The sequence below is a fragment of the Pinus tabuliformis genome, chromosome Q (assembly GCF_031772625.1).
Source record: "Pinus tabuliformis cultivar Carrire ecotype Pingquan chromosome Q, CPIR1, whole genome shotgun sequence".
NCBI lineage: Eukaryota > Viridiplantae > Streptophyta > Pinopsida > Pinales > Pinaceae > Pinus > Pinus tabuliformis.
The window spans coordinates 795,404,161-795,548,339 of record NC_142296.1 but is presented as its reverse complement, the minus strand read 5'-3'; the positions used below and the strand labels follow the sequence as shown (position 1 = coordinate 795,548,339).

At 38.6% G+C, this 144,179-nt stretch overlaps 2 protein-coding genes across 2 annotated transcripts; one reads left to right on the top strand and one right to left on the bottom strand.

Annotated features, from left to right (window-relative positions):
- Positions 1 to 37,881: 37,881 nt before the first annotated feature.
- LOC149221873 (uncharacterized) lies at positions 37,882 to 123,117 on the bottom strand. The gene is made up of 4 exons (XM_089385258.1): positions 122,724 to 123,117; positions 122,299 to 122,541; positions 40,268 to 41,702; positions 37,882 to 40,134 (listed from the first exon to the last, which is right to left on the bottom strand). Exons 2-4 carry the CDS (start codon positions 122,534 to 122,536, stop codon positions 39,921 to 39,923), a joined length of 1,887 nt encoding a protein of 628 aa, XP_089241384.1. The 5' UTR covers positions 122,537 to 122,541; positions 122,724 to 123,117; the 3' UTR covers positions 37,882 to 39,920.
- An 8,033-nt stretch (positions 123,118 to 131,150) lies between these two features.
- On the top strand, positions 131,151 to 134,388 carry LOC149221872 (chromatin modification-related protein EAF1 A-like). The gene is made up of 6 exons (XM_089387505.1): positions 131,151 to 131,802; positions 131,912 to 131,966; positions 132,064 to 132,160; positions 132,308 to 133,738; positions 133,883 to 134,005; positions 134,158 to 134,388. Exons 4-6 carry the CDS (start codon positions 133,658 to 133,660, stop codon positions 134,386 to 134,388), a joined length of 435 nt encoding a protein of 144 aa, XP_089243631.1. The 5' UTR covers positions 131,151 to 131,802; positions 131,912 to 131,966; positions 132,064 to 132,160; positions 132,308 to 133,657.
- The last annotated feature ends 9,791 nt before the right edge of the window (positions 134,389 to 144,179 follow it).

Below are 144,179 nucleotides of genomic sequence, written 5' to 3'. Positions count from 1 at the left end.
ATAGTTTGATATCTTCCATTGTATTTGTACATTATGCATACCTCCCTAGTTAAGAGGGAATGTTGGAAAAATTAACTATGTTCGATCTTCAATAATGTACTTGAGTCATCATGTAATGTACTTGTCAAAAGAATAAAGAAAAGAATTTTTATTATTATTGTTGTGACTTGCTAAAGCATGGGTTTCTTGCTTGGGTCACCATGTTTTAGGTCAAAGTCCCCATTGAGGACTTCTAACATTTATTATGGGTCTGTAGAATTATTGTACATTTAAAGAGACCCTTCTTGGGCTTTTGAATCATGTAAATAGGTTAAGTATTGAGTCAAATATGAATTATGTAACCTCCACACCATTTCAGCCTAAGAGAAGATCAAGTTGGCCTAAGGACCCGTTCTTCCCCACAAGAAGCCTATAAAAGGAAGGACTATGAATTCATTTGGTTCATCACTTCTCATCTTCTCATCTAATGGGCAAAAGTGCAAAAATCATGTTGTTGGGCAAAAGTGCGAAGCGGATAGCTGCGAAAGTATGTTTCTGAGAAGCTAAAGTGAATGAAAGTTTGGGGGAGTCTAAGGAGAAGAGAAAAATCAAAATTTTGGTGGTGGTCTCACTTTCTTTCGTGCTCTGTATTGGGAGAACAAAGTCTTCCAAGTTGGACTGTTGTTGAAAGCTTTTGGTTGTTGAATAGTCGAAGTTGCTGGGAAGAGGTCAATCTTCTGGAGGCTGACTTGGTGTGGAGGGAAGGTCTGGTTAAGGACTAGGGTGAAGAGTCTTAAATAATACTATTGAAAGAAAGAATTACTTTGACTGGGTTTTCCCCTCGAGGGGGTTTTTGCTCTAGCATGTGCCTACATCTTATGTTCATTGTTTTATGTCTTCTTGCTTTTGGTAATTGCTTGACGAACTTAAGAAATAAGATACAAATAATTGTAATAATAATAAATATCACAAGTGATTATCAAGATCAAGAAAATATTTACTGCCTTTCTAATTTTCCAACATGGTATCAGAGCTTTGGTGAAGGAAGAAAAAGGCAGATCCATTCATAAGCACTATCTCGGGGAAGGAGTCTATTATATTAGAAGAGGATGTCTAACTCTATCAAGGGTGAGAAAAAGCTTGAACGAGCATCTAACTGCAGATCCTCGAAGAAGAGGATTGACCTAATCCTCGAGAAAAATAAGGTGCTAGATTTGGTAAAAGGAAATGTAAAGAAGCCTACCGAAGAAGCCAGTGATGTCGACAATGTAAATTTCAAGGATTTAGAATTGGTGGCTATGAAACTGATGGTAGAGGGGATAAAATATAATCTTGTCCCATTCATAGCTAACATCGATCATGCTCAGGAGATGTATGAAGCCTTGTCGAAGTTTTTCACTATTAAGAACATTGGTCAAGTAGCAAGCTTGAAGAATGAGTTGAATTCTACGAAGATGACTAAAGAAGATTTTATGGAAACCTTCTTTGTGAAGATATCTAGACTCAGGGATGATCTCTTGGCCATTAATGAGATAGTTCTGGAAAAAGATAAGTATATCATGTCTTTTTAGTTTTGGTCTCATGCATTCATTTAGCTTTGATTATGTTAAATACTAATCACCATTCTCCCTCTATTGTTTTGATTAGAGAAAATATCTGAAAGAAGGAGGATCTCTCAATACAAGGTTAGTCAAGAAACAGATATGCTTTGAATACATTGATTGAAAGGATTATTTATTTGATGATCTATTACTAGCCTTGTTATGATTATATGTATTGAATCTTAGAGATTCTTGTTTGGGTGATTCATCTCTTGATAAATCTACCCACCCCACTCTTATATGTTCTTGTAGAACCCTAGGTAGGTTCTGGAAAACCCTAACCGAAGGGTATGTTGTTGTGAATGTTTGAAACCCTAAACTAATTAGGGATATTGTGAAATGCTAGTTGAAGTCTTTATTGATGATTTCATATTTGGGATTTTGGTATGATCGGGAAATCCTAACTTGTTAGAATGGAAAGATAAGATCAAATCACAGAACCTTTGAAGTTTTGGTAATATAGGGTTTGCTATGTTTCCACATTGGAACCCTAGCTCATTGGGGTTTGGTGGGATGTTTGTTCTACATTAGAACCATAGCTCATTAGGGTTTGGTGGAATGTGTGTTCTACATTGGAACCCTAGCTCATTGGGGTTTGGTGGGATGTTTGTTCTACATTAGAACCATAGCTCATTAGGGTTTGGTGGAATGTGTGTTCTACATTGGAACCCTAGCTCATTAGGGTTTGGTGGAATGTGTTAGCAAGACCCTTATATTGTCTTAGAATTAATTTACTTGGTATGTGTGTGTTGTCTGATCAAACCCTAGTACAATCAATATGTTTCTATGTCTAACTCTTATCAATTTTTGTGAAGTTTGGTTTGACTATCTCATGATATGAGATGTATTTGAATGGTGATGAAATATAGGCATATAGAGATATGTCCTTTTGGTTGAATCCCTAGCTTGGTCTAGGTCAAATGTATTAATGTTATTGGACATATGATATGCTTATGTATGGTTATGAATTCCTAGATGTGTGTGTTGATCTAGTCATTGATGGTCATGAGTCTTAGGATTTAATGAAGTCCTTGTCTGAGATTCTAGGATGTTGATGTTTTGAAATCTAGGGTGTTATAGCTAAACCCTAGTGAAGTTAAAATTTGTTTAGTATGTGTGATATATCAATTTGAAATCTATTAGATTATTGTTGAAAAATGAAAATCTAGGGTTTTGTAGTTAAACCCTAATAGTGACATTGTCTAGTGTGAAATATAACAATCTGAGATTTATGCATGTAATGATTGATTGGAAATCTAAGGTTTTGGAATTAAACCTTAGTTAAAGTAAAAGCTCTGGAATATGATGATTTGAGATTTGTATAAGTTTGTTGAATTTGTGAAAATGGAATTCTAGGGTTTTGGAGTCGAACCTTAGTCAAAGTAGAAATATCTTATGAATGTTGACTATATGATAATTTGATATTTGTGAATAAATTGTTGAAATTTGAATTTTTGGTTAAGTATGATGATTGCTGGGAAATCTAGGGTTTGCAACTAATATTAGTAGTATTTTGTCATGTTAGGGACTGATTGATGGTTGATAGAAAATATAGGGGTTTGGAACTAACCCTAGTGGAAGCTAGTCAGGTTAATGACTAAGCTATGATTGACTTTGATTGATCCTTTTGTATGAAATCTAGGATTTGTATGAATCCATAGTGAGAAGTCTAACACATGTATTTTGGAAGGTTGTTAGATGATTTGTAGATCCATATTTGTGTGAATGGTCTCTAGAGTTTACTATTTGTTGTAGTAAGGTATGTCATACCTTTTGAAGACATGTTGAAACCCTAGATTGAATGAGTGTTGTAATGAAGTAGTCTAGGGTGTATGAAAAAGTCCTTAGCAAGATGTTGAAGAGTATATGTCTCCTGTTTATAATTAAGTATGGGTATTTGATATGAATAAAGTTGAAATGCTTCCATGTTTTCGATATGGCTAACATCATTCTTCCATAGTTTTGGTTGTGCTTTCCATCTAAGTTATGCAGGTACACAATCTTCAACTTGGTGAAGATGCTCGATGTGACAAGAAAGTTCTGTAGATACACAATCTTCAACTTGGTGAAGATGTGATAAGCATGATGGGGCTGATGATAACTCTGATGAAATGGTTGGAAGCCATGAAAGATTCTACGATGTCGAAAAGAAGATGTTGATCTCCCATACGAAGCATGAATAGAATAGATCTCCCTAACATTAAGAGGGAGTCCGAATAAAGAGGTGCTTCCTGGTTGAGAGAGAGTGACAGATATGGTTCTCTACTTCATGTGTCATACACTAAACTAGGACTAACAGTCGTAAGTCTGAGTGAAGGCCATGAATAGGAAAAGGAAATTGGAGAATGCATTTTGTAGTGTTGTTGAAAGAAGGAAAGAAGGATTTGATTGAAGAATATGTTATTGCGTTGAAATAGGAAGGAAAACATATGATCGAGGAATCTTCTGTCAAAGATTCGGTTGATAACCCTACTATGAAAAGATGAGAAGCAATATCTGTTGTATGTAATACCTCGGAGGTTTGTATTCGATTATGTACATGTGAAAGTGTGTTATTAATTAAGGTTGTGTTTGTACAGATGAATCTCTCGAACGAAAGCATGATGATTACCAATTAGTTTGATTGGGAGAGATTGGTTATAATTGATTTGTTGGATCAAGGGGTGTTGAGGCTTTGCGAGTAAAGCATTGCCTCGGGAAACATCTGGCTAACACTTTATGTTGACATATGAGTCCCTGAAGTTGGAAAGGTGGCATTGGTCATTGAGCTCTGAAACACACCTAGATTTTGGGTTGGTGGTTAGCAAGTAAGACTGATGGTACCTAGAGGGGCTGAAAGCTCAAGTCCACCTTAGTCCGAGTTGGATATATTTCCCTGATCAAGAATCTAGTCCATGGCATTGCGGTGCCTAAATTGTTGAGTGATTGGTTGGATAGATTGTGATGGTCATGAATCTAGTCAATGGCATTGCGGTGCCTAAATTATTGAGTGACTGGTGGGATAGATTGCCCTAGTCAGGTATCTAGTCCATGACATTGCGGTGCCTAAATTTCTTCATGGTTCATATAGTTTGAGATCTTCCATTGTATTTGTACATTAGGAATACCTCCCTAGATAAGAGGGAATGTTATAAAAATTAACTATGTTCAATCTTCAATAATGTACTTGAGTCATCATGTAATGTACTTGTCAAAAGAATAAAGAAAAGAATTTTTATTATTATTTTTGTGACTTGTTAAAGCATGGGTTTCATGCTTGGGTCAACATGTTTTAGGTCAAAGTCCCCATTGAGGAATTCTATGATTTATTATGGGTCTATAGAATTATTGTACATTTAAAAAGACCCTTCTTGGGCTTTTGAATCATGTAAATCGTTTAAGTATTGAGTCAAATATGAATTATGTAACCTCCACACCATGTCGACCTAAGAGAAGATCAAGTCGGCCTAAGGACCCATTCTACCCCACAGGAAGCCTATAAAAGGAAGGACTATGAATTCATTTGGTGCATCACTTCTCATCTTCTCATCTAGTGGGCAGAAGTGCGAAAATCATGTTCTTGGGAAGAAGTGCGAAGCGGATAGCTGCGAAAGTATGTTTTCGGGAAGCCAAAGTGAATGAAAGTTTGGGGGAGTCTAAGGAGAAGAGAAAATTCAAAATTTTGGTGGTGGTCTCACTTTGTTTTGTGCTTTGTATTGGGAGAATGAATTCTTCCAAGTTGGATTGTTGTCAGAAGTTGTTCGCTGCTACAAGTTGTTGCATAGTCGAAGTTGTTGTGAAGAGGTCAATCTTCTGGAGGCTGACTTGGTGTGGAGGGAAGGTCTGGTCAAGATCTAGGGTGAAGAGTCTTAAATAATACTATTGAAACGAAGAATTACTTTGACTGGGTTTTCCCCTCCAGGGGGGTTTTGCTCTGGCATGTGCCTACATCTGATGTTCATTGTTTTATGTGTTGCTGCTTTTGGTAATTGCTTGATGAACTAAAGAAATAAGATATAAATAATTGTAATAATAAGAAATATCACAAGTAATTATCAAGATCGAGAAAATCTTTACTGCCTTTATGATTTTCCAACAGGAACATGGAGATGGATCATATTTGATAGATCTGAGATGAATACATATTGGTCAATCTTCTTATGGCTTGATAGATCTATGATGATGGTATAATGATATGTGACTGTAACAGTGTATATGTCAAGATTTGGGTTTGACAGATGTTGTCTTGTGCAATGAAGGTATGATTCAGTGATTTCAGATATGTATTGGTTTACCTCTGAGAAGGCGTGTACATACGCATATATGTTTCTAAGTAGTCACGTATATACTCTGTGAAAGTTTAGAATCTGTACGTAGATGTTGGTAATGGGAAGTGTGTATATACGCGGATATCCTTTGTAAAAGTCGTGTATACATGCTATGGTTTTGCAATATGGGTTGTTGAAGATGTTTGATCAGTTTTGTTATGTTTTTTGTTTGTCGATCTGTCTCTCTCATAAGATTCTGTGTTTGACAATACTGATTGGGTTGATTTGGTTATGGAATGAAATGTTGATTAGTGATGATGCTATTTTATGCTGTTTTGTATCTGGTTCAGCAATTTGTGATGAATTCAGTATAAGATTCAGTGATCGATTCAGTGTTACAGTGATTCTGATTCAGGTATCAGTAATTTGAGATCTGTATGCAGGCCTTCAGGAGAAGTGCGTACATACGCGGTAAGATTCATAATAGTAGTGTATACATTCTAACGTATGTTTGATCAGGGATTGTAGTGACAACATTTGATTTCTGTGATGAACGGTATATGTTTTGGTATGCTTATGAGTGGTTGTGCATTGATATGATCTTCTAAGAATTGGCTTGATCTAGTTGCATTGGTTGACAAAGATTCAGTGATTGATTTGATGATTGAGTTGGTTCAATGATTGGATGAGTTGATTCAAAATTTGGTTTCAGAATTATTACTTGGTATTGGGCTTAATGTTAGAAGTGGGTCCGGTCTAGAAACATGATGAAATGTGGCCTACAAGTTTGATGTTTTGAGTTACATTAGGGGAATTTTGAGGTCTAAAATGGGCCTCCTAAGAAAATTACAACCAAAATAAACTTTATAAGAACCAATAGGATTCAAGATGATGATGTCAACCATGGGGGATGATTCACCATTTTTTGGAGTAAAAAAATAAAAAGATTAAAAATAATAAATTAATAAAATTACTTTTGCAACTCATATTTTCAACTTATTTCCCTAAGGTTTTACTCAAATTTTGAGTGGGAGCACTCGTTGGATGAAAAAATTAATTCCTCATCCAAGGAGTGCCCATGTTTCATACTTTCAATGGACCCTTCTACACGAAAAATGAGACATCCATGAAAAAACGTGATTGCAATCACGTTTTTTTTATGTATTTATAATTTTTATGTAGTAGGGTCCATTTAAAGTATGCAACATGGGTTTCCTTGGATGAGGAATTAAATTTTGAATCCAATGAGTGATTCCGCTCGAAATTTGAGTAAACCCATAGGGAGATAATTTGAAAAAATAGTTTTTTCTTTTTTCCCTCTAAGATTTGATGATGTCATCTAATCTTATTTTATTATTTCCACTATTATTTTATAATTTCCTTAGGAGGTCCATTTTAGACCTCAAAATTCCCCTAATGGGTGGATCCATTATGAAATATTATGAAATGTATTCCACAAGAGGTGCTGAGGGTTGGATTCTTCAGTGAGGAAGTCGAAGCTTCCTCCAGTAGTAGTTAGAGAATTTATACACAAGGTAGGAGCTCCCTTCTAGTAGGAGTCGGTAAAGGAGATCAGGGGGTTGGAGCTCCCTTCTAGTGGGTGCTGGAGAACGAGAGAAGGTTGTAGCCTTCTGCAGGTGGGTGCCTGTGTACTGGTATGAGTTTGCACTGGTACAAGATTGTAAGATGTTTTCCTTTATAATAAAATAAGAAGACAGAGACGGTGATTTTCTCCCACATTGGGTTTCCACCGGAAATCCCGATGTTCATGTGTGTTGATATGATCCCTGTGTGTTGATGACCTTTAAACTTCTTATTGCTCATCATTATTGTTTAATTAATGAATAATGAAGTAATGATGCATTGGTTAAAGATGAACTGATGATGAAATGTATGAAAATTTTGTTGACTGGATTTACGATGTTTTCCTTTACTAAAGTGGCATACATACGTTGATTTCCTGAATGACAATAGCGTACAGAAATTGAAATAAGAAATAAAAATATGAACTAATTTTAAAATACTCATTCACACCCACCCCCCCTCCCCCCCTCAATATTTTTCCCAACAAAAAAGGTTCAGATGCTAAATACTATAATGGTTGAATCTCGTTCTTATGAACCATTTTGATGCCTTCAATTTTTTTTAATATTTCATTGCATATCAATAATTCATGTTATATCAGTGGCACAATCATGTATTTCATAAGACATAATAGTTCAAACTAGAAATGCATTATACCTTGTTCATCACATTCATGAGCAACATTTAGTCTAGAATTGAAACACATGCTCATTAAAAAGATAGGCACCATTTCAATCCAGAAATGAAAACACATACATGCATTATCAGTTAGGAAAATACAGAAAGAGAACTTATCTTGTAATTTTTCAGGGCAACTGATTCTGGGACAATGACTCTCCACCCAACCATAGACAGTTGCAGCCAAGCTCACTTGCAATTGTCACCCACGATCTAGATTCTAGTGATTGGGGGGATTTCTCAAAGGATTGAACACCAACTTTCAGCTGAAATAGGGACTCCAGAGGACCTCATCCCTCCACCCCCTAGCCACTTAGCTATCCAATAATATACATGGAATCCAAAGGTCAACTGCCTCCACCCTCCAGCTACTCAATCGCAACAAATCAATGCATATATGGAATCCAGAGGCTTGTTGCCTCCATCCTACACACACAAGGAATCCAAAGACTTCTTCTCCACCCCAAGAGTGTCAAGGGAATCTTGAGAAGTAAGTATCCACCCTAAACATAGTGGTTCCACCCACTTTGGGGAATCTAGAACCCATTGTAAAATCACAACAAGAAAGGCTTCAGAGGTCCTCCCTCCACGAATCCAAGGACACAATCCGCCCCCCACACCATCAAGGGAATCCAGAGAAAACCATCTCCACCCTCTGGCTTTACAGGGACTCAAGAGATATTGTTCATCACCAAGGAGAGATTGTCTTCTTTCCATCCATGCCAACCGAACGTTGTCTTTGTCTTCTCTTCTCCTCATCAAATGCTTTATTTTCTCTTCCTTCTTGGCTCTGCTTCCTGTTGAATGTTGGTTGAATGGATTCTCCCCAAAAAAAAGAGTGAATGAGGGAATGATCATAGTGTCCATGAGGTCAAACCCCTCCTTTTCCTTTGTTGTTTTCCTTTCTACATAGGGATTGAATTCCTCGTCCTTGTTGCATTGCAAAAATGTCTAGTCTTCATAAATTTCTTGTCCTCTCTGTCTTGTCGTGATTCTCAAGCACATGGCATGTGTACTTCTCATTGTTGCCCATTTTAATTCAAGAACCATTCCATTTAAAACATACACCAATCAGCCTTTAATGGTTGTCCAAATAGTCCAGATTTCTTACATAAAGAAACCTTACATATCCCAAGCAAGCCACCTCCTCAACTATGGAATTTGTGTCCCTTTTGACTCAACCCTTTTAATATAGTTTGTGAAATATTTACATTGCATTTTCATGAGGAAACTTGGGTTGGGTTTTCAGATCCCTATGTGTCAGCGTCAGTGTCACTATGGTGTTTCTCCTTGGTGAACTTTGTGCCCCATATCTCTATGGGAAATCCTCGTTGCATACAAGGCACTGTTCAGTGGCTTGTCGATGCCACCTCCTCTGAAAAACTCCTGCCATAGTACATTAATCAACCTACAACCCCATGCATGGCCGACATGCCAGAACAACTCACAAAGTATGCTTGCTCCCCTGTCAATCCAACCTGTCACTAGTGTTGTTTGGGGCTTTGATGGAGATATGAAAATGTGTGTGCACTCGGTCACCGAATCCACCACTCCACTAGTACCATCGTGGACCAAAGCCATGATGGGATAGCGAATCCCACCTGGATCCCAAGATTAATTTTGGCCCTCGAGTTCCTCTGGTAAGCCATGGTCCCCGTTGAACTATGCTCCTGGCCACTGATGTCAACAGACACCTAACCCACTCCACTGGGTTCCAAATCAATACCTCTCGCCACCCAACCCCATGAGAGGGATGGAATGCAAGAACACCTATACACATAAAAAATCCACCATGTGAATGTTACACCTTGCGAAACTCCTACTGCCTCGTCTCACTGGCCTGGTCAACACATAATATTTCTCTACCTCTCTCTCTAATGTGCAGAGGTAACCTAATATTGCAAGCCCTATATATCTATGCCTAAAGAGGGTTTCTCTGATACTCCGACATGTCCTCCTCTTGTTGCCTCGTTAAGGATTTCAATTTTTCCCCAATGTGAGTCAGCTTGGCCACTAACTTGGCACAAACTATTCTCATGTCCTTTAGTGCATCATTCTGCTATAACAAGGTTTCTCGAACTATCTTGGCTTTCTTCTTCATTGCTATATGGTTGGCCTTAAGTTATTGTATTTTCTATTGGTATCTACCATCTGAAAACTCTGTCACTGCTCTAGATATGGTTGTGCCTCTTGGCACCTCATCAATGGATGGCTCTACAGGTACATGTCCTACTCTCTCCACCAATGTCTCAGCCTGAGCCATCATGGTGTTCTCCAATAGTCATGACTTCTAAGTCACATTAGGTATATCTAACTGCTCCTCACAACCACTAGTCTTATATGCTTCATGTTGAACCTCCTCCTCGGGCTCATTGTTAGAAAACACCTCTACGTAGTGGGCCTTTCCCTTAGGGTGCTTGGGCCCTGGGTCCCACAAATCCTGACAGATTAAGTAAATTTTCCTCCTCTGGAGATCCCTCCTGGTCTCATCATGTAACTATATGTGTCCCGTCCACTCCTTTTGAGGGGTCTAGTGTCCTTTCGATCGAGTCTCTCTACGAGCCTTTGCATGAACTTTGTGTATGACGTGATGCACGCATAACCCAAAGTGATTAGCCCATGAGACCACAACTGTGCATCTCCATCCAATTTTAAGGTGGCATACTTAATCATGTATGTCTCCCTCATGGGGTTTAGCTAGAAATAAGTGGCCATCTTCTGCACCCATGCTCTAGCAAATTGTTGGTGGGTCCATCAAAGCTGGGAAGTGTTATTTTTCTCGTTGCTTTTTCTTACCTCCCCTATATGGTGTAAATGGATTCACCCCCATGACATGCACACCTCTAGGGTCTTTGTCATAGGGATGAGGATGGCTTTGCTCTATCATCTTACCACTACTCAACTAGGCCAACATTTCGATTAGTTTCTCATTATTCCTGAGGATCTCATCCATGATTCCTTACCTACTCTTTCTTGGAATCACTAGAATGTATATAATTGCACCAATTATTTTGCATGCATGCCCAACTCTTTTATGATATTGTTGGCTTACCCACATCTAGCCAATATCATGCTTTGATACCGCTGTAATATTCCTAATGGAAAATTTAACAGTAGATAAAAAAAACAATGAACTTCGAAAAACAATAAAAAATAACCATAGCCACAAATTCAATACACAAAGATAACCAACTGAATAATATGAGCCATTATATTAATCATGGATCTTGAGTACATAAAATGAGATGGGACAATAAAATCTGGGCTTGTGAAGCACGCGGAGCAAAACCCCAAAAGATGTCTCTGGCCCAAGTGAAGTATGGCCCGGATGAGAATGTGCACTGCCCAATGAATAATTTGTTGAAGGTTGAATGAATGAGGATGGATAGCATGGAAAATGGCTGGATCACCCTAGAAATACACCCACCAATTCCTCTCCAAAAACCTAGAAAAACCTAACAAGGGTTTGACTCTAATCTGGAAGGTGCGAGAACCCACCAAATGTTGTGAATAACCCAGATGAATAGTGTATGCAGCGCTCTGCAAGAAATGGTGCTCTGGAAATGTCCTCCAACCAACCATTGTAAATTCCCCTAATATCCTAGCAAAAATCCTTCGTGGCAAACCCCTAACTCCTGCTCCAAAGATGAAATCCAACTCAACTCTCCAAGGGCATGTGCAAGCTCTTCCTAGGAGAACTCACATTGCAAAAGATGAAGAAATCAATCCCATGAATTCCCTTGTCTTTCACCCACAATATCCTCTAAAATTCCAGCCCTAAAATGTAGGAATAAACCCCTCAACTCTCGCTCCCAAAGACACTAAAGTTGGCCCAATTGATAAGCTAATTCATACTACCTCTACACCAAGGAAATGTGCACTACTAACTCGAAATGAAAAAATTAATGCCCTGTGGAAACCCTAGAATAGACTTCCCAAATTTCGGCTAAGGAGACACTCATAGTTCTTTGAACCGGCTAGATTCTGCCTAGAATCCCTTTTGCTCAACAACGCTCCAACCCTTGCATTTAACAACTCCAAGAGAGGTTAATTTATGAAGTGTATTGTTCAAAAGATAATCTGAAGTGCTCCCTCCTAGTCTTTAAATAAACTTGGCCCCATACACTCTCCTTGGTGGCCCCCACTTTGCCTCCAAAATCACACTCCCTCTCTAATGGTGCGCATTGCCTCCTTGGTGGCCCCGACTTTGCCTCCCAAAATCACACTTCTCTATCTAGTGGTGCACATGGCCTCCTTGTGGCCCCCACTTGAGCATGGGACCCATTTCACCCACATATCCTAACATTGTTGGCACAGCCCCAAGCATCTCCACTAACCTCATCAGATAGTAAATAAAAAATTGGGGACATTTCACCATCAATAAGCCATCATGGCCTTATCCTTGCCTTTGCTTTCTCATGGCTATGATATCATGATAAATTTTACAAAAGTGTCCTCAGACATGTAATTTTATTGATCATAGAAACGCGTTACATAATAGATGAGAGACAACATATAAAAAGCCTCTATACCCTCATCTTAACATGCCATGTCTCCTTGACCAACAACTCGAGGATGGCCACTATGACAAGGATGTGACAAGGCCTTTCTATCTTCCAAGGAATATGCTATGAACAAATATTCATAACTAAATATTAAATAAAATCATAAAAATAGCAATAATTATTAATTTGATTAATTAAATACCATGACATGACATTATTTTTCAAAGACATGACTTCTAAAAGAAACCTTGTGGCATGTCAACACCTATTAAGGTGAACTGTCCAAGGCATTGTAAACCATCATCAAAGTATTTGAATAATAGAATATATTATTTATACACATAAATGTGCCTACAATTGGAAGTTTCCAGTGAACAAGGGCATTAATGTTCGAGTGGTATCAGAGCATCGAATCCTCCTGCCTATGTCGGTTATTACACTGCGGTGACTACAACTAGTCCATTGTTCCTACCATCGTGTTCCCTCTCGAAGCTCAAACCCTTGTTCACTGTATGGCTCTGAATTCCCCAACCACATCAAGTTCGTGCTCCCCCGCCATCACCTATGCTCCTATGACTGTCGACACCCTGTCTGTGCGCTGCTCCATTTCCTTGTCATCAATCCTACAGCAAAACCCACTTCGCTGATGTACCTCTCTATCACGATTATGTTCCCTGCTCCACATTGTTCGTGCCTACAACACTCTGTTTTCATCGCTCCATAGTCGACATCTATCTCTCTTATCGTTACAAACCTTCGACGTCTAGCTAGTCAGCACAGCCAACGTTGTCTTCGATACGAAACGTTTTTTTATACGCCCATTGAATAACTCACAGTTGTTGAACTTCGTACCCTTAATAGAAATTGAATCAAAATCAAGTTGAATCAAACTCAACCCGTGACTTTGAGTATATATATATATATATATATATATATATATATATATATATATATATATATGGGAAAAGTATCGTAATTTTCATTATCAAGGAAAATTACATATTGTAAATGCCATAGGCATATGCAGAGTAAGTGACCGTAGTCATCTGTGGTCTGTTTAGATCTGAAGGAGTCTATACAAAAAACCCAAAGGAGGGTATGCTGCTTGTATCTGATCATATACATTATATATACATATATTCAAAAAATTTCAAAATGTCACCCATAGTGATTATTGTTCTATAGTCAATAGATCAAAACTGAAAAATAAGTTAGGGCCTGTCAACCCTCTGCAGATCCTGATCAATGTATGGTCTATGGAAGTACTGGTAGATCTGCTCTGGTTTGTGCTCACTGATCAACCATTCCCCTCTAGGATGATGCGTTGCCACTTTTGAAAGCCTATCCGCGAGTTCGTTGCGCTCCCTGTAGATATGAGCACATGAAATATGATCAAAATGAGTTTTTAAAAACAAAACATCATCCAATATGGTTCTGAGAGTATGAGCATGGCATATAGAAATGCAGTTGAACCAGTTAATAACAATCTTGGAGTCCCCAAAAACTTGTAAATGCCTGCAGTTTTTGTTTAATGCAAAGTATAAAAGATGACGAAGTGTAAGGAGCTCCGCAAAATTATTTGTGCCATCCCCCAACCCCATGCAAATATGGAAGATATGTGTCTCAGAAAAATGTAGGATAATTCCACCGCCACAACCCTGATCTTGTGTTGAACTGTCGAAGTAGGCCCAAGTGTGCGATTTATCTATGACCTTCAGAATGATGGTTCGAGCCGTGGCTACTAGTTCATCATCCGGAATTTCCATGTAACTATTGCATATCTTAGATATAATGAGTGGCCAAAATATTTGCTTTCCCCGAAATATGTTGTTGTTCTTGCTCATCCAAATGTGCCAGCACACCATTAATGGGAGATTTCGGGTTTTTGGATTAGGGGCTTCATACCACCAGTGGTTCCAAGCATTTAGTATACAATCACCATCCCAATGCATAGATAAATTTAGAGTATGTATCACCTGCTCCCAGACCTGCTGAGTTATAGGGCAGGAGAGAAAAAGATGGTGATTTGATTCCTCCTCCCCACGACATAAAACACACCATGAAGGTCCCTGAAAAGAGTGTTTCCTGAGATTTGTTCCGGATGGGGTCTTATCCATAATTATGTTCCACATCAGGAGACGAGTACGTGGCGGGCCTTTCAACTTCCATATCTAGCTCCACCAGCTTTCCAATGAGTTTGGTTTATGGCTAGCATGGATAATAGGATATCCCTCCTTTGGTGTATAAATCCCCTTCTGAGCCAGGCCCCAAATCAGTTCATCATCTGTGTCCCTAAGTCTCACATGGGATTCAATTAAAGCCACAGTGTATCTCCTCCACTCCATATGCCATTGGTCTAGTATATCAAGGGCCTCCACTGATAGCCACGCTTGCTGATATATAGATGTGTTTAATAAGTCCCCAATCTGTGCGATGGTTGCCACTCCACTATGATTAAGGAAATCAATCAAACCAAGAGAGAGATTGTGTAAGTTGCCGCATCCAATCCATGGATCAATCCCAATGTGAGCAGACATACCATTTCCTATCCGCCAAGTTAGACCACTTCTTATGATGGGAAGGGTGTGTATAATATCTCTCCAAATCACTGATATTCCTTTCCTTTTCTAGGCAGGTAACCATATCCAGTCCATAACTGTACGAGGCCAGATATATTTATATGTAACCACCTTCATCCAGAGGCTCTTGTGCTTCAGGAGAAGCCATCCTAGTTTAGCAAAAAGGTTTTTGAGGCCCCAGCCTCCCCATTTTTTGGGAGATGCAATTTTGTTCCATTTGACCCACGCATAGGGTTTCCCATCCTTCTGTCCCTTCCATAAGAAATGGAAATATACTCATTGAATCTTATGTAAGATGCCTTGGCAGATCCAAGCTAGAGACATCCAGAAGACCAGATTTGCTTCAAGAATAGATTTAATGAGCACCAGTCTACCAGCTCTGGACAGTAACTGATGGCTCCAATTTTTTAATCTTTTTTCCACCTTGGCGATCAACCAGGTCTAATCTGCGATTTTGTATCCATCTACTTTGATCCTGAAACCCAAGTACTTCAATCCATCCTCCATTATCAGCTTTTGGAAGGGGAAGTTATGATGTTCTTGACAGGTCCCATGTTGAGAACAAGCTGATAGAGAAATAGTGGATTTGGTCCTATTTATTTCCATCCCTGTTATGGCACAAAATAGTTGTAGCACTTTAGAGAGAGCATTGTTCTCCTGAATGCCTCCATCTAAGAATATCAGAATATCATCCACAAAAATAAGATGTGTAAGTGTGCATTTCTCTGTAATATTAAGGCCCTTGAGCCTCCCCGCTCTTTTTTCCGAAGCAATCAGCCTGCTTAGACCTTCCATTACAATAAGGAAAGGTAATGGGGAGACTGGACATCCCTGCCTGGTTCCTCGCTCCGCCTGAAAGGAATGGGAAGTTGATCCATTAATTAAGGTTCCAAAGGATACAGTAGTGATACAACACATGATCCATCTGATAAAGGCTAGTGGAAAGCCCAAGTGAGTAAGGATCATCCTAATAAATATTCAGATGACACTGTCGAAGGCCTTTGAGAGGTCAATTTTGAGCATAACCCCTATATGCTTCTTCTGATTGATGGAGTGTAAGGCCTCTTGTGCAGTACCTATGGCCTCATGTATTTGTCGATTATGTAGGAAGGCAAACTATTCAGAGGATATGTTGTCTGATAGAATCGGCTTGATGCAATTAGCAATGATCTTTGCAATAATTTTGTATAGGCAGTTACAGAGGGAAATGGGCTGGAAGTCGCTGAAGGATAGCGAGGAGTCTGTCTTGGGTATGAGGGCTATATAGGTGGATTTTATAGGTTCATACATTCTGCCTGATGAGAAGCATTCCTCGATCACATTGAGTAGGTCCGGGCCAATAATTTCCAAGAAGGTATGATAGAATTCCACGGACCAAACGTCCGGCCACAAACTTTTGTCCTTCTTAAACCACTTCAATATACCCTCCAGTTCCCCCATAGTTATAGGTTTGATGAGGTCCTCCTCCGAGTCTGGTTCCACAAATCTGGGATAATGCCCTGCAATGCAAATAATATCAGCAAGGGTTGTGCCTGGTGGGGCTTTGAAAAGTTGCTTGAAGTGAGTGTTCCCCAGCCTAGTGAGTTGATTATATTTATTAGCAACCAGGCCCTATTCAGTGGGCATCTTCCATATAGTATTGTTGGCTTTCCTTCCATTGGCATATTTATGAAAGAATTTAGTGTTGCCATCCCCAGCTTGTAACCAAATTGCTCTGCTTCTGAGTCTCCATGTTTCTTCCCATTCCAACAGAATCTTGGATTTCTGGGCTTCCAAGTCCACAAGGTGTAGTTTTGCTTCGATAGAGGTGTACCCTCTACCCTGTTCATCCGTTAGTGAGGCCAGCTGATTTTCAATGTCACAGAGGGTATGTTCCTCCCTGTCCTTTTTCCCCTTGGCCCAATCAATGGATAATCTCTTGAGATTGACCAGGTTGCGGCAGAAACCAATGACCTTCCTCTGATCATTTGGTAGGGGATGGGCTTTCCAAAAATCCATAACCAACCTGAGATATTCAGGGTCCTTTAACCAAGTCAAGTTAAACTTGAAAGGTTCCCCAGGTTTTTTAAAGGATTCAGCCACTTCCAGATAAATGGGGGAATGATCCGAGATCCCTCCAGTGCCCACCCACTGTCTGTAATTAGTGAGGGAAGTGAACAGGTCTTCATGAATAAGAAACCTATCAAGTCTCTAACCCAAAGCTGCTTCTCCGGTCCTTCTATTGTGCCAAGTTGGCATCTTCTTGTTCATAGGGACGTCAATAAGACTGTGTTGCTCCAGAAGTAATCCCAGTTGATCCGAGAGTGGATCCGACTATGAGTGGTGTCCCCGAGATTCTTCATGACCGATGGTGAAGTTAAGATCTCCCCCTATAATAGTGGAATGGTCTATCAAGGGGTTCTCTAGCATCTCCTGCCAAAATCCAGTCTACTAAGATTGGGTGCATAGATGTTCATAATACGTAGATTTCTTCCCAATTCAGTTGAAAAAATATCTATACCCAGGAATATATAGATATTCATATAATTGAAATGGAAAATACATATATGTTCAATCCCATTCGTAAGTAGATACCATTTTTGAATGTTCCAATTATTAATTCAATTACAGATATGGAAAACCCCTCCTCCTTGGGCCTGAAGTAAAAGGCCCTTCAGAAAAGCTATAAAGCCCTCTGGGAGGAGGGGGAGGGAGTGTGAACCTAAAACATCTAGAACATATCCCATGACCGCCCCAAGCAAAGGTGACCCTGATGGATTGAGGGTTTATCCCAAGCGCTAAACCCCCTAATCTCCCAGCAGCATCCAAAGCTTGGAATTTCCATCCTGGCATGATAATTTGGAAGGTTCTAACAATCAACTTAGATCTACCCAGGGTTTCTTGTAGAAAAATAATATCACAAGCCTCACTGCCCAAGACTCTCTTGAGAGCTAATTTTTTAGAGGGGCTAGCTAAACCCCTACAGTTGAAGGAGAGCCACTTCATGGGGGAACATTGCCAAGGGTGTCATATGCTCTAAGTACCCTTTCAATGGTGTTTTGTCTGCCCTGAGCAACATCTGCCCCAACAATCTTGATGGCTTTGGACATCTTGGAAGGCCTCCACCGGGAGGATTTGTGCTCGACTTGAGAGGGAGTGATGCCTAATCCAAGCGAATCAGGAGCCTGGTGGTAGGAGTGGAGGTTGTATGGATGAGAGCCTGAAGCAAAAAGGGGAAATAGGAATGCCTTGGAGCCCCAGTACTCGTATAGTCGGGGGGTTGGTGGAAAAAAAAGGCAACGGAGGATCAAGTGCACAAGTAATGGGCAAGGTAACCATACAAGGTGTAGATGCATATGATGCCAAAAAGAAATTTAAATGATTAACATTCATTGTAGAGGAAAAGGGAAAAGAAATTGTACTCTTTGTAGGAGAAGCCACCGCAACAGACCGGGATCTAGTCATAGGAGGGGAAATATGCGGCATCTGGGAAGCACAGGATGGTTGAACAGTGTCCCCAGCCACTTCCTTGGGACTATTCAGACCTATGGGTTGCTCGTCCACATTCGAGGGTTTATGTCTAGCGATGCTTTGTTCACTTTGATGCAGGAGGAACAGATGGCGGGAGTAGTGGGCAGTCTCTGTAAAGATGTCCAACCTTATGGCATCTCCGACACCTGAATGGAACACCTTCATAATCAAGATTTTGTCTTCGCGAGAGGTGCCTCCAATGTAGGGTTATCTTCTCCTCCAGGCTTTCTCCCAGGAAGTTTGTACACCCCTCCACCCTGCGGGGGTCCAGCGGGGCCGGGGGCCAGCGCCCCCGAAGCTAAAAACAGATGAAAATTTGCCTTGTAAAAGTATAGTAATTTCTAGTTAATTTGGGCCGTTCATTAGGCAGATGATCTGACGGTAGAACTTATGTTTAGTTTTGGGGTTTTTTTCCCTAGAAGGAAACCCCTCTCTTCATATGAGGGCATTGTATTGAGGCTGTGTAATAGATGTGTATTCTCTGAGCGAGAAGCAGAGAGGTGAGACTATGAGAGAAAACAGAGGATATTACAGCGGATCTGTTGTAGGTTGTGTCTCTTCATTTTGCTGGATAATAGAAAAGAAGGACTGGTTGTTCGGGGTGGACGTAGCCCAAACTAGGTGAACCACGTATATCTTTGTCTCTCTTGTTTTATGCGTTTTCTGTGTTTATATTTCTACAATATTTTATGTGTTCCATTGCTCCGTAATATATAATTTTCTAACAACTGGTATCAAAGCCGAAGGTCTATTTGAATGATAAACTCACAGGAAAGAAGGGTTCCTCATTTGAGTGGGAGCAATGGCGGAAGATGGTAAGTTTAGGGTCGAGAAATTTAACGGCCAAAACTTCTTGTTGTGGAAGATGCAGATGGAAGATTATCTGTATCAGAAAGATCTATACCTACCATTGGGCAGAAAAACAAAGATGCCGATGGGTATGACAAATGAAGAATGGAACCTTCTCAATAGAAAGGCACTCGGAACAGTACGGTTGTGCCTCGCAGCATCAATCGCCTTCAACATTACGAAGGAAACAACAACAGAGGGTTTGATTAAAGCGTTGGAGAAACTATATGAAAAACCCTTGGCCTCAAACAAGGTATTTCTTATGAAACGGTTATTTAATATGAAGATGTCGGAAGGTGGATCTGTTGCAGACCATTTAAATGATTTTAATATTGTTACAAGTCAGTTATGTTTTATAGGAGTAAACTTTGATGATGAAGTTAGAGCTCTATTATTCTTGTGCTCATTACCAGAAAGTTGGAATGGTTTAGTAATGGCCATTAGTAACTCTGTTTCTGGATCTAGTACTTTAAAGTTTGATGATGTTGTCGGCGCTATCCTTAGTGAGGAAATGCGACGGAAAAGCTCCGGTGAGACATCGGGTAATGCTTTGAGTGCAAAGTCTAGGGGAAGAAAAATGGAAAGAGGAAAGAGCTCAGGATATCGCAATAAATCAAGGAAAGGCAGATCCAAGTCCAAATCGGGGATAGTGTGCTAGAAATGCGGAAAGAAATGACACCTAAAGAAAGACTGTAGATCTCGGAAGGGAAAAGAAGGAGATGCACAGCAAGAAAACAATCATGAAGCAAATGTGACAGGTGAGGTGTTACAAGATGCTTTGATTCTTTCTTTCGAAATATCACTGATTCCTGGGTGGTAGATTCAGGGGCCTCATTCCATGCCACACCTGATAAGAAATACTTTCATGACTATGTTCAAGGAGATTTTGGACAAGTTCGTTTGGGTAATGATAAACCTTGTAAAATTGTTGGAATGGGTAAGGTTCTTGTAAAACAGCAGAATGGAAACCAATGGCTACTAAAGGAGGTAAGGCATGTTCCAGATCTAAAAAAAAATCTGATTTCAACAGGGCAGTTAGGTGGTGAAGGTTGTGTGACAACTTTCACAGATAAAGCTTGGAAGGTCACCAAAGGAGCCCTGGTAATAGCAAAAGGCGAAAAGGTCGGTAGATTGTATTTATGCAATGGTATTTCTAACTCTGTTAATGCTTTAACTTCCAAAGGAACAGATGCAGCGTTATGGCATCATAGGCTTGGACACATGAGTGAAAAGGGGATGAATATTCTTCACTCACGGAATTTGTTGCCGGATTTGAAGTATGTTGATTTGGACTTCTGTGAGAATTTCATTTATGGAAAACAGAAGAGAGTCAGATTTCTCAGAGTTGGGAAAGAAAAGAAAAGCGAAAAATTAGAGCTTGTGCATATAGATGTATGGGGACCTGCTCAGGTATCATCTCTCGGTGGCTCTCGTTATTATGTTACTTTTATTGATAATGCAACTAGAAAAACTTGGATTTATTGTATTAAGAATAAATCTTATGTATTCGATACTTTCAAAAAATGGAAAGCTTTGGTTGAGATTGAGACAGGGAATAAATTGAAGTGTCTTAGATCAGACAATGGAGGTGAATATTGCAGCAAAGAGTTTGATAGGTACTGTTCAGAGCATGGAATTTGCGTAGAGAAGACAGTTCCAAGAACACCACAAGAAAATGGTGTGTCAGAAAAAATGAACAGAACAATCATGGAGCGTGCAAGGTGCATGAGATTGCATGCAGGATTGCCTTACAGTTTTGGGCAGATGCTGTAGATACCGCTATTTATCTAATAAACAGAGGGCCTTCAAGTTCCTTGGATGGTGGTGTTCCAAAGGAAGCATGGACAGGTAAAAAGGTAAACTACTCTTTTTTAAAGCCTTTTGGTTGTGAGGCCTTTGTCCATATTGATAAAGAAAATAGAACAAAGCTTGAGGCAAAGTCAAAGAAATGTACCTTTATTGGATATGGTGTTAATGATTTTGGTTATCGCTTATATGATTACGAAAATCACAAAATCATTAGGAGCAGAGATGTAATATTCAATGAAAAGGTCTTGTATAAGAATCAGTTGCAGGAAAAGAAGCAGGAAAAGAAAACAAGGAATACGCAGTTCTTGATGAAATCACTGAAAAAGTAAAGGTGCCTGAAAATAATAATAATCAACAACCACCACAACAGCAACAAGCACCCCAAACACCTGAAAGTGGTGTTAGAAGATCTAGCAGGATAAGTAGACCCCCTGAACGATACTCTCCTTCATTATATTATTTATTGTTGACTGATTTTGGTGAACCCGAATGTTATGAAGAAGCAATGCAGGTTGAAAGCAGGAAGAAGTGGGAGGTAGCCATGGAAGAAGAGATGGACTCCTTAATGCATAACCAGACTTGGGACTTAGTCAGGTTTCTTGCAGGAAAAACTACATTGAAGAATAAATGGGTTTACAGGCTGAAGGAAGAAGATGGAGGAAAACATAGGTATAAAGCTATACTTGTGGTGAAGGGGTTTGCACAGAAGAAAGGTATTGATTTTGATGAAATATTTTCTCCTGTTGTTAAAATGACTTCAATCATAACTATTTTAAGTCTAGTAGCAATTGAAGATTTGCATCTTGAGCAGTTAGATGTAAAGACAACCTTTTTCCATGGGGATTTGGAGGAAGAGATATATATGCAGCAGCCACAAGGATATGAAGTGAAAGGGAAGGAGAAACTAGTGTGCAGGTTGAAGAAGAGCTTGTATGGCTTAAAACAGGCTCCAAGGCAGTGGTATCTAAAATTTGACAAGTTTATGTCTGAACAAGGTTATACTAGATGTCACTCTGATCATTTTGTTTATTTGAAAAAGCAAAATGATGGCAGTGATATTATATTGTTATTGTATGTAGATGACATGGTTGTTGCAGGGTCTAACATGCAGGAAATAAATGTGCTCAAAAGAAAACTGGCAAATTCATTTGCAATGAAGGATTTGGGAGCTGCAAAACAAATCCTTGGTATGAGAATCACTAGAGACAGGAAAAATAGCAAATTAACATTGTCTCAGAATGAGTACATACAAAAGGTGTTGAAAAGATTTAATATGCACAATGCAAAACCAGTTAGTACACATTTTGCTAGCCATTTCAAGCTTAGTAAGGAAATGTGTCCAAAGACCCAAGAAGACATGGATTATATGTCTAAAGTTCCATATGCATCAGCAGTTGGAAGCTTAATGTATGCAATGGTCTACACAAGGCTTGATATTTCACATGCAGTTGGATTTGTAAGTAGGTACATGAACAATCTAGGAAAGGAACATTGGATGGCAGTGAAATGGATTCTCAGATATTTGAAAAGGTATCAAAAATCAAGCATTATGCTTTGGTGGTTCAAACATTTCTCTACAGGGATATGTTGATGCAGATATGGCAGGTGACAGAGATAACAGGAGGAGCACTACAGGATATGTATTTACTGTTGGTGGAACAACTGTCAGTTGGGTTTCAAAAATCCAAAGTGTTGTTGCACTTTCAACAACAGAAGCAGAGTATGTTGTTGCTACAGAGGCTAGTAAAGAAATGATTTGGTTACTAAGGTTTATGGGTGAATTGGGTAAAGAGCATGATATGGGCACGTTATACAGTGATAGCCAAAGTGCCATTCATCTTGCAAAAAACTCAGCATTTCATTCCAAGACTAAACACATACAGCTCAAGTACCATTTCATACAATCAGTGTTGGAAGATGGAGAGTTGAAGCTGGAAAAGATACACACTAGCCATAATCCTGCAGATGCTAACAAAATTTGTAACCAGGGAGAAACTGAGAATATGCTCAGTTTCAATTGGTCTTCAAGGATGACGATGACGATGAGAAACAGCCAAGTCCAAAGAGGAGTCATTGTCCAGCAAATGAAGCAGCGATGGAGTTGCTACAATCATTCTCCAAGTGGGAGATTGTTGGATGTGGAGCATGATTATTCAGAGGTCTTTGTTTTAGCCAGATGTATACCCCAGGAAGTCTATACACCCCTCCACGCGGGGGGGACTTGTCCCCCCCGCGGGGGTCCGAGGGGGCCGATCCCCCCCGGCTGGGGGTTCAGGGGCAGCGCCCCCGAAGCTAAAAACATATGTAAAATTGCCTTGTAAAAGCATAGTAATTTCTAGTCAATCTGGGTCATTCATTAGGCAGATGATCTGACTGTATAACTTATGTTTAGTTTAGGGTTTTCTTGCCCTAGAAGGCAACCCCTCTCTTCATATGAGGGCATTGTATTGAGGTTTTGTAATAGATGTGTATTCTCTGAGCGAGAAGTAGAGAGGTGAGACTGTGGGAGAAAACAGAGGATATTACAGCGGATCTGTTGTAGGTTGTGTCTCTTCATTTTGCTGGATAATAGAAAGGAAGGACTGGTTGTTCGGGGTGGACGTAGCCCAAACTCGGTGAACCACGTATATATGTGTCTCTCTTGTTTTATGCGTTTTCTGTGTTTATATGTCTGCAATATTTTATGTGTTCCATTGCTCCGTAATATATAATTTTCTAACAGAATCCATATGTACCAGAATGTGAGTCATGGTCATATTCCTCGATATTTCATAGGACTGGTCATGTTCCAAATAGGTGCCCAACACATTGCCAATGCACTTGAATACAATCGGAGACCAGTATTGCATAGGTAGCCATGGTAAACGAACCCAGATCGGCCCAGCTCCCAGCGGCTCCCTCTCGGGGTCAAATAATGGATCCCATCTTTTCAGCAATACTAGGGCTAATTCAATATCCCAGAACCTAGAGAGTATCCAGTTTGTATACTCTTCCCTATGAAATCGAAGAGCAAACCAACCTCGCACGAGCACCAGAATGGTGGGCAATTCTTTGAGTAAAGTGCCCCAAATCTCCAAGTTCCAGAGACGAAATCTCTCCACAGTATAATGTCGCCCCTAATGCGGTCCACCATGACCTTTTCGGCTGTATCAGCAACTTCCCCCATCGAGAGGTCTTCTCCCAGAGAGAGGATGATATCCGTATCAACGGCCTTCAAAAACCTCCCTTTCTTAATTTTTTCCGACCTTCAGGCAGTCAGGTAATCTCGTAGGAGACCCCTGATGCCCTAGTTAACCGTCTACAGGGTGGAAGGGGTAGATTTAGGGTTTGGGACCGGCGTGCTGAAGCAGCTAAAACGGATATGGGTGCAGGGTGTAGGGCCGTTGGGATTAAGGGTGCTTCCGGACTGAGCAGGAAAAGGGTGGGTAGTAGCCCCAAGTGGAGGGATGTCAGAGGAGGAAGGGTTGCAAGGCGGGGCAGAGATGTGAGGTAGACGAGGCAACGACGTGTCGAATGTAGGGGATGGTTGCAGGTAGGTGTCAAGGAGGTTTAAGGTAGCTGGGGAGAGTGGAGATCAATCCAAGCCGAAGGCATCTTCAAGGTTGATAGAGGGCATAGGATGGGTCATATATGGCCTAGGTCAGTCCGGTGCAACGCGAGGTGCAGACAGATGTCGCAGGGATGAGCCAAGGAGCCGAAACCCGACACGACGTGATGGTGAGTCTATATAACCTCATGGGGATTGGGGTCCTTGGAATAATCAACCGCATCCATGTCCATTGCTAACTGATAGGGAGCAATTCAATGGAGGTTACAGTCTGCGAAAAGTGATAGGACCACAGTAACGGAACGCCTAGGAACCCGCAGGAAGGAGGTAGGCAAGACGGAGTCAGGCGAGCCGTGGAGGTTAGCCTTGACCGTCAAGGGCAGTGCAGCACCGCCTCAGAAACTCCATGTTCGCCAAGCATCAGAGCTTTGCTCGTGTAAGTCAAATGCATCTCATATATATATATATATATATATATATATATATATATATATATATATATATATATATAATTGGGTCTACTAAGAAAAAAAAGGACAAGATGGAGAGTAATAATGACAATAACAATTCCAAGAAATTCCAAGAGGAACTTGAAAAGATGCATCAACGTCTCAATAATTTCTAAAAGAAGTGAGAGGAACTCGGAAAAGGCCAATACAGGATAATTATTACTCCAGACCAAATAGAAAACAATATCAAAAAAATAGAGAACGTTGAGAAAATGTTGAGCTTGATGGGAATCCATCTTTTAATCCCTTAATCACACAAGAATCATCGCAAAGTCCCTAGACTCCAGAAGGCGAAGTTTTTCCAAGTCATGAATTTTCGTTGATGCACGCAGTCCCACAAATACCACATATACGGTTCTAAGGAAGTTAGTAGTATACAAAGTTTCCTGAGAAAGACCACCAAAAAATTAAAAGGGAATTACCTAAATACGATGGTAAGGACCATAGGGGTGCCATCGTGTGGATAAATAAAATGAAGGTCATTTTCTGAGCAAACCTGTCAATAGGTGAGCAAGAGAGGATCATGACTGCATCTAATAACTTGGAAGTTGAAGATGATTGGTTCATATGGTGATCCAACAAATGTGAGGCTCGTTCATTCATTTTGAAAAATGTGTGGATGTCCTGCTCAAAAAGTTCCATGACAAAGAATAAGACAATGTTTATGAAAAATTATTTCATCTCAAACAAAATGGGTATGTAAGTTAATACACCCACACGTGGGAAGTATTAGCTATAAGACAAAGCGGGTTCTTCGACGAAGAACTACTAAAAATGTATAAATGCGGGCTTAAAGAGAATATTCGAGAAGAATTAAAACTATATAAACCCAAAACCATTTAAGAAGCTAAACATGCAACAATAATTATTGAGCGAAATTATAAGCTCCATAAAACACCATATGCCAATAATGAAAAATCAAATAACTACTCAAAAGGAAAGTCAAGTAAGTCTTCTTCAGAAAAAACTCGTAAGTACATTACACCCTCAATGCATGAAGGAGGAAAACTACAGTCAAATTTCGAAAAGAAAAAAGATGGCAAATGTTGGATATGCAAAGATAAATATTCTCTAGGACACATGCACTACGAAAAAACTTTACAACTGCGAAGTAGAACAAGAAGAGAAATCTTCAGATAGTAACTCCAATGAAGAAATCAACGAAGGAAATGAGACTCCTAATCCAGATCCAAAGGAAGAAAATTATGTCGAGAATTTCTCTAGTAGCTATCACAGGGATAGCTCAACCACAAACATTAAAGCTTACAGGACATATTAAGAAGAAGAACATTATTGTGTTAATAGATTCATGGGAGTACACAAAATTTTATAGATGCCAATGTCGCAAAAAGGCTAAACATTTTTTCCTATCCTGTAGCAGATTTAAAAGTTATGGTGGCAGATGGGAAAAGAATAGATGGAGTGGAAAAGTGCCATAAAGTCAAAATGCAACTAAACAACTACGAAATTGAATCCAGTTTTTATACAGTTCCCTTAGGAGGTGTAGATGCCATCTTGGGCAAAGGCTAGGGATGTACTCTGCAAATCACCAAAAACAATTCATTAAGTTCAAAATGTATGGGAGAAAGTATAAGTTGTTCGGATTCCAAGCCCCTCCTACCCAAATCATTTTTGTTCAGTAAATGAAGAAACTTATTCGCAAAGGAGCTTCAGTTTTCGTCGCACAATGCCAACAGTTAGAGTTATTATCGATGGAAGGGACTCACCAACAGTCTGAAATTACATCCCTAATCCAAAAATATGACAAGGTATTTCAGGAATTGCTGATGAAATTACCTCCTGAAAGGAAAATCAAACATATCATTGAAGTCAAACCAGATTTGACACCGGTAAATGTAAAACCATATCACTACCCCCATCATCATAAAACAGAAATAAAAAGGTTGATACAAGATTTGTTAAAGTGTGGAGTCATTACGAAAAGCAGAAGTCCATATGCGGCTCCAATAGTGTTGGTTTGAAAGAAATATGGTATTTTCAATTATGTATAGATTATCTAGGACTAAACAAGATTACTATCAAACAAAAATTTCCCATTTCGTTTATTGATGAAATGTTAGATGAACTCCATGGCACAGAATATTTTTCAAAGTTAGATCTGAGATCAAGCTATTATCAAATCTGAGTACAACTAGAAGACATCGAAAAGGCTATATATTTAGGACTCACGGAGGACATTATGAGTTCAAAGTAATGCCATTTGGGCTAACAAATGCACCAGCGACCTTCCAAGCAACCATGATGAGCTCTTTCACCCATACTTATGGAATTTCGTATTGGTCTTCTTTGATGATATCCTTATCTACAGTAAAACTTGGAAGGAACATCCCAAACATTTAGAAGTAATTTTTGTATTAGAAATGAATCAATTTTATGAAAATTTATCAAATTGTACCTTCGAAGAGAAAGAAGTTGAATATTTAGGTCACATTATATGCATGGGTCAAATTCAACCTCAACAAGATTAAGGTTATTAAAGAATGGCCAAAACCCAAGAACATATCAAAACTTAGAGGATTTTTAGGGTTGACTGGATATTACATAAGATTCGTAAAGGATTACACACATTCGACTATGCCACTAACAAACTTGTTAAAAAATAATGCTTTCCAATGGAGTAACCCAGCAGATGAATGCTTCAAGAATCTTAAAAAAGCAAACGTCAACCACACCGGTACTAGTAACCTCATATTTCTCCAAACCATTCGTAGTCAAATGTGATGCTTCAAGGTTTGGAATTGGAGCAGTGTTAATGCAAGACAACCATCCTATAGGCTTCGAAAGCAGAAGCTTAACAAACGGAAAAGCTTGAAAGCAACTTACCAAAAGGAGATGCTTTCCATCATACATGCCTTAACTAAATGACGACAGTACCTGCTCGGAAGTAAGTTCTCAATTTGAACCGACCACAATAGTCTTCAATTCCTACTTCAACAAAAAACATTATCAACAGAACAACAAAAATGGATGGAGAAGCTTTCGGCATTCGACCTAGAAATATTGCACAAAAAGGGAAAGGAAAATGTCGTCATCGATGCACTCTCACAGAAAGATAATGACAACACAACATGCGCTGCCTTGGTAGTTGTTCCTAATTTGTTAGACAAAATACGAGTTGAATATGCCAAGGATTTGAACTGTGGTTCTATGATTGAAAATATCAGTCAATATGCCAACTTTGAATGGAAAAATGACATATTGTGGTACAAAGGTAGAATTTGTCTAACTCCATCCAAATTTAGAATAAAAAATCTAAAAGAATCTCACAGTTTTCCTAAAGTTGGACATGTTGGATTTTTCAAAACCTACTACAACATTCAGCAATCATTCTACTGGAAAGGCATAAGGAAATAAAAAAATATGTCGTTGAATGTGATATTTGTCAGACAAGTAAAAGTGAACATATTCCAACTCCTAGGGTACTACATCCATTACATATTCCAAATCAAAAATGGGAAGAAATATCGATGGATTTCATTACAGGACTACCTACATCTGATGGCAAGGACAAGATATTTTTCATAGTAGATAGACTTACCAAATATTCCCACTTCATAGCAATCGGGAATCAAGAACACTGACACAACCAAGTAAGTTGTGGAGGTCTTTTGTAAAAACATTTACAAACTACATGGTTTTCCGAAGGTTATTGTCAATGATAGAGACACAAAATTTAGAGGCAAATTTTGGAAGGATTTCTGCCACCAAGCGGGAATAACTCTCAATATGAGTTCAGCTTATCATCCCCAAACAGATGGTCAAATTGAAGTTGTAAATAAGTGTTTGGAAACATATCTCCGTTGTTTCGTCACCGACAAACAAAACAAATGGTCTCAGTGGCTACACCTAGTAAAATGGTGGTACAATTTTAAGGTTCAAGCAATAAGGAACCACTTAGAGGAAAACCAAAGAATTATTAACTTGTTAAAGGAAAATTTAACAATGGTACACAATAGAATGAAGCAACACGCTGACCAGCACTACACAGAACGAGAATTCGAAGGAGACTAAATTTTCATCATACTTCAACCTTATAAGCAGTTATCATTGAAACAACAAGGAAAAAATAAGTTAGCTCCTAAGTATTATGGGCCATACCAAATAATCAAAAAAATAAGTAGCGTAGCTTATGAATTGAAGCTCCCTAACAATTGTCGAATCCACAATGCATTTCATGTATCAAGTCTCAAAAAAGTATTGTGACAAAATCAAACAGCTCAAACGGATACACCTGAGACTGACGAAGAAGGATCATATTAAAACCCAAGGGCATACTTGCTACCAGAGAGAAAGTACTGTGATCTAAGACTATTAAAGAATATCTTATCAAATGGAAGAGAATGCCAAAAGAAGATTCATCATGGGAGACAGAACGTTTTCGTCAACAACACCCAACCTTACTTATGCTTTGAGGACAAAGCATTTTGAAGGGAGAGATATTGTTATGAATAAATATTCATAACTAAATATTAAATAAAATCTTAAAATCATAGAAATAGCAAAAGTTAATAATTTGATTAATTAAATACCATTAATTATGGGGTTTTCTTTTATTATATAGTTTAATTGTTTCTTGGATGGGGAGCTGAACGCTAGGGTTTGCAGAAAATGGCCGCCGACAGCTTGCCCTTTCGCCACCAGAATCGATCGGACAAAGGTCATCATCGTGCAGCTGAAGCAGATCAATCAAATCGGCAAGGAAGGTTACTTGCAGCTGGGGACTTGTTACCCTCTTATGGAAGAGGAGAGATCTATTGAAGATCTAGAACATGGTGCGGCAGATCGAGCTACTAAAGCACATAAGAGAATTGTCGCCACTCTACAGATGACTCTCCCCTCTCAATCCGTCGCAAACCTGACAGATTCGACTCTCTGGGGCTGCTGCAATGACAAAAACAAGGAAGCACGCTCAGAAGCAATGAGGAGGGCATATGAAATCATCGTTTTGGCATCTCTACAGGCATATAGTTATACGCTGGCACAGATCCATGGACAAGAGGCCCGCGGCGACCAACTTACAGAGGCAGATAGGATATGTGACATCAATCCAGAGGTAAGGGAGAGTAAACATATCTTATACCTTTTATGCACAACAGAATTTGGCAGTGTTGCTTTTGGCTGGATCTGGAATGGATCTGGGTTAACTCAACTTGTCATGGAAGCTGGCATTATCGGTAGATCCGATATCATACAACGCAGACACACAGAGAACGAAAATACATGCGATATGCAGATCTGGGTGACCACAAAGGCCATGATACCCCACCTATATGGCACCTGGGGCAATAACGCTGAAGAAAGAAGGAAGGGCAAGCTGACCAGCGGTGAGATAAAGATGCGAAGCAGAATCTCAGGGCTAGATCTCTCGCAGGAAAATCCACATCTTATAATGCCGGACAGGACAAACCAGGAGAGATCTGGATCACTAGTAAATGCCCACAACTTCCAGGTTTGTGTCAAAACTCCGGAGGGAAAATCGAAATTAATTTGGGTGAAAGTGATAGACTCTATTAAGCAAATGCAAAAACTCATAATGCAACAACTAGGATACCCCATCAAATCACAAAATCTGATACATGGGGGCAGAGTTCTTCAAGATTCAAAGTATCTCTGGGATTACAAAATTGCACCCCTGTCAACAATCATTCTCAATCTGAGAATAAGAGGAGGTGCAACTGTCAACAGCAGAAATCCTCTCAGGGGTGAAGTGGGATTGGTTCAACAAAATTCACAAGAACACAATAGGGGAAAAAAACAGGCAATGTATCCTTTAAAAACATACTACAAGGGAAAAATAAAGATGGAGCAGCACCAAATCAAACAGGTATGGACGCAAAGCCATACATTGTGGAACAGCTAAATCATATCCCAGAATACAACATAGATATACCAGAAACAGATGAACACTGCACTATTTATGAAAGACAAGCAATAATATGTAGATTCCACTGCTTTTGGCCCAAACCGGTTGATCTGTTCATAAGATCTTCACGAACTGGACCACACAATGTGAAATTCTGTTCTAAGGGTTTCTTCATTGTGTACTTTCTTTAAGCGGAGGACAGAGACATTGTAATACAGGAAGGACCCTAGTTCTGGGGATCCACAGGACTCTTCATTACACCATGGTTTCCAGAATTTGATGCAAATACAATGATTGTCTTTAAGATGCTAGTTTGGGTGCGCCTACACAACCTCCCAATTCATCTCTTGAATCATCAAGTACTAGCTGGAATCGGTAATACTATTGGGCGCTACATCAAAATGGATACCCAACAATTGGAGGAAATAATTTACACTTTTGCACAAATATGTGTGGAAGTAGACCTCAGCAAAGGTCTGCTAGACCAAATTCAGCTGAAGCATAGACAGAGGCGCTGGACTCAGGTACGAGATTATGAAAACACTGCATTCAGATGTAGAATATGCCGACAAACAAGACACCTACAAGGCATATGTCCAGCAGCCAATAAAGACAACTGTAGAAAGAAGAAAACGGGAAAACAAGCAAAGGGGTGGCAAATTCCTCCACCACTCTTGGATCACGAGGAGGAGGAAGAAGAGGAATATGTAGCCCCAAATGAAACCAATCAGATGAACAAAGAATCAAAAGTAGAAGATACAAATCCACAGGAACATATAGTCACAGAACTGGCAAGGCCATCAGAAAATATGGATATGAGCAGATCTAAACGTCAACACATTTTAGACACATCAGAGACAACCCACAACCTGTGGTTGAATCAGCACTAGCACTTATAACTTCAACAGAGTCACAAGGGTGTTGGAGAAAGGTTGAGAAGAAAAAAGGGCGAAAAGTCTGATTTCTTCCCACCTGTACATTAATCTTGTTATTCATGTTTTTTTCTGAATTGAACAACCTGCGTGGTGATGAAGGAACTATGCATCTTATTTGACAAAAACTGAGCACCATTTTTGAACATGCTTACAGAGATGGCAACAGGGAAATGCAGCATATGCCGAAAGGCATCTACATGTAATTTTTCAAATCATAAATGAAAGATTACGATTTTTCCAGTGGAAAAAAAATACCATTAATTATGAAAGGACATTATTGTTCAAAAGACATGACTTCTAAAAGAAACCTTGTGGCATGTCAACACCTATTATGGTGACCCGCCCTAAGGCATTGTAAACCATCATTAGAGTATTTGAATAATAAAATATATTATTTGTACACATAAATGTGTCTACAATTAAAACTTTCCAATGAACAAGGGCTTTTATGTTCTAGAATACAACACTTATATAATTAGTTTTTTTTCTACGAAAAACACCTATCTAAATAACTTTATGGTACCTAGGACCAGCCTAGATCCATCTTAACTCTAGAGCTACCAAGCGTCAAGAGGGATCGAATCCCTTTTTACTCTAAAAAAAGTTTGCATCTCAAGAGATTTGATCTCTCTCGATGCTTGGTAGATACGGAGTTAAGATGGATCTAACCTAATTTAATTCCCCTCTTTAAATTAGTTATATTCCACATGAATACCATGGGTTCTCGTAAACCTCGAGCTCAAAAATCACTAGTAACTTGATCAAGGCAAGTTTACTGTAACTACCCAACAAATAATAATAATAATAATAATAATAACGTAAACTATTTATCTTTATTATTTTAGTCTGAAGTTATTTTTATTTTAGGGTTATTTTTATTTTTACTTTATTTTGATTGAATCAAAATGTTTATAGGACATCACATTACAACATCGCTACCATACTACGCTAGAGAGCATCTCTTGATGCAAAAACTACCTAACTAAATAGACTTTAGAATTATGAGTTTAACACCCATGCAACAAAGGAAGCCTGAGAAAATCAACTCGATAGCACTCTATAGATCAATTTTTTTGAAAAATGGCACAATTCAAGCAATGGTGGGTGTTGCATATCACTTCAAAAATACCCAAAACAATTAGCTGCTCGTTGGGAAGCCTCCAAAGGATTATAAACCTACAAAATGAAATGGAGAAGAGAAGCAACCACATATTGAAGGATGTCACTAGGGTAAAATAAAGAAGAAAAGGTAGCATTCAATCTTTAAAAGGGTAAACATTTTACTCACCAAAGAGAACTCAACGGTTAGATATGGAAGCCGTGAATCCAACAAAAGGAAGAATGTCAATCATTGAGTTTAAATCCTTGAGGCTCAATTGTTGGCTTCAAAAGTAAAGAAACAAGGTAAGAGATTTACCTCTAGGAAACTAATTGCTAACTTCAGGGCCTTATTTCGCAGTTTCATTAGGTTCAAAGCACTAACAAGCAACACAAATTGCAAACTTTGAGGCCTTATTTGGTAATTTCATTGGTTCTGAGTTAATAAGCCCCCCAACCTAGCGATTTGGTCTTTTGAGCTAGTTTAATGAAAAGTAGCTTCTTTTCACATTTTCCTCGAGCAAGAAAAGTAAAATTTCACCCAATTCAATCAACAAAGATCAATTGTCAAGATTAGAGGGTTTTTCACCTCCCAACCCAATGCCTTAACCTTCATGAAGCAAATCACAATTTTAGGCAACCAACAAGTTTGCGTAATCAACATGTTTACCCTCCATCAAAATATTGCCAAGAGTGATGAAAAACCTCCCTAATTACCTACAAATTGATTCCTCAACTCCTCGCATCAGATTACATTCTTCAAGCATTGAATATCTTATTTACAATTACAAAGCTTTCCCAATTCCTCAACAATCAAGGGAAATCACCAAAGCTTCCAACACCTTCATACCTTTCCACACACCAAACCAATGCTTGAAAACTTTGCTATTGAAGCTTTTCACTCATTAAAACACCTTAGACTTGAGCTCAAAATTGAACTCAAATCAAAAGAAAGCCTAGCAAATAATTCATTCGTCTCGTTGAATCATTTGTTGCAAAGCACAAAAGACAATGCTTTCCAAGAGTGGTCAAATGCACCATTCCACTTTCATATTGATGGTTTTCATATTCCATAAAGAAAAAATTGCCTAGTTGGGAAGGAAAATTTTAATATACATTTTTGTACTCATGGACCACAAAATTGAATTCCATCAATTGTTGTGTTCATAGACTCCAAAAATGTATGGCTACTTCAAAAACTTAAAAGCTCATTTTTAGTACTCCAAAATGTGTGTGCTGCACACCACCCTCAAAGTCTAAAGTTCAACTTTTTGTTCGAAGCATTGCTTCACCAAAACCACAAACTTCTTGTGCCACTGGCTAAACATTAAAAAACAAATCCATATGCATCCACAATATCACATATCTTAAATGATTTCTAGATTAGAAACCAACCATAGCCATTTAAAAAACTAAATAAAACATTTCATAATTTCTTTTATTGGATAACAAATATTTAAATAAATATAGTATTCAAAATACTACATGCCACTCTTCTTTAAGATTCACTATGAAAGCTCAGTGTGCCTAACAGGCATCGAGTTATTGTTTCCAGCTTCCCAACATAAAGTCAACATCTTATAATGTAAACCAAGAACTTTTTGCATTCGTTGATTTTCCAGTTCATAACACTCTTACGAGTGCAACCAACCATAAAATAGGTTTTTTATTTGGCATCTTGATTCTTACATACATTTGGAAATGCTAAAAGCCCAAATGTCATAATGTGTGCGCTATTGTAATAGACAGATTCATGCATGGAAAATCTCTACCATGTATACCAACAAAAGAAAAATTCACTACAGCATAATCTATGATGTTGTAACACAACTGTTGTGACAAATCAGGTTCAAGCTTTGCAAATTCCTCATGCACAATATATTCGCTTTGCAAATTCCTCACACAATATATTCTCAAAGTATATTCACGTGTATATTTGCTACATTCTCGAGTATATTCACATGAATAAGACAATTGATAGCTCCAGGTGGGGTTAGCTTGGTGGGTTCAACCCTTTCCACCAAGGGATAATGCCCAGGGAGGTCATGAGATCCATTCCCAGTGAGTCATGTGGGGTTACCAATGGCTATTGCTGCTAGCAGTTAAAACAGTCCTCCCTCTGAAAAACCCAGGACGAAGGGGTGATCTGCAGCACTGACTAGGCACCACTTTTGTCATACTAAATACTTAATATACAAGAGATAAGATAGTTCATAACACTCTTACAAGTGATAATGCTAAAGCCCTAATGTCATAATTTATGTGCTATTGTGACAGACATACTCATGCATGAGAAATCAGTATCATACACAGAATATTCACAAGAATAAAACAATTAATCCTAATAAAATAAAATCTAATACAACAGGGTAATGCTAACAACGAATGTCATAATCTATGTGCTGTTGTGGCAGACTGGATTCATGGGTAGAAGATCCCAATTATGCACAGCATGTTCACAAGAATAAGGCAATTGACACCATCAAAAGAAAATTCCAACGGCCCCATTGACATAGTTCTTAAATGTCATACTGATAATTTCAATAATGCGGCCATCTTTCATCAGTTGAGCTCAGACAAACCAAATTTAAATAATGCACTCTTTCAAACAAGGAAAATATGTCATGATCTATGTGCTATTGTGACATAGATTCATGCATGGAAAATCACTACAAGAATAAGATGATTTCATCAAAAGAAAAATCTAACCAACACGGCAATGCTAACAACTAAAGTCACAATCTATACAGACTAGATTTATGTACGAAAAATCCCCAGCATAAACAGTACATTCCCAAGAACAAGAGAGTTGATTCCATCAGAAGAAAAATATAATGCCCCCATTGACAAAATAGTACTTAAAACTGTCAGACTCGAAATTTCACTAATGCAGTCATCTTTCCATCAATTGAGCTCAGACGAACGTCTTTCAATCAAAGAATCCCCCCAAGTGTCATTATCTATGTGCTATTCTGACAGATTCACACATTGAAAATCCCTATAATGCACACAGTATATTCACAGGAATTAGACAACCGATTCCAACAAAAAATATGTAGCCAGCTTGGTAATGCTAAGTTCCAACCACTAATGTTATAATCCGTGTGGTATTGTGAGAGACTGGAATCATGCACAGTATATTCACAAGAACAAGATGATTCCATTAAAAGAAAATCTGATGCCCATATTCACAAAAAAGTACTGACCGTCAGAGTAAGAATTTCACTAATTCCAACGCCGCCATTGACAGTTCTTAAATGTCATACTGACAATTTCAATAATGCAGCCATCTTTCCATCAGGTGAGCTCAGACAAACCAAATTTAAATAATGCACTCTTTCAAACAAGGAAAATATGTCACGATCTATGTGCTATTGTGACATAGATTCATGCATGGAAAATCACTACAAGAATAAGATGATTTCATCAAAAGAAAAATCTAACCAACACAGCAATGCTAACAACTAAAGTCACAATCTATACAGACTAGATTTACGTAAGAAAAATCCCCATCATAAACAGTACATTCCCAAGAACAAGAGAGTTGATTCCATCAAAAGAAAAATATAATGCCCCCATTGACAAAATAGTACTTAAACTGTCAGACTCAGAATTTCACTAATGCAGTCATCTTTCCATCAATTGAGCTCAGACAAACGTCTTTCAATCAAAGAAACACCCCCGAATGCCATTATCTATGTGCTATTCTGACAGAGATTCACGCATTGAAAATCCGTATAATGCACACAGTATATTCACAGGAATGAGACAACCGATTCCAACAAAAAATATATAACAAGCTTGGTAACGCTAAGTTCCAACCACTAATGTTATAATCCATGTGCTATTGTGAGAGACCGGAATCATGCACAGTATATTCACAAGAACAAGACAATTCCATTAAAAGAAAATCTGATGCCCACATTCACAGAAAGGTACTGACTGTCAGACTAAGAATTTCACTAATGCAACCATCTTTCTATCATCTCAGACAAACCAAATTTAGATAATGCAGTTATCTTTTAAATGAGGAAAAATGACAATGGCATTTAAACTGTAGACCCCATTTTGAATCATAAAAAAGGGAACATGCACATCGTTTTGGAGGCACCTTTTAGGTTCCAACATAAATGTTAGCCGGCAATAAGTTTTAAACATGCAGAAGCAATGCCCATATCTGATCATAATTTCATACAAAGAGCAATGCATAACTTTATTCATGTTCCTGAATCCCAATGGAATTCATCCTCTCAGAAATTATCATCACATCGATGACTTCCAGAAGGTTATCATTCCAAATTCAAAGTGCACCATAAATCATCTGCAACAAACACTTTTACCATTGCATTCATATCATATTCTTATGCCTAATTCCATGCAAAATGGCTTATATTGCATCAGAGACATGAACATAGCTAGATGTCATCAACAATTGTTTGTAAATAGACTATCCAAAAATTTTAAACTGCCAAACTTCTGAATGCAGTAAACCTGTTATAACAATTTGTAATGAAAGAAGATTAGAACTGAGATTCCTTTAACCAGAATCACAACCCAAAGAAAGGTCTTAAGACTCAAGAATAATACTGTACTATGAGATTCACTGCACCTGAATAGAAGCAATTGCATTCCTTTACACCACATAGTATTGTCTCTAACAGGTTTTCTGAATGCAGTAAAAATTAAACGTGTTATAACAATTTGTAGTTTAAGAAGGTTAGAACTGAGATTCCTTTTATCAGAATCGCAACCCGAAGGTCTTAAGACAAGAATAACAGTACCATGAGATTCACTGCAACTGAATATAAGCAATTGCATTCCTTTACACTACATTATATTGACTCTAAAAGGGGTTGGAGAATGAGAAGCAAACACTTCAACCACCTCTAGCCAAATGCATTCCTGACAAATAATCACTAGAACATTTGTTTACAATCACTGACGATGCTCAATTTCATAAACTGCAAGCCCTCAACTTCCTCCTTCCCAACTGACTTCGAGATTATAAAACCCACAATACCACCTCTCCTTTTATAGCTTCAACACCAACAGCATATTGAATATAATTACGACTCATCCACTCATAAACAGTAAATGAACATTTTCTCACCTGTTTTCTACTCCTGTCAACATGTTATTTTTTCTCACCTGTATATAGTTAGCCATATAACAAACTGAAAAAAGCATGGTTCTAACATCCCGTCCAGCATCATGTAATTGAATAGTAGCTTTCTGAAACGTTGTGCAAAGTTGTTCACATACAAGGCTTTACCATTCAGGCTTTAAGGATACCAAATTTCCATACTGCCTCAAACATGCCACTATTGCTCACAAAATCAGACTAGTTGAAAATTCAAGCTCAGACTGCTTCTGTCATCACCGATTTAGAGTACCATGTGTCCAAGTCAAAAAACTATCAGCTCGGGGTCTGTCTTCCAGAATTTGTATCTTGATGACTATGCCAGAATCCTCACAAAATATTTCACCTGTAATTTCTTCAATAATAGTGAAATACCACAACTGGATGCTAGAAGCAACATAGTTCAACAACACTAGAAGCAACATAGTTCAACAGAAGTGTTGTAACCACAGCCTGCAGTCCAACTTTACATTGTGGCCATAATCACCACAATATACACAAATTACAGTTAACAAAATCCCCAAGTTCAAACAAGAAATATTATTTTCTTGCGAAATCCTTGTTTCCCAAAAGACCTGCTAAGAACCCAATGGATAATGTCCCTGTATTCCCCACACTAGAAGCAACATAGCTCAACAGAAGTGATGTACATTGTAACCACAGCCTGCAGTCCAGCTTTACATTGTGGCCATAGTAACCACAATATACACAGATTATAGTTAACAAATTCCCCGAGTTCAAACATGAAATCCCATTTTCTTGAGAAATTATATTTCTTCCTGAAAGACCTGTTGAGAACTGAATAGATAATGTCCCCATATTACCTTCTAATCATCCAGGCTCTCCAGAAAAAATCTGAAGACACAAGGACTGGAAATTTTTTTAATTCTAAATCACAATGTCATATCCAACCTTGGTTCAGAAATAAGAGAACCTCTTGCAAGCTGGAGGCAAAAAACTCCCAGAATATATTTAGAACCACTCCTAAAATCCAACCTCAATTCAGAAAGAGAAGAGATCAGCACAAACCCTGATCTGCCTCAGGCAGCAACAACTTTGACCTTTGAAGCTATGTATTTGAATCAGTAATTCAGCTTCTGTGGTGCTGAAAATAATATCCTCCCTCATCCTGATTAGAAAAACTATTAAGAATATAATATAGCTGTTTAATAACTTGTGCCGGAGAATCCGACAATGTGAAGAAACTAATCAAGAGAGTATTTCTCTTTTCTAAATATCCCTTGGTATCTATAATAACTCTGCGCTGCTTCTGATGGCAACAAGATGCATGATTATTACTGCCTTTGTTATGAACTCTCAGAAGCTGAAACATACTAACATTATAACATATAACACACAACACTTTGTTGACGCCCTACTCAACAAGATCTATAGCACTAGCACTCATACATTCAACTAACACTGGTTCTGTCTCTATGGTGTGCCTTCTTTGGCACAACTATTTCTTACTTCTCTGAAAAGGTTGGTGATCCTCCTTGATAACCATCAGGTTTAGATCCAAAAGATCTCTGGCCAATGGTAATGGTCAATGGAGACCATTGTGCCTGACTTGGTCTCAACCATCTTTTAACCTTTATGGCAAGGTGCAATATATGTATGATCTCTCCTAATGAAAGAGATTTAAGGCAAGATTTCTTCAGCTCCTGTGCTGCATCATACCTGAAATACAGAATATTCTTTTAGCACGGCTTTGATAGATGTATCAAACAAGCCAACAAAGACCAAATTCTAGACAGAAAACTGGGTCTCTTCTACAATATTTGCAAAATAACAAGAGCAGAATAACCCTGACCTGCTTTTGGATTGAATCATAGCCTCACATCCTTCATGGCTACATAGGAAATTGAAGAGCTCATCCCAAAGTTCCTTAGGATACTTATCATGCATGCTAAGAGGATCAACACACTGCCAAATAACTGAGTCAGGAGGAAGATATATTTTAAAACCGCCTCCTGTCCTCATCACTACTATATCTTTTAGTTCAACAGCTTTATCCAAGCTCTCTCGAAGATTGAAATTAGGAATATGAAGCATCTTGCCATACCAAATGCAGTCTTCAAGATTTTGTTCTGTTGGTGCCATCATATTTTGCTTCAATGTTTCCATGGCCAGAGAAAGAATCCTCAGATGAACCCTATGAGATATATCTGGTCCCGGAGATTGAGCTGGTGGCAAACTAGATGGGGGTGTGTGTATTGCATCCCTAGAAGTTTCTGTTTGAGTTGGATTATTTGCCTCGAAACTCCCTAGAGGTTGGGATGTTTGTTCTGAAGGAAGGAATTGTGAGACACGAAGCAAACAAGAATTCCCAGATTGAATATTGGGACTATGTTGTGAATCGGAAGAAATACCAATTTTCTCAAAATTAGGCATATTAGCTCTCAATTCAACGGGAAAGTTTTGTCTATTTCTAGCATGATGTTCCATATGAAAATTAGAAATGACTTGGGGAGGGTAGTTAGGCCTCACTTGGGGAGGGTAGTTAGGCCTCACTTGGGGAGGGTAGTGAGGCCTTACTGGGGGAAGATAGTGAGGCCGTACTGGGGGAGGGTAGTTAGGCCTCGCCTGGGGGGGATAGCTGGGCATCATCTGAGGGGGGCAACTAGCTTTTGTGTGGAGAGAGCGACTACGCTTGACATTATAATCGGTGCTTAGCTTAGCTGGAAGATTGTTTGCTCCAGGTGTAAAATTTGTCTGAGGTGGAGCTGAACTTAGCTTTACAAGTGACTTAGGTCCAGTTTTAGACATGCAAGTGTTGTATTTTGGATCATTACATGAATCTTGCCTATTATTATCATTGCTTTCTAATGATTGTAAAGGTCGTGCATCTGGCAAAGATCCACCACCATTATTATTGTTAAGTGAAACTTTTAACTCTGACATAGCGCTCTTCATATCCAAGGATCCTTGCCGTACACCATTGGTCAAGAAATTAGAATCAGATTTTTTAACTAGTTGTTTGTTATCCTTAATAATTGGCATAACCTCCTCACCCTTTGCAAGGCTTGTCCAGAGCCAGATAATTGTTGCAGCACCAGAGAGGGAAGGAGGAATGTTCAGAGTGGGGTGAGCTAGAAGAATGTTATATCTCCTCATGCTGAGCTGATGGAGAGCATTAGCAAAGTCACGATCACCAGATATAAGCAAATAATTTGCTGGTGCAGAATTGTCCACCGCCCAGAATAGCATATCAACTAATATCCGTTTGTCACTAGCATCTTTAATGCCTGCAATAAATGGCAAAGCTGTGAATAACTGGATAGAAGACCTTAATGCAACACCTATTTAAGTTCTCAATCAAAAAACAGAGCGGAAGCAATAACAGGACAGCATAAACAACTTAAGTATAATTCAGACACTAAAAACATGCCGTAATCACTCAAAATCAGTCTTCTCTCAATTTCTGTCTACATTAAGAACTTGAAGCTCCATCATGAAAGAACCATTGTAGGCAATGAACCCTCCAGTATTACAATGTTACATTTATCATTATCGGCAATTTATCGCCGGAGGTCCAAATTTTAAATTATCAGCAATACCAGGGAAGTTATTGGAAATTATCAAGAAACTTAAAAAATACAAAAATAATCATTTTTTTCCAAATTTTTGAACTTTTAAAGCAACATCAACATCAAACAAACACAATGTCACCTAAGTCACATGACACGAGGACATGAGAGACGTAAGACACATAAATACGAGTATTCGACACGAGACACGAAGACCCCATAAACAGGACACGAGGGAAACTACTAACTAGAAAATTAGAAATATCATGATTGATAAAATAAAACTAGAAATTTAAAAGAACTTGTGAACTGCAGTCTCAATGTGAAGTTGTGAACTCCAGTCTCAATGTGAAGTTGCGAGCACTGCACCCGAATCTGGCAGAATTCCTCACACTGCACAGCAAATTCAATTTCGGTGGCGAACAATGACAAAAAAACCCAAAAATAAACCATGTCACAGGTTTTAAATGTCACTTTTCGTGGGACACGTGTCCTAAGAGCCAAAATTGTTAGATCACGTTTTCACCACATCCAAAACACTATCTCATTTGGAGGACACGGAAAAAAACGTTTTCGACATGTTTTAGGGCACATTTAATGTCCGACACATGAAATACGGGACACAAGACCCTGAGGGACGTGTCCTGTGACTTATATCAATGATTCCTTCTACCCCTTTTACGAGGAAAGGTCACTGGTCTCATTCCTCTTCTAGAAGTTGTAGGTGGACGTGATGAGCCTGAGGTGGAAGGTGAAACTCTTGGGGAGAAGGTGGAAGATGAAGCGGGATGTCTTTCACCTCTTCTCCTAGTTGGCAGTCTCTGTGGAGGTAGCCATGGCGGCATTGGTTGCGGAACCCTTTCAACATCCTCCCCCCTGCTCCTACAAGTAGAGCACATCCCACTCCTCCTCCTCCTCCTCCTCCTCCTCCTTCATGATAGACCTCTCAGTCTCCACCCTCTATGGACTCATGGTGTCAAGTGCCTCCAATGAAATGGCATCTGAATCGAGGACTTTGTTTATTTGTCTGAGCCATAACCTAAGATTGTATTAAACATAGACCATGTCATTGAGGCAATGGACATCTAAGTTGCATAAGAGGCATTTTGTGATTAGAGGATGATGCCCCATGGACATATGCCTTAAGATTAAATTAATGAACTTATAAAAAAACCAAAAATTTAAATTTGAAAATTTCTACTTTGTTGCACTTCTTGGAGTGTATCATTTCAAAGACACTCCAATTGTGCTCACACCCTAAAGAGCTACGAGTTTGACTTAGCACCCAAAAGGCAAGTTTTTGCAAATTTGGGACTCTTCCACCATAGTTTACCCACCAAACATCTATAGCTAATATATGGAAAGGTTTCATATTTCCAAGGAAAGACAATGATTTTTATTTCAATTTTCGATTAAGTAACAAATGTCAAATAGATTAATAAATAGAAAGGAAACACAATGAAATTTGAAAGTTTGAAAATCGAAATAAATTTTACTTGTGGCTTACCTGGCATCCTAGTAATCCTGTCGTGGATAGCCATATCCTATGTTGCATAAAACTTCTAGGAACCAGATGTTTCGAGACGTACCCATACCTGAAACTCCAAAACTCGACCGAAACTCGACCATTATGTAATCATCTATGAGAGTTAATATAGACTTGGTTTTCCTTCTAAATTGTCATCTATAGGTATTATTCCCTTTTTTCTTGCAAGATAATGTGTTATTCACTTATTTATAAATTTCCTTTTATATATATAAACATATATGGTGTTTCAATCAACGTTCGATCGAAATTTGCATTTTTGGGAGGTGACGTTTCTAAACATACCCATTTTGGAAACTCCAAAACGTTTCGGTGTTTCGTGCAACTTAGGCCATATCATACCCAAATATCCCATAACTCAACTTATATATCTGAATTTGTTTGGAAATCTCATTAGATTCAACGATGTCAACACCATCCTTTGAATACATTGGTAAAATCCATCCATAACCTTTGCATCAAGCTTAAATCCACATGCATAAGAGAATGCAAGGTTGAGGTAGAGCCATGCTACATGAATTGAACAATAAAGAGTGTTGTTCCATCGCTCATCAATAACACCCCATATCTCATCCTGTCTAGTGAATCCATCTTCCCCCTTGTCCCCATAGACCCAGTGGAGAGCTTCCTCAGCCCTATCCATGGCCTCATACAAGTAAGCACATTGCAGGCTTCTCACCATAAACCAAGCAAAGAACCTTTACTAACGGTTCACTAATAGCACACACCTCCTCCACTCCCATCCAAAAACTTTGATTGTGTCTCACAAGTCAAGCTATGGCTTACCCATCCACTTTAGTGCTATAGACACAAGTGTTCCAGTCTTTTGAGAGAAACCATCCTCCACAACTCCAACATTGAATTGTGGAGAGATTGATGAGAAATGAAGCTAGTTGTGAAACATGTGATGACAAGACAGACCAACTCCTTGCCCCCTGTGAACTGTCTCATGCGGTTAGGATAAACGTATGATTGTAAACATATTTTGTAACACTCGTAGCCGACTCAACAATTTTTGTGATCCAAGGAATTTTTCCCATGTCCTCCAGCATCAAACCAATGCATGGGCAACACAAGGAGTCCAATATAGGCTTTGATACCTCTCCATGAGCAACTTGCCAGCAACAATAGTTAGCAACATTGTTTGTAATGACTTGCACAACATATTTCAGACCTATCCCTTGGATGAAGTTATCCAATAACTCACATAATAATTGTGCATCTTTAACATATGCAGATGCATCAATAGATTTGATAAACATTGTCCTCCTGGGACAATTAACCAATAAATTTAGAATGGACCTAGCCTTACCATCTATCTAACCATCTAACATGGCATCCTATGATCTCCTATGATCCTTTCAACTCAGCTAATCTCCTTGTGCAATCAGCCTTTTCCCCTTGAAGGAGATGCCCTCTCAAGTCATTATAAGAAGGGCCCTTGTAGCCCAAACCAACAATGGCAACAACTTCAAACATGGAATGGTAGAATGGGTTGTTCTTGGCAATGTTGAATGGTATGTCACTCCATAGAAAGCATTTCACCACAATTTTTCCAGTGTCTTCTCCTTCGATTGTACAAGGGTGCCCCCTAGGCACAAATCTTAGCACAAAGAAAGGTGAGGACACTTAGGGGCTAGGAATTGTAGAATGTGGGCCCAAGGATTAGCTTTCCCCCACTCCTAAGAAGCTTGCAGACCTATTTACAAGCTCAAGCACCGCTTCTTCCTTTTGATCTCTCTTCTTATGCATTTGAAAAATGGATTGGTTTGCAATATGGATAATTTCTAGGGTGGATGTTGGGCAAAGATCCACTTCATTCCCTAGTATTCTGGCAAGGTGGTATTTCAAACAGTTGATTCCACCAAACATTTCCATACCACATAACTTGCAATTCAACCTCATTCTATTATGACCCTCATAGGGTAGACCATACTCCCACATTGGATCCAATGGCTTTGGCATTTTGATTCTTGAAATGTGAAGACTCTAGAATCTAGAGCACTAATTCAATTGTAAACCTATGGGACAAAAAAATGAGGGGAAATTCGAAATACAATACAAATCCACAAAATTGAAAAAACATGAAAAACGCTCGAATTAAAATACCCTAAGCTACATAAGTATTAAATCCTCCATTCAAAGAGGGAAAAAAGAGGTACATCTAATGAACATTGCATACCCTATTCTAGATCTTGAAAAACAAAGAAAATCAAGGCAATTTTTTTTTACATACCTGGAAATACGGATATGATATATGGGAGTAGATCTCCACTCCACAAATGCTCAGCTAATAGCAAATAAAACTATGGTTTTCCCCTTGTTTGCTGATTGAAAATTGATCACTAGGCATCTTCTCCCCTCAAAGCTCAACCTCAGCAATATAAAAACCCAAAATGACCCCGAAAGACCCAACCTGGAGCTTTTAATTCGCTGAAATGAGCAGCAGGGTGATAATTTCCATAGCCTCGCAATAATTACTGAAATTATCACAATAAATTCAAAGTATGGAAAATATAGCAATAAATTAAGGCAATAATCTCAGCAAGGGGCAGTTCGGCAATAATATAGTGATAATTCCAATATTATCACAATATGTGCAACACCGCATTATTACCTATAAACTGTGAAGTAGCATCACTATTGTGCTTCCAGAATAATACTGGAAAAAGGATCCATCTTCCCTTTAGCTGCACAAGCATGGCAAGGTGGAAGAAGAGAATCGTTCCTGTTGAAAAATCAGAAAAATAGAAAATCCAAATTTCAACAGATCACTGGAGATCTGTCATTTGATTTTAACTTTTAAGAACTAAGATTCAGAAGTTATAGTTCTTCTTTGGCTGACACTCTTATGGGGACAATCTGCTTTCTCTCAAGGCATGAAGAGACTTGAGTAGCAGTCGGCTTTGGCTGACACCCTTATGGGGTAGAGTCTATTTTCTCTCAATGCATGAAGAGATTTCAATAGTCGACTTTTGCTGTTCAGAGTATGCTATTGAAGTGCATCCATCAAAACCATATCATGTTGAGATGATTTAAATAATGGGAACAGCTAGACCCACAACATTTCATTAATTGGGCTCTATAAGCAGGTGCGTACCTTTGTATAATTTCCATCCTAAAAGAACCACAGTAAACAAAGAACCCTCCATTATCAGCTTTCAAAGTGTGAAAAAACATCACTATTGTCCTTCCAGAATAATAATGGAGCAGGAATCCACCCAATTTTTAGCTGTTCAAGCACTGTAATGTGGAAGAAGAGAATCTTTCCAGTAGAAACATCAGAGAATTGTTAAATTAAAATTCCTACAGATCACTAGTCAGTAATTTGATTTAACAATTAAGATTCGCAAATAATAGTTCTCCTATGTTGCACTGAATGTGGGGACGGGGGACGGGGGGGACGGGTTTCCGGGATGGCTAGAGCGCACCCCCAAATTTTCAGGGGACGGAAAGTGCAGCAACTAATTATTATATTTAATAAAAAATTAAAATTAAAATAAAATTTAGTAATTCAGCATAAACATGAATGATAGATTAAAATATAAACATTAAAACTATTACTAATTTTGAAATTTCAAATTACAAAATAAAATACTATCTAATCATCATTGCACATCACAAAAACAAATCGTGTCATCATTTCCCATTGTCAAGAACTTAAGAAGTACTACTAATCTGCTACAATCTACTACTGTCTACATAATCATTCTATGATGCATGATGAATCATTTCAAAATTTTAGTAGCAGCTAAACTTTAAATACTAAAAGTAAAATTTAATAAAACTGTAAACATGAACAAGTCAATTAAATAAATCCCAAATTAAGAGTCTAGAAATTAACAACCTTGCAGGACCTGTCATCAGTGTAATGTATATCATAATCATTCAGAATCACTATTATTTACAGAGCACAAAGAGTATTACCATCCCATCTATTTACCTTATAATTTTGTTTTTTAATTTTTTGACTTTAAAGTTTAGAACCTAGGTTTAAAAAAAAAAAAAGTTTAATGTGCATGATATCGGGGGACGTCCTCAAGTCTCCCGAAAAGTCCCCGAGTTTTCGAGGGACGGCCCCTCCCCAAGTCCCCGATGGAGTCCCCAGCCAATTGGGGAAGTTTCCAACGAGTTCCAAAAGTACCTAGATCATCGAGACAAAGGAAACACCATGAATTTTGGCGGAGACGGTTCCCTGTGCAACATAATAGTTCTCCTTTGGCTAACAACCTTACGAGTATAGCCTGCTATCTCTCAAGGCATGGAGATCTTTGACTAGTGGGCTCTTACTGTTCAAAGTATGCTAATGAGGTGCATCCACCAAGCACCAAGCCATGTCAAAATGATTTAGATAAGCACAGGGTCAGTGACACCCACAGCATTTCACTGGTTTAGCTCTATCAGCCAGTGCATACCTCAGCAAAAGTTCCATCCGGAAAGAATCACTGCAGATGGACAAGGAACCCCTCATTCTTAGCTTGGAAGAATGAAATAGAACCACCAGTGTCCTGCCGGAATAACACTGGAACAAGAATCCACAATCCATTTAGCTGTGTGAAAGCTTTGCAATTTAGAAGAAGATAATCTTTTCAGTTGAAACACCAGATAACTAGAAAATCCAAAATTCAATAGATTACTGAAAGTCTATTTTATTTAAGAATGAAGATTCAGAAATCACACGTCTGCTTGGCCAACACCTTTATGGGAAGACCATGATTTCTCTCAAAGCGTAGAAAGGTTTTGAGTCTTGACTAGTGGGCTTTTACTCTTCAGAATATGCTATCAAGGTGCATCCACCAAACACCATATCATGTTGAGCTGATTTAGATAAATGCCAGGATTATGCTGACTTGCAGCATTTGACTGGTTGGGAGTACCATAGTAGAACAGATATACCTAAAAATTTAAAAAGTGCAGGAACAGCATTTCACACACAAGGCTCACCAACTCAATTAAAGCCAGTCCTGCTGAATATCCAGTTGAGTTTCCAGCCTGACATCATTAGAGTAAATTCAAAAAAATACTAAATAGAAAAACTTCCAGACAGCAGGCATTTTTACATCAAGTTATTTTCTTGGAAAATATCTATTTTAGGAGTATGGTCTCTGACCCAATGTTGCACGAAGCGGGGACGATTTTTGGAAGGGGGGACACGGAAGCGTCATTTTCCAAAAATCTAGGAAGCGAAGCGTCTGCCATATATATATATATATATATATATATATATTTGATTTATACTCAAAACAAACATCCCAAATACCAAATTAGTTGTAGACACTTTTTAAAAACCGTTTTCAAAAACCGGTTACCGGTCAAACCGGCCGGTTAGCAAGCTGGCCGGTCCGAACCGGCCAAAAAACCTGGTTTGGAAGGCCGTTTCTCCAATTTTTGGCCCTAACCGGTGAAAACCGGCCGGTTTAGGACGGAACCGGCCGGTTTGTATCAAACCGGCCGGTTCCGTCCTAAACCGGCCGGTTTTAGGCATGCCCACCATAACTTGAAAAAAGTGGATTTCTGACTGGTTTTGCATCAGCTTAAACAGCTCATAGTACCTGTGATCTTCATCACTGTGCAAGGTATTTAAGTATATGAGAAATGGACGGAGCCCTAGCTATATGCCTACAACCAGTATGTCTGAATTGAAGAAGTTTGAAGCCCTTGAAACCTTCAAACTATAGCAATTTTCATCAATGACACAGGGACCGGCAAGAGATCTGAAGAACATTTTTCCCTATATCGGCTGCTGGGAGCATCAAACTACCTGTGGAAGATTTAAAGTTAAATTACAAATTTACAATAACTTTGGTATATTGATGGATGTGCCTCTGTTGACTAAGTAATGCATGATTAAATGCTCAGAGATTACCTGTAGTAGTATTATGTGGAAAAACCTGTTTATTAGAACGATACATCTACCCATAAGCACTATACATGTAATTCATAGTACTGAAGGTTGTACCAGAGTTGAAATATGCACTAATCTTTATGCTTTGATGAATGTATAACAGTAATGACATGCCTTTGAATGACACAGAGACCATAAGGAAAAGGACTTTATAACAATGAAACAAATGTGGCTACCAGTGATTTGTGCGTTGAAAGTCTGACTGAAGATGACTGTTTTAGAAATTGTGCTTCAGGCAGTAAATGGACTAATGCACAAACTTGTGCCATATTTGTGTATCTGTACTTGTGCCTCATTGCTTATGTATTTTGTCGATGATATGTATTGCACTTGGTGCCATTTTGATATATTCACCTTTACATGGTATATAAATGAGCAATCTTTGCATATTTTGTCTTTATTGGCTTGGAATCATGGTTTTAAATCTTAAAAATAGTTTTTTTCATTAAAAAATAATTATTTAATGTATTTTTCTAAAACCGGTTCGTTTAGACCAAACCAGTCCCGGTTAGACCGGTTCCGGTTGGTAAACCGGTTCATTAGGTGGACCGGTCCGATCACTGGTTCCGGTTTTAAAAACATTGGTTGTAGAAGACATGAAAACATGCATATTTTTGCATAAATCAAAATAGATATAGCATCCATTGTACATTAATGATTAATTATTTTAGCATCAACCATCTAGAATCTAGATTCTTCTCCTCTTGTCTAGCCTTTGCCTCTACCTCGATTGTCTAGGGATATTAGTCAACATTGCCCAACTTTGATCAAACTACCTAATTCAAGACTTAAATATGGTAGAAAAAGCTTAACATGCTTGATCGATGATTTTCAATTGATTGAAAGGTAATTTTTTACTAAGGGCGTGACAAAGGAGTTCAACAATTAACACCAACTCTAGGGTACATATAGGGCTTGGTGCTCTTGATTAAATGCTAATCGCATATCTTCATACTTGATATAATCTAATGAAATGCCACAATCCCATTGATCCTGAATTCTTGAAAACTGTTAAGTCTACTGAATTTTGAATAGGATATGAAATTCTATTTTCTCCATATGAAGTCCAATGAGGCTGGAACCACTCTCAAACATCCTGAGTCATTTCATGGCAATGTTAAAATGTTAATAATTTTAGTTATGCACTTTTACTTTAAGAATTTAACATTACCATGAGGGAGCATCTGCTATATTTATATTTTTTTTTTTTTTTTCCTTCATTCCTCACCCTAACCCAAGGTGGACCCACCCCCAACAAGCAAACTCACCAAATCAAAACAACAACCAAAAATAAAATTTTGATTTTTTTAGACCGCGCAGCGCTTTTTCCGGAAGCTTGTACGGAATCGTACTAGAACTATACGATTCACCCTCCGAAGCACCACGCTTTGTACGGCTGAAGCGTCGTACGAAGCGCGCTTCGAAGGAAAGCTTCAGAAATTTCCAGGAAGCGTCCAAAACAGGCGGAAGCGCGCTTCCGAGGACGCTTCATGTACGAATCCGTACGGGACGTGCTTCGGGCCTTAGAACCGGGGGGGGAACGCTTCCTGCAACATTTCTCTAACCTACACTTCAATTTCAATTTGATCGTTTAAAATTGTTGTCATTTTTCACATAAACTCCCCCTTGTGCAACAGCTCAATATGAGATAGTAATTTGTCATTATTCAAATTTGTTACAGGATCTCACTATGTCAGATTAATCTCACAGATTACTATGGTACATAGTTGATTTGTTAGAATGTTCCATGGATTTAGTCTAAACCTAAGTAGCATGACACAAGGGAACGGGTACACATTTTCAAACTGGAAATGGAAATGGATTGGAAATGTGACCCCCAAAAAATTTGGAAATGGGGAAACATGGAAATTTGGAGACAGGAACTCGAACTCGGAACTGGCCAAGGGTCAACTCCAACTCGGTATCGACTCGGACTAGTTGATTCCAATGACTCAGTCTTTGTAAAAAGTACATTAAATATTTAATTTTTAATGAAAAATCATATTTTTAAAGATTTTCATTCATGTTTCCAAACTCAAAGCATTAGAATAATAGAGAGAAGACAACACCTAATCAAAGTATGCTCATGAATATATCTATTATATCAAAATGGCAGCCAGTGCACTGTCCAATACATGTAATATATAGAGATCATAACAAAAACACATAACCAATGCTACTCCAAAAACCAACTCCTCAATGCTGCTCCAAAGATCGCCCAAGAACCCCCTCAATGTTGCTCCAAAACCCAACTCCAACTGCTCACAAACTCCTCAAAATGCTCACACAAATCCAATGAGATAGTTGTGAGGAAATATGAGGGGGTTGGGTCACCTTTCTAGGCGTAGGAGAGGGTTAGAGGGCTAAGAAATAAACAAAAGAAAAAATTGATTTCAAGTCCACCCAGGCCGCCTTTTTTTTCCCACCACCCAGACCGGCCGGTTTAAGTCACGCTCGGCTAGTCCGGGCCAGTTCGGTAACGGACCGGCTGCCAAAACGGAAAATTGAACAAGTCGGCCCAGGCAAGGGTATGGCTCGGTCAACAAGGACAAGTCTGAGTCAGACCAACCTAGTTTTAAAACTATGATATATATATATAGCACATTATATTGAAATTTGAAAAGAAATCACTGTGAATAAATGAGCAAGAACATTTAAATGACAAGCAATGTTCCACAATCACTTATATTGGGATCTTCATCACTAGTATCACCTTTTGCCTCTACCTCAATCCTTTAAGGACACCAGTCAACACCACCCATTTTTTATGAAACTACCTAATCGAATCTTTAAAATATTGTACGAAAAGTTTAGCATGCCCAATCAATGATTTTGGTTTGAGTGAAGGGTACATTTTTGCTAAGGACACAACAGAGGAGTCCAACAAGTAATATCCCTAACATCGAGGTACATAAAGGGCTTAGTGCTCTTGATTAACTGTCAACTCCATATCTTCTGAAATGATAGAATCTAATGAAAATTCTACAATCCTACCAATCTGAAAACCAATAATTCTGCAAAATTTTGAATGGAATATGAAATTATACTTTCTCCATATGAAGTCCGATGAGGTTGGAACCACTCTCAAACATCCTAAAACAATTAATGGTAATGTTAAAATTTTAGTAAAATGATGAAAATGACAGATAAAGGGAAACAAATTTCAGTCGTGTTTCAACCAATGTGAAAAAAATCGACCTCGAGAATAAATCGGTAAGGGTCTAGCAATCGAAAAAGTCGTTAGAGTCGGAAGGTTTTTGAAAAAATCAGCAAAAATTTGGCAATATTTAAAAAGTACAAAAATAATCATTTAAAAAAAATAACATCTAAAGTATCCACAACATCAGATAAATGCATTGCCACATAAATATGAAAAGAAAGCTAATATATAAGATGTATAAGAAGTCTAATGCTACATCAAATATTAACAGTGAATCAAGTCCTGAATCTTGAGTCTTGATTATGTCCCAAGAGTCAAAATATCAAAAAAAAATATAATAAATGTGTATCGTCATCACAAGTGATATACATGTCATAAAATAATCAGTCATTGAGTTCCTTAGCCCCTCCAAATCCACGCCACAAAACTCGTAAATCTCCTCCTCCTGGGTAGTGGCAAACACCTCCTCTCTCCACAGGCACAAATCGCAAAGCTTAGAGTGCAAAATTAGTGGAAAAATCAGCCTTTTCTTAGCTTATACACGGTTTGGTACCTCACTCATTAGTTCTTGGATAACTCCCGATTTTATCCCGAGTTTTATGACAAATCCAGAGTTTTTCATTTTTGAAAAAATAATGAAAAACTCGGTCGATAACATTAGTGAGGCAAAAAAATTGCGAGTTCCCAATGTTATCGCGATTTTATCGGGACTTTGTCCATAGTGGCTTCAACGTTTCGATACAAAAATGTGACTGATATGCAAGGAGGGCCAAGTTTCTTCCAACATAGCTCTAAACTCTAGATCAACTTTGGGAATCAAGAAAATTGAAGGTTATCAATGATTATGCATCCAAGGTGCAATTGAGCTTCTCTTATCTCCTCCAAGCAAACACTTCTAAAAAGAATTTTTTGAAGAGTTGATAACTTGTTTACCTTTGGGAAGCTCTATGTGTTTCGAGATTTTGAGTATTTTATTGTCTGCTTCCTATTATTCAACTACAGGGTCGAATCATTTAGATGGCATTTATACCTTGTTGACCACTACCGGTCAACTACCCATAGCAGTACTCCCCCCTTTTCTTCGCAAAAGGGATAGCGCTTGATCGACATGTCCGTGTCATTCAACAATCATCGGCAGCTTGAATAAGTTATATTGTAAACCCAATCTGCATGTATAAATTGTAAATAATCTTAGCAGATATGAGTCATGTATGTAAATTGCCTAGGTGGACCTAATTTTCTAAGTGATAATCTACGTTCCGGAAGGTTTTTCGTCTCACCGATCCATGATCGGCAGAGTTTTCCTTCAGCCTAACCCCAAAGCCGGAATGGCTATTGTCATTAAAATCTTAGGAGAATCCTAGTGTGTTAATCTGCTAGATTATAGTTGTGTCGCAGAACTGGGTGGTTTATGAGGGTCTATGTCAAATGGGTTTTCCCCCTTGAGATGTAAAGTTGTAAAAATCATAATGAAAAGTGTCTTGAGGGTTAGAAAATGTTTTAATCCCCTCATAAGTCCTAAGTCCTAGGTCCTAGGTGATTTTTCCAAAGGCTAAGTTCGAAGATCCATTTAAAAATAAATTAAAATAATTAAAAAAAATTAAAAGATTACTGAAAAATTAAAAAAATAAAAAAATAAATAAAATAAAAAAATAAAGTAAAAAACCTAAAAATAATAAAATAATAATATTTTGAGTAAATAAATGCAGAGTTTCAATTTTTTAATACATTAAAAATTCGACGGATGAGATTAAGAGATATTTTGATCCTCATCGACAATCGAGATCATTTTGACGTGGATCACTCGAACTAGCTGTTGGGGATTTTTTCCTTTAAATAGGGTGCTAGGGGTCATTTGAGATAAGATTGGATCTGAGAGTCTGGTGCTAAAGAAAGCTCTTTTGTAGTCATTTTTTGTGCAATAAAGAAGACTTTGGGGTTCAAAATCTTGCTGGTGTTACTCTTCTGAAAATGTTGTAAGATTGTTCTATCTTTTTCTGCATAATTTTATTTTCAGCCATTAATGATAGCTTAATGAAGATTGATCTAGGCACAGGTGTCTTGTCTGATCTTTGGGGTTTGAATGATAGTTTAGATTCTGAAATATAGTGGCAGGTATCTCCATTTGATCGGGGTTTCACTATTGTTTTCTCCTTCTATGTTGATGGTTGATTTTAAGCTGTGCAGGAAATCCTTTGTTCAGATTACCGGGCGTTAGGGGAAGTTCTCGGCTCAACCAGCCAACTCCCGGGTTGTGTTTTCTGAAAGAGCCCAGCCAGTTCTTGATCCCGGGCTTATCATTCGAATTATTTTTTTTATGAATGCATGCAGGGTTTTCTGAAGCGTTTTACATTAAAATTAAATTCTGATAATATTACTGTGATTATTGATAAATCTGGCTTCTTAAGAGCTTTCAGTTTGTAAATATTGTAAATTGTTGTTGGGTTTAGGGTTTTCAGTTTTTTTTTGTTTTATGCACATATCATTTTTGGGTGATTTTTCCTTCCAGGTTGCAGGGTTTCTGAAGATTTCCAAGGTTTATCTGCGTTGTCTCGCTGTCCAAGGGTTTTCAGATTTGGAAAAAATTTCACGTCGGTTTCATTAATAATCAGTTTCTGGAGTTTAAGCTTTTTTCCGAGGATTTCAAAGTCGTTTTTCTTAATCCCCTGGCTATCCAATCTACAAACCTACGTGACCTTTCTTTTTCTTACACGCTGCTGCTACCATCCTGTCCGCAGTCAAGAAACCTGTACATCAAAACGCATATAAGGGCCATAACTTTCCGTCATTAAAAAGTGTTGGAGGCTGCAAAACGTAGGTCCATCCAGTCGTTCCATTCCTAATTTCCGAGAGCATTCTTCAGTTCGAAATTTTTATAACGGTTCAGGTGAACGCAGTGAAGTATATTTGCATTTCAAGTTGTGATGCAAGTAAGTTATAGTACGCAGCAAGTGTATGGTGATCGCCCTCCTTGCCTATCCACAAACCTGCATTATGAACAACAAACAAAAACACGCGCAGGTTTCTCATTTCATTTGATAGTTTAGCGTAAAGCATCAATCATTTCGATTTACCTTTTTTTAGGCTTAGGAAAAATTTTAGGATTGAAAGTTTGGATTAAGTGATACGCTTGGTTAGTCTAGATTATAGGTTTGATTTAGATTTAAGTTTCATTCGAGTTATATTTCTAATGTAGCTCGTAGTTTTTGATTTCTTTCCTTTTTAAATTGTATATATTCTTTTAGTTTAGTTGCGTTTAGTTTATTTAGAATTTAGTTTTGCTTTAGTTTTATTTGTTAATAAATAAAAAAAAATCAATAAAAAGTAAAAAATAAATAAAAATAAATGTGCTTTTTTTAGCTTTTAACTTTGATTTGTTTAGCTTAGGGTTTGAATTTTAAATTAGATTTTCTTTAAAGTTTATTTTTATTTCATAAAAAAAATAAAAATATTAAGAAGAGTTTTTTTTATATATAGATCTTAATTTTGATTTTAGATTTAATAAATCCTTATTTTAGATTTAGATTTAGGTTCTCAGTTATTTTGTTTTTCATGTAAATAAATAAAATAAAAATCACACAAGAAAAAAAAATATATATATATATATAATATTAAAAAATCATAAATAGTTTAAAAAAATAAAAAGGTTTCTTATTAGTTTAGAATAGATTTTGGCCTTATTTAGATTTCAGTTCTTATGTTCTAATCTATTAATTTTAGAATTTAAAAAAAAATAACAAAAAAAATAAATAATAAAAATAAAAAAGGTTCTTTTAGGATTCAGTTCTAAATTTCATTTACTTCAGTTTTATTTATATAAAAATTAAAAAATATTTTGAAAAAAATTTTACAAAAAAAAAAATTTGAAAATTTCATTTTTGGTGTCTCTATTTTCCATTTCTCTATAGTTAAACCGTAAACGCACTTAATGTTTATCTTGAAGTTAGCTATGTGAAAGTGGTATCTGATTCAGCATCTAAATTTTATGATCGTTTAAAGCATTTAATTGTTGGATCATCGTTAAAGCATTGTGAATTCACTAGATATCTTACATCGCTCGGGTTATTTGATGATAAATGTTTGTTTTACATGGTTCATATTTCTGCAACATTTAATCATTTAATCATTAGCTTTATAAGGCACTGGTCTATTTATTTAACAAATCAATTTAGTGCCTGTTCCTTCGTGTCTCCCAATCCAACTGGTTCACAGTTGGTCATCCATTTCCCTACAGGGTCTACCCCCCTTAGCCGTGGGAGACAGGCTTAAACGGAGAGATCGGGGATCAGAGTGACAGCCCCCGGTCTGAGCGTTGTCGTGTCAATCTGTGCGACAACATACCTATTATTAGTACTTTACATCTATCTTTTGCCTTCAAATAGGTATGAATTTCAAGATGATATTTTTTAATATTCGAGTGATTCTCCCTTATGCATGTAATATTTCTTTCCCTCTCATTCTCCCCTCTCCTATGGAAATTTCAAGAATTGTTGCTCAATGCAAATTAAGAAATTCACCTCATTCTTGACCTAAGTTGCAAGAAATGTGCACCCCTTGTATCAAGTGTGTTCTGCTATGGAAAAGTTGAAATGCACTTGAAAAGTGTTTTCAGAATTCATACAACGCGTTTCATTGGTTGTACAACATGTATCAACAATCGAACAATGCATGTGGGCGAAATGAAAATTATTTTTAAAAAAATATAATTTATGAGTGAGGTGACCTAATTTTCAACCCTAGGGCCCTACTAATGCTACGTAATTAATGGTGATGTTAAATTCTTAAATTCTGAACCATTTACTTGAATTTTTAACATTATCACTAATCATTTCAAAATGTTCGAGAGTGGTTCCAACCTCACTGGATTTCATATGGCAAAAGTAGAATTTTAAATCCCACTCAAAATCCAACAAAATTGATAGTTTTTTGGATTTCAGGATTGGGAGGATTGCAACTTTTCCATTGGTTTTGTCATGTACAAGAGTAGAGTATGGAACTAGTATTTAAATAAGACCACCAAGTCCTATATGTGTTGGAAAATGTAACTAGCTTCGGTCTTCATAATTGTATATCTTATGTAACAAGCAAAAGAAGAAAGAAAAATTATTATTTTCAAGCATGGGTTTCATGCTTCTTTTGATTGATCAACTAGGTCAAGCATGTTCTTCATGCTTCTAGGGTTTGTCAAGTCAAAAGAATATTTTTCTTGAGTCAAAAGAGTCTATCATTTGTATAAGACCCTATTGAGCAAGATGTAACATGTAAAAGATATTGCTTTGAGTCAAGAAAGATAATATGAGCCTCCTAGCACAAGTCGGCCCTATTAGTGACAAGTCGGCCTAGAAGAGGCTATTTGACCTTCTCAAATTGGTATGTATTGCAAATTCGACATCCTTAGCACACAATTTTCTTTGCAACAAGAAGAGTTCGATGTCAAGAAAGAAAAGGAAGAAAAGAAGAGCAAAAGGGCTAGAGGACAAGGAAGAAGACCAAGTGAAGAAAGGAGACCTAATTTATGTCCATATGTGCGAAGGTTAGGGTTTCTACAGTTATTGGGAGGCTGAGAATTGCAAGTCCTGACTCCTGAGTTGCAGGAGGCCGAGAATTGCAGATCCAAGTTGCAGGATGGCTGAAACTCTACTTTGACCTAGTTTGACTCTCGTTGACTTTGGAGACATTGACTTGCTTGAGGAAGGAATTCTTGGAAGATTGATACAAGCCAGAAAGAAGGATTTCTACAATTCCAAAGGACCGAAGTTGCATATCTAAACTAGAAGGCAGATTTGAAGAGGTTTCAGTTTTGTTGACTTGGTCAAACTTTGACTTGCTTGGAAAAAATTCTTAAAGGGATGACTTGGTGCTTGGAGGAGGTTTTGACTTTTTGGTCTTAAGGTCTTGGAAATGAAGAAATATGATGTATATATATAGCACATTATATTGAAACTTGGAAATAAATCATCATGAATAAATGAACAAGAACATTTAAATGACAAGCAATGTTCCACCATCACTTATACAAGCCAGAAAGAAGGATTTCTACAATTCCAAAGGACCGAAGTTGCATATCTAAACTAGAAGGCAGATTTGAAGAGGTTTCAGTTTTGTTGACTTGGTCAAACTTTGACTTGCTTGGAAAAAATTCTTAAAGGGATGACTTGGTGCTTGGAGGAGGTTTTGACTTTTTGGTCTTAAGGTCTTGGAAATGAAGAAATATGATGTATATATATAGCACATTATATTGAAACTTGGAAATAAATCATCATGAATAAATGAACAAGAACATTTAAATGACAAGCAATGTTCCACCATCACTTATATTGGGATCCTCATCCTCAGTATCACCTTTTGCCTCCACCTCAATCCTCTAAGGACGTCAGTCAACACCACCCAATTTTGATGAAATTGCCTAATTCAAGCTTCAAAAATGCTACAAAAGCCTAACATGCCTGATCAATGATTTTGGTTTGACTGAAGGGTACATTTTTAATAAGGTCGTAACAGAGGAGTCCAAGAAGCAATATCACTAACATCAAGGTACATAAAAATATTGGTGCTCTTAACTACAAATTCCAATGAAAATAATCCTGAAAGTCTCCTGAATTTTAAATAGGATATGGAATTCTACCTTCTCCATATGAAGACCGATAAGGTTGGAAACACTCTCAAACATCTTGAAACAATTAAAGGTAATGTTAAACATTTAAGTAAATGTGACATTTCGTTTACTTTAGGGATTTAACATTCCCATTAATTAACAACATTTTGGCGCAAACTGAGAGTGAACCCCTTTTTAAAGAAAAATCTCCAGTCTTAGAGGTTTCTAGAAGTCTCATTAATTCATAATTAACCTCTGATTAGACAATAAAATAAAAAATGTGAGTCGTAACAATTAAATCAGAGCAAAATCAAACAAATATCATTTGGAAACGCATTGTACAAACATTGAAACATGTTTCAGTTTGTATGTAACACATTTCCGACATGTAAAATGCATTTAATACAAAATGAAACGAGTTTCAGTCAAGTTTCAGAGTTCGAAACGAAAACACAGCTAATATGCAAAGAGGGCCAAGCTTCCTGCAACATAGATCAAAACTTACAAGGACACCTCGAAATTGAGGTTTTCAACCTCCTAAAAGAGAGAACTGCAGAAACAGATCTAAGAAACTACAATACAATCCTGTTTGTATCACTATACAGATCCACATGTAACAATGCATATGATTGTGCAGACTTTGCTACAAATTTGATCTTGGACCGCTAAACTGCTTGCCAACTAATCTTTCTCCTTTACACTACCTCTTCCTTCGCTAAGTTTCTTCACCTTCTGACCAATATATTTTCTATGAAAAATAACTGTGTCTCCTCTACCTTGCCCTACGTTTATACTGTTAATTTTTCATCAATTTGTTCTATGTTGCAACTATTAGTTCAACAATATCCAATAGCATCCATTTTAACAGTTTCACTTCTTCAATTATCCAACGACAGTAGAGCAATAGAAGATAGAACAATTAGACGAATGCTCAATAAAAGACAGCCAAGAGACAAGAGACACAATATTTGGTCAATGACCAGGGAAAAATCCGACTAAGGGGAAAACCCTTGCAAATCTTCTTCTTTTACATTGTCTTCAAATGTTCAGCAGAGAGTACATCATCCAATATCAATTTCAAAATCCAATATCCAATCAGCTATCCAAAACAGAGATAAAAGAAAGAGAGTCAACAACAGTCAACTCAAGTGCAGATCTGTCCCAATTAACAACAACAGTAAATGACCTAACCAGTCAATAGTTCATGGTCAAATCAGCCCTTCAACAGATCAGTCTAGGACAGTCAAATTCGGCCTTTAAAGTTGGTCAAAGATTAGACAAAACAGTGCCAAAACAGATGATCAAAGTCTGCTCTTTTCCCGGCGCTCAAATTGGCGGTCAAAACTGCAGTCAGCCCAGCAGTCAACCTTGGTCAAGTGCCCAGAACATCTTGGTTTTGGCACCAAAATATGTGGCCTGCAAAAATCGAAATTTTGGTGGAAAAATAGCAGTCAAATGATAGGTCAAAGTGATTGGTCAACGCTAGTCGACGCCCTGCAACTGCTCTGTAATTCGACCTGCAATAGCTCTGTAATTCGGCCCAGAAAAACAGTCCCTTGTCCTTCACATGTGTGAGAAAATCCTTGTTTCTCCGAGTTGTACAAACCAATAGAAAGAGGTGAGATAAGATATGGGTGTGAAGGTGAAGTGCCAAATCAGGATGAAGGTCACTTGTATTTATATGAGATGAGGGTGAGAAGACATGTCGATTAGGCTTTATGAGCCTACATGATGGTGTAGCCAACCTTGCCAATTTGCACATGAATGGACTTTAATTTAAAAACACACTTCTTGTCCGATTTGAGTCAATCTTGGTCCTCTTGAAAAAGAGGAATTTAATGCAATAATGATCTCCAACAAATGAGCTGTCCAAGATGGAATTTGACCCTAGTTGCATAATTTAACACTCCCTCTCAACAAGGGAGAATTCCACCTTTCAATATTTTCCCATTGATCATCATGTCATCTTGTCATCATGTACCATCTCTGCTTATCTCTGCTCATCTCATGCTGAACATTCTGAATCTAAAGAAGAAAAAATGTTGCAAGGGAGCTCTAGCTACCACCCTGCCTCTATCACCATTGGGGAGACTCCACTACCACCCGGAATCATCATCATCATCATCATCGTCCTCATCATCATCATCGGGGAGCCATAACTACCACCCGGATCCAAAGACAATGGGCGAGACCAACCTACCCCAAGTGTAGGGATCACACTCTATCCCAAAGTCCCTAACAATAGGTGAGATCAACTTACCAGAGATAAGGATCACACTCTACCCTATTGTCCCTAATCATCCATCTTAACCCTAAAGAGTCAGATGGTAGAACACATGCATCCACCAACTTGGGTGAGATCCACCTACTGCAAGGGGTAGGGATCACACTCTATCCCAAGTCCCTCAACCCATTGGCTAGATTGGACAAGATATCCCACAGAGTTAGCAGGACGCTAACCGGGGCATACTCTGACTGGGGGAGATCCCAGGTCTCAACATCCTGTCGGTCAGAGGTCTCTCATCCCCAAGAGCCCTATAGCTCCATTCCACACCCTAAGAGGTCAACCAGGGAGGGAGAGCATTGCTCAGTGTTCTTGATCATCTCAAACCCTTATTCTAAATGGTCATCTCAATCAGTCCAAGTTGCTCTCAGAAGACCAAGAACTTCCCTTTCAGTAAAGCCTTGCTGAGGATGTCGGCTATCTACTCATCTATTGAAATGTGGAGGATTCTCACGACTCCTCTCTTTTAGTTTTTGTAGCATCGGATGCGTTCTAGCCACCAAATTTTGTGGAGAAGCTAGAATACATGAGATATCCAAAACCCAAAAATCGTTTCTAGAAATTCCACCTAGAAATGACTTAATTAGATTATTAGTCGGTTTTTAAATATTTCCTAAGCCTAAACTTAGAGAATATGATTAATTAATCATAATTAATTAAGTGATGTTGTGAATCTTCTAGAAACTTACACAGATCAACTTCTAGTTAATCCTAGCCATAGATTAAGATCAAATCTTGGTTGTTGAAGTCTCAACAGAGGGTTATAAGAAGAAAGTCGATGAGCCTTGGAGAACACACTTGCAGAGTTCGATTTTGCAGAGAAACCGAATTCCAGAGTAGCAGTTGTGTGTTGTCGGAAGTGATTCTGTGAGGTTGAAGCAGTGAGAGAGGGTTAGAGATAGTGAGGCAGGGGGAAGCTTTTCCAGTTCCAGTGAGTACATTACAGAGAGGTAGTGATTGCCACAGAGAGGCAGCGCAAAGTCGTCTTGGGGAGATTTCCGTTTTGTTGGGGAGAAGTCGAGATTTTGTGCCAGAAGTTGGGCAGAGGGTCCAGAGGCAAAAAGTATCAGTTTCCCAAACAACGACTAACGAGATAGTGAGAGGAGACGCACTTCTGAGCTTGTGGGACGCAATAACTGCGTAGGCTGGTGCAGTAAGGATGCAAGGAGCAACTCAATTCAAGCTGAGGTCAGTGTTGGATCGCCTGTGGAGTGAGAAATTTTTCTCACTAGTTATTATTGCCAGTTATTTCTCTGTTTGGATTGCTAGTTTAAGCATCCATAGTTTGTACTCATATTTTCACTACTACTTAATATTAACACCCTTGCTACACCGATTTCCCGAGTTGGGTTTTTCCGGTGACTTAGTCCAAAAATAACAGTGTATTTTGTGTATGCATCTATTTCTTCCGGTGTTTTTATTTCTTCCGCAGTATTTGTTTCATGAAGGTTGCAATGTGTTTGTTTCAATATTTGTCGTAGCACACAACACATAATTTGTTTAATTAAATTAACAAATAGAAGAAATAACATCAGTCGTTGCAAAAGGATTCGGGGTTACCCGAATTTTCACACTCTTTGCACCATGTCTCGGATATAATGATATATGACCTCAATATGCTTAGACTCGTCGTGAAACACAGGATTCTCTGACAAACAAATCCCACTCTTGTTGTCGCAATAGATGATTGTCGTGTCCATAACCTCTGCTCAAATAGCTCTCCAAAGAGCTTCCTCAATCAAATTGCTTCACAACTAGCTACAATATACTCAGCCTCGACAGTGCTAAGGGCTACAAATTTTTGCTTCCTACTCATCCACAATATCATGGTAGATGCCAGACTAAAACAACATCCGAAGGTACTCTTCCGGTCGACAACAATGCCAGCCCAATCTGCATCTATATATCCATGTAATCTAACGTCTCCAGCAGCATATCTCAGTCCAAGGTTAATAGTCCCATGTAGATATCTCAATACGTGCTTGGCAGCGACCCAATATACAAGGTGAGGATCAGTCTTGTACTGGCTCAAGGTGTTAACTGCAAAACATATGTCAGGGTGAGTATTCACAAGAAACATCAAAGCATCAACCAGTTGTCTATACTCAGAAGGGTTTGCTAGGTCCGGTCCCACAACTTCTCCACACAGCTTCTTGAAATTCATTTCCACAAGTGTAGGTAAGGACTTGCACTCAACCATGCATCTCTCTAGAAGTTTCACAACATATTTTCCTTGTGAAAGAAAAATCTCACTCAGCTTTTGCCATACTTCTAATCCCAGGAAATAGTGCATCAAACCAAGGTCTTTCATCTCAAATTCGGAAGCCAACTTCCTCTTACATTCTCAAATGAGAGGGTCTGCACTTGTCATGAATAAGTCATCAACATATAATACCAAAATGAGAGGCATACCTTATACTGTTTTGAAGTACAAGTTTAGATCAGGATTGCTCCTTGTGAATCCCAGCTTTATCAAGTAACTGGTGATAAAAGCATATCAAGTACGGGGGCTTGCTTCAATCCATAGAGAGATTTCTTTAATCGACATACATGGGTCTTCTTGTCATGAACTTCAAATCCTAGAGGTTGTTCAACATACACTTCTTCTTGAAGCAAACCATGTAACAAGGCGGTCTTCACATCCATTTGATGGAGAGTCCATCCCTAACTTGCAGCAAGGGCTACTATCGAACGGATGGTTGTATATCGGGCCACAGGAACAAATATATCATCGCAATCTTCTCCCTCATTTTTAGAGAATCCATGGGCTACAAACCTTGCCTTGTATTTTTCAATGATTCCATTAGCCCCATGCTTGACCTTATAGAGCCATTTGGGGGTTACCACAGATCTTCCCTTCGGTCTCAGCACAATATCCCATACATCGTTCTTCGTGATTGAATTGTATTCCTCGACCATGGCATCCTTCCAGACTTGTTCCTTCATGGCTTCTTCAAATGTGCTAAGTTCAACTTGAATCATATTGCTCATAGCTACAACATATGCTTGGTGCCTGCATGGTTTCTTGCTTTCCCTGAAATTTCCATGAGCAGTAGCATGTTTCTCAGCGTCTTGTAGAGTGTCTTTGAGCCAAAGTGGTCTTTCCCTGGTAGGAGCATCCAAGGGGTCCATAGGCTCCATGGGATCATCAACGATGTCCTTCTCAAATTCAGGCACAGAAGGACCTTCTAGAATATCCATATCATCACTCTTGTCTTCAGGAGGAGAAGGCGGAGGGAGGTCCCTTGCTTTTTGTTAAAATTGGCAACTAGGGCCAAACTCCATGTGGGTCTTCTTATTTATGGCAACTGATATTTTTCTTGGATTCCTCTCGTCAAGAGGTGTAGGATTGATCTAAAGATCATCCGATTCCGACATGTATTCATGGAGATATGAATTTATTTGTGTTATGGGACAATTCGTCAAAGTCAGCCAGCAACCAAATTACCCCCACTTGTGCTCAACATTTTAGTATAAAAAGAGGTGGCTTGCTAGTCATTTAGAAATACAATCTTCTTGTGATCTCTTCCTCTCCACTTGTCTTTGGGTTTTGGTGGGAGGAGAGATCCTAAGAGACAACATTGCCCTAATGGAGAAGCCTAATGCAACCATGGAAGAAGCCTTAGTGTTATCATGGAGAAGGCTCTACGCTATCATGGAGAAGGCTACGCTATCATGGAGAAGGCTAAACGCTAGTATGAAGAAGCCCTAACCGTTGGCCTAATGATGCCCTAACTAACACGCAGTCATGAAGGCAGAAGCCCTAACGCAGTCAAGGAAGAAGGTGATATCACAGCAAGGAAGTGACCTAAGTAAAATACTTCTAAACACTGAGATATGAGGATCATGTCATGCCCTAGCTGCAGGTCCAAAGGGAGTTTATGCAGCAGAGGAGGCTTGTCCACACAGCAAGGAGATGTCACCTAACCGCAATCACTAGAAGCCTCTATGCTACCCTAAAATGAAGGTTCTATGCAGCATGATGTAGGATCCTTTCATGCTGGGCAGAGGAGCCCTTAACTACCCCTAGACTCAGTCAAAAGGAAGACAGTTCAAGCATGCCCTAACCGCAATCTTATGTGTCACAAGTTGGTGCCCTAGACATAGTCAATGCATAGTCCATGGAGGGAACTAAGCCACAATTAAGGAGGCTACTATAGGCAGCTCAAGGTGGCTCCAAACAACATGTAAATGTGCACTAGGACGCTGTCATTAGAGGCCTCAATCTGTAGTTAAGGAGCACTGTTAGAAGGAATGTTAGAGGAATGTTAGAGGCAGTTAGAAGGACTGTTAGAGGACTGTTAAAGCACTGTCATAAGCAATTGTTGGTTGCTGTCCTAAAGAAGCTCTTCGTTGCCTAAATATGAAAGAAGCCTAACTGTTGTCCTAAGCTTGGATGAGGTACAGTTGGGAGCAGCTATCATTGTGGGCTAAGCTGCTATGCTAGGCTACAAGCCACAGCAAGCAGCTAAGGCTGGTATGCATTTGCAGCAAGAGCATGATGATGATGTATTACAGTATACATGTTGCAACACAATGGTGTTATATATGGTGCACCGTGCAGCACAATGGATGCAGTATGGTGCAGCACAATGGTACAATATGGAGATGAAGGGCATGGATGTATAGCAGTAGCACGATGCATTGCAGCAGCTTGTTGATGATGGGTACAACTTGATGATGAGGTACTGCTCAGTGATGGGAGTAGCATAGTGATGAGAGAAGCTCAGTGATTGGGTGCAGCACAATGTCAGGTGCAATAGCATGGTGATGGAGTCACCTTGTAGGATCAGTTGAAGCAGTATGTCTTCACCGGAGTTCAGATCAACCACCTCATGTGTTATCTTCATAGATAAGATCTCTGTTCTTATTTTGTCAAGTCAAAATGTTGACTTCTAATGTATATGTACTATCTCTCTCTGCTGAACTATTGAAGAACATAAGAAGAATTGATCAAGGGTTTCCCCACATTAGGGTTTGTCCCTAGCTGGCGCGACATCTTGTGTCCTCTTGTCTTGGCTTGTTTTCTGCGATTTATGTTTATGTTCTATCTGCATTATACTATCATGCTAAATGTGATTGCTAATTTGGAATTGATATTGAGCTAATATGGAAAATTGAAGTAAATTTGCTCTCAGCATAGAACATACCTAAAATTTAACACTTTCCTAAGGGCAACATCTTCATCAAATGTTACATCCCTGCTAATTTCAACCTTCCTTTGACCAGAAATATATATCCTAAATGCTTTGGAATCTTCACTATATCCAACAAACGTACCTTTCCTTCCTGTAGCTTCTAGGTTGTTTGTTTCTTTTGTCCTTCAGCACATGGAAGTATACAAGGCAGCCAAAAATCCGAAGATGACCAATATCAGGTTTAACATCTGTGAATACTTACTCGAGAATCTTATTTTCTAGAGCTTGATGAGGCAACCTATTTTTAACATATACCATTGTGTTCATTGCTTCAGCCCAACTCGGGCAACTTCTACAATGGACCTTGAATCCTTGGAATCTTGATTAGATTAAGGAGGTATTCTAGATTTAGATGGTTTTCCCTTTCCTTTCTTTACATTATTTTTCTTTCCTAGAGCAAAGTACGCAGAGGGCTCTCCTTCATTTGATCCTTGAATTCTTCCTCTAGATATCATCCTTGATTCTTCTTGAGTGATCTTTCCAACAAGTTCATCAAAAGACTGGAAGTTTTTGTTGTTACTTAAAATAGTAATGAAGGTTTCCCAAATGGGAGGGAGACCTCTAAGAGTTATAATCACCAATTCCCTGTTAGGTGTGGTTTCCCCAATTCTTTGCAATTGATCTCTAAGATGAGATATCCTCATAATGTATGATTGCACAGATTCTCCTTTGTTCATCTTTCTATCTTTGAGTTGATCTTTCAAAGAGATAATTTCATTCAAATTGTTGACTTCATACGCGCCAGCTATCTTATCATACATGTCCTTAAACCTTCTCAAATTTCCAACATACGCAAGTAGATTATCTTGTAAACCATCAGCTATAATTTGCTTTGCTTTTAACTCACCTTTCTTATGCTTGTTTTTTACAACAGCGTAAGAATTTTCCGAAGGCTCAAGTACTCTTCCTTGAACAAAGTCCAAAACATCATTGTTGTTAGCTATGATCTCCAATCTGACTTTCCATGCAGCAAAGTTAGATGAGTCACCCAACTTCTCATGTTCCTTGAAGAAAGAGGAAGACATTTTTACCAAAAGATTATTCCCTTCCTTAATCAGCTACTAGAAAATGGATGCTCTTGATCTATGTCTCTTGCGCTTGTCTTCACCTCTGCTCTAATACCATGTTAATTTTTCATCAATTTGTTCTATGTTGCAACTATTACTTCAACAATATCCAATAGCATCCAATTTAACAGTTTCACTTCTTCAATTATCCAATGACAATAGCACAATGAAAGGTAGAACAATTAGACAAATGCACAATCACAGAAAGCCAAGAGACAAGAGACACAATATTTGGTCAATGACTAGGAAAACCCCCACTAGGGGGAAAACCCTTGCAAATCTTCTTCTATTAGATTATCTTCAAATGTTCAGCAGAGAGTACATCATCCAATATCAATTTCAAAATCCAATATCCAAACAACTATCCAAAACAGAGATGAAGAGAGAGAGTCAACAACAGTCAACCCAAGTGCAAAGTTGTCCCGGTCAACAACAGTCAAAGCAGCAGTCAATAACCTAACTAGTCAATAGTGCATGGTCAAATCAGCCCTTCAGCAACTCGGTCTAGGATAGTCAAATTTGGCCTTTAAAATTGGTCAAAGATTAGACAAAATAGTTCCAAAACATATGGTCAAACTTGGTCAAAGTTTGCTCTTTTGCCTCTTTGGCCAGCCCTACAGTCAGCCTCAGTAAAAGTGCCCATAACTTCACAGTTTTGGTGCCAAAAGATACGACCTGCAAAAATCGAATTTTTGGTGGAAAAATCGCAGTCAAATGATAGGTCAAAGTGTTTGGTCAACGTCTTGCAACTGCTCTATAATTCAACCTGCAACAACTCTATAATTCAGCCCAGAAAAAACAGTCTCTTCTCCTTCACACGTGTGAGAAAATCCTTTCTTCTCTGAGTTGTACGAACCAATAGGAAGAGGAGAGATAAGATATGTGAGTGAAGATGAAGTGCCAAATGAGGATGAAGGTCACTTGTATTTATATGAATCGATGAGGGTGAAAGACATGTTGATTGGGCTTTACGAGCCTACGATGGTGTAGTCGACCCTGCCAATTTGCAAATGAGTGGGCTTTAATTTAAAAACACACTTCTCCTTGTCCGATTTGAGTGATCTTTAGGTCGATTTTGGTCCTCTCAAAAAGAGGACTTCAATGCAATAATGATCTCCATCAAACAAGTTGTCCAAAATGGAATTTTACCCTAATTTAACATATTATTGAGTTGAATACCAAAACCTAATCTCATCATGAGATCAACCATTGAATTTAATCTAAATAATTAGTGTATTTAAAATACACTTTATTCGATTCTAACAACTCAATTAAAAGACACTCACTAAATATAGTGAATTTACAAAAATAGATTTGACTCGAACAACTTTCCACAAGTTTGACACTAAACCTATGCAGAAGTTCTTGTTTGAGATACAAACATCAACACTCACTCGTAGCAAGAAAGGAAGGAATTTTGCACCAATCTAGTTCTAAATATGAAGGATTCAAAATTCCCTTTTACTAGCAGCTTGGTCAGAAGATCAGCTACATTTGATCCGTGAGAATATACAGGAGCCTCACACCTCCCTTTTGATTCATGTCTTGTATGAAGTGATACGTGATCTCTTTGTGCTTAGACTGGTCATGAAATATGAGATTCTTAGATAGTTTGATACAACTATGATTATCACAATAAACTATTGTAGGATCCAACTCTTGATCAAATAAAGCAGCAAGTAACTTGCAAAGACAAATGGCCTCACAACTCATTGTACTAGCTACCATATACTTTGTCTTTGTTGAATTGAGTGCAGTAGAAGTTTGCCTCTTACTGAACTACGATATCATCACTAATCCCAAACTACCGTAGCACCCTGAGATGCTCTTCATATCTATTGCACTACAACTTTACCGTACCATCTCCAAGATATCTTAGACCATACTCCATTTGGCCCAAAAATACCTAAGAACATGTTTTGTTGCTACCCAATGCTCCTACCTCAGCGCCAACATGAATTGATTCAAAGTGTTCACTGCAAAATATATATTTGGTCTATTGTTGACCAAACACATCAAGGAACCTACTAGCTACTTGTACAACATGGGATCCACCCACTATGATTTTTAGTTGTCACCTTCTTTAGATTGGCGACTAGGGACATGACCAAGGTTTGCAGTCCTCCATCTAAAATCTCTTTAGAATATCAACTATATGCTTACCTTGGTCAACTACATACTAAGGAAAATCTCCCCTAGTCTCTGCCAAACCTCCAAACCCAAGAAATAGAGCATCATACCAATGTCCATCTCAAACTCAATTGCCATATCGACTTTACACCTTGCAATGAGCTTATTTGCACCTGTGAGAAACAAGTCATCTACATATAGCACCAAAATAAGTAGATCACTCACAGCAATTATATAATATAGGTTAGGATCTACTTCACTTTTAGTGAAGCCTATGCTCACAAAATATCCATTGATCCTGGAATACCATGCTCTTGGCACTTGCTTGAGTCCGCACAACAAGGATATCTTAAGCTTGCAAACATGAAACTCCTTCTTATGTACCTCAAATCCCTAAGGTTCGTCTATCTAATATAGGTTAGGATCTACTTCACTTTTGGTGAAGCCTATGCTCACAAAATATCCATTGATCCTGGAATACCATGCTCTTGGCGCTGGCTTGAGTCCATACAACAAGGATATCTTAAGCTTGCAAACATGAGACTCCTTCTTATGTACCTCAAATCCCTAAGGTTCCTCTATCTACACTTCCTCAGTGATCCCATTCAAGAAAGTTGTATTTTCATCCATCTGATGTATCCTCCATTCCATGGCTGAAACTATAGATATAGCTACTCTACTGGAAGTGTACTTAGCAACTAGAGAAAAAGTATCCTCGTAGTCCACTCCCTCTTTCCGGGAGAACCCTCTTGCCACAAAACTTGCTTTGAACTTCTCAACGTTGCTATTTGTAGCATGCTTGGTCTAGTAGAACCACTTGGAACTCACAACTAATTCCCCTCTGGTCTCGGCACTATGTCCCAAACATGATTCTTCATGATAGAGGTGTACTCCTCCACCATGGCATCCAACTATACTTGTTGGTCTGCTACCTCCTAAAAACACGACCGCTCAGAATCAATGATATTACTCATCAATCCCATATAGTTAGGAAACTTCTTTGAAGGCTTGTTCTCCCTAAATGAAGGCTTAAGAGCCTCAACATGTTAGTTTTTGTAGCATCAGATGTTTTCTAGCCACGAAATCTGGTGGAGAAACGAGAATACATGGGATCTCCAAAACCCAGAAATCGTTTCTAGAAATTCCACCTAGAAGTGTCTCAATTAGATTATTAGCCAATTTTTTAATATTTCCTAAGTCTAAACTTAGGGAATATGGTTAATTAATTAGTATTAATTGAGATAAGGTGAAAATCATCTAGAAACTCACATAGATCAACTCCAAGATGATCCTAGCCATTGATTAAGATTTAATCTTGGTTGTTGGTGCTCCAACAATGGATTATAAGAGGAAGTCGATAGCCACTTGGAGAAGACACACCAGAACACCAGAAGTTAGATTTCCTTAGCAGATCGATTTCTACAGTAACAACAGTTAGTTGTCGGAGAGCCAGAGATCGAAGCAATGAGTGAGGGGCAGGGATAGTGAATCCAGAAGAGATTTTCCAAATCAAGAGAGTCAACTACTGGAGGGTCGAGTTTCCTCAGTGAGGCTGCACAGAGGCAACGCAGAAGCTTCAGAGAGAGTGGTTTGATTTGGCCAAGCAGAGGGTCGATTCAGTTGCTAAAAGCCAGGAAGATTTCCGGAAGGGATCAGTGAGTCATTCTCAGAGGCTGGATTGGGCAGACAGCTTGATCAGTTGCAGTTCCAGGCAGAGCGTACTAGTGATTGCGCAGGCTTGACGCAGAGGCTGATGCAGGGGTTTCGTGGAGCCCATTCAAACCCTATTTATTTGCTACGGAAAATACCAAATTAATCACACTACAACCTTCACAAACAAAACTGCAGAAATAAATAGCGCTGGAAACTGAGAAACTGGTATGGATTGTTAAATTCATCACCAACGACCACCAATCTCAAGCAATATTTCAAGAGTACTCCAAATTGGAGTTGTTAAAAGTTGAGACAAGATATGCCTCAAACTTCCTAATGTTGTGTCGCCTTGTTGAGGTTAAGCAAGCATTAGTTTCTATGGTGGTACAAGTTTCCCTAACGGCTATGGGTACGAAACGTGACCCCCCAAATTTTGTAAACGAGGAAACGCGATATATATATATATATATATATATATATATGTGTGTGTGTCAGGTCATTTAAGAAATGTTATGTGCAATCATAAAGCATACATGATACATTATAATTTATTACATTTAAAGTTTAAACATTATGATTAAAATGTCCAATGTAAACTATAAGTCTCTAAATTTACATCACATTTACTCATGAATGATCACATAATGAAAATAGCAATATCGGAATATCCAAAATCAGCCTTTATTATATATCCAAATCTCAAAATCAAACTTTATTATACATATGAGGTTGCAAGTACAATAAAGACCATGAGACTGCAAGTACGATAAAGAAAAAAGACTAATCCTCATCATAATAATCCTCATCAAAAATAGAAGCATAAGCATGCTCAACAATGGATGGTGGTGCTGAAGAAGATGATTGGCCAATTCCACTTCTAGGCTCCTGGTCCTCAATATTCAAGGCAGCAAGGGAGAGCTCCAAATTATGACTTTGTAGATCCACATCCCATTCTTTAGAAGGATCACTGCTATATTATGGACCCCTACAAGATGCAAGGCGAAGGTTGGAGTGCACATAAACAAGATCCTCTACCTTCCGTGAGCCCAACCTATTGCGCTTCACAGAATGAATAAAACCATAGGTGCTCTAATTCCTTTCTGCTAATGAAGAGCTTGCCACTTGTGAAAGAACACGAATGGCAAGGATTTGCAAATGCACACCATTTGCTCCATGACAAATCCACCATCTAACTATATTTATGGTGCTTCTCTCCTCCAAAGCTAATATATCTGAATAATCATCTAATCCTACAGTAAAACTGGCAAATTCTTCCTTCACTTCTCTGTATAAATGAGCTGGAAACATTCTCATAAGGGTTTTTTTCACCCCATTAGCCACCTCTCTATCCTTATGGGGTGCCTTCCTCTTCCCATTGCTTTGAGCAATAAGCTCCTCATCATAAAATTTGGAGTTCAAGGCATGTGCTAAAGTGTGCAATGGAGTGTGGAAATTGTTCCACCTATCAACAATGATTTTCTTAACTAAATCAGCAAAATGATCATCAACAAATAAAAACAGTGGAGACTCTTGTGAAATGATTTCTATAGTTTTCTCAACCATGGAATCCATGCCATCATATACCTCTCCTATGAAAGGTTGGTCAATGTCAGCATTCCGAAGAAGCTCAAATGCAGGGGTTGTGAACTTTAGCAAGAAATCTATCTTACTCCACCAATCCTCATCAAGGCACAATCTACGCACCATATATCCTGCTCTGAATTTGCTTGTCTCCACTCAGTGCAAAGTTGACTCACCACCATAGAAACCAATGCTTGCTTAACCTCAACAAGACGCGCAACATTAAGAAGTTTGAGGCATATCTTGTCTCAACAACTTTTAACAACTCCAATTTGGAGTACTCTCGAAATATTGCTTGAGATTGGTGGTGGTTGGTGATGAATTTAACAATCTCCCTTGCTTCTCATGTGATTTCCTTTATCCATGGAACTTTATTGTCGATCTCCTCTAAGATAAGATTCAAATTATGGACAATGCAAGGTGTCCAAAAGATGTGGTCATACCTCCCCTCAATAATTAAACCTGCAGCTTTGCAAACTGGTGCATTATCCGTGATAACTTGCACCACCTTGTTATGTCCTATTTGTTCAATAGATTTTATAATAACATCGGCAATGAACTGTGCATCTTTTACCTCTCCTGAGCAGTCTTCTGCCTTTAAAAACATTGCTCCTTTTGGTGAAGTGGCAATGATATTTATCAATGGTCTGCACCTTGTATCTGTCCATCCATCTGAGACTATGGTAACCCCAGAGCTACTCCAGGAAGAACGAATTGGTGATAAGATATCCTCCACAAGCTCCTTCTCATTTTTGAGAAGTTGAGTTCTGACTTTCTCATAGTTGGGCCCCTTGTACCCTTGAGGAGCTTTATCAATTGCCCTTATCATATCTTGCCAGTAAGGAGAGCGAACAACATTGAATGGAATACCATATGCATAGATGCACCTACCACTCTGGAAGTAGTTTCTTCTCTCACTTGCACATTCACCAATTTAGCAATTCTGCTACCTTGAACTAAGGTGAATGCCCCTCTAGTATTTTTGGATGGTAGTTGTTCATGTTGTTGAGTGGCTCTCCTCTTCCTTGCTTCAACTACAATCCTTGGCTCAATGTTTGGTGGAGCTTGAGAAGTAGCTTGACTAAGCTCTTCATGCCTTCTTTTAATTCCATCTGCCTCATCTTGCTCTCTTTGATATGCCCTCCTCACCCATGGGTTTGTTGTTTTCGTGCAACCTGCAATGCCCTGTCCTCCTCCATGCAAAAGATGTACCTTCACTCTTGGGTAGGAGCCATTGTACAAATTATTGCAAAGATTAGATTGTCATTCCCATGAGCCACCACCTCCACATTTTTTAAGCTTTTGGACATGCCTCCAAAGAAGATAATATTTGGCCCTTGGGTTGGACTTGGAGCTTGAACTTGCACCTTGTTTGCAAGCCATTGCTGCAAAAAAATCAAAAAACAAATTTGTAAAGAAAAAACGTTTTTCATATATTTGGAAGCATAAACCCTCGAAAAATAAAAGAAATAGTGGGAAAAAACTAAGAAAACAAATGCTTCTTACCCAAATTAATTTTTTGTAGCTAAAGCTACCCCAAAATGCCAGAAAAGATGAGAAATATGTAGCTGAGCCAAAAAGCAAGATTGTCGTAGCTGGAAACTCCGCACTCCAAATTTGCTTGTGAAATCTCTTTCTCTTGTTGCTGAAATCTCCTTTGCTCACTGTTGAAAATGACCTAGCTGAAAACACTACTCTCTTCTTCTTTTCTCCTTGCTAAAATCGTCTCTCTGCAAGTGAAATGACTTGCTCAATTCGTGAGATGAGGGAATGAGGCGAGAGTCTTTTTATAACTTGCGAGAGCCATCTAGAAGCATCCAAAAGATATTTTATTCGCCCAATAAAAAAATAAAAACAAAAAAAAAACGGAAAAATCACAACTTAAAGGTGGAAACGCAGTCATACGACCTGAAACACGTTTCAGGCCGTACTGGGCCACGTTTCCCCCACGTGAAACGCACCAGTACAGCCTAAAATGCGTTTCCTGCAACATAGATCTTAGCATGTATCGCTGTTTGATCCTACTTCTCCTACTTGTCCTTCTTTCTGAGAGGACACTGGGTACTATAGTTGCCAAACTCGCCATACCTAAAGCACTTGACCTTAGATAAATCCTTCTTCTCTCTTTGTTCCTCCTGCCCTTGACTGGAACCCTTCGATGCGAGGGCCACATTCTCCTCCTCCTCACCGCCTCTGGTCCGCTGCTAATGCTGCCACTAATGGAGCTTTTTAATAGAGCTCGCCTCAACTCCTCCTGTTGCAAATCAGCCCACATCCTGTCCCAATCTTGTAGCTTGTCTCTGCCCAATATACTTTGGATATAAACTTGCCACTACTCAAAGACACTCTTCAGTGCCAATCTCACTAGCTTCGTTGGTTGAGGCATTGCCCCAACAACTGCCTAGTCTCAAACCTCTTGAATCCTAGTGAGGGAGGGATTTATGCCTTCCCCCTTCTGCATCCTTATGCATCTCAGCTTTTCTTCTAGGAACATCTTTCGTTGCTCGGAAGTGCCCTGATATTGTGTGGAGAGAGCATCCCACATGTCTTTGGTAGTATCCCTGCCAACTATGTGTGAGACAATATGGTCCTAGACTCCATCCAGGATCAACCACTTCACCTACACCATCTCCTTTTTGTATTCCTTTAGCTAATTTGCATCCTGGGGAACTGCCACAACACTATCTATGTAGATCGTTGGGCCATATTCATCCAATAGGAAGGACATCCTAGTCTTCCAGATGACATAATTGGAGGAGCCATCCAACCTATCCTGGTCCCTAAGTCTTGTTGTGGCCATCTCAAAAACTGTCAAAAACTCCCTCTTTCCCTCTGCTTGGTTGTTGCTCTACTACTCGCACTCCCTTCTGGAATGCGTAGATCTACCAGCTGCTACTGCCAATCTGCCTGGAAAAAAATCAAACTTCCAAGACTAGAAGTTCCCTGAGAGAAATTTTCCCTCTATTGTGCGCTTTTCTCTTCCACTCGATGTTGTTTCTGCTGCTGCAAAACCCTTTGCGTCCAACTAGAAATCTACTCAACGAAAATCTGAGGTGCGGTTGCTCCCTCTACTTGCTAGAATCACTCAATCTGGAAAGTCGATTTTTTTTGCCACACTGAAAAAATCGAACTTCCCCATGCAACTTGACCTGCATAGCAATGTACTGCGCTGCCTCTAGGAATTTCGGCCTGCTGCTCCTAGTAAACAGCGAAATTCCCTCTTTCACTTATGAGCTTCCTGGTTGATCACTCATGCTCTGATACCATGTGAAAGTTCCAAAATTGAAATCCTATTGTAGCAACTAGAATTAATTCTTCTACTTGTTAATTGATTTTAACAATTTATTTGCTACTGCAAATACCAAATTAATCACACTGCAAGCTTCACAAATAAAACTACGGAGATAAATAGCGCTGGAAACTGAGAAAATACTAGCACACACAATAAAATTGACACCGTTATTTTTGGACAATTGACACCGCTAGTATTTTCTCAGTTTCCAGCGCTATTTATTTCCACAGTTTTATTTGTGAAGGTTGCAGTGTGATTGTGATTAATTTGGTATTCCATAGCAAATAAATTGTTAAAATTAATTAACAATTAGAAGAATTAATTCCAATTGTTGCAATAGGATTTCCGTTTTGGAATTTTTACACAACATACTCCTAAGCATCCCTTAATGCTTGTTTGATCAATCAAGGTCTCGTGACAGAATTTGAAGGGGCTAATGTCTCCTCCTCACCTGAAAGCTGACTTTCCAAACTAGAAACTTATGGTGTCTTGGACGACACTAGCTCAACCTTCAGAGCTTCTTGCTCCTCGTCTTATGTCACTGCAATGGGCTCATGCAACTTCTTCGATGTGAAGTCTTCATTAAACTTTACATCTCTACTTACTATTGTTTTCCTATATGCTAGAATATAGATCCTATATGCCTATGAAGTCTCAATGTAACCCACAAATAAACCCTTCCTACTGGAGGGCTCCAACTTGGTCTTCTTATCTACAAGTACATGAATATAAACTAAAAAAATCAAACATGTGAAAATGACTGACCTCTAGTTTCACACTAGTGAATGCCTCCTCTGGTGTATGGTCCTCTAAGATCTTGTGCAAACACCTATTTAGGATGTAGAATGTTGTGTTGCATGCCACTGCCCAAAGAAACATGGGCAAGTCATGGTCCTGGGTCATGGCCCTACCAATCACTATATGGATCGATTCTTTCGCTTTGCAACCCCATTGTGTTGTGGGTTGTATGAAATTGTCAACTCCTTCATGATTGCTTAAAATAGTTGGAGGTTTACTCACCCCCATTATCAAATCTCAAAACCTTGATCTTTTTTCTGATTTGGTTCTCGACTTTAAATTTTTGAAACCTGCTAAAGACCTCAACCTCTATCTTCAAACAATAAATCTATGTTTTGCAAGAGAAATCATCAATGAAAGAAACACTGTACATACCTCCCAAAATTGATACTCCTAACATCTTCCACAAACATCTGAATGAATATAGTCTAGAATCCCTTTAGACTTGTCCTCGTTGCTTGGGAAAGCAACACTGGCATCCCTGCTAAGCACATACCCTCTGCATACTCCCTGCTACTCAATGTTAAACTCTGGAAGGCTTGTGACTATCTCTGTCAAAATAGGCAACACTTTGCAATGTAGGTGCCCCATTCTCTTCTACCATAAGTCACACAAGTTTTCTGTGTTTTGAACTGGGGCAGCTCAAACAGGTTCTCACTGTAACCTATACAAGTGGCCTTCCCTAACCCTGATCACCTGTGTTGCTTGTGGGTTAGATTCCTCCAACCTAATAAGAACCTGTTAAGTCTTGAACTCTACTGCATAACCCTTATCCTCCATAACGGAAATTGAAAGCAAATTATTCTTGAGACCTGGAACAAAGAAAACATCATCAAAATCTAAAGAGTTACCTAACTTCAACTGGAAGGGAATGGTACTTGTTACTCACCAATATGTAGGGTAACCCTAGGGGTATCAAAAGTTTTTGATGGTGAAGAAGAAATGACCACAGTGGAAAGCGAATTTGAAGCAGTAGGTTGTAGCATGCATTTCAAATTTGTAGAAGAATGAACCAGCTCCAAGACTTGACCCTAATCACAACATATAAGGTGACTTTGACATGCTTGTACTCACATTAAAAGAGTTTGATGATAGTGTACAAGCAGTTTCGATCCACATTTTAAATATTGTTGTCACAATCATGGCTACTGGTAATAGGAACCATGCTCTCAGCAGAGGATTTTGGCATCAAAATATAAAGAGTTACCTGACTTGAGTTGGAAGCGAATGTAGGGACCTAATAATTTACTCAGACATTTACTTTAACCAGAATATGAAACCCCGCTTTAACATTTTAACCAGAATTCATAATATTGCCCTAAATTTATCACTAACCAGAGTGTGAATTTGAAAATAAAAATTCAGAAGAATACCTGGAAGTTAATTTGAAGAAATTTATAGTTTGATGTTTCCCAATTTGCTCCAGCTACCAAAAGACCAAAAGCTCCTAGCCAAACTGGGTACAATCTTGGTATCCAGCTCCAAAATGCTTCAAATTCGAAGTAATTTGGCCCCCATGCCCAAAAGATTCAAGAACAACTGCTCAATTCTTCTCTCTGTCTAAGACTTTCTTCGTATTTCATTCCTTGTCCGTTGTAAGAATCCTGAAAGAAAATTACCCCTTTTGGCCTCCTCCATTCTCTTACAACGTTCCCTATTCACCGTCCTCTCCCACCGTCTTCATAACCAGGTTTAATTAAGGTTTGAGTCGGTCACAAGTGGAGCAAGCTTTTGCCTCCAACGTGCTCCCTTCAAAAACCAAGCGGTGGTCATATATTATAGTAGGAGAAATATATTTTTATTAAATATTGATTCAAAAATTTTATACTGATTCTATTAGATATTAATTCAAGACATATGTGCCCCTTCTGAAATATACTTTATTCATTCAATAAATTTTGTATTAATTGATGCTTTGAATTTATTTGTGTTTTATTATTAATGGTTTATATTATTTTCCCTTTTGGACCTATATATATTACATAATTCATTGTATATATATTGATTATATATTACTATGGTGGTATAAGTACTTCAAATTAAATATTCATTAGATTTTGATACGTTAATATTTACGTAATTTCAATGCATTACCTTATACTTGGACATTCTCCATAATTAGTTAGTATACCTACTAGTGCCATGCATGCGATACATGCATATGTAGCTATCAAATGCATGTCTCATATGTATGCTAATATTCCCATGCTCTTTGATAACTTGAGGTGGGTCGTTACAGGGAATGGTACCTGTTACGCACCAATATGTAGGGTAACCCTAGGGGTATCAAAAGTTTTTGATGGTGAAGAAGAAATGACCAGTGGAAAGGGAATTTGAAGCAGTAGGCTGTAGCATGCATTTCAGATCTGTAAAAGAATCAACCAGCTTCAAGACTGGACCCTGATAGCAACACATCAGGTGACTTTGACACAGCTGTACTCACATTAAAAGAGTCTGATGATAGTGTACAAGCAGTTTTGATCCACATTTTAAATTTAAATACTGTTGTCACGATCATGGCAACTGGTATTAGGAACCATGCTCTCAGCAGAAGATTTTGGCATCACAGTTAACCTCGTACTGTTAAAGGTGCACTGCCACAGGAAGCTACAGTGCCTTGAACCTGTAATGATGGTCTGGAACCTCTGCAATCACATCTAAAACCTGTGGTCATGGTAACCAAATAGACTGGGCTGAATTTGGGGTGCTAAAATAGGAATGGCACTTCTAAAAAACGATGATGATATGAGTAGTGATGGAGCTGGTATGAGGCCAGGGGGAAAGTTAAAGAAGAGGAGGTTACTGGCATAACATTAACCATGAGCATATGACATTGCTCAAGAGGCTTGGTTCAGGCTCTTACAGGAATAAAGAGGATATTGCTTCAAGTTCCAATGACGTGTATTGTAAACCATGTCACCAAGTCCAGCACTAATGCAAGATCAGTTGTGTAGAACAGTTCAGAGTTCAAACAGTGAGAGTCAAAGACCTTTCAATGAGAGCTTTGGCATCGTTGACAAGTTTTACAGGTGATTGATTGCCTCTGGTAATGAAAGAAAGAAAGGTAACTCATTAGTGTCTCAGTCAGTTTTTGCTGAACTGAAAATCATTGATAATGCTGATTGTAGTTTGGGCCTGTCAAAGGATTGTGTTCTGATGTCATGGAGAATATGACCCAAATTCATTTTTAAGGGTTCCACTGTCTACAGTACTTGTGCAGAGCTGCTGTTCATTCACTTCAAATTGGAAAGAGACCACTGGGTAGAATCCTTCAGCCCTCAAAAAGAAAAGGGAGAAGAGATTCAAGTGGCGAACTAGAGGGTACCTGACGCTGACCTCAGTTTTGAAGCTGTGGATGCACGTGGTAGAGAGCATTGCTCTCCTCTGCCAGTGGTTATCCATTTTCAGCAAGTCATATGGCAGTATGAAAACCTCAGAAAGGTTGCAGCAGCACTTCAGATGACTACTTGGAACTGATGTATCAAATAAGAACAGTAATCAGAGCTCTCTTAGTAGGCAAACAGATTTCTGGGTATAAGCATATTCCAGCATGATGGTGTGAGACTACTCAGCCCTGATATGTAAAGTAAGAAAAGTAATCAGAGCTCCGTTAGTGGGTGGACAGATTTCTGGGTATAAGCATATTCCAGCATGAAGTTGCAACTTGTTGTGTCCTACCTTCCTTGAAGCAGCGCTCTCACTCTAAATCAAATTATAAATGGAAAAAATACAACATCTATATATATATATATAAAGGTGAATTTGGATGCTGAGCTGACCTTAAATAAAAGCTAAAAGACTTGAGCCAACCTAAATGTTCGGGTGTTTGCTGATTTGAAGATTTCGTGAGCCCTGGTTTCATCGCATGGAAGATTTATTGGAGGCATGGTATTGCCGTGATGGCTGATGTGTCTGCATTTGTGGTGGTTTTGCAAACCTCACATGGCATTTTTGGAGGGCATTATTATTGTTCAAGATTCCAACGCTCAATTGAGACCCCTATGATGGCCACTTTAAAATTTAAATTTTAAATAGTCTGTTTGCATATTTCATAGGTGTTTTTGAAGGCCAAATGATGCACATATGGACAGCTGTTGGATGGGTCAACCCCCCCATCAAAGGACGTGTATTATTGTTGGAACCCGTATGCTCACATTATGAGGAAGGTGTTGGGGTTTGCTTTGCTTGACGGGCTAGCCCCTAAAGGATCATTGTAGGAATGGGGGTCACTCGTTTGGGGGCTGTTGTGCCCACTCTGGAAGATTTTGATGGCATTTTCCATGGTGGCTTGAAGAGGATGTGTTTTGAAGGGTCTTTGGAGGCTGGATGCTTTACCAGCAACCCTTCATTTGTGGAGAAGGCTCATCTTTTGAGGGTCTGAGCCCCTAATTTTTGTACATGTGGCATTAGAAGCCTAATTTAATATTGATTTAGATTAATTAATTTGTAGGGAGGGCCTTTTGCTAGTTTAGGGGGTTTTAATTTTAGAAAATTATTATTTCATTACGAGGAAAGTTGAGCACCTCCAATAGAGGTGCACTTCCTCTCATTTTCTCATGGAGTTTTGGGGGAGAAATTCCAAAAGAATCTGAAATTTCTGCGATTTCTCTCTTGTAAAAATTTGGCTATGGATATTTCAAGTTGAGTGAATTGTCTTGGGGAGGATAAAATTGCTTGGATGGATGAAATGATGCTATGGTGAATTGTGCTATTTTATTGCAAATATCTTCTTCCATTTTGCAAAGTTATAGAATTATGGTATCTATGAAATTTTCATGATATGTTGAACATTTTATGCCTCTAAAATCTCCTTCGCAAGATTTGTCACTTAGAACAAGGAAACTTAGATAGCATTCCTTGAACTTTAATGTCTTATTGATTGAAAGTATTTATGGTTTGATTAAGAGGCTTTTCTCTCTCTTACCCACTCCAACCAAAATCTTCAGCCGTAAGACTCACTCCTTGTCAAACTACATATGCCCAGAAATTCATTGATAAGCTAAGGCACTGATCCTTCATTATCCATCATTTTATCCCTCTAGACTCAACCATAGAGGTTCTTTGAACTTGCTACTTCATTTCAACCTGAGCAGAGTGTCTATATAGCAAAATCCTTGAAGGGTATTTAGCCTAGTTCTCTCTCTTACTCACTCCAACCAAAATCTTCAGCCATAAGATTGACGCCTTGTCAAACTACATATGCCCAGAAATTCATTGATAAGCTAAAGCACTGATCCTTCATTCTCCATCACTTTAGCCCTCTAGACTCAACCATAGGTTCTTTGAACTTGCTACTTCATTTCACCCTGAGCAGGGTGCCTATATAGCAAGATCCTTGGAGGATATTTAACCTAGGAATCCTTGGGTTACTTATTCTACAAGACATGTTGGGAAATCCTCCCTTGTGGGGATAAAAATACATCCACAAAACAGCAGCAGAATTGCAACTAAGGTGACAATTGTGGTGGATCCCATTGTTGCCCTTAAGCTAAAGCGCCTAGTGAAGCTTTGCACTAGGGTGGTGCTAGATTTTGCAATAAAGTACCAACTCCTGCTACTGGGTACTTGGCATCATCATCAAGTTCAACCTAGATTCTCAAATCCTGCTCTATTAGACTAGAAAACAACTATTAGGCTGATGTCATATGACGAGATGATCCACTATCCACATACAACACATTCCATGGAACCATGCTGGTAGAAAGGCAAGATACCATAGAAAAAAATTCTCAAACATAGCAGCAAAGTTGTTCATCTGAGTTTATGCAAAAGTTGCTACCTGTTTTTGCTACTGCTTCCCCTTGCCCTTCTTTGTCTCTAGACATTGTCATGCTCAATGTCCAAACTTATAACAAATAAAGCACTTGATTTTATTTGAGTCCTTCTTTCCTTGTGAGGCTCATTATTCACTCTTTCCTTTACCCTTACTAAAACATTTTCCTTTGCCCTTCTTCATGTGACTGAAGGAGGCCCAGTTCTCGTCACCACCATTCTTGTTGTCCTTTGATTCCATCCAAGTTTCCCCATGGATACAATCATCTCAAAGCCTTTCGAAGCTATGAAGATTTTCACGAGCACAGATACAATTGACAAATGGCTCCCATGACGTTGGGAATCTATTCAATGACATGTTCACCAACTCTGCATCTGCAACCTTCTCTTGTGATCTTCATTAGGTAACTAATTGTGATGTCTGACCTAGTCATCTCTACGAATTTGAGTTTGTTCCACAATATCATCTTATATTAATGTTCTCAATCTTGTAGAGGCTAACCAAGGCATCAAACATCTCCTTCACCATTGTCTTCTTGGATATGTGGGGAATCAGGTGATCCTTCACAGCATCCAAAATCCTCTGCTTGGCCTTCACTTCCTTTTTCTTGTGGATTGTCACCTACTGCAAATCTATAGAGGGAGGCACAACATCCTTAACAATATCCAGAGATCATTCTCAAATCTCTTCTAATAGCAATGTCACCTTGACTTTCTAGGGCAAAAAATTGGAAGCACCATCCAATTTGTCCTCAAATCTAAGTTTAGTTGCTGCCATCTCTAAGATCAAATGCACAAATTTCCCAGATCTAAAACTTTAGCGAAAAAAAAAAGTCCTGCAACAGTTGCTTAGTCCTTCAAGCAACAATTATGTAACCCTCTAACTGCTGGTCCTTAATTCTGGTATTTGATCAACTGATGTAAAGTTTAAACCCTCGAGGATCTCAATCAGAGAATATGCTCCAATAACATGCAAATTTTCCAAACCCTTGGTGACTAGTGTACTAGGTTTCTTAATTAAATAAATTAGATCCTGAATTTATTCAATAACAAAAAATAATTTCTGAACATGCAACCATAACATATATAGCTGAAAATTAAATAGCGGAAGCAAAACAACAATTTATCACGTACACATAATTTTTTGTCCTTCAAATCATCTTATCAAAACAGAGGTTTCCATCCTACTGAAAAAGAAAACTGCTGAAACAGATCTGAGAAACTGCAATACAGTCATGTCCGTAAGATTGTAAAGAACTATCTGTATGGTTGTACGGACATTGCTACAGATCTGACCTTGGCCTGCTAAACTGCCGGCCAACTAATCTTCCTCCTTTACTTCTTCCTCTTCCTTCATTGAGTTTCTTCACTTTCTAACCAATCTATCTTGTAACAAATGAATGTGTCTTTACCCCCTACCTTGCCCTGCCTTTATACCTGGACCTTAATCTCATGATGAGATCAACAACTGAGATTTAATCTAAATCACTAGTGTATTTAAAATACACTTTATTAAGGGGTGCAAGGAACTTTGCTAGGGTTTCCGTCGATCGATGGGTTTTTCTGCACCAATCCTAACATCCTTTGCATATCATGTCAGTTTTTCCCCTCAATAGCTCGGTCATTCCTCTTCATTAGCTAGCTGACAGTTCTAATGGTCTCCTCAAGAGAAGGGGCCCCCAACCCCACCCACTGTAACATCACAGCCAGGGAAGTTTTTGCAGGCCTCTGCGGCCCGCCCTACAACTTGCATGCTGCTTCATCATGTTCGTTGGCTCTTGGAAGACAGGTCAATGCTCCTGTATTAGGTATGGCATGGCAAAGTAAGCAACAGAACTGCTGCCTTCCCAAGGCACCTAATAACCCAAGGTATGAGGTGCAATCTGACTCAATATTGAGCTACATAAAATCTATGCAGGACCATGCTCTCATTTGCAAGTTCCTGGGTGTCTGGCCTATGGAGAAGGATTTGACTCTGTGGATAAGGAATACATGGCAGCCCAAAGGCCATGTGGAACTGCAAAATGGAGCAAAAGGCTTTTTCACTGAAATTTTTACTAATCAGGAGGATAGATCCTGAGTTTTTGAAGGCGAGCTCTATTTCTTCCATAGCGTTAATTTTTTTATCCACTTCTGGACCCCCAGATACAGCTCAGATAATGAAAAATTCCTAACTGCTCCAGTCTGGTTACGCCTATATGCACTGCCCATTGAGTACTGGCATGAGGACATTCTTGCGGGCATAGGCAACACCCTTGGATTTTACGTTAAGAGTTCAAATATCACGAAAACCAAGCTCATTAAGTGTCTGAATATCACGAAAACCAAGCTCTATATTGTATATGCTTGCATCTGCATCTATATGAATGTGTCTCAATGTTAGATTTTTGGTAGCATCGAACAGGTGTTCTAGTCTCGATTTGTGTCTAAGAGGCTAAGGAACACGAGATCTCCAAAACCCAAAAAAGGTTTTGGGAGAAAACACCTAGAGACCAAATCAATAATTACAAAATGCCTAAGTATAACTTAGGAAAATTGATTAATTAATAGGAATTAATTGAGGAGATCGACTTATGCTCTAGAGACTTCCAAGAAATTACTTGGATCAAGTCTAAGATGATCTTAGCCATTAATCACGATTAGATCTTGGTCATTGATGCTCCAGCGAGAGATTATAAGAACAAGTCGATGGGATGGAGAAAGACACAAGAGGAAGAGTGAGTTACCTAAGGCAGATCAAGCGACTCAGTTGCAGTGATTCAAGAAGGGCACAATTCGAGCCAGAGAGAGAGCATCGAAGAGAGGAAGCAGCAGAGAATTTGAGGAAGAGATTCCCGAAGGCTTTCCAGCATTTCTCCAATGCCAAATTGGCAGGAGAAAGGAGGCTGAATTATTTGCAGAAAGGGTCGCAAAACCCAGTGCGAGTAGCCAGAAACCCTAGCGCGAGTTGCCAGTGCGAATGGTTTCCAGTGACAAAGGGGGGTAGGACGGCTCACCTAGAAGCAATTTCCAGGCAGTGCGAATTTCCCAAGGCCAGCAGTGCAAATTCCAGGCTGCAATGTGAATAGCCAGTGTGGGGTTCGAGCAAGAAAAGGGAGGTTGATTTGTTTAGCAGAGGATCTCTGGGATCTCTAGATTATTTTGGCTAGATATTTGCCAAAGGATTGCTAGTTGGGCATCCAAACTATTGTACTCTCCAAATTTTTTGCATAATAATAAATTAAACCATCATTTACTGCACCGATTTTCCCTTCAAGGTTTTTCTGGGGACTTTTAGTCCAAAATAATTGTGTCAATTTTTATGTGTGTGCGTCTATTTCTTAGTTCCCGATTTTACTTCCGCAAAGTCTTTTATTGTAAAGAATTGTAGTCTGATTTATTTGTTATTTGTCGCAAAACAAATAAACTGCTAATCAGTTAGAAGAATAAATTCCAATTGTCGCAATTTCAAGGAAATTTCACATGGTATCAAAGCATTGTTGATCATATATGAGGCTCAAAAGCAAAAGATTAGTGGATCGTGTAGCTTCAAAGGGAGATCTGAAGGACAGGATTCAGATATGCGCAGGCCATGCCAAAGGTGCGAATTGTTGGGCAAAAATCAATTTCCAGAGGTAGAGTGCGGGAAAAGTTTGATTTGCTCAGAAGTCGAATTCGCAGGCAATGTGGTTGTCGAATAGAGGGTTTTGGAGAGCAAATCAGTTGATTCGTTGAGTAGATTTGGGCGCAAAAGGTTTGCAGCAAGGGTTGCAGTTGCGGATTTGCGCTAGGCAGGCAGAGGAAAGCTCACTAAGGGGATTTCCACAAATCTCAAGAGGGTTTCCAGCGTCCGATTTTCAAGAGGAGATCCAAGATTTCCAGTAGAAGCAGGTTGAAGCAGGCAAATTAATTTGCCAGTGCAAGTATGCCAGAATAGCCAATTCGAGTTGCAGAGGTTGTAGTTTGTGTGCCAGTTCCCAGAGAAGGACATCCAGAAGGTTGAGAGAGTAGTCGTCTCAGTGAGCAGCTAAAGGTGGTACATTAGCTAGAGAAGGATTTCTAGAGGCAAATCTGTGCATTCCTAAGCATTGTTTTAAGAACCGACCGGCTCGGAACCGATTCGGCCGAGTTGGTCCGAGTCAAGCCCTCACCGAGTAGACTCGACCATCAAACTGGTTCGGCCGGCCGGGTTACTATTGAGCCGGACGAGTTGTCTAACAACTCGGCCGGCTCGGTAACAGTGGCTTGAAATCTCAAAAAAAATAGTGATTTTTTTTACTTGCTTTTTGGTGAAGAGATTTGTGTTAAAAGTTGGTGGACCCATGAATTCCACATTAGCTGACCGTTTTCATAGGTTGTTTACTTGTTCACTCGACTCCCTGTGGCATGAATCGTTTAGTGCTTGAAAATAGAAAGTGATGAGTCCGGCTGGCAATTTTGATAGGATCTAATGTTGTGAACTTTTTGCCAAGAACATGAAATCTCCTGTAAGAATGGAGCAAGACATTTGTTGCCTTCATTGTATAAAATTCCTCAAGGAACAATGTGAATTTCTAAGTAAACAATGATACTATTCGAGAACCATGTAATAAAGAGGGTACATGAAATTGAAATGCTGATCAAACATGTGATCCTAGTTAGAATGTTTATAGGTGAAATTCTCTCTTGGAATATGGCAGTTTATCTTTATACATATTACAAAGTTGATGGGAACAAACTTGAAGTTGCCCCAAGGGATCCTAAAACTAGAGAATAGCCACAAAATATTCTATGGGATGTAGATGGGTCTGTCATGACTCATGACTGCATGTAGATGTGGATGCAGAAGTTTTGGCGTTAGGGATCCTATATCTTGATCTGTGTCACATACAAATTGCTTTTGTAGTTCTTCTCATGAATACATCTATTAACATCCATCTTGGTGAGATGGTCTAAGATGATTGATGAGGGTACAAGATTAAAAATGAGTTACAAACTATGAAGCATGTAGATATGCTACTAGTGGTTGATCCAGATGATCTTGGCTCCTCTAGCAGTAGCCACTAGCCAGTAGTACTGGTCACAATTTACTTTTGTTGTAGAGGCCATTTCTAGCCTCCTTGGTTATGTGTTTTTGTTTTGATCTCTATATCATCATCATGTATGTATTGGACAGTGCACTGGGTGCCATTTTGATATAATGGATATATTCATGAGCCTACTTTGATCATATGTTGTCTTCTATCTATATTCTAATGCTGTGTGTTTGGAAACATGAATGAAAATCTTTAAAATTATGTTTTTTTATTAAAAAAAATATTTAATGCTTTTTTTACAACGACCGAGTCATTGAACTCGAGCCAGCCGAGTCGATACCAAGTCAGAGTCGACCCTCGGCCGAGTCGGAGTCAGAGTCGAAGTTTTAAAACATTGTTCCTAAGGGAGTGCGAGCAACAAAAGGAAGGTTAAGTAGAAAGAAGAAAGATATTTACAGATCCAGTCTCCAATTTATTTGAGTTTCGCGAGATGGCTTCAACAAGACTCAGGTATCAGGATAGAATTGACGGAGCCTCAAAATTTTGGCGTCTGGAAGGATAGAATGCAATTTTTGTTGGATGAGCATGGTCTGAAGGAGTTTGTGATGAACGTCATGGCAGAGCCAACAAATGCTCAAACAGTTGGCAAACTTCAAGAAAGAGATGGCCAAGACAAAGAGGATGGTCTTAGACGGGGTCTAAGATCATCCTCTTAGGGAAAACCAGTTCTGAAATGAGGCTTTATTTTGCTTCTTCAAGGAATTTTTACAAAAGAAAATACAAGAAGAGATTAACTTATTTCTTCCCTTTGAGCTGCTACACAAAGTTTCCTCAAGCACTGAGTTCTTGGTCTGATATTTTGATGCACCCACAGTCTCATTTCCTCTGCGAATAACATGACCTCTTATAAGCTCATTTAGCACAAGAATCGAAGCACAAAATTGTGTCCCTTTTCCTTGAAACTTGGGTTCATCACAGTAGGCAAACACAGGTATTTTTATCAGCAGATAACCTCCCTTGAGTGTGAGCAAATATGTTCCAAAGCAACCCTCAAAAAAATACGTTGATTTTAATCTTTGTTCAAGCCCAAAACCTATTGGTAGCCCGAACATTTTGTTGTCTGCTTCAGAAATATGCAGGCTGAAAGATAAGCTGCTTGTACCCTTGCTCACTCAGAAATATAGCAGAGCTTGACTCCAAAGAGCTCTTGAACTGTGTGGAACTACGGTTGTAACTATCTCCTTGAATTTCGAACTCCCTCTTAGCTTTAACTCGACCTTCTAGGGAATCAACTGTTGTAGCTTCCTCCTTTCCTCCACGAGCTCTCAAACTCTGCCTCATGTGTTCTCCTTGTTCCTTTGAGAAGAATAATCCTTCTTTTTTCCCTTTTGTCTCTTAAGAAAAGATGGAAACCCCATCCCTAAGATCTAATGGTTGAGACTTAAATCTCAAGCCATTAGATCAATGGCTAGGATCAATCCCCCACTTGACCCCTCATACATGGTTCCCTTCTTCTAAAAAGACTACCTAGTACTTTTTAATTATTTTGTACCATGGTCACTTTTCCCATAAAATAACTTACAAAACATAAGTCACTTTAATATTATGAAGTGAACTTTAGTACTTTACCCATAAAGTCACTTTTAGACACGTGTGACTAATAATTTAAAATACATGGTACAAATCCACAAAAAAAACTTTAGTCCCCCTTGACATTAATAATCTCATATTGTCACTAAGACAAAAGGAGATTAAAGTGTCTCCATAGGCCAAAAGGAAAAAAATGCCTAGGAAACACTTCCTTGGTACCATTTTTCCAACAAGCAGCAGCAGAGGACAAAAGTCGAGGAGGAGGAAAAAGAGAATGTAGCGCTTACGAGTAAAGAGAAGGCGAAAAGGGTCCCAATGGGGGACAAAACTCAAAGGGAGGCAAGAAGAAGAAAAAGGACCTGTCGAAGGTCAAATGCTTCTGATGTGACGAATTTGGTCACTATGTCACCCAGTGTCCGAAGAGAAAGAAGGACAATAAGGGGGAGCAGACGACAGCTTCAGCAGAGATAGATTAGTTGACCTCTAGGTTGGAGGAGTTCGTGTTGATAGTAACTACACCTCCAAAAGGGGAGGAGCATAATACTTCAGAGTTGCAAGATTGGGCAGGGTTCGAGGAGGCATAACATTCGATAGGTGTGTCCTCATGGATCATTACCTTAGCTATAGGGACCCATAGTATTCGGTGGCAAGAGGATCAGTGTCAGGAGGCGCAGTCAAATTTTGAGGGACACTACAAAACTAGTTGCAATGAGATACTAGAGAGGCACAGAGACAGTTGGGCTCAATCAAATGCTCAGTAGATAGCATAGAGCTAGTTGCAGTCGGAGACTCAAGGGACAATTACATAGCTAGTGTAGAGACACAGTAGATCTGCAAAGATCGGGTTTCTAGTTGCAGTTGCAGGAAATTCATGTGTTTGGAGGAGGCAAATTCGTGTGATTGAGAATTGTAGGAAATTCGTGTGATTGTGATTGCAGGAAATTCATGTGATTGTGAATTGCCTAGTGTTAAAACTGGCAACTAGGGCCAAATTCCACCTTGGGACAGCTTATTTGATGGAGATGACAATTGCTTTAAATTCCCCTTTTCGAGAGGTCCAGGATTGATATAAAGATCATCTCATTCGGACAAGCAGAAGTGTGATTTTGAATTTATGCCCACACATGTGCAAATTGTTCAAGTCGGCCACATCATCATGTAGGCTCAAGAAGCCCAATGGACATGTCTCTTCACCCACAACGAATTGTATAAATACAAGAGACTTCACGCATCATTTGGCATCATCATCACTCACACATTCTTTTCTCTCTTCATCTGATTGGTTCGTACAACATTGGGCATCTTCTCTCTCTCACACATGTGGCAAGGAGGACTAGTTTTCTGGATTAAATTGCAGACAGAAATTTCAGAGTTTTGTGACAGGTTTGACCAACTTTGACCAAGGGCTTGTTGACCAAGTTTGACTGCGTTTTTTGGGTCAAAAGTTTAATCTTTTTAGGCCACATTTCTGGGCACATAAATCGAGGAATTCTGGACAATTTGACCAGAATTGACTTTAGGGTTGACTGAAGTTTGACTGCATAAAATTTACAACAATTCTCTCTCCTTTGACCAAGTTTGACCAAATTGCTTTGGGTTGACTTTGACCTCTTGATCAGACCCAGTTTGACTGAGGAAGACCGAGTTGCTTTGAGTATGATTTGCTGTTGTTTTTGCCAGCGTTGACTTTCTGGTTAGAGTTGAAGTTTCACTGCAGAAATTTAGAAGGTTGTTTTGACTTTGAATTGGGCAAGTCAATTTGACTTTTGTACTCTCCCTCTCCGCTGAACTTTTGATTTAATAATAAGAAGAATTGATAAAAGGGTTTTCCCCACATTGGGATTTTTCCCTGGCATCCACCAAATCTAGTGTCCTCTTGTCTTGGCTTGTCTTCTGCATTTTATTTCATGATCTATCTGCTTTTACAATCAATGTGATTATTGTGATTGCTATTGAAAATTGTTATTGGGCTACTAAGGAACATTGAAGTAAATTGTGCTAAGCATAGAACATACCATTGTTATCTAAAATTGACATGGGATCAGAGCCCAGGTGAAGAAAAAGCCCAAGCAAGAGTGAGAAAAGCAATCACTAAGGAAAGTTGTTGGACAAGAATATTGGTCTAGCTTCAATGACGACTACATCATACTTCAAATCCGAGGATAAGCTCAAGGACAAATCCGACTATCATGCATGGAAGATGACTTTGGATTTGACTTTGGAAGAGAATGATCCTATGGACCATGTAAAGGGACGAGTGGTGGAGCCTCCTTCAAATGCACCTACTGCTATAAGAAAGGTGAGGTCAAAGCTAAGAAAATTATTGTAGACTCCATTCAAAAGAATTTGGTTGCCTATATTTCTGATTTGGAAACATCTACGAAGATGTATGATAAATTGGTTGGAATGTTCAAAGTAAACAATGCAAATCAAATCCTCTTTCTCAAGAACAAGTTGAAAGACATCAAGATGGATAGAGGTGAGTCTATTCAATCCTACTCCATGAGAATTACCGAAATCAAGAATGACCTTCTATCTATTGGAAAAGTTGTTGATGACAGGAAGCTCACTCTCGTTGCACTTGGAGGTCTTACAAGAGCATGGGATGTGTTTAGCACCACCATCCTCAATAATGATAGGATTCTGGGTTTTGATGAATTATTGGTTAGATGCACTCAAGAAGAAACAAGCATGATGGAGAGAGATAAGCCCTTAGATGGAAATGATCCTACTGCTTTCTCCGTTCATGCTAAGAGGAAGAACAATGTTGGTCCAAGGAAACAAGGTCAAGGATCTAAGTCGAGATTCAAAGAAGGAAAAAAAGGAAGATGCTACAATTGCAAAAGGTTTGGCCACTATGCTAGAGAATCTCATCACAAGAAGGATACTCCAAGGGATGATGACAACAACAACCACAACAACTACAAAGGCAATGGCAATCAAAGGAACAACAAGTTCAACATTAAAAGAAAGAGGATGCTCCTGCTGCTATCTTATGCTATCTTTGTGGATGACTTCTCTCGCAAAAACATGGATCTATTTCTTGAAGAAGAAGGATGAAGTGTTCAAATGGTTCCGTGCTTTTAAAGCCTTGATGGAGAATCAAACAAGGAAGAATATCAAAATATTGAGGACCGACAATGGAACCGAATATGAATCAAGTGAATTCAATGAATTTTGCAAAGAGGCTGGCACTAAGAGGGAGACAACTGTTGCATACGCTCTTGAGCAACATGGAGTTGCTGAAAGAAAGAATCGAACGATCATGGAAGCCACCCGTGCCATGCTTCATGATCTAGTTCTACCGAAGTTCTTATGGGGAGAAGCTGCAAATATTGTTGTATATGTTCAAAACAAGTGTCCACATCAAGCATTAAACTTCAAGACACCTGAAGAAGTTTTCACTGGTAAGAAACCTTATGTTTCTCATTTTAGAATATTTGTTTGTTATGTGTATTTTCATGTGCCTAAAGAAAAGAGAAACAAGTTGGGAGCATGCGGGAAGAAAGGAAAATTTGTGGGCTACAGTGAAAATTCAAAGGCATATAGAATCTATTTGCCCGATCAACGAGATGTGGAAGTAAGCCATGATGTTACATTCGATCAAGACACTGCTCTTGGAAAAGCCAGAGATCTCCCCATTCCAGGAAAAGAAAATGATGATACTACAAGAAAGCAGGATGAACCTTCGTCTGATGAGCCTATGCCCAATGTTGAAGGCCTGATGGATCCCATTGATCCACCTCCTGGCGATCCCTCTTCCTCTAGAAAAAGACTTTTGTGGCTCAAAGACACTCTCGAAGATGTTGAAAATCATATTGCTCCAAGAGGGACATTTCGTGAAAGTAAGAAGCCCAATAGGTATCAAAGGTACCTTGCTGCTATGAGTATTATTGTTCAATCTAAGCCTTGTACGTTTGAAGAAGTCATGAAACACCAAGTATGGAAAGATGCAATGAATGAGGAGTACGAATCCATCATTAAGAATGATGTCTGGGATGTGGTTCCTAGACCCAAGGACAAGTTTGTGGTCACATTGGGGTTTTTCTCTGGCATTCGCCAAATCTGGTGTCCTCTTGTCTTGGCTTGTCAATGTGATTATTGTGATTGCTATTGAAAATTGTTATTGGGCTACTAAGGAAAATTGAAGTAAATTGTGCTAAGCATAAAACATACCATTGTTATCTAAAATTAACACCTAGTCGCCAGGAGCAGTTCTAGCGAGAGCGAGGCTCCTAGAGGGAGTTTCCATCCTGGAGAGATTTCCCAATTTTGTTTCAGAGGCAGATCAGGTGAGATCAAACTCATTATTGGAGTAGTTGCAACAATAGTGCAGGAATAACAGCAGAGCAATGGCAATAGCAGTGTGAGGTGGATAAGAGTATTCGCAATGGCATGATGGACAATGAGAGCTAGTTGTATCAAAGATGTTAAACATCAGTAGCATGGTTAGTCTAGCTACAAGATATTCTCACAGAGTTATTCAATTTATAGATGGGTATAGTGCAAAACACCTTCCTTGCTAAGAGGGACTGTTAGATTTTTGGTAGCATCGAATAGGTGTTCTAGTCTCGATTGTGTCTAAGAGGCCAAGGAACACGAGATCTCCAAAACCTAGAAAAGGTTTCGGGAGAAAACACAAAGACGACTCAATTAAGTTAATTAATTAATCAATAATTAAAAAATGCCTAAGTCTAAATTAGGAAAATTGATTAATTAACAAGAATTAATTGAGGAGATCAACTTATGCTCAAGAGACTTCTAAAAAATGTCTTGCACCAAGTCTAAGATGATCTTAGTCATTACTCACGATTAGATCTTGGTTGTTGATGCTTCGATGAGAGATTATAAGAGCAAGTTGATGGGATGGAGAAAGACACAAGAGGGAGAGCGAGTTAACTAAGGCAGATCGAGCTACCCAGTTACAGTGATTTAGCAAGGGCGCAATTAGAGCCAAAGAGAAAGCATCGGAGAGAGGGAGCAGTACAGAATTTGAGGAAGAGATTTCTGGAAGTTTTCCATCATTTCTCCAGTGCCAGATTGGCAAGAGAAGGGAGATAGAATTATCTGCAAAGAGGGTTGCAGAATCTAGTGCGACCAACCAGCAACCCTATTGCGATTTGTCGGATGAGCCACAGATCAACAATTAGAGGTTGGATCTATTTCCGGAAGGAGGTGCAAGTGGTTTCTGATGACAGAGGAAGGCAGGACGGCTCACTTGGAGCCAATTTTCAAGTAGTGTGAATTTCCCATGGCCAGTAGTGTGAATTCCAAGTTGTAGTGCGAATAGCCAGTGTGGGGTTCGAGCAGGAAAAGGGAGGCCGATTTTTTTAGCAGAGGATATCTGGGATCTCCAGATTCTTTTGGCTAGATATTTGTCGAAGGATTGCCAGTTGAGCATCTAAATTATTGTACTCTCCAAATTTGTTGCATAATAATAAAATAAACCCTCATTTGTTGCACCGGTTTCCCATTTGGGTTTTTCTAGGGACTTCTAGTCCAAAATAATTGTGTCAGTTTTTACATGTGCGCATATATTCCTCAATTCCTGATTTTACTTCCACAGAATATTCTATTGTGAATAATCGCAATGTGATTTATTCGTTATTTGTCGTAAAACAAATAAATTGCTAATCAATTGGAAGAATAAATTTGGTTGTTGCAATTTCAAGGAAATTTCACACTCAACCCCTCCCAAAATCCATAGAAATATCCCTGCATGATGAAGTAATCACTCAACCTATAGATTAAGAGCATTTCCCTTTCAGGTGTCGACACTGTCATGAGCATGGGCATCTGTTTATAGATTGCCACCTCCTCAATCCTCCTCCTCTAGCAGTGCCCCAGGGAACAGATCAGGAGGGCTTCCGACCTCCGGCCAACCGACAAAGAAGTCCAATGAATGCGGGCCCCAATCAAAGGGAGCCCCCTTAGTCCAACAACAAATCTGATGCCCATGCGAAAATGGAAGAGGACTTGGAGAACACCACCCTTTCACAAAAAGCTACAGGCAATCAAGGTAAGGATGCTCAGGATTCCTTTGTCAAAAAAAAGGAAAAACCCCAAGAACTATGAAGATAGCATCTCCCCCCAAGATCAAGAGAATATGGAGTTTAAAACTTATGATCTGCAGCAGTCTTCCCATATCAACAGCCCAGAGCACATGGAAAATAAAGCCAGCGAAAATCCAGAAGTCGATGAACAAGCACTTGCAACAATGCTTGATGAGCAAAAGAACCAAGACACCAAGGTCGTCCCAAAGCCATAGATCGTCCTGCTACAACAAACTTTGCTCACAGTCAAAAACATCACGATCATTGAAGAGAAAGGTCGCCCTCCCGAAAAAGTAACCTCAAGAACACAAGTGCCTAGATCCAAAGCCATTAACAAGTCCAATAGCAATGGAAATCAAAGAGGAAGGAAGAAAACACAGGAGTTGGTTCAGCAAGCAGGCAATTTTTTGGCGAATTCAAGTAAAGTCCAATGATTATGCAAGATCTTTCCTCCCTCTCCCACCCTCCTCAATGAAGATTGTATCTTGGAACATCAGGGGTTTGAATGGTAAAAGCAAACACAGGCTCCTTAAGGATCGAGTTAAAAAGGAAAAGCCCATAGTAGTAATCTTGCAGGAAACCAAGTGTACTTGTGAAAGAATGGAAATGCTCTCTCAAATAATCTAGAAGGGATGCCTTGTTCAGTCTCTTGTTGCAAGCAGTTCGGCTAGCGGCCTCTTCGTCCTTTGGAACCCTCTAGATTTTACTTTCCAAGACTTGTTGGCCACCCCTCGAATTCTTGCAACGAGGATGCAACCAATAGGTGCAAATGACACTTGTTCTTTCATAGCAGTCTATGGACCGCCATTAGCAGCTGAGAAAAGGAACATTCTTAATAGTGTCTCCACCCTTCTTTGTCTACGTTAGGGAGAGCCCTACATAATTGGAGGGGACTTCAATATGATTGTATCCCTAGAAGAAAAAAAGGGGGGATCCGCAAATTAAACACTGACTCAACTCTCTTCAAGGAAAATATCAGTGCTATCTGCACCACAAACATTCCTATTATCAATGCGATGCACATTTGGAACAATAAGCGAGGCGGTCATCACCGAATTGCCTAGAGGTTGGATCAATTTCTCCTTTCGAAGGATCTACTAGAGAAAGACCTATTCATGGAAACATCAATAGCACCCTACGTAGGTTCTGACCACTAGTCTATTATCCTAGAGCTAACTTCAAATCCTCACCAAAAAGTTGTCTGTTAAGATTTGAAAGTTTCTGACTCACGAATCCCACATTTGTGACAAACACCAAGGAATGGCGGCAACAAATTGAAACCCCCAGTGGCTCACAAATGTACAACTTTCAACAAAAATAAAAAATCCTCAAGGCCCATATCAAGAAATGGAACCGTGAAGAATTTGGGAACATCCTTGAGGAAAAAGCTCGCCTTGAAGCTCAAATGGCGAAGGTCCAACAACGATGCATCAATGAAGGTCATTTCCCATAGTTAAATCAACTTGATACCAATCTAGCAACCCAGTTAGAGCAAGGGAGAGTACAGGAGGAACTCCTCTGGAGAGCCTTACACCATCTGAGGATCGAGCTCGGAAGTGTAGAACCACAAGCATCCTTATTGTATAGCGAAACTAACAGGGATACCTTAGGAAACTCAGATTAACAGCAGAAGAAAGTGTGGCAGACCAGCGGGTTCACCAAACAACTCAAAAACCTCACAATCAGTGTCAAGTCATAATAGAAGTTGGGGATAGTTAGATTTGTCTATTACAACAATAATAAAAGTTAGGCTACAGAATTCATTGAATTTTGAATTGGTGAAATACTTTGGTTTTACTACCATTGTTGTATGCAACCAAGCCACTAGTGTAGAAGAAACAATGTATTGAAATAAATGTGAATTATTGATTATGCAAACTATTGTTTAGCTAAAACATTAAGTGTCATCTTTGTTGGATTCAAAGGGGAATATTGTGAAAATTATCTTGTGAAATTATAACCCTAAGGGCCAAAATCCCCTTGGGATATTACATTTTTATTAAAGTGAATTACAAAATAGAATACTTTACACATAAAAAAAAAACGATAATATCTCGAACTACTTCTTGTTGGAAAAGTAACTAGGTTCGTTCTTCATATCAATTTGTATTTTATGCAAATAAAGAAAAAGAATTTTATTTGATCAAGCATGGGTTTCATGCTCAAGTCTAGGTTAAGCATGTTCTTCATGCTTCTAGGGATTGTTGAGTCCAGAAGAATATTTGGCATATGTTAAAATCCCATTTGGACTCTTTGTAACAAAAGGAAATATTAATTTTTTGAGTCATTTTGTCCTCCAACACCAAGTCAGCCCTGCCATGATAAGTATTAAGTCGGCTTTGTTGAAACACCTTTCCGTTCTCCTGAATAACCATATATAAGGAAGACTCATCCTCATTTGAAGACATGACAAGGAAGTTCAATCTGTGCTTAAAAGAAGAAAGAAATTAGAGCGTAGGCCAAATGAAGAAGAGAAACTCAAGGAAGAAAAAAAAAAGACATGGATTTCTAAGCTATTATGCTCACACATGCGAGTATGCTAATGTTTCTATGTGAGTTGCGGAGCTGATGACTACAGGTCCAAGGTGCAAACTTGAAGTAGAAGGCCGAGACTTTGAGTTGAAGCAAAATTTGTGAGTTTTGACCATCATTGACTTGTGAAAATGTTGACTTGATTAAAGAAGACTTTTGGAGTGTTGACATGGTGATTGGAGGAGGTTTAGTCTTTGGGTCTTGGAGGTCTCATTTTGATTTGATTCAATAAGAAGAGGATTGTTCAAGTTTTCCCCAATTGTGGGGTTTTGCCCTGGCTTGGAGCTTATATCTTGTGTTCTTTGTGTCTCTATGATCTTCATGTTTCGGCAATTGCTTGATGAAGAAATAAAACTAAATAATATAAAGCCAACAAATATTACAAGTAATTATCAAGTAAGGGGAAGAAAACCCCTTCTTATTTCAAATGATAAGTCTTTGGATGATCCCCTTACAAATAGTTTACAGGTCAGGACTGCTCCCGCACTGTGTCTTGAGAAATCTAGGGCATGAATAGTTAAAAGATTTCTTTGCTTGATACTTGCTTGTGATATAATCTTATTTCTTAGTTTATAGTCTTTTCTTCGTTATGTTATTATTGTGTTCTTTTCATCAAGACAATTACCAATATGCACAATAAAAGACAAGTGACACAGTATGTAGGCTTGTCATCCAGAGCCAAAACCTCTCACCTCTTGAGAGGAAAACCCGATCAAAATTCTTCTTCTAGATCTTCAATAAATGAGTACCAAGACCATGACAAAGACCCTTGATTCTAGGATCCTCCAAAGAACCTTGTCACTAACCTTGATGCTCTGCCTCTTCCCTTTCTCGACTTTATTCTTGATCTCGAACTGCTCCCCTCAGCTCCTTCTAGAGAAACTTGGTCTCCATCCTCCACACTGCTTCTTCTCTGCTTCTCCTAGAGAATCTCGGCCTCTATCCTTCACACTGCTTCTTCTCTGCTTCTCTATCTTGATCTCTAACTCAACCACCTAGAACAAGTATCCCAGAAGAATCCTTCCTTCGCTGACCCCAGAAGAAACTCTCCTTCACTAACCCAGAAGAAACTTCTCCTTCGCTATGCCCAGAAGAAACTCTTCTTCACTTGCCCAAAGAAACTCTCCTTCGCTTGCCCAGAAGAAACTCTCCTTTGCTTGCCCAGAAGAAACTCTCCTTCGCAATGCCCAAAAGAATCCTTCTGATCACTTCTTCGCACTTCTTAACCGAATGATGGTCGAGTTGCTTGCCTCTAAGTGAGGTCGAGTGTGGCTACTTATACACTTCATTACATGTCCTCTAAGCCGACATGATCACAAGTAGTTAGGCCAACTTCTTCTAGCAAGTTCTTCCATCGTTGTAGGCCAACTTGAAGAGGATAAGTGACAAGGTTTTCGAGGATACTTTACATAGACAAGTTTGACATTTTACAAAGTGTAACATGAATTCATTACATGACAATGACTCTATCATTTTATAACTAGATGACAAATAATTCCTAAAGACTCTCAATGGGAGTCTTGACTCAAAAATAAAACCTCTTGCAATTTTCTTCTTTACATCTTATTACATAAAATCATAATTACATGTCATTATGAAGATCGAACCTAGTTACACTTTTCAACACTCCCTCTTAACTAGGGAGGTATTCATAATGGTACTTGGACATTCTCAATCTGAATAATTTCTCATAAGAAGAATACAGATTGGTAACTCATCTGTATAGCATCATATCAACCAGCATTGTCACATAGCAAGGCCTTAACTAACAGCTCCAACTCTCCACAAGATATGAGCTCAATGCTGGCGAGACCAATGATTTATAGACACTCTTATCATTGTCTCTCTTGGAACATCCCCTGCCCGAGTACTCAGGGTGTGTTCCATGAGGACTATTGTTATCTTGGACTCCCTAGTCCTCAAAGAATATCGATCCTCCACGACTACTCTTCTATTGGATGCCCTATCTCATCCTCAAAGAGTATCGGATGCCAAATAATTACCCAATCCTCCATTCTGTCTTCCCAGGTGAAGACCAGAATGATGTGTCTATCTCTCCCTCTCAGATAAGGAGGACATATTCCAATAAAGGAATGTACCTGAGCTCCCACTTGGCTTAGGAATTTCCAAGTTTCTTCCAAGTAAGAAACTTCTTTTCAGGCTCACTCTTAACTAGGGACCTACAGTAGCTCCTCATGTGGAGATCATGGAACAACCAGCTGCTTGAAGAGCTCCTTCCTTTGATGTCATGAATTTATTCTTCGTCATGGAGTCTTCATCTTTTGGGACTTCTTCATATGGCACAAACCATCCATCACTTTCGTTCATGAGTCAGTGATGTCCTCATTCCTTTCATCATAAAGTGATTCATCATTTTTTCCATCTGGCTTTGCTTCATGTCGTGCAACTTTCTTCATGGCGTATTTATCGGAAGGATCTTACATCCTTCTATATGGTTTTCCTGGAAGTCATCCACAAATCTTCCCTTTAGCAATCCCACATAAGCCCATCCAGATATTAGTTTAAAAATGTGAACACTTAAATCAAAATTACCTTTGTGATGGTCTCTTATCATGGCATCTTCCTGTAGGTATCAATGTATCATGGCATCTTCCTGTAGGTATCATGGCATCTTCCTGTAGGTATCAGCATCATGCATGCATGTTGACACATCTCCTAAAGATATTCACTGTCAAGGGTTTCCATCCTTTTCCAACTCTTATCAGAGTCTTCATATCTTTCTGGGAGATATTCCAGGCAACACTTCTTGGTCTCGGATGTTGAATGCCTTCTACCTTTGTTGCATATTTTACGATCTCTTCCTTTCTTTTCACACACATCATTCCCAGGAGCTTCCAATCAGAGTTCCTTAATTGTCAGCTTCCTCATGATTCATATGAGAACAGATTATGTTGATTTCATCTAGTGTGACTTATGCTTTTTGCAATCTTTCGAAGGAGGAGATCCCCTTTTCTTTGATCATGTTTCCCAAAATGGAAATAGTGATCCATATTATCTGCAACCATATGATATGACTTTCATAATAATCTATGTAAGCATACATACCTTATCTTTCCTTTAGGTCATTCAAACTTCCTGTAGCAGCTTCCTTTGAACGAACGAGTTTTATACTACTTCATTGTTATGTCATCATACCATCATCCCTTGAATCCCATGAGTTGGAATTCCTAATGAAACACTTGCTTTCTTTCTAGATCGGTGAATCCTTTTGATAAGGATTCCATCGGAGAAACTTAAGGACCTTTCATATCCTCACCTAGCATATGTTTCCTTATTGACTATTGTATGATGATCTCCGTCGATGATGACCTTTACTTCTTTCTATAAGTATTATTTGAGATTTCAATGAGGTTTCCAAGAGCCCTTATTCTTTGTAATCAATAGAATTTCTTCCAGACATTCTTTCTGCTTCTCATGTCAAGAGCTCTTACTTCTAATGCTTCTATCATGATGTTATTTTCTAATCTGATGCATCGTATCCTATATATAAATTACAAGTGGAAAGTACCTTCTAGTGAAGAAGATCATCTCAATCATAGTAGAGATCTTTTACTTCTTCCTTCTTAAGCTTCTTTGTCTCAGGTTCTTTCACTTCCTCAGTAATATGGGCTTCTTCCCTATCCCTCTTGTCCTTCTTATGTTTAGGACAATCTCTTCTATAGTGCCCAAGTTCCTGGCATCCATAGCATCTTACCTTAGCCATGTTCTTCCTTTTCTTTTGAGGACCAAACTTTCCAAATTTCCCTTTTCTTTTTGTCACTAATTGATCCCTTTTATCTGATCTTTTGTCACTTTCTTTCTTCAACCTGTCTTCTTTTGCCTTGCATAGAGACCATAATTTGATGAATGGGATAGCTTCCTCTTCCTTAGTAGATATGAGGTTACCTTGTTCATCAATCAATGCATTTAGAATAACAGAGATCATTTCTTTATCAGATACCATCTCTCCTAGATCTCGCAATTGACTTTTTATTTGAGATGCTTTTGAAAGGCATGAAGATATCCCTTCATCCTTTGACACCTTCAATTTATATAGATCAGATCTAAGTGATATGGTCTTTTCTATCGTGCTTTCAGAGAAAAGTTCTACCAGCTCATCATATATCTCTTTAGATGTCTCCAGCTCGGCTACATAGGAAATGAGAGGATTTTTTATAGATTCCTTAAGAATCTTTTGAGCCTTTAGATCCCTTTCCATGTATTCAGATAATGTTGGTTCTTTGGATGGCTTGGAGACCTTTCCATGGACATGATCAATGACTTCATTTACTTCAAGGACTATGTCTATCCTTCTTTTCCATTCAAGGAAGTTTGATATCCCAACTAGCTTATGGTTCTCCTTGAAACATGAAGTCATTTTTACTAGATTAGATTATAAGAAAAAGGTACTTACTTGTGAAGATAGAATCTTCAACTTGATAATGATGACGAACTTGATGCTTCAGATGATCCTTTTAAGAAGGTTCTTACTTCGACGAGGGAAGACTGCCTTCTTTAGGATGATCTTCTTCCAAATGAGATCCTTGCTTCAATAAAGAGAAGATTGTCTTTCGATCTAGCCTTCCTTAGTTTTGAAGAGCTTCCACTCCTTTGATGATGTATGAGTGATGATCTCAGAAGTGCTTCTAGGGTTTCAGTCTTTCTTTCTACTTCCTTCTTGAAGATAATTTCAAGACTTTTGTTAGAGTATATTTCTTCAATCTAGGGTTTTGGTATGATGAAGATCTTGATTTCTTGCTTGGTGTTCTTTGACTTGCTTTGATCCTTCTTTGAAGCTCAATTCTCGTGTGTCTACTTGCTTGAATGCCCCTTCTTGACTTCAGCACCTTAGCTCTGAAACCATGTTGAGAAATCTAGGGCGTGAATAGTTAAAAGATTTCTCTACTTGATAATTGCTTGTGATATAATTTTATTTATTACCTTATAGTCTTTTCTTCGTTATGTTATTATTGTGTTCTTTTCATCAAGACAATTACCAATATGCACAATAAAAGACAAGTGACACAGTATGTAGGCTTGTCATCTAGGGCCAAAACCTCTCACCTCTTGAGAGGAAAACCCGATCAAAATTCTTCTTCTAGATCTTCAATTGATGAGTACCAAGATCATGACAAAGACCCTTGACTCTAGTATCCTCCCAAGAACCTTATCACTAACCTTGATACTCTGCCTCTTCCCTTTCTCGACTTTCTTCTTGATCTCGAACTACTCTCCTCGGCTCCTTCTAGAGAAACTCAGTCTCTATCCTTCACACTACTTCTTCTCTGCTTCTCCTAGAGAATCTCGGTCTCTATGATCTTGATCTCTAGCTCGGTCACCTAGAACAAGTATCCCAAAAGAATCCTTCCTTTGCTGACCCCAAAAGAAACTCTCCTTCGCTAACCCCAGAAGAAACTTCTCCTTCGCTTGCCCAGAAGAAACTCTCCTTCACTTGCCCAGAATAATCCTTCTTACCACTTCTTCGCACTTCTTCACTGAATGCTTGTCGAGTTGCTTGCCTCCAAGTGAGGCCGAGTGTGGCTACTTATACACTTTATTACATGTCCTTTAGGCGGACATGATCACAAGTAGTTAGGTCGACTTCTTCTAGCAAGTTCTTCCATCGTTGTAGGCCAACTTGAAGAGGATAAGTGACAAGGTCTTGGAGGATACTTTACATAGACAAGTTTGACATTTTACAACGTGTAACATAACTTCATTACATGACAATGACTCTATCATTTTATAACTAGATGACAAATAATTCCTAAAGACTCTCAATGCGAGTCTTGACTCAAAAATAAAACCTCTTGCTCAAGAAACCCATGAAGCAAGCAATACAATAATTTGTATTTTTCTTCTTTACATCTTATTACATAAAATCATAATTACATGTCATTATGAAGACCGAACCTAGTTACGCTTTTCAACACTACGCTCTCCTCCTGAGATCGCCCCCCATCCTTCATTCCGCGCGTTCCTCCCATGGCCCCTCTAGAGTCTGATCCAGAGGGGACTCGCTCTATTGTTGCGCCCCCCTCTGATGCAGTTGCTTTGGCTTTCGCCAACCTTATCTCCTCCCTGGGCCCTCCTCGCGATCAACCTGTTGTCTCTAAGTTTATAAAGAAAATTGAAGACATCCTTGAAATAGTGTTGCCACCTTCATTGCCCAGAAAATTTGCTCTTTCGCTATCTGAGAAGGGAATGATTGGACAATTTATTGGTCTATGGCCCTCTTCTAAAACAGTGCAAAAATGGGTAGAGAGAAATTGGTCTCCTTCCACACAAGGCAAAATCTCCATTCATTTTTGTGGAAGAGGTTAATTCACTTTTTATTTTGAGTCCTAAGAAGACAGAGACCTCATCTTCAGAAATGGTCCCTACTTCATGGATTCCAGAGGCTTCTATTTAAAGAGGTGGACTCCATATTTCAATCTTGAGCTTGATGTCCCCAATGTTGTCCCAGTTTGGGTTTGTCTCCCCCATCTCCCCCTTCATTGCTAGGGGGATGAATCTGTCAAAGCAATAGGCAACGCATTTGGGAAATACATAGACCGAAGTGAACCAAAAGAGAACATGCATGCTTGTGCTCGAATTTGCGTTGAAGCGACCTAGGAAAGGGGATACCTGAAGCAGTGAAGATCAAGGTGGACAACTGGACACACATTCAGCAACTGGATTATGAGCAGCTTCCATTCAAATGCAAGGTATGTCACGAATATGGTCATTTTGCAAATAAATGCCCAAAGAAGGAAATAGAAGAAACAAAAAACTCTCAAGACCCACAATGGGAACCCATTAAAAAAAAAAATATGTATCCAAGCCCTCAAAGTCTTCTGCTCCTTCCTCTTTTGCACCTCCTCCTCGAAATGTCCCTCCTCCTCTCTCTCCTTCCCTTTCGACTCCAATCCCTTTGCCTCTCTTGACCTCAATCTTGTTAGAAATGAGACTCCCTTTATCCCTCTCAAATCCTTGGTTTCCTCTCCCCCCTCTCCTCTTGCCCCTTCCCCTCTCCCCCCTTCCTTCCTCACCTCCCTTCCCATGCTCCCCCCTTTAGCCCCCTTCCTCCTCCCTCTGATAGAATCCTGACTAGAAACCAGTCAAAAGAATCCCTCTTCGTTTCTAATAGTCATAAGAGGCCTAGAAGGAAAACAAATAAGGAAATAAGGGACGAAGCAGCAATAAAGGAAATGACAAATACAACCAATGGAAACATACATAGAGAAAAGTGTTGGAAACATACATAGAGAAAAAAATCAGAATGTGAGAGGGAAAGGCCTCTCTACTCCATCAAATAGTAAATAATGAATATGGTCTCCTGGAATTGTGGAGGCCTCGAGCACCCCTCAAAGGTCAATATGGAAAAAGACCTTATTAAATTTGAATCCCTAGACTTCTTCCTAATACAGGAGACCAAATCCTCTGAACAAGAGATGACCCAAATAATCCAAAAAATAAAAAATTATGCAGGAACAGCTATAAAAGCAACTGGTGCTTCAGGAGGCATATGCACATTGTGGAATCATTCCACATGGGAGCTTACATATCAACATAAAGAGATGCACTAGATCAAAATAGAATTCAGAAATAAGACCTCTAGTTACCAAATTTGTCTTTTCAATATTTATGTGCCTTCTCATTTTAGGGACAAGGAACATTGTTGTAATTCCTTGGTTGAATGCATGGGATAGGAAAATAGCAAAAAAACACATTATTTGTGGAGACCTCAACTTGATTTTGAATGCTTATGAAAAACGAGGTGGAAATTTCTAAGCAGGCCCCTTCAGAGACAAGTTAGAAAACATCATGGAAGCAAATAATTTAATGGATATTCAGCCTAGAAATGATAAATACACTTGGAGTAACAAAAGGCTTGGTCCATGAAATATTAAAGAGCGATTGGATAGATTTTTAATCCATGACAGCATTATTTCAGATTTCAACTCAGTGATCTCAAAGATAATTCCATCAACAGCTTCGGATCACAAGCCTATTGCCATAAAATTTGGGGAAAGTGAAAATTTTGGACCTCTCCCCTTTCGCTACAACCCCTCTGGATAAACTCTGAAAATGTTAGAACTTTGGTTGCAAGAGCTTGGAATCAAAGCATAAATGGTTCCCCTAGTTTTGTTTGGGAAGCAAAGTTAAAAAATGTCAAAAAAAACTCTTAAGGAATGGGTTTGATTACATTACAAAGAACCTCAACAAAGGAAAGAAGAGATGCAAAAGAAGCTTGAAAACATTCAGAAAATCATGGAGGAAGGAGAAGTAACAAAAGAGAATCAGTTGAGAGAAAAATAACTTCATTGGGAAATTTACAAGAATAATAGAAATGAGGAAGAGACATGGAGACTAAAATCAAGAAACTTGTGGATCCAGTCTGGTGACAAAAACACTGCTTTCTTTCACAACACCACTAAAATGAGATCAATCAAAAACCGCATAGAGGCAATCAAAGGAGAAGGGGATGTTGAAATAAAGGGTCTAGAAGGAATAAAAAGGGAAGCATATCAGCATTACAAGAGTTTGCTTTCATCAGAATGAGGGGACCAAAATTATGAAGACTTCCAAGACACATCCCTAGCATAATCATAAAAGAGAAATTATGTTCTAACAAAAGAAGTGGATGAAGATGAAATTCAGCAAGTCATTTGGAATCTTCAACCGGACAAAGCCCCGGGACCTAATGGTTTCTCCATCTCTTTCTATCGCTCCTTCTGGCAGCTCATTAAAAAGGACCTTTTAAAGATGATCCGATGGGTTTTCAAAACAAAAAGAAAATAGGTGGAAATACCAACTCCACTTATCTTGCCCTCATTCCTAAGGAATCCAAGCCCTCCTCTTTTAATCGCTTTAGACCCATATCCCTTTGCAATTCCTCCTATAAAATTATCTCCAAAGTTCTTGCTAATCGGCTAAAACCTCTCCTCCCCAACTTGATTTCTGAAAACCAAGGAGGCTTTGTCCCTAATAAGAAAATCATTGATAATATAATGTTGGTACAAGAAGCCATCCATTCTAGCATGTCTAGAAATGAAAAAGGCTTCATCCTGAAACTAGACATGGCTAATGCCTTCGATCATGTCAATCACTCTTTCCTTACTGTTGTTCTCCAAAAGTTTGGATTCTCTTCCGACTTTATAGCCCTCATTACAGCTTGCATAAATGGGCCCTGGATTTCCCCACTAGTAAATGGAAGACCTGGGAACTTTTTCCAAAGCTCAAGAGGTTTAAGACAAGGCTACCCTCTCTCTCCTTTCCTCTATATTATCATGGCAGATTCTCTTAGTAGAAACTTAGAGCACACCAGGCAGAATGGCACCATAACAAGCATTTATTTCAGTAGGGGAATCAAGAGCATCAATCATTCACAATTTGTCAATGACACTCTATTCTTAGGTGGTGCCTCGTGTATTGTTGCAAAAAGAATAAAAAAAATCTTGGACAAATTTTTGGAGGTCTTTGGCTGCCTTCTAAACAATCACAAATGTAGCATCTATGGTTGGAATACAACAACAAGAATCCTTTAGTGCATTTCTCAAATTCTTGATGTCCCCTTCAAAGCAAATTGGGATCACTTCAAGCACTTGGGACTTCAAATATCTAAGGATAATTTGAAATTGGAGATTTGGACTTCTTCCATTGACAAAATGAAGAAGAAAATTCAGAATTGGGGCATGCAATGGCTCAATCTAGCTGGGAGAGTTATTTTGATCAAAGTTGTTTTATCAACCCTTCCACTATACCAATTTGCAATCATTCAAGCTCCAATTGGAATACAAAAGCAGATTGAACTCATTATAAGAAAATTCCTATGGCAAGGGGGTAAAACAAAGTCAAAAAAATTCAATCTAATAAATTGGAAGCAAGTAACAGCTCCATATGAGAATGGTGGCATCTCTATTCGGCTTCCTAGATTGATGAACATTGCTCTCGAAGCAAAAATAATATGGAGATTCATAACAGGAGATCCCTCCTGGTGGAAACAAGTTTTGGAAGCAAAATACTTGAGCTCATCTCGTCATCACTTCCTTACTTCAAAAATTCCCATCAGGCCTTGTTCGCACATTTGGAAGCTTATTAGAAAAGCCCTTCCTCTAATAAAGGCAAATACTTCTAAAGTCCCGAGAGGTGGACAAGATATAAATTTGTGGAGAGATAGCATCATGGGATCTTCCCCTCTTTTGGACATTCAAGAAATTCAACCTCTCATGACATGGATGCAAAACAAAGGAATAAATACTCTTGACCAAATCTCATCCTGGAATCATGAAGATAATTCATGGGATGGATGGCTTCCTCCAGCTTTCCCTCTTGACCTCAACAATCAATGGAAACTGATAATCTCAAATCTTAAGGGAGCAGCGCCTATAAGTCTTGGAAAACAAGACAAATTCAAATGGAACCCATTCGGTGGGGTCTTCTCAGATAAATCAGTCTATGAGAAGCTCCAAGCAGACCTTGGTCTCCACGATTGGCATCTGTGGAAATTTGTTTGGAAAACAGAAAGCCTTCCAGAAATCAAATTTTTTATGTGGATAATGCTCAAAGGCAAGATACTTCTAGCAGAAAATCTCAAGAAAAAAGGCATCCATGGGCCCTCAATATGCCCGTTGTGCTGCAATAATGAAGAAACAATTCAACATCTTTTTCTAAGCTGCAAATTTACTAAAGATTGTTGGTTGGCGTTGATTCATCCGATTGAGGTTAACATCAATTTCAATCTCACCCTCTCAGAATTCTATGTCAATTGGAAAGAAACCTATCCTTACTCTTTTAAGAATAAAAACTTGATAAAAAGGTTTTGGAGGTGTCTCCCTTCATTTCTATGCTCGCAAATATGGCTCGCCCGAAATAAGCAAAAAGCCAGAAATCAAGAAAATTTTAGCCAAATCATGGGGGCTAGCTTCTGAATTTCTTTTTGCTAGAGTAAAGAATCTGAACAAGAGCATTCTCCAAACTGAAGAGAAGTCATGGATCAATTTTGTTCTGGACAAACCTCAAGTTATGGGTTATCCTCCTTCACCCACTCTTTCCAAGCCAAAAGATTGGAAAATCCAACTAAAAGAAAAGGAATTTTTTATGTGGATAAATTCCTTGAAGCAACCATGTGCAAGTGGTGCAATCTAGGAAACGCAGGTGCAAGTGGTTATATTTTTTATCATGGAAATGCAAGCTCAATCTCCTTTGAGTGGGGACTTGGAATAGAATCAAATAATAAAGCAGAAGCATACGAGTTTCTTCTGGGATTCGAAATTCTAAACAAAAGAAACTATATGAATCCGATCATTATTGGGGACTCCTCAATATTAATCCAACAAATGGTTTCAAATACAAAACCAAAAAATGTTGAACTCAGTTAGATTCTCACCAAAATCCATCATCAGCTAAAAAACTTGGGAAATGTTTTTTTTCCATATTCTAAGAGAGCATAACAAGGTCATTAATAAACATGCAAACAATGTGTGCGCTCGACCTCAGGGAGAAGTTAAAATTAACAATGAAATTCACTCCAAAGATATTCCTTAGCTCCTCGTACCCTCTTCCTCACATGCACATTCCTCACGTGATCAGAAAAGACCTCAATATCCCATCGTACTCGCATTCCCTGGTCAGCATCCTTATCTGGTCATCCTCCTCTCTAGTCACAGCTCCCTCCTCAAGACAGATTCGTATCCTCCCTCGATCTTATCCCTCTACCAGTCTCTCTTCACTATGTTGTGGTAATCATGCCCCCTTGGACCATCAAACTTCGCATTTGACCCCTCCCTTCTATTTATCTTTACCTATGCCTCACTTTCTCCTTGTGTTGCGCTTTCCTCCCTTCTTCCCCCATCCTTGTGCTACGCTTTCTCCTTGTGCCTGCTCATCTTCCCTTCTCCCCTCGCAGTGCCCTTCCCTTCCCTTTTTGCTCCTCTTCGTATCTAGAGCTCCTCTGCCTCTCTTCTCATGGATCCAACTAATCTCTTTCCAAAGATCCAAACATGCAGCCATTACAAATCTTTTTAGCTTGCTCTGGACCATATTTGAGCTATGCATATTCAGTTCAGGGATAAGACCAAGACAGACGTTGCGCTCCTCTACCGTCAGTGCAACGAGTACAAGAAGCAGTTTGAGCAACTTAATAACAGGTAACACTTGGAAAATGTTGTCACATTGGTACAAGATTTGGTTGCAAAAAAACCAGAAGAAGGATCAAACTCTTTGGGATGCAGCTGAAGAAAATTAATCAACAAAGAATAGCAAAAAAATCGACAAATGGATCGATTCGGATCTCCTCTCAAATCAACAAAATCTACTTCTTGTTATCAGTTATCTATCATAAATCTTTTTCCAATATGCTATGTAAATGTATTTTGCTTCTCAAGCAGTTCGTCAGATCCTACAAGCTAAACGCAGTAGGGAATTTTGGAATCTCTAGTGCAAATGTAAAGGCTGAAATGGAAGGATCAGGGATGAATTTTGTTTCTTCACCTCCCTTGATTACTTCAGCTGTATGTATGAGCGAGCTCTGCTCTCCCTCCTTTTTTTGAATGATATCAACATAATCGTTTTTGTTTAAAAAATAATAATTATCAAGTAAGGGGAATCAATTATAATCTACAAACATGTTGATTTTCCAACATTGCTCACATGTTCACATAGAACATGTGCAGAAGTTTTATCCAGGCTATAATTCTCAACATGGAGGAGAGTTGGCCCTTGGGCACTAGGAAGAAAAGCACTTGGCCTTAGGAGCACATGGACCATGTGGCACACTCTAGGAGGTTGGTAGCTTAGCTTGATGCAATCTTTCCTGGCACCCTACTTGGAGTTTGTTGTGGACTTGAGAGACACATGTGGAGGAACATTAGAGCTTGGAACCTTGCTTTGAAAGCATGCAAACTTGTGATGAGGATTACTTGACATGTGGAGCATTAGCTTGGAGAGCACACTACTTAGGAGGTGGTGTCCAACCACCACATGACATGTGTTCACCTTGAGTAGAGCACTCCTCATGTGGACCTACTCTAGGGACTTAGATTAGGTTTTTATGGACTTGATTCACTTTCTATTGTTGACCTCCTTCACCCATCTTATAAAGGGAGGAAAATGCTTGGTATTCACAACTTGGCCACTAGAGCACTTGTATCTTCTTGATGTACTTGACTTGTAGTCCTATTGCTTGTTTCATGCAAGACTTGAAAGGCTTAGGTCAAGACTTGGGTACCAAGGTTTCTGCAAGACAAACACCAGAGAATACTTGGAGTGTTGGTGTTGAAGTCCTGGTGTGAGACAAATCTAGGGTTTTGGGCATGAAACTCTAGAGACAACTTGAATTGTTTGATGCTAGTGGAGCTTGTGTGATGCAAGCTTGTGAATCTCCTAGGTGATGCAACTAAGAGATCTTGGTGTGATGTTAGCTTGTTGTGGAGTCTCTAGTGCAGCTAGGAGAGTTTCTAAGGCATGGTATTATCGGTTATGATTTGTTGTTGATGGTGAATACCCTAGCTAGGGTTTGGTATCAACTAGAGTGTCCTTGTTTAGATGACCTGAAAGGACATGTTGTATGACCTTGGAATATAAGCCGAGGTATCAAATTGTATCTTCATTTACGTGGTAATAAGAACTTAGAAGTGTACCATTGCTGTCCAAATTTGTATGTTGCAGATCTGACAACCAGACTTGTATTCTCAATGTTTATGAATGGTTTATTGGTTGTTTATATATGCTGATTTTATTGGGACAGCTTGACTGATATGTCATGTGATTTAGCATGCTCACAAGAAATTAGAAATCAGATATACTGTTGTAATAAACATTTTGTAAAGAATTTTCAGACCTAATCAATGAAGGAGATTGTGTTGAAAATGGCAACAAGAAATGCTAAAAATAGAAGTGCTAAAAATAGCAGTTTGGGTACCAGTGCTGGATTGCGCAACAAAGAATGAAAAATGGAAGTGTTAAAAATAGAATTGCTATTTTTAGCAGTTCAGGATGGATTCCTATTTTAGTCAGTCCCTGGACTAAAAATAGGAAGTAAAATTCGAATTTGAACTTAACAACTGTTTGAAAATAAATTAATTAATTCTCCATGAGTTAATTAGTTGTGAAAAATCAAACATGAAGTCTATGTGAGGACATGCAACAGTTTATCTATTAATTGAGGAATTTATCCATCAGTTAAAGAGATAAGGATGAGTTCTAATTTCAGATGTAATTAGTTGGCTCAGTTAACTGAGTCAAGTCCAGTTATATTTGATTTAAACAGTTTGTTTAAATTAAGTAAGTTCAGTTAGTTAATGCATGCTAGCTTATAACTGTTGTACTTCAAATAACTAAATATTCTCTCATGAATAACTCATGCATGTCATTTCAGACAAAGACCCGTATTAGATCAGAGAAAAGATAGTGTACTATCAGTTGGATGAATATTTTTCATATAAAGGAAGCTCATCCATGATGAGGATTTATCTCGTTCAGGACTGCATTGTTGGATCAGAGGTTAGTGAGTGTGTGAAGAGGCCAATTCACACAAGTGGTTGCACTGAACCCCAATCAGAATTGCGCAAAGAAATAGGAGGCTTAGAGGGCAGACCAGAGGTTAGATAAAGGCCTTTGACTGTCTATGAGCAGCAGAGATATTGCAGAAAGAGCAGAATAGCTTTTAAGCTGATTATTTTTGTAATATTAGCTATATTTCCACTTGTATGATAATACAGAGTTGGGGTTTTATGTTGAGACTTTCCTCGGGTAAATTCTTCTGTGTTATGTGTGATTGATTTCCCCATATCATTTATATGTGTTCTTATTGATGTTGCTCATGTTCGATTAAGCTTCCACTAAATTGGTTGTAGAAGTAGATCAAGTATTTTGGTTTAGTCTATTGCATTATCAAGTGATCTACAGGTGGGAATTTCTACATGGTATCAAAGCTAGTTGATTTGTATAAAAATTCTACATGGTATCAGAGCAAAGGTGATCAAAGGAGAGAACAGTATACTGAGAAGAGATTTCAAAGTTTTGAGTTTTGGGTCGAGAGTTTGCAGAGCAGATCTAAAAATTTCTGCACAAAACTTTCAGAAACAAATAGCATATTTGGATTCCTTGTGGAAAAAGACCCAAATTCAAAAAAAAAAAACCGGCTGAATCGGAGTTCGGATGAGGGAGATATTGCTGATTTAAAATCAGCTCTTTTTCCAAAAAAATCGTGACGGCGGGAAAGTGGAAATAGATTGGTGTGCTAGCCAATAACCTGTATGCACTTGAGGTACAAGATTCATGCAAAGCCTTGAGGAGCAAGGCGAAGGTTAGATACTTGGTGGTTGAGAGGGAGGGTAAATTACCTCTCAACATGCAGCGCCAGAAGAAGTCTCAGACAATTGTGGAGGAGCCACAATTGGTGAAGCAGCTTCAGGAGATTGTGGAGCAGCCACAACTAGAGAAACTGAGAGGAGATCGAGTAGAGACATCTACTCATGCAGAGACCTCCAGTGGGGGGAAATTCAAGCCAGATGGGCTTAGAGATCACATACAGCCATACCTCCAGGTAGGAGGTGGGGCGATTTGGAGTGATCATCCCAAGGAGGAGGGGCAGGATCCTTGAGGTACCCAACCTCTTTGATTCGACTTTGCTACAGGAGCCCCGATGAGGAGTAGCAGGGCTAACTGATTGGGTAGAGACAAATGCGGATGGAGCGGTAGAGAGAGCTACAGTGCAGGAATCCCAAGACAGTGCAGAGCTGGCAGGCTGCAGCAATGCGAAAGGCACAAGTGTGTTGCACCAGTGCAGAATGGCACAGAGAGGTGTGCAACGGTGCGAGATGCATGGAGATGTTGCAGTAGCGCAAAGGTCAAAGAGGGAGCACTTGTTAGCAGCAAGTAGAGCTTCATCATCAGAGTATGTTTCTACCCCAACAAAGAGGTCAGTTGGGATTTTTTTTGTTTCGAGAATTGCTGGAGCAACCACACTTGGTAGAAGTGTTGCATGCAGAACATTCCGAAGGTACAGGATCGGGTTCGAGAGGAAGCCTTTCTTATTAAAAGGGATTGTTGAAAATGGCAACAACAAATGCTAAAAATAGAAGTGCTAAAAATAGCAGTTTGAGTACCAGTGCTGGACTGGGCAACAAGGAATGAAAAATGGAGGTGCTAAAAATAGCATTCTATTTTTAGCAGTTCAGAATGGATTCCTATTTTAGTCAGTCCCTGGACTAAAAATAAGAAGTAAAATTCGAATTTGATATTAACAGCAGTTTGTAAATTAATTAATTAATTCATCTTGAGTTAATTAGTTAAGGAAAATCAAACTTGAAGTCTATGTGAGGACATGCAACAATTTATCTATTAATTGAGGAAGTTATCCATCAGTTAAAGAGATAAGGATGAGTTCAGGAGGACAGAAAAGCAGCAATAGGAAGAATATGTAATGAAATTCCAAGAATGATCACGAGAGACCAAAACCTAGCCTTGATGGGGGCTGCAACACTGGAGGAAGTAGAGGAAATTGTGAAAGGGATGAAAAAAAACAAAGCCCCAGGCCCAGATGGGTTTACAGCAGAATTTTACCAAGCAAGCTGGCACTTCTTAGGGCGAAGACACCAAAAGGTATGGCCTGGTCTGAACTCAACTCTTCTCTCTCTTATTCCTAAATCAGCTCACTCGGAATCGGCCCAAGGATTTCAACCGATTGCCCTTTGTAATGTTATTTACAAAATTATGGCTACTTTAATGGCCAAGAGGCTGAAACCGATTCTCTCTAGTATAATCTCCCTGGAACAAACTGGGTTTGTGGAAGGGAGACAAATTTTGGATGGTATAGTGGTATCTCAAGAAGTGATTCATTCCCTGAAACAAAAAAAAAGAAAATGGGAATGATGATAAAACTGGACCTCTCTAAGGCCTATGATCGTCTAAATTGGAGTTACCTTAAATCAATTTTAAAGGCTTTTGGATTTTGCGATAGATGGGTGAACTGGATTTATGAGATGATATCAACCTTAATTTCTCCATCCTTTTAAACAGGTCCCCAACATCAACGTTCAATACTACAAGAGGATTGCGACAGGGTGATCCTGTATCACCATTCTTGTTCATAATTGCAGCAGAAGCCCAGGGACGATATCTTAAAAAAGAACTGAGAGAAGGAAAAATCAAAGGTCTGAGGCCCTGGGGAAATAACCTTCCTATTACTCACCAACAGTTCGTTGACGACATCATGCTTTTTTGTGTTGTTTCATTAAGAGAAGTCAAGAGCAATGTTGTTAAAAGCGCGATCGGGATTAAATCGGCGCGGGGAACGAATCGGAAAAAATCGGGAAAAAATCAAAAAAGAAAAAAATCGGGAAAAAATCGTTTGGTACAAAAATATTCATTTTTTTCATTTTTTTTCAATTTTTTTAATATCTAAACCATCTACAACATAAAATAAATACATTGACACATAAATATGATAAAAAAACTAATATATAAGATGTTAATATCATGTCTAGCGCTAAAATCACACATAACATTGAATCATGTCCTGAATAGTAAGTCCCAACTCAGCCTCAAAATATCAACAAAAAATATGATAATGTATCTCATCATGTCATAATGTCATATACAATAAAATGAAAGTCTAATCCTATTGATTTCCTCTGCCCCTCTTGCGAGAAAATGCCACAGCTTTCCCTTTCCCTCTAGATGTAGATGCTGGTGCCCGTGCAGGTGGAAATGGCAGTGGAGTCTGATGTGATCTAGACGTTGAAGAACTAGAAGTAGGAGCTATAGGAGGTAGACCACGTCCTCTACTGGTGGCAGGGGTAGCCCGGGCAGGTGGTGTCACCTGGAAACATTACAATCTCCCAATCCTGAAATCCTGAAAAACTGATAAGTCTGCTGGATTTTAAATGAAATCTAAAATTCTACTTTCTCCATATGAAATCCAATGAGGCTGGAACCACTCTCAAACATCCTGAGTTATTTCATGGTAATGTTAAAAATTTAAGTAAAAGGATGAAAATGAAGATTAAGGAGAATGTCACTTTTACTTTAAGAATTTAACATTACCATGAATAGCATATCCATACTAGGGCCTAGACTTGATCATTAAGCTACCCCACTCAAAAATTATTTGTTTCTTTCAGAAAACATTGCATGAAAAAACCCAAAAAAAGTTATAAAACTATGTTGTCCTGAGCCCCCACGATTTTTTCGTTAAAAATCGCGTTTTTTTTTAAAAAATCGCGATTTTTTCAGTAAAAATCGGCAAAAAAAAAGTAGGCGATTTTTTCGTATAAAAATCACGATTTGATCGGCAAGCTGAAAAAATCGCGATTTTTTCATTAAATCGCGATTTTATCGCGATTTTAACAACACTGGTCAAGAGGGTAAAACGGATTTTGGACCTCTTCATGGAAGCTTCAGGCACGGAGATTAATAGGGAGAAATCATGCACTTTCTTCTTCAACACTCCCGAAGCGATCAAAGGACACCTGACTAATTACGAGCTGGAGAATTACCTACAAAATACCTAGGAAACCAATTAGCTTTGCACCCCCTAAGGCTAGCAAACTGGTAGCAGACTGTGGAGAAACTCAAGAACAGATTGGCAAACTGGGCATTCTGATCACTGAATATAGCAGGTAGACTTGTTCTTCTTAAATCAATTCTTCAAGCAATTCCTATTTATCCTCTCTCGGCTATGGCAGCCCCCAAAGGAGTGTGTACTAAAATGATAGAAATATTTAGAAAATTCATATGGGGAGGTCCAAAACAACAAAAAAAATGGGCTCTAGTATCGTGGAAGGGCTTAACAAAGCATAAGGAAGAGGGAGGCCTAGGTCTTAGGGATCCGGGTATTATGAATAGAGTTCTGGGAGCGAAGCTATGGTGGAGATGGATGCAGGGAGGAGAAGATCTATGGAAAAAGATCTGGACACAAAAATACTCAATGCCCACATCTGTTGAAGACATTCTTAGATTAGAGGAAGTTCCAAGGGGCTCCATAGTATGGGACCTGGCAAGCCAAAACAGAAACATTATAGGCAAGCATGCTTTCTAGGAAATAAGGGACGGAAATACAGCTAAATTTTGGGAGGAAGCATGGCAGCAAAGAGAAAGATTGGCGGGGCTTCAACCGCTGCAAGACATATATCAGAGGGCAGCAGCAGAAGGGTTACATTATGTTAAGGAGTATTGGAAAGAAGAAAGGCAAGATGAGACCTGGCGAATTTGGAGGAATCCAGAAGAATGGGACAACAACATAGACCCTGAACAGAGAATGTTATTCGCAAAAGAGATGGAATCAAGAAGAATTAAAATTAGAACAGGAACGGACATTCTTCGGTGGGGTAGATCAACAAAAGGCACTTTCACAGTAAAGGAGGCCTACTATCTAACCACTCATAAGGAACAAGGAGAGGAGGAACCAGTGTGGAAACACATATGGAAGAACAAATGGTGGCCAAAGGTTACCCTGTTCGCCTGGCTAGTAGGAAAAGGAAGAATCCTGACTTGGGTCCAGATTCAAAAGCGAGGGTTCTATGGACCTCCCAGAGGTAGCCTCTGCAATCATAACATAAAAACGCAGGAACATCTCCTGAACTCATGCCCTATCGCCCTTCAACAATGGGATGAAATCAGAAATCTCTTTGGAAAATCAAACAGGGATCCCCTTGACATCAAACAAACCATCTTCCATTGGGGAAAAGGTCAATTCTCAAGTCCGGTGGTAAGGAGAGCCTAGAGTCTGGCAATGGGATTCAATATATGGCTAATATGGAAGGAAAGAAATCAAAGAATATTTCAAGACAAAGCCAACCCTCCTGAGACGATTTGGAAGCGAAAGAAAAATCTCATAAGAGAAACTATTCTAGCGGAAGCCTGGAAGGAAGAGCACTGGAAAACAACCCCAGAAGAAAGTCGAATCTTAGTCAGTCTAGATTTGCAGTCGAGTATGATTCAACCTCAAAACAAAAGAAACCAGAACACCCAGAATCAGAGTCAGTCCAAATTTATATACCCTCGAGAAAACTTTATCAAACTAAATTTCGATGGGGCTTCCAAAGGAAACCCGGGCCCAACGGGATTTGGGGGTATATTCAGAGATAACCAAGGGCGTACCATATGGGTTTATGCAGATCGGGGAGGCATAATGAGTAATAACGAAGCTGAATTGATGGCAGTTTACCAAGGCTGCAGAATAGCAATTAGAAATGGATATACACAGTTGGAGATTGAAGGGGACTTGCAACTAGTAATTGAAAGTCTAAGGAAATTGAATAATGGTAAAGATTGGGAACAGGTAGCGAAGAGCTGGAGGACGGCGGGGTTAATCCAAGACTTGGCAAACATCATGAAACGCATAGACTATAAAAATTTTAATCATGTAAAAAGAGAAGGAAACAAAGCAGCTGACTTTCTAGCCAACTGGGGTTGTATTGAACAGGGCGGAAAGGTAGACAGCATATGGCCAACTCAGGTGGACAAGCCACGATGGGAGATCCTCACTTCAATCATCACTCAGGATGACAAAGAGACTACAACTGCATGAAAATAGCTACAGATGGCCCCCGATCGGTGTGGAGGAGGTGGAGAAGCACGAAAACATAATGAATGAAGAAAGGTGGCAGGGCGTGCCACCATGAAACAGCATAACCACACAAGATATCATGATGGCTTGCAGAACCGGCAGGATCCCGAGGCCAAGAAGTGACAGAGTAATGAAGAAAACTGGTCGCAAGAAAGGCAGTGATCAGAAGATGGGGGAGTTGAGTAAGAATGGCGGCGTTCATGTGAGAGGATGATGGGCAGATGGCACACAACTTATAAAAGGAGGCCAGGGCATCCCAAAGGGTCGCATGTGCCAAAGAAAGGAGGAGCAGAGTATTAAAGGAAGGGTGGCATGCTTTGCTACCCGCAGTGGGAGTAGGCACGTTGGCGTGAATCAACCTTATGCTGAGACAATGAGAATAGGCAGGAGTATAGAAACCGGGAGAGACTTAGCAATTGCAGAAAGTAGCCGAAAGGAGAAGGACCGGGAGATCGGCTATCACCATATCAGTCTAAGGATAGAGGGTGATAGCATGGGGAAGGCAGTGTTCGACACGAGTATGGAGAGAAGCTGGAAAGGACAGGCCAAAACCATGCAAGGAATACGGGTGGACATAGACCAGGGCCAGGTGGAGATAGAAGAACACGCGTTTAAGGAGGAAGTGAAGACCACGGAAAAGCTTCACCAAATCCATGCGAGGAAAGGAGGAGCAGGGAAAGTCTGAAAACCAGAGGGAGACCAACAAGAAGGAAAAACGAACCTGGAGAAGAAAACTAGGGGAACTGGAGGGGAGGATTTCACTGAGAATATATTTTTTGAAATCGGACAGGGAAGCAAGACAGCAGGCCGGAAGAAACCCTCGCACCCGGGCCGAGGAAAAGGACGCAGAGGCAGAGGTAGAGGACGTCAATTCGAAAGGCAGGAACCGAGATCAGAAGCTCCAGTTGGCCAGCGACGTGGACGGAGAACCATGAAACAAATGGTTCAAGAGGCTGAGAAAGCATACAATGAAGGCACCGATGTTGAGATCTGAAGGATAATCCAAGAAATGAAGGCCAATGCACTGCAGGAGGACTCAGAAACAAAGATGGAGGACTGGGGGAACTTGATTCCAGACCCAGGTAACACCAGGAGTCGCCTGTCTCTATACAGGCAGGCCCTTCATGTTTACTGGATAGTTAAGAGAATAATGGCAAAAGCTATGGAACAGGTAGCAATGGAAATGGCTGAAATGGCTCAGGGCATCCCAAATCTACGGAAAGAAATGAAGAACCTCCAGATCACCTTGCTCATGCAAGACAGCAAGCTGGAAGAGATACAACAACTCCTAAAGAAGATAGTGCCAGTGACTAAAGATGAAGAGATCCCTCCTAATAACACGGTAGATTAGTCTGTCTGCTCATGGAATCCTTGATAGTTAGTCGAGTTCTAGCTCTCCTGCCTGTTTATAGTTTTTTAAATGTTAACAGGAAATAAGTTTAGCAATTTTGGTTGTACAGTTCACTTGGCATGGATAGATAGGCTGTTACTCTTTTGCTACTGGCTGGCTTACATAAACTTAAGGTGGCCAACAGACCTGGTTTCCCTTCGGGGCGGGTTGAGGGCACCAAATGTATGTACTTATTTCAACCCTGTTCAATAGAAAATGAAAGGTCCTACTTTAGCCGACAAAAAAAAAAAGAGATAAGGATGAGTTGTAATATTGCGTTGTAATTAGTTGGCTCAATTAACTGAGTCAAGTCCAGTTAGATTAATTTAACAATTTGTTAAATTAATGAGAGTTCAGTTAGTTAATGCTTGCATGCATGTAACTACTGTATTTCAGATAACTGAGTATTCACTCATGGATAACTCATGCATGTCAATTCAGGCAAAGACCCAGTTGAGATCATAGAAGGGGCAGTGTACTATCAGTTGGATGAATATTTTTCATATAAAGGAAGCTCATCCATGATGAGGATTTATCTCCTTCAGGACTGCGTAGTTGGATCAGAGGTTAGTGAGTGTGTGAAGAGGCCAATTCACACATGTGGTTGCACTGGACCCCAATCAAAATCACGCAAAGAAATAGGAGGCTTGGAGGGCAGACCAGAGGTTAGATAGAGGTCTTTGACTGTCTATGAGCAGCAGAGGTATTACAGAGAGAGCAGGATAGCTTTTGAGCTGATTCTTTTTGTAATACTGACTATATTTCCACTTGTATGATAATACAGAGTTGGGATTTTAGGCTGAAGCTTTCCCCAGGTAAATTCTTCTGTATTATGTGTGATTGATTTCTCCATATCAGTTATATGTGTTCTTATTGATGTTGCTCATGTTCAATTAAGCTTCCGCTAAATTGGTTGTAGAAGTAGATCAAGTATTTTGCTTTAGTCTATTGCATTATTAGGTGATCTGCAGGTGGGAATTTCTACATGGTATCAGAGCTAGCTGATTTGTAGAAAAATTCTACAGATTGTGCCCTAAGCGTTGTGCATCTTCTCTCCTTCAAGTACATATTTAATGGATTTTCTTCAGCTTCCCTAGTGATTTGGTTGAACAAAAATGAAGCATATTGTTGTCGTAGTGTATCTTTCAGATTCAGCCATACAACTAAAAATTTTGTGCAATAGATTCGAGGAACCTCAAGTAAATGATGCATAAAAAATTAGCGTTTTAAAGTGCATATTTTGGAAATTCCCACACTCACCACTGAATTTACCTCATAACAATTACAGCAGAGAGATAACAGTAATCTATTTAATACACTTAGAATCCACGTGGAATACTTGCACCTGGAACTACCATGGTACAAAATTTCCTAAGAACCATTTGACAAAGACCCATGAGTCGTGACTGATCAACAAACTACAAGATATATTTATTAACAGTTAAATTTTAATATAGTAGAAAAATAGGAATGTTAATGAATGACCGAAAATCAGATTTCTCAATAATAGTTAGGGCAATCTTTAGGTAGTACTATACTAGGTAAGATAAAAGCATGGCCACTAATTATGTTGAAGAAATGCACTCCATGTAACGTCCAAAACATGGGATTCTGACGAGGCTATGAAAGTACACAAAAATAAGGTAATATGCATCAAAAAAATAATTGCAACAACTGAAATAATCTCCTCCAGACAATCAACAAGGAGAAGGAAAGACTGAGGTTAAGAATTATAATGATAATTAAGAAATTTAATGGATATCAAAGTTCAAACATCCTAGGGATGACTTGCCTACTAGTAATCATTGTCAACGTCATCAATAAAAACGCAAACATAATAATTTCATACCGGCTATGGTGTAACTACGCTCAAAACCCAGATGACAAAAAATTTATCACATAAAATAATCGCATAGATCAAGGTTACAACATCGCATAAATCATGGTTACAGACACCTCCAAATAAAATATCGTAAAACAAATGGCAATTCGAACAAGGAAGAGACAAACAAAGGGCAATTTAGTCAAGATATACGTTATTAAAAATTAAAATAATTAGTAAAAGGAAAGTAAAACAGAGTGACTTTATTCCCATTGCTAACTGGCCAATCCTCCGCAAATAATTACCCAAACATCAGATAAACACGGCAGAACACACCAGGGCCTAGACACTTGGGGGTTTTAAAAAATTAAAATCAAAATTAACAAAAAATGACTGACCTGCTGGAACGTGATTGAGAGCTATCCCGGTACTGGAGAGAGCGTGCTGGATATTTGCAGGTAAGCAGTGGGTGTCACCAAACGCACTAATGGAGACAGGACCTCTGTAATCATGCTTCGAAAGGGCCGAGCTTATATTCTGTGCAATTGCATGAGGATCCACCCCACTGGGAACCGGGCAGTTCTCCAAATCCCACCACACTGACGTCTTTACGTTACCGAACTCCTCCTTGGCCATCCTACCTGTGATATCAACCCCAATTGAATCACACACCGTCAGATTTTCATCCTTATGACTCTAACAAAATATAAATATGGAAATTTGCCATACCCAATTGCGTATTAGCTTTTTAACAACTAGCCCTAAATGCAGAATCCATATTTTCTATAAAAAATAGCACCCAGCTCGGAAGGTTGAACCGTACCTGCTCACCCTTAGTGCCTCGGTTATGGAGATTTTGACATTTAAAAACAAACACAAGAAGATCGAATCCTATGATTAGAAATATCTCACTAATAAGTAGCCATCTGGGCAATGACGAACGGCCTGCATTTTAGGGGATCTCCAAAAACCTTGCGTGCGTATGGAATATGTATACGCGAGTTTTTCCCCAATGTGCAGTAGAAAAGAAAAGAGGTACCTAGACTAGAGCGGCACTAAAGTCAGCAAATTAGGGCTCCAACCCCAAAGTATCCGTTACCCACTCGAACAATAAACTTACAAACGCCATTTGCTTTAGTATCGTGTTTCAAATTCATGTGTATCAAAGCGGAGGATACAGATCGCTGACCGCAGACGAAAAGGTGCGTATTCACCGTCCGTTAATGTTTTTACACATCCAGAATGGAATCATAAGCATTGTTTGCATTATTTTCTTTTATAAAATTTAATGGTATATAAGCATTGTTTGCATTATTTTCTTTTATAAAACTTAATGGTATATGAATTAAGATAATCAAATATGTTGTTTTTTTTCTTATATACATGGTAATATTGTTTATTTTATACATGGAATATATTAACGTTGTTTTTCTCTAAAATGAACTCCCCCAAATGCTTTTCTGTCTTAATCTTAATCGTCGGATCCCCTCTAAAATGAACTCCCCAAATGCCTTTTTGTCTTAATCTTAACCGTCGGATCCATTGTTAGACGATTGAACAATAATATGCCATCCAATTTAATTAAAAATACATTTAAAAACTGTTAAAGTAATTAGTTAATTAAAAAATTAATTAAACTATACCCATCTTGTCAGTCTACTCGGTCTGTCGTGCACACGGATAGCCGCGTTTGCTATAGCGCAAGGCGAGGGCTTGTAGAGGAGGGCGAAGGCAAAGGCGAATGCCTTTGCTGTAGGAGGATGCAGGAGGGTCGCGTATGCTTTGGTAGTTTTTCTCTACATCGGTTTCCTGTGTACAAAAGCCGGTTGGACTGTCGAGGAAGACAAAACCACTTATCGCAAAGTTATTTGTTGAACCTGAGACATCTTTTCCCTTTGTTTCAAGGGTTTCTTGCTTTTTCCTTCTGTTGCGAGGGTTTCTTGCTTGTTTTCTGTTTTTAAGGTTATTCTTTTTTTGTGACTGGTTTTCTTCTTTGTGCAGAGATGCAAGCCAACAGAGCACACAAAGGTCACAGGATCGAGTTCCGTGTCTGCTGACCCCCACCACACAGCTTCAGCATAGCCTGGCAATGAGGGGCGGCAAGTCGTTATACTGGACACTCATCAATAAAGGATAATGTTAAAGTTATTATTGGTGATAGATCTCCAAACTTGCCCATTGATTTAAAGGGCGTTAGAAGACAAAGATACAGAGGTTGAGATACATGACTCAAGCAGAGCTCAGGTAGCAGTGATTTCATTTGTATACCATTTTTTATAGTCCCAAAGCTTCTTTTTTACTGTGTTATTCTCCTCACTGATCCACTAGAGAAATGATTACCATGAAATCAGGCAGGAGTTTATTGTTCGTGAAGAACGGGGGAGGGAACTGGAATTCTTGGAGGTGGTCTCATCTGTTATTCATTTCGCTTGAATTTACAGGCCATGCATAGCGAGGGTTATTTGCTTTGTTGTAGCTTACATATTGTTTTATTTCTTTCAGGGAGAAAATCCCTTGGATTTCAAATTTGGAGAGACGACCTCTATTGGTTTTCTGTCTCCATCACCAATGGTTCCAATGGCTGAGCAGTACATAACAAGCTTTTCTTTAGGCTTATCACCTGCTCAGTTTTGTTTTTATTGCCTCTACGAATTTGCAAAATCTCCGCTTTTGTGATGGAGCACAACCAATACTTAGTTACATAGACTCTTATGGTAGCCAATGAACGATTCAATGATAATTTGCAGTGAAGCAAAAGGTAGCTTTTCTTTGAATGCCTCACCAATCGGAGATTTTGCCGAAAGGAGACTACTCTATCTCAGGATTGTTAGCTATGCTGTGAAATATTGTTTTAATGCCAAATTTGCTTGACATGCAGGCTAGACTGAGAAAGAACACAAAATTTTTCAATTCAAAACCTTTTTTGTAGCCTCCACAAAGGAAATATCCTTCAGATTTTGTCCTCGAGGAAATGTGTTGGATGGCTAATGATTTCATGTTGGTTCATGTAGTGGCAATGCTTTTCTGGTTTCTGTATTGATTTTTTGACTTTGTTTATAGCCAAATGTAAATACCTTCACAGTATTGTGTAAATAACAACATTATTTATGTTTGTGATATATTACTATCTGTCTGCCTTTGTTCTATGCAGGAAAGGATTTGGAAGACAATTGCAACTGCTCAAGTAAGTCGTTGGGTAGCTCAAGAGACAGGTCATGGAGACTTTTTTTGGACAAAGGACCTGTACCAGAAGCAAACAAAAAATTATCATGCAATTGCAGTTGCTGTCATGAAGTTTTGGTATGAAGTGGAGACACTCTCATGCAGGGGTGATGTCTCCTTTGCAGCAGGGTAGTAGTCCACTGGTGTCACCAAAGGAACCAAATGGTGATAAAAAGGTAGCTTTTCTTTGAATGCCTCACCAATTGGAGATTCTGCCGAAAGGAGACTACTCTATCTCAGCATTGTTAGCTATTCTGTGAAATATTGTTTTAATGCCAAATTTGCTTGACATGCAGGCTAGACTGAGGAAGAACACAAAATTTGCTAATTCAAAACCTTTTCTATAGCCTCCGCGAAGGAAATCTCATTCAGATTTTGTCCTCAAGGAAATGTGTTGGATGGCTAATGATTTCATGCTGGTTCATTTAGTGGCAATGCTTTTCTAGTTTCTGTATTGACTTTTTGACTTTGTTTATAGCCAAATGTAAATACCTTCACAGTATTGTGTAAATAACAACATTATTTATGTTTGTGATATATTACTATTTGTCTGCCTTTGTTCTATGCAAGAAAGGATTTGGAAGACGGTTGCAGCTGCTCAAGTAAGTCGTTGGGTAGCTCAAGAGACAGGTCATGGAGACTTTTTTTGGACAAAGGACATGTACCAGAAGCAAACAAAAAATTCTCATGCAATTATAGCTGTTGTCATGAAGTTTTGGCATGAAGTGGAGACACTCTCATGCAGGGGTGATGTCTCCTTTGCAGCAGGGTAGTAGTCCACTGGTGTCACAAAAGGAACCAAATGGTGATGACTGTGTTCTGGATTGCATTATTCACTTTACTTTAGTGCAGGATCGCATATTTGACTAAAGTTTTATCAATTATTTTATCCAGCTTTTGTTCAATCTAACTGCATGAAAAGGAAATCAAGATTGCAAACTTGACTAAACTTTTATGTAATTCACAATTTCTTTTTCTATTAGCTTTTCTTCAATGAAATGCATGAAAGGAAAATGAACTAGGGTAGAGAAATAAATGTTTCTTTTATAATTTCTTAATTAAATATGAAGGGGCTGACATAAATCAGTTATAATTTTTTTTAATTGATGGTGACACCAACGTAAATGGTCTTTACTAATCTTGGACATCTTCAACACTCGGGATATTATCTTGATATCAATAAAACCAAGCAAGAAATTAGTTGCTTCCTCCTTTCTCACGCTGATGTCTGATCTCATCTTCTTTCTCACACATTTGTGTCTTCTTTTGAGTTCTTGCAGTCTAGCCTCTTTCTGCAAAGCCAATTTTGGTAATATTATTAAGAGACCAACACCCCCAAAACACAAAATCAATTAGAGAAACTAACAAAAAACTCAATATATAATATTAACAGCAATGTAAGTGTAAGCACTCTTACTGTATGCTTTGATTAATTTGAAGGAACCCTGAATTTCATTTTAAGATAATCAATATGTAACACAGGACTCATATAAACCCAGATTTTGTATATTGCAGCTCCATGGATATCTCTACTTAGACTAGATGACTGGTGTATCAAACTTGGTTTATTGAATTTAGAGATGCATGACAACTAAGATTCAATATTTAATACACCAGTGATTTGTTTGAATCAGTGATATTCTTTCCAACATTGAGGTATACATATTAGACCTGAATGCTCCTGAGTGTATGTGTAAGGGAAGGTGTTTGACTTCTTGAGTTGATTTCCTTCCATTATCAAAAGGGCTTAACACATGTTTCCTTTGTGTGTGAGAGAAGTTGTGTGATCTCAAAGTGGGTTTCTCTCCATCATAAAAAGAACTAAACACATGTAAGACTACCCTTTTCATTTGTTTAGTTGGGCCAGGGAATTAAACACAACAGGCAATTTTGTTGGTGATACAGAAGTCGTGGATGCTGAAAGAATCACATCATGTTGTGATGGGAAAGGACATGTTGCACAGGAAGGGCAGACATTACAGCTGGATGGAAGTCAGATTCAAACACATGTAAAAGAATCAAAAGACTCAGGGGGTGTACGCATGGGAGTTAAAAGCTATATGCAAGAAGAAATAGGCATAAATCAAGTCATTATACTGGACACTCGTCAATAAAGGATAATGTTAAAGTTATTATTGATGATAGATCTCCAAATTTGCCCACTGGTTTAAAGGGCCTTGGAGAAGTCAAAGATACATGAGTCAAGCAAAGCTCAGGTAGCATTGATTTTGTTTGTATACCATTTTTTATAGTCCCAAAGTTTTTTTTTTTACGGTGTTGTTCTCTTCACTGATCCACTAGAGAAATGATTACCATGAAATCAGGTAGGACTTTTTTGTTCGTGAAGAACGAAGGCGGGAACTGGAATTCCTGGAGAAGGTCTCATCTTTTATTCATTCCCTTGAATTTACAGTCCATGCTTAGTGAGGGTTATATGCTTTGCTGTAGCTTACATCTTGTTTTATTCTTTTCAAGGAGGAAATTTTTCGGATTTCAAATTTGGAGAGACACACTCTATTGGTTTTATATCTCCATCACCAATGGATCCACTGGCTGAGTAGTACATAACAAGGTTTTCTTCAGGCTTATCACCTGCTCAGTTTTGTTTTTATGCAGGAAAGGATTTGGAAGACGGTTGCAGCTGCTCAAGTAAGTCGTTGGGTAGCTCAAGAGACAGGTCATGGAGACTTTTATGGACAAAGGACCTGTACCAGAAGCAAGCAAAAAATTCTCATGCAATTGCAACTGCTGTCATGAAGTTTTGGCATGAAGTGGAGACACTCTCATGCAGGGGTGATGTCTCCTTTGCAACAGGGTAGTAGTCCACTGGTGTCACAAAAGGAACCAAATGGTGATAAAAAGGTAGCTTTTCTTTGAATGCCTCACCAATTGGAGATTTTGCCGAAAGGAGACTACTCTATCTCAACATTGTTAGCTATGCTGTGAAATATTGTTTTAATGCCAAATTTGCTTGACATGCAGGCTAGACTGAGGAAGAACACAAAATTTGCTAATTCAAAACCTTTTCTGTAGCCTCCAAGAAGGAAATCTCATTCAGATTTTGTCCTCGAGGAAATGTGTTGGATGGCTAATGATTTCATGCTGGTTCATGCAGTGGCAATGCTTTTCTGGTTTCTGTATTGATTTTTTGACTTTGTTTATAGCCAAATGTAAATACCTTCACAGTATTGTGTAAATAACAACATTATTTATGTTTGTGATATATTACTATCTGTCTGCCTTTGTTCTATGCAGGAAAGGATTTGGAAGACGGTTGCAGCTGCTCAAATAAGCCGTTGGGTAGCTCAAGAGACAGGTCATGGAGACTTTTTTTGGACAAAGGACCTGTACTAGAAGCAAACAAAAAATTCTCATGCAATTGCAGCTGCTGTCATGAAGTTTTGGCATGAAGTGGAGACACTCTCATGCAGGGGCGATGTCTCCTTTGCAGCAGGGTAGTAGTCCACTGGTGTCACAAAAGGAACCAAATGGTGATAAAAAGGTAGCTTTTCTTTGAATGTCTCATCAATTGGAGATTCTGCCAAAGGGAGACTACTATATCTCAGCATTGTTAGCTATGTTGTGAAATATTGTTTTAATGCCAAATTTGCTTGACATGCAGGCTAGACTGAGGAAGAACACAAAATTTGCTAATTCAAAACCTTTTTTTTAGCCTTCACGAAGGAAATCTCATTCAAATTTTGTCCTCGAGGAAATGTGTTGGATGGCTAATGATTTCATGCTGGTTCATGCAATGGCAATGCTTTTCTAGCTTTTGTATTGATTTTTTGACTTTGTTTATAGCCAAATGTAAATACCTTCACAGTATTGTGTAATAACAACATTATTTATGTTTGTGATATATTACTATCTGTCTGCCTTTGTTCTATGTAGGAAAGGATTTGGAAGACGGTTGCAGCTGCTCAAATAAGTCGTTGGGTAGCTCAAGAGACAGGTCATGGAGACTTTTTTTGGACAAAGGACCTGTACCAGAAGCAAACAAAAATTCTCATGCAATTGCAGCTACTGTCATGAAGTTTTGGCATGAAGTGGAGACACTCTCATGCAGGGGTGATGTCTCCTTTGCAGCAGGGTAGTAGTCCACTGGTGTCACAAAAGGAACCAAATGGTGATAACTGTGTTTTGGATTGCATTATTCACTTTACTTTAGTGCAGGATCGCATATTTGACTAAAGTTTTATCAATTATTTTATCCAGCTTTTGTTCAATCTAAATGTATGAAAAGGAAATCAAGATTGAAAACTTGATTGAACTTTTATGTAATTCACATTTTTTTTTTCTATTAGCTTTTCTTCAATGAAATGCATGAAAGGAAAATGAACTAAGGTAGAGAAATAAATGTTTCTTTTATATTTTCTCAATTACCCCGTAAGGCGTTTCCCTCTTAAATGAACTCCCCCAAATGCCTTTCTGTCTTAATCTTAACTGTCGGATCCATTGTTAGACGATTGAACAATAATATGTCGTCCAATTTAATTAAAAATACATTTAAAAACTGTTAAAGTAATTAGTTAATTAAAACATTAATTAAACCATACCCATCTTGTCAATCTACTCGGTCCGTCATGCATGCGGATAGCCGCGTTTGCTGCAGCACAGGGCGAGGGCTTGTAGAGGAGGGCGAGGGCGGAGGCAAATGCCTTTGCTGCAGGAGGATGCAGGAGGGCCGCGTATGCTTTGGTAGTTTTTCTCTACATCGGTTTCCTGTGTACAAAAGCTAGTTGGATTGTCGAGGAAGACAAAACCACTTATCGCAAAGTTATTTGTTGAACCTGAGACATCTTTTCCCTTTGTTTCCAGGGTTTCTTGCTTTTTCCTTTTGTTTCCAAGGTTTCTTGCTTGTTTTCTGTTTTTAGGGTTATTCTTTTTTTGTGATTGGTTTTCTTCTTTGTGGAGAGATGCAAGCCAACAAAGCACACAGAGGTCACAGGATCGAGTTCTGTGTCTGCTGACCCCCACCACACAGCTTCAACATAGCCTGGCAATGAGGGGCGGCAAGTCGTTATACTGGACACTCGTCAATAAAGGATAATGTTAAAGTTATTATTGGTGATAGATCTCCAAACTTGCCCACTGGTTTAAAGGGCCTTGGAAGTCAAAGATACAGAGGTTGAGATACATGACTCAAGCAGAGCTCAGGTAGCAGTGATTTCATTTGTATACCATTTTTTATAGTCCCAAAGCTTCTTTTTTACTATGTTATTCTCTTCACTGATCCACTAGAGAAATGATTACCATGAAATTAGGCAGGAGTTTGTTGTTCGTGAAGAACGAGGAAGGGAACTGGAATTCTTGGAGGTGGTCTCATCTCTTATTCATTTCGCTTGAATTTACAGGCCATGCTTAGTGAGGTTTATTTGCTTTGTTGTTACTTACATATTGTTTTATTTCTTTCAGGGAGAAAAACCCTTGGATTTCAAATTTGGAGAGACGACTTCTGTTGGTTTTCTGTCTCCATCACCAACTGTTCCAATGGCTGAGCAGTACATAACAAGCTCTTCTTTAGGCTTATCACCTGCTCAGTTTTGTTTTTATTGCCTCTACGAATTTGCAAAATCTCTGCTTTTGTGATGGAACACAACCATTACTTAGTTATATAGACTCTTATGGTAGTTAATGAACGATTCAATGATAATTTGCAGTGAAGCAAAAGGTAGCTTTTCTTTGAATGCCTCACCAATTGGAGATTCTGCCGAAAGGAGACTACTCTATCTCAGCATTGTTAGCTATCCTGTGAAATATTGTTTTAATGCCAAATTTGCTTGACATGCAGGCTAGACTGAGAAAGAACACAAAATTTGTCAATTCAAAACCTTTTTTGTAGCCTCCACGAAGGAAATCTCATTCAGATTTTGTCCTCGAGGAAATGTGTTGGATGGCTAATGATTTCATGCTGGTTCATGCTGTGGCAATGCTTTTCTAGTTTTTGTATTGATTTTTTGACTTTGTTTATAGCCAAATGTAAATACCTTCATAGTATTGTGTAAATAACAACATTATTTATGTTTGTGATATATTACTATCTGTCTGCCTTTGTTCTATGCAGGAAAGGATTTGGAAGAATGATATTCTTTCCAACATTGAGGTATACATATTAGACCTGAATGCTCCTGAGTGTATGTGTAAGGGAAGGTGTTTGACTTCCTGAGTTGATTTCCTTCCAATATCAAAAGGGCTTAACACATGTTTCCTTTGTTTGTGAGAGAAACTGTGTGATCTCAAAGTGGGTTTCCCTCCATCATAAAAGGAACTAAACACATGTAAGACTACCCTTTTCATTTGTTTAGTTGGGCCATGGAATTAAACACAACAGGGAATTTTGTTGGTGATACAAAAGTCGTGGATGCTGAAAGAATCACATCATGTTGTGCTGGGAAAGGACATGTTGCACAGGAAGGGCAGACATCACAGCTGGATGGAAGTCAGATTCAAACACATGTAAAAGAATCAAAAGACTCAGGGGGTGTACGCATGGGAGTTAAAGGCTATATGCAAGAAGAAACAGGCATAAATCAAGTCATTATACTGGACACTCATCAATAAAGGATAATGTTAAAGTTATTATTGGTGATAGATCTCCAAATTTTCCCACTGGTTTAAAGGGCCTTGGAGAAGTCAAAGATACAGAGGTTGAGATACATGAGTCAAGCAGAGCTCAGGTAGCAGTGATTTTGTTTGTATACCATTTTTTATAGTCCTAAAGCTTCTTTTTTTTACGGTGTTGTTCTCTTCACTGATCCACTAGAGAAATGATTACCATGAAATCAGGTAGGAATTTTTTGTTCATGAAGAACGGAGGCGGGAAATGGAATTCCTGGAGAAGGTCTCATCTCTTATTCATTTCCTTTGAATTTACAGTCCATGCTTAGTGAGAGTTATTTGCTTTGTTGTAGCTTACATCTTGTTTTATTCTTTTCAAGGAGGAAATTTTTCGGATTTCAAATTTGGAGAGACGAACTCTATTATTTTTCTGTCTCCATCACCAACGGATCCACTAGCTGAGTGGTACATAACAAGGTTTTCTTCAGGCTTATCACTTGCTCAGTTTTGTTTTTATTGCCTCTACGAATTTGCAAAATCTCTGCTTTTTTGATGGAGCACAACCAATACTTAGTTACATAAACTCTTATGGTAGCCAATAAACCATTCAATGATACTTTGCAGTGAATCAAAAGGTAGCTTTTCTTTGAATGCCTTACCAATTGGAGATTTTGCCGAAAGCAATAGAAGACCTGGGACTTTTCTTGGCAGCGAATTAAACACAACAGGCAATTTTGCTGGTGACACAGAAGTCGTGGATGTTGAAAGAATCACGTCATGTTGTGATGCGAAGTACATGTTGAACAGGAAGGCAGACATCATAGCTGGATGGAAGTCGGATTCAAACACATGTAAAAGAATCAAAATACTAAGGGGGTGTACGCATGGGAGTTAATGGCTATATGCAAGAAGAAATAGGCATAAATCAAATCGTTATACTGGACACTCCTCAATAAAGGATAATGTTGAAGTTATTATTAGTGATAGGACTCCAAATTTTCCCACTGGTTTAAAAGGCCTTGGAGAAGTCAAAGATACAAAGGTTGAGATACATGCAGACAAAAATTGTAATATTTCATCAACCATTTCAAATTCCACGCCCTTCAATAAGAATGGAATGCGAGAAGCACTTATGCATGAAAACCATTCGGGAACTAATTTGGGTGGGTTACAGAGGCAGGACACTCATAGGGATGCTACAATATATCCACAATGAAGGAAATCATATTGGCATTAAGGCTGATATAAGTTCTGACAATATCCAAAGCCATCAGCATCCTAAAGAGGTCAATGTGGCTCAGGACGCAGTTCCAAGAAATGCTACAACATCAATGGTGGTTAGTGAAGAGACATATCAAACTTCATGCCAAGAAAATGATAAAGTGGGTACAGATAAATTTGTCCAGAATGTTGTTGTATTGGAACCAAGTCTGAATAGGAGGTATGCTGGTTGCATAATTGAAGATGAGAAAAATGTACATGTTGAATAGGAAAATAATCAACATCGTTCATCCACAACTGCAGTTGATGTTGGCAAACTGAACATATCAGGAACTAATTCATCTCATACACATGAGAAACGTGACTTTAATGAATGTGCCTGTGAGAAACATTCAATGTCTGAGAGGTTACCAGAAAGTACAAGTTTGGACAATATAAAGGAAAAATCTTCATCAAATTATAAGGATTTTCACACGAGGAGCAGAGCCAATTCTATGTATGAAGATAAACTTTTAGGGGTCACTGATATGTTAAGATAAATACTGAAGAAGTATTACCCGCTAGTACCGAAGATCAAAAATATTCAGGATGTTAAAGGAAGAAAATTCCTCTTTTGTACTAGAAAAGGAGGTTGAGAGTCAAGCGGGTGGCATATCTAGTTCCCAAAAAATATCTATGCTTCCACAATCAAAAGTTACCATCTTATCTGGTATTGTGAGTAGTAAATACCCATGAGTTGCTATTCCTTTGGAAATGGAGAAGAATTCAAACTTATCGGCTGCAGCGAAAAGAGCACATGAAGACATCATTTTGGAAGAGGCCAAATTGATCAAAGTAAGTATAGCGGTTTATGGTTAAATGCTTTTAAACTTTTTAATAGATATTTAATATATTCATTCTATAGGAGACTACTCTATCTCAGCATTGTTAGCTACGCCATGAAATATTGTTTTAATGGCAAATTTGCTTGACATGCAGGCTAGACTGAGAAAGAGCACAGAATCTGCTAATTCAAAACCTTTTCTGGAGCCTCCACGAAGGAAATCTCATTGGGATTTTGTCCTTGAGGAAACGTCTTGGATGGCTAATGATTTCATGCAGGTTCATGCAGTGGCAATGATTTTTTGCTTTCTGTATTGATTTTTTGACTTTGTTTATAGCCAAATGTAAATACCTTCACAGTATTGTGTAAATAACAACATTATTTATGTTTGTGCTGTATTACTTTATATGTCTGCCTTTGTTCTATGCAGGAAAGGCTTTGGAATACCTCTGTAGCTGCTCAATTAAGTCGTTGGGTAGCTCAAGGGACAGGTCATGGAGACTTTTTTTGGACAAAGGACCTCTACCAGAAACAAAGAAAAAATGCTCATGCAATTGCAGCAGTTGTCATGAAGTTTTGGCATGAAGTGGAGACACTTCCACTGGTGTCACAAAAGGAACCAAATGGTGATAACTGTGTTCTAGATTGCATTATTCACTGAACTTTAGTGCAGGATCACATATATGACTAAAGTTTTATCAATTATTTTATCCAGCTTTTGTTCGATCTAAATGTATGAAAAGGAAATCAAGATTGCAAACTTGACTGAACTTTTATGCCATTCACAATTTTTTTTCTATTAGCTTTTCTTCAATGAAAGCTATGAAAGGGAAATGAAGTAGGGTAGAGAAGTAAATGTTGTTTTTATAATTTCTTAATTAAATATGAAGGGGCAGGCATAAATCATATATATATATTTTTTTAATTGATGGTGACACCTAATATGAACTTTTTCATCTAATCATAGATTTAAAAATATTGAGTTTTTAATGCTACCAAAACTTTCACTGGACATTCTGAGAAATAAGCATTGCTCTATTCATAATGCATACAAGGAAAATAATTCATTTACAATTGGGCTTACATAACTTACTGCAACAGCGTTGGACATTTATGAGAAATAAGCATTGCTCTATGCATAACGCATACAAGGAAAATAATTCGTTTACAATTGGGCTTATATAACTTACTGCAACAACGTAGTTATTCATGCATTGATGTTGAATTGAAGTTGAATTGGGCCTTTTATTCCTGATTTAGTAGGTCACTACTTGGACTGTTCAGAAGTGATTTTTTGAAGTATGACTATTAATAGTTTAACCATATTACTGAACATTCACAAAGAAACCTTACTGTTTAGCCTTGATATTTTCCAACGGCATAAAAAATAAAATCCCAAATTCCCAAAGTTTGATAATAGTAATCTACGTATCTTTGTCAAACTGTATGTAGCTTTCACACTAATGATCAAAAGACCTTTTGGGCCACCCCACAGACTGGGTAGTGATAGCTGGGGATGAAATCTGATCCCAGTGGGAGCTTAAGAGAGCCTGTAAAGAGAAAGGAAAATCAGAAATCTGTGTGTGCCTAGAATACCTTACTTGATATAATACAGAAACACGATTGCAGGATTTCTGCATAGTGAGAATGATCAGCATGCTACACTGTCTTTTGGTACAAATTTGGTAAAATTTCCTCAAGTATATGTAAGAATGATGTCATTGAGAATATTACAAACGGCAAATTCGGTATTCATGCATGATATGCAGAGGTAAGACTGTACTCTGAAGCTGCAAACCCACTTACTTGACCAAGAAGTAGCTCAACCAAGACACAACCCATGGACCAGATATCAATAGCAGAAGTATACTCAATGGCTCCAAATATAAGCTCAGGAGCTCTATAATAACTGGAGAAAATGTATGATATATTTGGTTCACCTTTTACCTTATAAGAAGAGCATTAGCATATACATATATACATACATACAGAGAAATGAAGTTCTACATTAAATAGACTCATGAAGCAAACCTTAAATCCCAAGCCCCCCTAAAACATAACATATGATAAAAAAATAAAAACCAATAAAAAAACAAAATTGCATAAAATTTTCACTTTTTCTTCCATGCAATTATTTCTTATGCCATTGCCTTATGGCTTTTCTTTTGCAACATGTGGTGCAAATGCTAGTTATGTTATTAATATTTATTGTATTATTTTTAGAAATTGAAATTGGGTGAGAAGAATTCCATTTTATATTTTCAACCACTTAAGATAATTTAATTCACAAAAAATGTAATTGATATATGCGGATTGGTATCATTTTTTTCTATTTCAAATTCAATTTATAAATTAATTTATTCTTTTGTATGTTTAAAATTAATAGTTTTAGTATAATTATTCATTTTTTTAACACTTATTTATATAATGTTATTTGTTATTTGATAATTTGCATGGTAATTTTATAATTTTATTAGATAAATGTGAAAAGATAAACTTATATTCACATAATGCCATTTATTATTTGATAATCTTATTCATATAATGTTATTTGTTATTTGATAATTTGCATCGTAATTTCATAATTTTATTAGATAAAAGTGAAAGATAAACATGTATTCACACAATGCCATTTGTTATTTGATAATTTGTATGATAGTTTTATAATTATATTAAGTAAATATGAAAAAGGTAATTATTGCGCCTCCAACCCAACCTTCTCTCAAACCCAACATGACATAACATAACATTATGTTAAGTTATGTCATATAAACATTTTGACTCGGTCAAATTAGATAATAAAAAAAATAAATGTAAAATACAATTAAAAAATAAATAAAATTTCATGAGAGAATACTTCCGGTAAATCACATCTCAATTAAACGTGTCGACAACAAAAATTGAGATGTGATTTACGGGAAGTATTCTCTCATAAATAAATAAAATATAAAAATAAAAATAAAAATAATAATTATAATTATTAATTAAAACATTTTGACTAGGTCAAATTACACAAAATTAAAAATAAAAGTTAAATAAAATTAATAATTATCATGATCAATTATAAATAATTAAACCAGCTTAGATCCATCTTAACTCTATATTTATGTGATGACCCCCGGTAATTTTGGATGTGACCAGCACTGTAGTTAAATAATTTGGTTGGTAAGTTATCGAGTATGGCTAAAGACAAGGATAATATTCGTAAAAAGAAACATGTGTTGATTTTATTTAATAATATAACCTAGTTATTTCTTTTGTTAACTATGGTTGAAGAGCAATGCTAGAGTAAGCATACCCCAGGCAGTTGGACAATTATGAGTAGTTATCTACTCATATTCCTTCGGGAAACAAAAACCTCCAAAAGAAAGGGCCAAGCAGGTATCATGAACCTGAGGCGAGGGGGAGGAAAGAAAGTACAGAGGTAGAGATGACTCAAAAAGTTGGTTGGCTAATAGAGTTTGTTTTGGAGCTGTGGCTCAGACTTTGAATATATTGTTAAGTTTGGTAGTGACCAGATAGCTTAAAAGAAATTGTAAAACATTGATTCTAAAACTTCCTGGGGACAGCTGGCTCGGGAGAAAGGTGCAGTGAGACGACTGATCTCGAGGTTGGGAGGAGCATTGCTCATCCTGGTAACTCGTAGGCTCATAGAAAGGACATATAAGTAATTGTGAAACTCTCGAAGAATATGCTTGTGTAAATATAAATAAAGGAATTTAGCCATTATGTTTTCTTGTAGAACATTGTATGTATTGTGCTTTATTGTTTGTTGTCCCGCACCAAAACCCCTCCAATGAACAATGCAAATGAACTGAGACTGAAGCCGACATACTGGGTGGTTACCAAAAACCTCCTTAGATGGATCTCCTTTGTCAGTAGCGCGGGATCAATCGAGGGTCGTTGATGTAGCCCACATCTCAAGCCAAGGACCACAAGGTGTAGGGTTAACATGCACACTCTTGAAGTTTCCCAAAATCCTACCACAACAACTTGGGTGGGGTAAATTATAGTTAGGTGAAAAGTATTTCTTCAACTAAATGAGTGTGCGGACAGTAAAAGCAGGTGAACCATATTCATTGTAGTAAAATGAAACCCCATAGTCGAACCATATGCTGAATATTAAAATGAAATCTTTTGGTTAGAAGTTAAGTGTGTAATTTCATTAAATTACCTTTTTCGGGACAAATAAAAAAACATGTTTTGCTTAGTATGTATGTTACAGGTGGTATCAGAGCAAAGGTTCCACACTGAGGGCCTAATTGGATGTTACAAAAATCTGCCTTGTGTGTGTTCACAGAGAGGGAGAAGAAGATAAATTATCATGAGGAGGAGAAGTGGACTCACCTCTACACCCTTAGCGAGGCCCAGTGCAGAGCGTGAATCAATATCGGTAGAAGGAACTAACCCTAAGTTATGGGTTCAACTCGAAAGTGAATCATGTAACAAAGTTGTTGCAATGATGGAAACAATCCAACAACTTCAAGCAGAAATGGCGACTCTTCGAGCAGAAAATGAACGACTTGTACGTGAACAGGAACGTATCATCAAAAGCTTGACAGATAAGCAAAATCATCGAAATTCAAAACCAAGTTCTGATAATGGAAATCGAGTTGAATCTCACCGAAGAAGAGAGGACTCTATGCCAGAAGGAAGTCAGACCCAGGAATCTAGAGGTAATCAGAAAACACAAGATAAAGAGTCTAAGGAGACCTCTGACAGTGATGAACGTAAAAAGGTAAAGAGACGGAAGGTTGAGTTACAAGGAGAATTTAAAAAAATTCAACCCCCAAGTTACGATGGTGAAAGCGAGGAAGCTGTTGAATCTTGGTTAATAAACATAACAAAATACTTCCAGATCTATGATTATGATGAAAACTTGAAGGCCTGTTAGTTGTTTATCAGTTACGAGGAAAGGTGACATTGTGGTGGGAGGAAGTGAAGGCAATACATGTTGTTGATGAACAATCAATTACCTGGGACGCATTTCAAAAACATTTCCAGAATAAATATTTGACAGAATGATTTTATGACGATAAAGATAAAGAGTTTCATGAGTTACGACTAGGACAATTGACCATGGATGAGTATGTGTCCAAATTTACTGCCTTATTACGGTATGTACCATATTTAAGAGAAGAAAAAGCTAAAGTGCAACGGTTTATCAGCAGTTTGCCAACACACATAAAAGAGCAACTTGAGTTCGAATACCCTAAAACTATGGATGATGTGCGGAAGGCACGAATCTATTATCAACAAATGCAGAAAAAAGGACAATAATAAGAGTTGGACAGTGAAAAAAGGGCCAAGGACTGCACAAAATAACAGAAATAATCGAACAGGTAATCCCAAAAATACTTTTAAAGGACAGCAAGGGAAACATATGGAAAGAGAACAACAGAAAACTTGATTCTCGAATGAGACCAGACCAGGGAATCCATCCAGCAAAGCTGAAGGTGAACAAGGACAAAGGCCACCCTTACGATGTTAGGGTTGTGGAGAACCACATTACATAAAAAATTGTCCACATCGTGGGAGACTGGAACCAATGGAAAATCTGCAGGAGGCATCAACGGTGGGTGATATAGCAAGGACAATACCAAAGATCAATGCAGCTTTGGAGGACTGGCAAGTAGAGTATCAACCCAGCATGATTGAAATAGAAGGTAAAATGTTTAAACATAATGTCTCGATTTTGATAGATCTTGGTGCCAGTCTAAGTTACATAAGTCCTAGAGTAGTAGAACTATGTCAGTTACAAACCAAGAAATTTAAAAGCCCCTGGCTAGTTCAACTCACCACAGGTGCCAAACAGTGGGTGGGAGCTAAGGTGGAAGATTGTTCCAATGAAATAGTGAATCAAATCATTAAGGTGAATTTAAATATTTTTCCTTTAGGCTCTTATGATATTCTAATAGGAATGGACTGGGTGGAAGCTCACTGGTATTTAGTAAATTGTAAGGAGAAGATTGTCAGTTATTTGGATGAAGGAGGTGCTAGAAGAGAATTACAGGGCATTAAGAGGTCAGTGCAATTGAGACCCATTACTGCCTCCTAGCTGGGGAAGTGTTTGCGAAAATGTTGTCGTATCTATGCAGTACAAGTTGGCTACACTAAAACTGATAAAGTGACTACTGAATTGAAGAATATGTTGATAATCCAAGAATTTGTAGATGTATTTCCTAAGGAAATACCGGGGTTGCCACCTAAAAGAGACATTGACTTCACCATAGAATTAGTACCCGGAGAAGCCCCAGTTTCAAAGGCTCCCTATAGGATGAGTGTACCTGAGCTTACAGAATTAAAAATACAGCTCCAAGAGTTGTTGGATAAAAATTACATATGCCCTAGTGTGTCACCATGGGGAGCCCCAATGTTGTTTGTTAGAAAAAAAGATGGCACCCTAAGACTATGCATCGATTACCGACAGTTAAATAAACTAACTATTAAAAATAAGTATCCATTGCCTAGAATTGACGATCTATTCGATCAAGTCAAGGGCGCTAAGATATTTTCGAAGATTGATCTCAGATTGGGGTATCATCAAATCTGAATAAAAGAAGAAGATATAGGCAAGACTACATTCAGTACCCGTTATGGGCACTATGAATTTGTAGTTCTGCCCTTTGGGCTAACCGATGCCCTAGTGACCTTCATGAGTTTGATGAATGGAATATTTCATCCATATCTCGATAAATTTGTGTTAATTTTTATTGACAATATATTGATTTACTCTAAAAGTTTAGAGGAACATCACCAACATTTGTGGATCGTGTTACAGATCCTAAGGGAACACCAATTGTACGCAAAATATAGTAAATGTGATTTTTACAAAGAAGAGATATAGTATTTAGGGCATATTATCACACAAGATGGCATAGCAGTGGACCCGGAAAAAAAAAATTAAATCCATCATGGAATGGCCCATTCCCAAAAATGTGGCTGACACATGTCCTTTCTAGGATTGGCTGGATATTATCGTCGTTTTATAAGAGGATTTTCGAAGGTAGCCTACCCTCTGACCTCATTACAGAGAAAGGGGAAATTTTTAATTGGACTGAGGAGTGCCAACAAAGTTTCGATCAGTTGAGACATTTGTTAACTACCGCACTAGTTTTAAGAATAATTGATCCTAGCAAGGAATTTTTAGTGTGTATTGATGCATGCCAAACGAGAATTGGGGGTGTGCTCATGCAAGAAGGTCGAGTGGTGGAATATGAGTCACAGAAATTGAAATACCATGAACAACACTATTCATCTTATGATTTAGAGCTTATCGCAATTATTCACGCAGTGAAAATGTGGCGACATTATTTATTGGGGAAGAAGTTTGTTCTTATGACACATCATAGCAGTCTTACAAACTTTTTCCATCAACCAAACTTAAATGCTTGACAAGAACAGTGGATTGCATTCCTAAGAGAATTTGATTTCGAAATTAAACATTTGAAAGGTAAGGAGAACTAAGTTGTTGATGCCTTGAGTCGAAGATTAAATTGCATTTATGAGATTTCTCTTAGCAAAATTAAATTTGATTTTTCAAATCATATCAAAGAGGCTGCCTTGAAAGACCCAGAATACCAATTTTTATGGAAGCAAGCAAAATAGAACAACAGTTCTGAAAAATATCTAGGGTATGATGTCAATAGTGAAGACATGTTGTTGTATAGAAATCACATTTATATACCAATCAACAAACTGTAAAAAGATTTATTCTAGATGAATATCATAGAAAACCATACGCTGCACACCTCGGTTATCAAAAATTAATTACAACATTAAGAAAAGATTATTTTTGGTCAGGTATGAAATCAAAAACAACCCAATATCTAGCACAATGCTTAGAGTGTCAGCAGGTGAAAGTTGAACATCAACATCCAACTGGTTTGCTTCACCCTTTACCCATTCTTGAGTGGAAATGGGAAATTGTGACTTTGGACTTTATTACTGGACTGCCAAAATCAAAGAGACAGAATGACTCCATAATGGTAGTAGTGGATAAATTGAGCAAGGTTGCTCATTTTATTCTAGTCTAGTCAACTTATAAAGTTGTGCAAATAGTTGACATTTACATGAGGGAGATTTTCAGGTTACATGGAATTCCTAAAATGGTCATCTCAGACCGGGATGTAAAGTTCACCTCTGCTTTTTGGAAGGCATTGTTCACTGGCCTAGGAACTCAGGTACAATTCAGTATTGCTTACCGTTTGCAAACAAATGGACGGAATGAGCACGTGAATCAAGTGTTGGAGGATATGCTTAAGATGTATGTAATGCAACAACCCACAAAATGGGAAGAATACATACACCTAGTAGAATTTGCATACAATAATGCTTACCATGCATCATTGAAAATGAGTCCATTTGAAGTATTGTATGGAAGAAAGTGTCGGATACCAGTTAACTGGAACAACCCAAAGGATAAATTTATGTTGGGACCCAATATGCTTAAAGATATGGAAACTACTATGAAAAGAGTACGATCTAACCTGAAGGCCGCTCAAGATCGACAAAAGAATTACGCTGACTGGAAAAGATCATATTGAGAGTTTCAGGTGGGAGACCATGTATACTTAAGAGTGAAACCCAAAAGAAGCACTTTAAGGTGGAGTGGTTGTTCTAAATTGGCTCCACGGTTTTGTGGTCCTTTTCAGATAATTGCACGAGTCGGTCCAGTAGCTTATCAGCTAGCTTTACCTGGGCACATTCGTGTTCATAACGTATTTCATGTCTCCTTACTTAAAAAATATATACATGATCCTAGCCACATAATTCAATGGCAAGATGTTCAGGTAGAAGCAATAAAGATTGAAAATATTGTTATTTTGACTTTTGATAGTCATATAAATTTTAGATCTGATTCTAAATGTGTTGGATGCAGGTCGAAACGGACGGGGAGTTCATGGTCGAACCCCTGCATATTCTCGATCGGAGAGAAACAATATTGCAAAGACGAGTTATCCCCCAGGTTAAGGTGCAATGGCAACACTTTAGCTCGGAAGAGGCTACCTGGGAGGATGAACAAGTCATGCAAGAAGCTTACCCAGACCTGTTCTAAGGAGAATGAACACCGAGGACAATGTTCCAATCAAGGGGGAGAAGATGTGATGACCCCTGGTAATTTTGGATGTGACCTACTAAGGTACTGTAGTTAAATAATTTGGTTCGGAAGTTATCAGCCAGTATGGCTAAAGACAAGGATAATATTCATAAAAAGAAACATGTGTTGATTTTATTTATAATATAACATGGTTATTTCTTTTGTTAACTATGGTTGAAGAGAAATGCTAGAGTAAGCATACCCCAGGCAGTTGGACAGTTATGAGTAGTTATCTACTCAGATCCCTTCGGGAAACAAAAACCTCCAAAAGAAAGGGCCAAGAGGGTATGATGAACCTGAGGCGAGGAGGAGGAAAGAAAGTACAGAGGTAGAGATGACTCAAAAAGTTGGTTGGCCAGTAGAGTTTGTTCTGGAGCTGTGGCTCAGACTGTGAATCTATTGCTAAGTTTGGTAGTGACCAGATAGCTTAAAAGAAATTGTAGAATATTGATTCTGAAACTGCCTAGGGATAATTGGCTCGGGGAAAAGGTGCAGTGAGATGACTGACCTCGCGGTTGGGAGGATCATTTCTCATCTTGGTAACTCGTAGGCTCACAAAAAGGAAAGATAAGTAATTGTGAAACTATCGAAGAATCTGTTTGTGTAAATATAAATAAAGGAATTTAGCCATTATGTTTTCTTGCATAACATTGTATGTACTGTATTTTGTTGTTTGTTGTGAGTTAATGAACTACAGGAGTATACATATAATGCCTTAAATTCTATGTAACTAATAAAAAAGACAGTAAAACTGGGCTTGAGGGGGTGTTGCGTGGAATAAACAAAATCAGATGTGAAGTCAACTAATCTAGCAGTAGGCTAGTTCCGAGTCCTTATAATTTAATGTAACCAGTATATAAAATTTGGGTAGAGTAAACCCTGTACTAAATAAAATAAAATAAAAACTATTGCAGTATCATTTTTGAAATATAGATCTTTCTGAGTATTGAAACCAAATAACTACCTTCAGTCAAATAGAAGTATTGTTTAACTCCTAGTGTTCTGAGTTATAAATTAATTTGAAGATGTTCCTACTATGAAGCCAAAAGTAGAACCAGGGTCTAATATTGTGTCACATGTAAATATTTAAACTGAAACTACAGGGGCCACACATTCTTTGTTGAACAAGCAAGGAAAGTAATTAATCACAAGAAGGAGAGTCTTTGGCCCATAACATTATTTCCAATTCCAAATCCTAATACCCTGAAATTTGATTATGGAAATTCCCTGAAGCCATACAGGGAACTGAATATAATAAACATACGAGATTCATATAAAACCCAAAATGGCATAGACACTGTATAAATTAAATAGTGAATCAAATAAGTTAAGAGAATATCATCAACTGCGCC

Excerpts from the sequence above, each read along its gene's own strand:
- LOC149221872 (XM_089387505.1), top strand. The coding sequence starts at position 133,658 with ATGGAGAAGAATTCAAACTTATCGGCTGCAGCGAAAAGAGCACATGAA. Across the intron at positions 133,739-133,882 it reads AAGAGGCCAAATTGATCAAA|GCTAGACTGAGAAAGAGCAC; the intron begins GTAAGTATAGCG and ends CTTGACATGCAG. Across the intron at positions 134,006-134,157 it reads TGGCTAATGATTTCATGCAG|GAAAGGCTTTGGAATACCTC; the intron begins GTTCATGCAGTG and ends TGTTCTATGCAG.
- LOC149221873 (XM_089385258.1), bottom strand. The coding sequence starts at position 122,536 with ATGGCCAAGGAGGAGTTCGGTAACGTAAAGACGTCAGTGTGGTGGGAT. Across the intron at positions 41,703-122,298 it reads TCTCAATCACGTTCCAGCAG|GCATTAAAGATGCTAGTGAC; the intron begins GTCAGTCATTTT and ends CATTTATTGCAG. Across the intron at positions 40,135-40,267 it reads ATGATTCAATCCAAAAGCAG|GTATGATGCAGCACAGGAGC; the intron begins GTCAGGGTTATT and ends TCTGTATTTCAG.